Source organism: Gymnodraco acuticeps, unplaced genomic scaffold, assembly GCF_902827175.1.
Source record: "Gymnodraco acuticeps unplaced genomic scaffold, fGymAcu1.1, whole genome shotgun sequence".
Classification (NCBI taxonomy): Eukaryota; Metazoa; Chordata; class Actinopteri; order Perciformes; family Bathydraconidae; genus Gymnodraco; species Gymnodraco acuticeps.
Genome location: NW_022992351.1, coordinates 2,325,014 through 2,465,848, shown reverse-complemented (window position 1 = coordinate 2,465,848; position 140,835 = coordinate 2,325,014). Strand labels below are relative to the sequence as shown.

The 140,835-nt window shown below is 42.1% G+C and overlaps 6 protein-coding genes across 6 annotated transcripts; 3 read left to right on the top strand and 3 right to left on the bottom strand.

Moving 5' to 3' along the window:
• The first annotated feature begins 16,529 nt into the window (after positions 1–16,529).
• Positions 16,530–18,149, top strand: LOC117541768 (transcription factor Adf-1-like). The gene is made up of 2 exons (XM_034208944.1): positions 16,530–16,948; positions 17,481–18,149. Exons 1-2 carry the CDS (start codon positions 16,819–16,821, stop codon positions 18,095–18,097), a joined length of 747 nt encoding a protein of 248 aa, XP_034064835.1. The 5' UTR covers positions 16,530–16,818; the 3' UTR covers positions 18,098–18,149.
• LOC117541767 (protein ANTAGONIST OF LIKE HETEROCHROMATIN PROTEIN 1-like) lies at positions 17,456–20,249 on the bottom strand. Its single transcript, XM_034208942.1, has 2 exons — positions 19,900–20,249; positions 17,456–19,401 (listed from the first exon to the last, which is right to left on the bottom strand). Exons 1-2 carry the CDS (start codon positions 20,223–20,225, stop codon positions 18,495–18,497), a joined length of 1,233 nt encoding a protein of 410 aa, XP_034064833.1. The 5' UTR covers positions 20,226–20,249; the 3' UTR covers positions 17,456–18,494.
• A 13,989-nt stretch (positions 20,250–34,238) lies between these two features.
• rnd1b (Rho family GTPase 1b) lies at positions 34,239–45,257 on the bottom strand. The gene is made up of 5 exons (XM_034209452.1): positions 44,992–45,257; positions 44,407–44,494; positions 37,946–38,055; positions 37,636–37,770; positions 34,239–37,160 (listed from the first exon to the last, which is right to left on the bottom strand). The coding sequence occupies exons 1-5, from the start codon at positions 45,109–45,111 to the stop codon at positions 36,915–36,917; spliced, it is 699 nt and encodes a 232-aa protein (XP_034065343.1). The 5' UTR covers positions 45,112–45,257; the 3' UTR covers positions 34,239–36,914.
• Positions 45,258–51,855: 6,598 nt separating this feature from the next.
• cacnb3b (calcium channel, voltage-dependent, beta 3b) lies at positions 51,856–91,462 on the bottom strand. The gene is made up of 14 exons (XM_034209548.1): positions 91,331–91,462; positions 58,496–58,615; positions 57,716–57,838; positions 57,507–57,628; positions 57,233–57,285; positions 56,825–56,844; positions 56,536–56,616; positions 53,846–53,904; positions 53,529–53,629; positions 53,210–53,361; positions 52,712–52,807; positions 52,404–52,574; positions 52,270–52,317; positions 51,856–52,162 (listed from the first exon to the last, which is right to left on the bottom strand). Exons 1-13 carry the CDS (start codon positions 91,370–91,372, stop codon positions 52,288–52,290), a joined length of 1,170 nt encoding a protein of 389 aa, XP_034065439.1. The 5' UTR covers positions 91,373–91,462; the 3' UTR covers positions 51,856–52,162; positions 52,270–52,287.
• Positions 91,463–95,604: 4,142 nt separating this feature from the next.
• LOC117541907 (adenylate cyclase type 6-like) lies at positions 95,605–130,068 on the top strand. The gene is made up of 24 exons (XM_034209210.1): positions 95,605–95,860; positions 97,960–98,157; positions 98,570–99,461; positions 115,630–115,779; positions 116,173–116,294; positions 117,860–117,971; positions 118,249–118,376; positions 118,546–118,704; positions 118,781–118,922; positions 119,135–119,263; positions 120,477–120,505; positions 120,771–120,918; positions 121,031–121,128; positions 121,272–121,359; positions 121,506–121,622; positions 124,130–124,282; positions 124,394–124,569; positions 124,823–124,855; positions 124,941–124,970; positions 125,072–125,204; positions 125,347–125,610; positions 126,456–126,660; positions 126,834–126,958; positions 128,185–130,068. The coding sequence occupies exons 3-24, from the start codon at positions 98,571–98,573 to the stop codon at positions 128,311–128,313; spliced, it is 3,561 nt and encodes a 1,186-aa protein (XP_034065101.1). The 5' UTR covers positions 95,605–95,860; positions 97,960–98,157; position 98,570; the 3' UTR covers positions 128,314–130,068.
• A 1,758-nt stretch (positions 130,069–131,826) lies between these two features.
• Positions 131,827–140,536, top strand: galnt6 (UDP-N-acetyl-alpha-D-galactosamine:polypeptide N-acetylgalactosaminyltransferase 6 (GalNAc-T6)). The gene is given in 12 exon segments (XM_034208833.1): positions 131,827–132,074; positions 133,857–134,141; positions 134,143–134,366; positions 134,833–135,005; positions 136,151–136,300; positions 136,824–137,058; positions 137,144–137,261; positions 137,347–137,547; positions 138,608–138,739; positions 138,852–138,953; positions 139,336–139,494; positions 139,941–140,536. Coding segments are annotated over 11 exon segments (1,866 nt in total). The 5' UTR covers positions 131,827–132,074; positions 133,857–133,883; the 3' UTR covers positions 140,055–140,536.
• Positions 140,537–140,835: the final 299 nt, after the last annotated feature.

Sequence of the window (140,835 nt, the reverse complement as noted above, 5' to 3'; positions counted from 1 at the left end):
TATTTTTGGTACAGTTTAAAACATGTCAGGCCAGGAAAGTCATAAAGTATTGATGGGTAAACTTACGCCTTGTTGCTTTTGGCAGGGTATTTTGGCATTATTTTAAGACACTTTTAGAATATCCCCAGTCTTATCCTATAGCACCTCTAATACCATAATAACACATTTTGTGCCTTTTATACATCAGTCAATGTACTAGTGTCAAACAAGAGTATATGGAGTCCAGAACTGTCTTTAAATCTCAAAACATTTGTGAAATTAACCTCTGAATTCCTGCCTTTTGCCTGTGGATACACTAGAGGGTGATGCTCTACTTTTAGAAAGAAATGTTATGTGGCGTCTGCTTCGTATGCAGCTGTATCATCATCACAAACCCTCAGCCCTGCAGCACCTCCCAAACCTCATAGCCCAAAGTCAGTCAGATAGCCGAGCATCTGCTATAGACGATGAGTCATGTGTTTCTATGGGGCTCGGGGCAGTTTTAGCAGCAACGTATTCACAGTGTTTCTATGACGGAGAGAACCGCTATCACCTTTTGTTTGACCACATTGAACTAATCCGCTCCTCATTTCAGTCAGGTGGTTAATGGTTAAAGCTGAGTTGTGGTAGTTACATGCACAGACACACACATTCAATTTAAGAAATCATGGTGATGATAAAATAATTAAATGCTCATCTATTGTTGATTTAAGTGGTACATTTGTAACAAGTGCCCTACCCATCACTAGCACAAAAACACCTGAAAACGTTGTAATCAGAGGAGCTTTATATAAATCTCTTCATGCAGGAAAACTGGACACACAATCTATGATTTTTTTTTTTGGGCATGCATTAAACTGAGTTACAACTGCATCTGAAACATTTCCAGCTGATCATCTTAGTGGCAGGAGCATGGAGTTATGTGATGAGGAAACGGCTTTAACCCATATTTCAGTATCAGGAAGAGTGCACATGTAACAGGCTTACAGTAACTGGACTCTGGTGTTGAGCGGCTGGGGGCGTTCCTGTGGCCTCGGATCTCAGGGCATCTGCTGCCCTCACAGAGCAGACCAGAACCCATCTGGTCAAATGTACCACCCCCCCCTCGCCTTTTCTCCCACAATTCATCAGTCATCAGCATCACTTTTCATCTCTTGTCCTCTTATCAGGTTTCCATTAACTGTATGGGTTTTTTTTATCTGCTAATCATTTTCCTTTTTTCTTTCCTTCGTTTTATGTGAAAAAACACATTCCTGTTACTGCATTCTGTAGTTTTGTTGTTGTCTATTATAATGTATATATTCTATGACTATGTGTGGTATCCCTTTAACATGAGACTGGCTTACAGTGACAGTTTGAGCTTTCTAAATAGTGGAGCAGATTGTGACATCAAAAGAAAAATGGAGCACTGAACCAAATATACAGAGAAACACTGTAGGAAATGTAACCTACATTTGAATATAAGATAGAAAGCTTAAGATGGGTTCCAGAAGAACACATCATACCATCTGACTGTATTTCTTTAGGCATTATTGTTCAAATGCAAATTATATGACTTAAAATCAAATGGCATGGTATCAGTATTGTGTCCGCACTTTTAAATTGGGCTATCTTTCGCAAAAATGTATACTTTAATTGAATGACTCTTTGCCCTTCTCTGCAGGTATTTCCCGTTCCTGTCATTGTCCATCTGGACATCTGGTATTAGGGACAAGGAATTACAGAAATGTTACCAGAGATATAAATATGTATCAATGATTATGCAGAGCAATGATGTGGGCGGATTATACTTGCATCAATGCAAATGGTCAGTGACAAGCCTCCACTACGAAATGGATTGATAAAGTGAAAACAAGCTCTCAGGGTATGGATTAAGACTGATACATCTGTAACTGCTTACATTCATTTCCATCAAACGTGGCTCTGCTCTGTTGTGGCAGTAGGACTTGAATATCCTCCCTCTCAGGCGCTGAAATTAGCACCATGGCTTTGGTGATTTTTGGTTTCTAGGTGTGAGTAGACGGCTCATAAAAAGGCTCCTAAGAAACACACAGACGTGCACACACATCAGAGCAGAGATGTGCGATGTTTCCTGTACTAGAGATGATAAGAAAACCATTATGTGACAATGCAGAGCTGTTGTTCTTGCCCCCTCTCCCCACTGTGCTCCTTAATTAGAGTGTCTCATGGCTGTGGGGAGAACCCTGGCACTGCGCCTGTCTCCTCTTCCTCTGGTACCCATAACACTCAATCACAGACATACCTGTCTATCTGGGTGCAGATTGCATGTATCTCCCTTCACAAGTCACTCCTGTACACACCCTACATATTCATGCCTTTGAAGTTCCTTTTTTACTTTAACCTAGTTTCCTCTTTCACTTCCAACGTTGACAGAGAAAAAGATTCTCCGTCTTTCCTCAATTTTGAAGTATCTTTATCCAAATCACGAAGGACAAACGAGGATATATCAGGCAGTGTTTGTATGTTAGGTAAATGGACAGGAGGAGGCTGAGGAGGCATCTGTCTCCATACACAGTCTTTGTGTGACAGTATGTCAGCCCACACTGCTGACATGCTCATTCACTGAGCCTAAGGCTGTTTGCTTAAGAACAGCAAAGTGAAGGTGGGTGTGTGTGTCCTTGACTGCATCTGTGCATACAGTATGTATGAATATGCACTAGTGATTACTTATGTGTGTGTTTATCGAGGCAGTTTCTCACATTCTGTTCTCTGATTAATAGCTGCGGCTACACAGCTTTTTGTCTGCCTGATTTAGCAGAACAGACCCCTCTGCTTTTCTTAGCAATGCTGACAGATTTACTGACTTACCTCACAGACAGGACACAACAGCCGAGCTGGCAACTATAAGGATCTTTGGCTTGGTTGTCAGCCTCACAGATTGAAGGCTCTGCTCAAGCTGTTCTTCATTAGCAACAGCCGGGGTTCTCCCCAATAAGAGAATAGCAGGTCTATCATCTATCTGAGAGAGATTTAAATGTCCAGTAATTAGCTCTTTAAAATTAAACATAGGAATGGTATACAGTTATGTATAAAAGTATCTCGAGTCATATCACAAATGTACACAATACCCAACCTGATATCTCAATCGTGTAAAACTGTAAAAACAGGCTGTGCATCGACATGAAAACATTCAATACAAGCTGAACAAAACCAACTACAAATACGGTCTAAAAAACATTTTCTGGGTGCATCTAGTGCCGCCAAACTTCTTTTGTTGTCTTTCCTGTCTGCATCCTCAGCCTTGGCCATCCACTCTCAGACTGACTTGTGTAAGAGCAATTAGCTGTGGCTGTCATGGCAACTAGCATGACCTTTGTCACTTTAAAAACGAAAAATCTCAACCAAGGGCCATCTTTCTTCTGAACAGCTGCAACACATGTATGGAGCTTTTTACACATTCATGGACTTTTTTTCTTTATATTACAAAAAACTATACTCAGGCAGGCAGAAATCGTTGCAGATGGACACAGGACACTGCACCCATGTCTTCACAGATGATCTGTTAAGTGATAGTCGTTTTAATCACGTTTATTGCAGCCTGGTACATTCAGTATAAGGAGATGGTTCCGGAAATGTTCTGTGATTTCAACAAAGGTTTATTTTATATTCCCATATAGTTAAAGAGCAAGACATCAATATGAAACAAAGACATGATAAGATCTCAAGACAAATTAAAAAAAGGCTCACCATCTTTAGGAAATAAGCACCTATTAACATGAGCTAAGAAGTGAATGAACGCAGTGGTTCTCAACTGGTCAGGCCTCGGGACCCACTTTTTCCTTTGTCAATAAATCGCAACCCGAATTTTGAACCACTCAAATCTATTCAACAAAAAATCGTGCTGTAATATACGCTTTTCAGCATACAATATTAATTAAAGTGAAGTACAGTGCATATATCCCTTCACAGAACTAAAGTATGCTTTTAAAAAAGGTTTAATGAGATGATGGAATCAAAGCTGAACTGTATTATGAAAAGGCCACACATTCTGAAAACCCAACCCCAGCAGGGGGTCTGGGGGGATTCTCCCCCATGAGATTTTTTGAAATACTAACATATAAACTACGCATTCTGGTACACTCTGAGAAGGAATAAATACATCTATTACTACCCGACATATTAATAATATTTTATGCCATTCTTTCACACACAGTGACGTCACGAGCTACCCACAATGCAACGCGCGCCATATATATATATATAAATATGCCATTTTTCTGGAGGTGCAAAAATCCTGGAGGTGCTAATATAAACAGCTAGCTAACGTATCCAGGCAGAGCGCACTAGGTTTTTTTTCTGAATTAACGACCGAAGAAATCGCTGCATGTCTTCGGATTACATCTCTGGACTTGAGGGGTGTGCTCTAGGTCGTTACCAGCGTAAACTAGAGCTGTGTGGGTTGTCGGATTGCCCTTACAATGTATGGAATTACGACCCTCGAAAGTGGCCTTCGGTCGATTTTGGCAGCATCTACGTCTATCTTCTGGAAACACCAGGTGAATACCCCACTTGTCACAATAATATTATCATGCCAATGCATATATGTGGTATTTTAGAGTTGACTATATTGATTAGGGCAATAGACTATGATATTCTGCTTGCACCTCGTGTGAAATAGCGGATACCGGAAGTACGGTGTCGCCCTCGGCCCAAAACCCGTATGTGTGTGTGAAAGAATTGTTTGTTTTTCACTTTGTTCTGACAGCTGAACTTGCTGCTCCACACAGAGAGAAGAGCAAAGAGGAGATAGTCTGTGTGACTTACTCTAAATTGTGGGTAGGGTAGATAGCCCCCATTGTTCTGTGACCTGTCAATCATCAAACCGGGGGTCATATCTGAAGTTGTACCCATGGATTTCTTTATACATCCATGCGTAGTTCTACCGTAGTCATTCTCCGTGGGGACTTCCGGCAACAATCTTGATTCTGATAGGCCAGAAGACTAGAAGAAACATCAGCTAACATGTTTTATTGAGAAGATGATCACTACGTGACAGAAGTTTTCAACACCGTTTATGGTCTGGTACTTCCAGTCCAACGCCTACTGCATGCACAGCGTTAGAAAATCGGGCCTTCAAAATAAAAGTTTGACTTTTTTCCCAACAAAAAAAAAAAGATATTGTAACGTTCTACAAAGGGAGTCGGAAACAGGCTTCAAGTTATTGGGGTTTATTCACTCCTTTGTTCGCACACGGACACAGGTTACATGTTAGGTTGCAGGTTTATCCTCACACACACTCTACACCTCAACTCACACCCATATATAGGGTCAATGTCACAACGTCCCCGCCCTCCCCCGTCTGCTCCCCCAACCACAGGCCCGCACCCAGACCAGCATCACTGTGCAGCTCTGTGATTGGCAGAGAGACGGGGGATGCTTGAGTGACACACTCAGCACCCTATACAGGGTCGCTACACTACCCCACTACTACAAAGTTCCTCGCCCACGAGGAACAAATAAAACCTAGCACAAAAAAAACTATAACTAAACACTGTTAGTAGAACTAGGAAGGTCTGGGTGGACTACCATCCCTTCCAGTGAGACCAGGGTGCATTCTTACCCTCTAGGAAACGAGGGGTCTCACTATACACTCTAACTACCACACACAGTGTCTGAACCGACTCGGGGGTCGTGTCTGCCTTCTCGGCAGGGGGGCTAGGGTCAAGGGGACAGGGGGTGCCGGTTCTGGTCCAGGCGGGGAAAAGGGGAAGAAAGTGGGGGGAAACTCAGACACTGACGGGGGGCTGCTGCTCTGCTCGCCGGGGGACCTGAGTGGAGGTGTCGAGGGGGAGGCTGTGGGCCCGGTGTCCCTTGGGCATGTGGAGAAGCGACTCCTCTGTAAGGAGCCAACCTGTCTCTGTGGAGCACAACTTTAGACCACTTCCCCCACCCTCTCCAGTACTCTGCAGGGACCAACCCACTGGCTGTCCAGTTTTGGGCACCGGCCTTTCTTCCGTTGTGGGCTGTAGACCCAGACCAGCTCCCCGGCCCGGAAATGCTGCCCTCTTGTCCTGGTGTCATAGTTCCGTTTCTGTCTCGCCCCAGCACTTTTCTCCTGATCGCGGGCAAAGGAGCGGAATCAAGGCGGTCATGAAGTCTCCTGGCGTACTCAGGCCCTGGAGGCGTGTCCAGGGAATCTGGCGGCTGACCAAACGCCAAAACAGCAGGGGTTCGAAGCTCTCTCCCCAACATGAGGAGGGCAGGAGAACAGGCTGAGGACTCCTGGACTGCAGAGCGACATGCCATGAGCACAAGGGGCAGATGCTCGTCCCAGTCGCGCTGGTGCTGAGATGTGAGGATGGCCAGCTGCTGCCCCATGGTGCGATGGAATCTCTCGAATAGTCCGTCGTTCTGAGGTCGCAAGGGGGAGGTGCTTGTTTTGTGCATGCCCAGTTGTGTGCACATGGAGGCGAACACCCGGGACTCGAAGTTCCTCCCCTGGTCACTGTGCAGGGTTTCCGGCACTCCAAACCGGCTGAACATGCCGGCCACCAAGGCATCTGCGACTGTCACTGCTTCCTGATCAGGGAGAGCATACGCCTCTGGCCATTTTGTGAAATAGTCTATGGCCGTGAGGATGTAGCGGTTACTCCTGTTTGACAAAGGTAGAGGCCCCACCACATCCACCGCTACTCTCTCCATTGGGGCCCCCACGGGAAACTGTTGCAGCGGAGCATGGGAATGACCAGGGGGGCCCTTCCGAGCCATACAAGGGTCATAGCGGCGACAGAAGTCTTCGACATCCCTCCAGCACTGCCCCCAGTAGCAGCCCTGTTGTAGGCGGCGGAGAGTCTTAGTGATGCCAAAGTGCCCAGAGCCTGCCATTCCATGCATGGCCTTGAGTACAGCCTCTTGCAGACCCCTCGGGACCACCACTTGCCACCTCTTCTCCCCCGTTGCTGGCTCCTTCCACGCACGCTGTAGTACGCCCTGACACAGACGCAGAGCCTCAAACTGAGACCACAGCCCCTTGGTTGCTTTGGAGAACACTGCCACTTCCTCCAACGGTGGCCGCTGCTGCTCCTTGACCCACTGCAGTACAGGCTGTAGGACGGCGTCCAGCTGTTGCTGTTGCTTCCACTCTGCCACGTCCACTGTCTGGAGCTCCCGGCAAATAACCTCTTCCACTTGTCGAGCTGCCGCACAGACGGTGTCCTCCTCCAGCAGCTCCTTTTCACAAGTCTCTCTCTTCTCACAGTAGTGGCATCCGCCGGCGGCACACGGGCGGCGGGAGAGAGCGTCTGCATTTGTGTGACGCACCCCAGCCCGGTGCTCCACCCTGAAGCCGAAAGCTTGGAGCTCTTCTAACCACCTGGCGACCTGCCCTTCTGGCTCCTTGAATGTCATGAGCCACTGTAATGCAGAGTGATCAGTCCTCACCGTGAACGCCTGGCCACACAGGTCGTATTTAAAGTGCCTGATGGACAGCACTACTGCCAAGAGTTCCCTGTGAGTGACGCAGTATCGTCGCTCTGCTTTGTTGAACGCCCGGCTGAAGTATGCCACCACCCGCTACCCCTCTGGTGTAGTCTGGGAGAGCACTCCGCCTACACCCACGCCGCTAGCGTCTGTGTCAAGGGTGAACGACAGACTGGGGTTGGCTGGGGCGTGAACCGGGGACTCACTCAAGGCACGCCGAAGGCTGTCAAACGCTGCTTGACATTGCTCAGACCACAGGAAATCACTGTCCTTCTGCAGCAGCTGGAACAGGGGTGCAGCAGTGCAAGCAAAACCCCGTACAAACTTCCTGTAGTACGAGGCCAGGCCCAGGAAACTCTTCAGCTGCTTCTGGTTGCGAGGATTTGGCCAGCCCGCGACCGCCTGCACTTTCTCTTGCAGGGTGCCGATGCCTTCACCCCCCACTTTGTGGCCCAGGAAAGTGACCTCTCTCTGTATGAAATGGCACTTATCTGGGTGTAGCTTCAAACCAGCGGCTCTAATCCTTTCCAGCACCACTCTTAGAGATCCCAGGGCCGCCTCAAACGAGCTGCCATGCACCAGGATGTCGTCCAGGTAAACCAAGCACTGCTGGCGGGGGATAACAGACAGCACTCTGTCCATCAACCGCACAAAGGTGGTAGGGGCATTACAAAGCCCAAAACTGAGGACCTTGAACTGCCATAGCCCCCGGCCGGTGCAGAAAGCCGTTGTTGGTCTGGCCTCTGGGGCAAGAGGAACTTGGTAATACCCACTGCGGAGGTCCAAGGAAGGGAACCACGACGACCCTGAGACCAGGTCCAGGGACTCATCGATGCGGGGAAGGGGGTATGAATCCTTCTTGGTGATCCCCCGGTGCTGGGAGGCGAGAGAGCGCCTGAGAGAGTTCGATGATGTCTGCCTGCAGCATGCTCTGCACTGCCTCGTCGCAAGCCTGCTGACGAGCCAGGGGAAGTCAGCGCGGGCGACACTTGATTGGACGCGAGTCCCCTGTATCAATCTTATGTTCTACCATGACACTGGTAGTTCTACCAGTTTTATTATTATTATTATTATTATTATTATTATTATTATTATTATTCAATTGTAAACAAACACTGCTCGAAAATATGTCATTGGTCAGAGAGCTGTGGGCATAAAGTGCTATTTTTTACGAGTGGGGAGCGGACCTCACTTCCTCTAGGGTCCGGGGGGATGCTCCCCCCGGAAGATTTGTTTTAAATATTGAAGTTATAAGCATCAATCTGGTGCACTTTGAGAGCAACATTAAGAGATCTATGGATACATCTCTCAACATCCATATGAAACACAACTGTAATCAGATGTTCTTTTTCTTTATGGATATTTAAAAAATCACTCCCCTTTCAAACTGTATTCTTGTTTTACTGCCATATAGTATTTCACAACTGTTTTTCCTTTATTCTCTTGATTTTTTTATAACGATAATGATCATATGAAGGTGTGCCGCGGAAATAATCTTTTGAATAATTTGTGACCAAACCGTTTGAGACCCACTGAGATAACTTAGACTAAAGTTAACTATCTTAATTCTAAACACTCAGAGAGTCCTTTAGCTCACCTGAGTCTCTCAGTCTGAGAGGAGAGGACTCTCAAGCACAAGCACACTTTTATTTCCATGCATTTCTATTTCTGATTGGTCTGGTTTCTTGCCTCTGTTGCATTCACTGAACACAGGAAATTACATTCCATCCTTAGTGTCATGATGAGGTTCACCTAAAGCACGGTTAATGTATTATATTATTGAGGTAGAATTGTCCGGGGCTACAGAAAAAACATTCGGGGCAGTCCAGGCGAGCACACACACTACAAAGATGTAAAATATTATTTTACGAACAATGTGGAAAGTATTGGCTACATATTACACAGATTATGCAAAGCGGGAGCAGCATTAACCGTCAAATAATAATTCAGACAGGGGAGCTCCGCACCGCCTGCCTGCCGCTAGGGGGTGCTGCAGCGCCCTCAGCACCCCCTTTCCCGCGCCCATGGTGATATCTGCACTCTGGCTGACTGAGTGAAGTGAAAAAGAGTGATGTAACGTTAATGTTATAGCTAGTAAACAAGGAGTAACCACACTAAGTATACCCTTATATGTTAGTATACAGAACATGACTACAAATTATCCTAAGATGTAACGTTAACCCTTCATACCTCTTAAGACACTAAAATAACGTATTCCAATTTTTATTATGTTTTCGCGCGTGGAATTATACCGGCTCTCGTTTCAGTACACATAACAACGGAACCATAGCAACGGAAATGACAGGCAACAGAACTGACAGGCAACCCTCTGAATCAGACTCCGATTGGCTGTGACTGCATCCACTCAGTGTCCCATTCAGAAACGTGACTCTTACACTCTTTACGTCACAAACAATGTGGATGAGAATAGATCCATAAAACGATAAGCAATGCACCAGAATCAAGGTGAGACGGTCCGCATCCTTTAAAACTCTATGCACATTTGTTTCACCAAAATAAGTAAACGACTGTATTTGAGTGAGTTAAGGCATTAGTTTGCTTCATTAAAGGGTGTTAATGAATAAGTGTTCTCCAGTACCTTTTGTCCGCTTTAAGGTATTATTAAGGTAGGGTTAAGAGGCGACAAACCCCCTAAAGGATGTTCGGTCCACCCCCCCAACAACTCCTGGGCTAAACCCCGGATCTCCTAAAATCCTAAATCCGCCACTGAGACGGACCCGACTGTTGTGTCGCCTCGCGTCTCCTGCGTCTCCTGCGTCTTGGCCATGTGTCGCACTGGAACACACGCAAAGACTACCGCCGAAGGCCAAGCAGCACGTACGAACTGCGCATGCGTGAGTGGCAGTGGCGTCGCCTGGCCTGGGCCCTGACTGTTTTTTCTGTACACTGAATACATTGTATACATTGACCGTGCTTTACGTGAACTTCATCATGACACAAGAGAGGACGGTAGGACTGTAATTTCCCGTGTTCAGTGAATGCAACAGAGGCATGACACCAGACCAATCAGAGAGTAGCATGGAAATAAACGTGTGCTTGTGTCATTCAAGCTCGGCTCTGTGTGTGTGTGGCAATAGCGCATTTAGTGCAGTGTTGCCAACTTGGCGATTTTCTCGTTAAATTTGGCGGATTTCCAAACCCTCCGGCGACTTATTTGTGTCAAAAGCGACTAACGACTAATCTAGCGATTTATAATGGTGTTATTAGCGACTTTTCTGGTGTTTGGAGACTCACATTGTTCTGCAGTTAACGAGCCGCGGGTGCTGCCGTGAGCCCCGCCTCCCTCCCATAGTACTCACAGGCGCTCAGACTTTGCCTGGCAGAGCTGCTGCTGCAGTCAGAGCAGAGAGGAGACAACCACACTCCCCCGCGTCGAGACTGCAAATGAATTGCGCATGCGCCAACTGCCAAGCTGTCCTGGTTTTGAGCGGGATTTAAATTAGGGTTGGGCGATACCACAAAATCTGGATTCGATCCGATACCAAGTATTTCAGGGCCAGTATCGCCGATACCGATATCGATACCGATACTTTTTTTAATGAAAAGCGTCTTATGTACTTTCATATAGGGGAGAGCTGCATGACATGATTTTTGATCAGAAATCATCATAAATAGACTAAATCTGAATTCATTTTCATGAATAAAGACAGGACAGTTTTTATAGACAAATACACGTTTTACTTTTGCAAATTTAAAGTGCAAACATGAAAAATAACAATACAAAGTGGCCAAAGTAGCGAACTGTCTTGTTGCACACATCACAGTTCGCTAAATTTTAATGGCCAGTTGTGAAATTGCTCCACACAACGCTGCTCTTTCTCTCAGCCATCATGCGCGTGTGTGTGTTGCACTCGCAAGTCGCTGGCTGCTGCTGTCCTGCCCTGCTGGCTGCTGTCAGTCAGCTTGATAATCGGCGTTCAGGCAGGGAGCCTCGAGGAGAAGAGGACAGCAGTGGAGAGAGAAGAAAAGAGCATATACTTGTGTTCGTCTGCACATAGTTTTTTGAAGAAATTGACGAGTAGAGGAGACGAGAAAAAAAGTATAACAGTATCGATCCTATTGGCTCTAGTATCGATATTTTGAAACGTAACGTAATATCGGAGGTATCGATATTTTGGGATCGATCCGCCCACCCCTAATTTAAATGTTGAATGTAAATGTTTCTTCACTCACTTTCACACTATAATAAATAACTGCCTTTGCTTTGCTTTGCCTCACACAGCCTCAGTCACTCAATCACCTCGTCCACTGTGTGTGTGCCTCTCTGTGACAAGCTAAACATCATGGCACAGTCTAAATTGTATTCTCAAAAATACAGAAAGGAGTGGGAATCAAACCCTGAGTATAAAGGATGGTTGAAGCCATTTATTGGAGATGACACAGTGCTGGAATTGGGCCGGTACTCACCGGTACGCAGTACCGGCACTTCTGGTTCTGACCCATGGAGTACCGGCACTTCTTGCTCAGTACCGGCATGCTGGCGGTACTCCGGTACTCATGCACCGTGCCAGTACTCAACACTCTCCCGCCGTTCTTATTATACATCCATATATATATATACAGCCGCCCGGTACTCAGTAGATGCGTCATGAGGTGCCGAACGGACATTCTCATCGCTCTAACCGCTGGAGTTTCACAGCGGCTGTCAGCTGTTTACTCCTGTCATTCAAACAGAACGTGCTGGAGAGGGGGCGGGGCTTATCTTCTCCATGTAAATACTGTGGTGGAAACGACTATGTCAAAATTAACCTATTTGACCGTGATTTAATAGTAATACACGTTTCAAAATAATAATAATAATAATGCCGAAGTAACAACATACTGAAAACTGTTAGTAAAACCATGTTTTAATGCTTTACAATTTACATACCTAGATGCACGTGTGTTGTGTTTATGCAGTGCAACTCCCACCCAGTGGGTGGCTATGTAGAGTGATAGAACAGAGCAGGCACGCCCCCGAGAGAAGGAAAGCAAGTCACGTCACAAATTAGCATTTCTTAAAATGTTAGCATGGATTAATAAAAGTGCAAAAAGACAGCGGTTGTCGCCGGAAGAAACTTCAAATACAGAGAATGCTGTGCCTGTGTTGGAAATGGTGTCTGATGGGGAGCTTTCTTTGGTTGATCCTCCTGCTCCAAGTTCTAGTGCATTAGCATTAGCACTAGCTCCGCCGCCTCCTCCAGAGCCTCTAACGTTAGCTGCTGCTGGCTCAACTGCCACCACCAACACCGGGCAAAGCGATGCACCTGACTGCTGGACAACGGACCAGGTGCAATATTTTTGCAAGACCAATGCATGGCTCCTTCTTAAAGATAAGAAGCTAGGATGTCGGATATGCAGAGATGTCAAATCTTTGGGAATACACACTGGACAAGGACTGAAACTGTCAACTGAATGGGGTGAGTGTGCAGTGTCTCATTTCGGTGTTGACAAGGGCAAACAACAAGCTAGCCTGAGAAAAAAAATCAAAGAACATAAAGAATCACAAGCCCATGTAAAAGCTGCTGACATCCTTACATCTGCTTCACGTGAAACTATTCAACATCAAGTGCAGTCTATGCATACATCTGAATTAGACACCACTATCAGAGTTTTTCGAACGGCATATAAAATTGGCAAACATAGCCGGCCATTCACAGACATGCCAATTGATTTGAATGTACAGAAACTGAATGGGCTGAACGTGGGCAGGGTTTTGCACTCCAATAAAACCTGTGGCGAAATCATCGACCACATAGCTCATGAGCTGAAGAAAAAAATGGCAAAAGACATTACAGAAAACCAAAGAAAACTCTGTGTTTTGGTCGATGAATCTACCAATATTAGTGGTAAAACAGTGCTTGTTGTGTGTCTACGCTCAGCATTAGCTGATGCTGAGCCCGAAACGTTTTTTTGGGAGCTGATCGAGTTGGATGGAACAACGGCTGATGACATCACAAAGGCGTTAATGGAGTGTCTTGGAAGAGATTTTAACGAGGACTTTTTAGGTCAGTGTTTCGTTTCTTTTGCATGTGATGGGGCTTCAGTCATGCTAGGGAAGAGAACAGGCGTTGCTACCCAGTTGTGTAGTAAATTCCCAAGCCTGTTTGTGTGGCACTGCTCCAATCATCGTCTAGAGCTGGCAGTTGGGGATGTGGTCAAGGAGGTCTCAGGGCTCAATCATTTCCAGATCTTTTTTGACAAACTCTATTCCTTGTTCCATGCCTCCCCCAAAAATCAGAGGCAGTTAGCGCAGTGTGCGCAAGCAGTCGGACAGCGTCTCCTGGTGATAGGGCGTGTTTTGTCCATCCGCTGGGTGGCTTCAAGTGAAAGGAGCGTCAGAGCAGTCTGGGAAAACTACCGAGTGCTTCATGATCACTTCACAAATGCTGCAAACGACACGAGCAGGGATTCCAGAGACAGAGCAAAGTACAAGGGCCTGGATGATGTGCTCACATCTGCAACGTTTGTCAGCAATCTGGGACTGATGTACGATGCGCTCACAGAGCTCAGCGACCTCTCTCGGCAACTCCAAAAAAGAGAGATGACACTGCCTACAGCAGATAGGCTCTTAACTCGAGAAATACGAGTTTTTGAATCCATGGTCACCATGCCTGGCCCACACATGACTACAGTTCATACAGCTCTAGCTGAGAAGTCCTTCAAGGGTGTTGCCCTGCGTGAGAATGGCAGGCTTGTACAGATTCATGCAGGTCAGTTTTTCCGCAGTATGGTAGAGAATCTGAGACACAGAATGACTTCCACAACCTCCTCTCATGTCAGCACAAGAGAAATCCCATTACATGGCCGGGAGGCCCGGGACAATCAGCTAATCCAGGACATGAAAGTTATCCATCCTGGAAGTTGGCCTGAAGAGGAGTTAGACGTACAGTATGGGGACGTAGAGGTGCTACGTTTGTGCGAAGTGCTGAAAGTGGACAGGAGAGAGACTGTTCAGGGCTTTCGCGAATACAAGGAAACCAGGGCATCCCGTACACCTGCTGCCATGGAGCCTCTACTGAAAGCAGTCCGAACCATCGCTGTCTCCACTAGTGAGTGTGAGCGGGCATTCAGCTGCATGAACGATATCCTTACTGCAAAAAGGAATGCTCTCTCTGTCAGCCGACTGTCCAGCCTGGTTTTCATTAAATGTAATGGACCATCACTAGGACAGTTCAATCCGGAACAGTATGTGAGGTCCTGGCTGGCAAAGGGAAGAAGAAGTGCTGATGAAAGAGCCTGTCCAGCTCCAGCCCCTGATACTGATGTCCCCAAGGCCTTCTGGAGCCTTTTCTAACAATGTGAAGTATATTGCAAAGCAGCTCACCCAGTGAGAAGACTTTTGGCATAATGTGCCGATTTGTACAGATCCTGGAGATAGAAGGACTTCAGACCAACCAGGGAGTTATCTGATCAGCTTGGTGTTCAATGTAACTCTTTACCATGGCTCAGACTTTGTTACTTGCAGTTACAGTTTCTCATTTTAGATTGTGCAAATTTTGCATTTGTTTTTACATGTTCTTTGTTCATGCTCTTTATCATTTTTCTGAGTTGGAAAGTTAGATTGCATTATAGTGATTGCATCACTTTATACATATTTGTATTCTTCAGTGGTGAAGTATATTGCAAAGCAGCTCAGCCATGTGAGAAGACTTTTGGCACTTTTTCGTTTTTCGTTTTCTGAGTTGGAAAGTTAGATTGCATTCAAAATGTACAGAAATACTTAATTTTGTTAAAGCTTTTTATAAAAAATGCTTCTGACCAGAGCTTTGTTTCCTTGTCATTAATGTTGAACACCACCAGAGGGGCTCTCACCTGAAAGGTCTCTGCTTCATGTGTCTTCAGCAGAAGATCTAGACTTTGATTGCTATATTTTCAGTTAATATTGACCTTACTGAGCTTTAGCCATATCCGCTGCCTATCATAAAAAATTTTAAGTACAGTGAACCTTTCTAAAATATACAGTAGTAAAGAGACAAACCCACCAGCATTATAGTAGCCAAATTCTTGTTTGTGGGCTGTATATATAAAATTGACTTGAAAAAGTTGCTGATTTTAGAGTACTGGCACCTTTTTCATTCCAATTCAAGCACTGAGATGACACACGGGCATACTGCCTTTATTGTAAGGGGGATTTCTATGCCAAACTGTCATGTTAAAACCCCAAAACATACTCAAAAGGCAAATACATTTCTGATCTACTGTCGTCTGGATTTAACTCCGGTGGTTTCAAGTTTTGATCCTTGAAGGGTTGGGAACGTTTTTAGCCTACAGCCGCCATTACATGATATGCAAAAAAAATGTAAAAAATGCAATTCACGGCCAAAGTGGCCTTGGTGCCCCTGTCAAAAGTTCCAGTGTAAACAACGCTAGTAAAGTCATATTAGTGCGCGCAGTAGGATAGTCCCGTGCCTGTGGATCAGAGCGATTGCTCTGCTGTGATTGTTCCGTCAGAAATGCCTGTAGGGGCCCGACAGCCTGCTCCTCAGCCGCGGGAGCAAGACAAGCACAGGTAAGCAAGCGGACCAAGCTGTTTTGATATGATTTAACTGAAGTATGTGGTAGTATTTGAAAGGACTTAACATTTACGTGTTTATAGAAAGTACTATTGATAGGTAATTACCATTGTATTAGCCTATTTAAAGTCGACTCGTTACATTTTGTCATGAAAACTAGCGATAGCTAGCTAGTTTGGATAGCGCTAACGTCTTCCCTTCAAGGGGTCTACATCTAGTGTTGCTTCTACAAGCTAGCAGATAGCTGTCACCTTTGAATCTAGTATTTTTCTTGCTAAGCGGTTTTGATATAATACATGACTGACTTATGTGGTTTATGGCTGAACTTAACGTATACGTTAAAGAAACACTATTGCTATTCAGCCATTTGTAAAACGACTGGTGTTGACGTTAGTGCTACACTTTTCAGTCATGTTGATTGACCAGCGTAATTTAACCAAACGGCCTTTGTGCCCTGTCATGTGGCCTTTGTGCCCTTGAAAAAAATGTGAACGGGAAGGCCAAATGGCCTTGCCCCTAAAATGACGAAATTCCAAGCCTGCTCCACACTACAAGCGTTTCAGGCGTAAAATTACGCCTCTAGAGTCTAGCGCGTCTGCCCATTCACTTTGAATGGGGTGACGTCACGTCCGCTCACGTTTTCGCCGAACTGCATCACGGGAAGGCAAGCGTAACTTTGAGAGCGTCTCGCGCGTAAAAAGTTGAACAATGTTGAACTTTTTACGCACGAAACGCTCTCTCGGTTCCTGACAAGTGAGCGTAAGCCAATCAAATCCCGTTTCAGAAAATCTGACAGCTCAAGACGTAGCCAATCAAAAACCGCGCATACGCTGGGAGAGATATCCTGAGATATCCCGCCGTTCATGTCTATATTTGAAATAAAATGGACGAGGTTATAATCGTAGCGGTAGCGAATCACCCTGTATTATTTGATGTGACCCTGTTCACCTACCGGGATAGAAACCAGAGGAACCAGGCATGGAAGGAGGTGGCAGAGACAGTGGGGGAAACTGGTAGGTTTTCGCCTGTTTGGGGATTTTATATCCAGTTTACTTCATGTTAACATAGCTAATGAAACATAGCCGGTATATTTAGCATAAAATAGCGCCATAGACATTAATCACATACATGTTAATCATCCGCTGCCACATCATAGACTATATTGCATTACATTAATGCACACAATGTCATACTCCTTTCACATTTCTTAGTTATATATATATATATATATGCAAAAATTCATTCCTAGCATTCTATTTCCATGTAAATTACTGCTTTATTTAATTTTTATCTTTTTGCAATTTAACTGTACAATACATGTTGTGTTTTATATTAGATTTCTTGTTTTGTATATATGCACCATGACATCAAGTCAAATTCCTAGTATGTGCAAAGCTACCTGGCAATAAACCTGTTTTTGATTCTGATAAAGTGTGACATGTAAAACCTTGTATGCAATTGAAAGGGATTTGGTTTTCATTAATGGAGCAATCATTTTCTGAAATTCAAGAAATTAACTGTATTCTTTCATTTTCATTTTATTAGACGAAGTGTGCAAAAAGCATTGGAAGTCCCTCAGGGACCGATACCGCAGGGAGAGGATCCTGGAGAAGGAAGGGAAAAGTAGCGGGGCAGGGGCTTCCGGGGGATCTAAGCCCTGGCGTCTCGCGGCAGTAATGAGCTTTTTAAAGCCCTTCATGCTGGACCGTGAGATGTCCAGCAATTTCCCCCGGCAACCCCTGCCTCCACCCACCGGAGCAGAAGAAGAGGAAGACTCTATGGGTGACAGCCTGGATGACAGTCTGGAAAGCCAGCCAGAGCCAGGTAGCAGTCAGCCGGCCAGTCAGCCGGCCAGTGTGCCAGACGGTGTGCCAGACGGTGTGCCGGCCAGTGTGCCAGCATTCCGGGGGAAGAAGAGCAGGGGAAGGGAGATGTCCCCTTTTGAGGAGAACCTGCTGTCGGCCGTAGGCCCGATGCTGGCCATGCCACCACCACCACCACCAGTGGTGGAGGTGGAAGACGAGGACCTCCTTTTTTTAAGGAGTCTCTGGCCTGCAATGCAAAAGCTGAGCAGGACGAGCAGCATGAGACTGAAAATGAAGCTACAAGAGGCGGTCCTGGAGGCCACAGAAATGGACATTAATAATTCATTAATTAATTAGATACTGATACTGATACTGATCCACATTACATCTTTTTACACTCATCACACACAACATCACATAAATAAAAGTTATTTAAAAGTATGTTATGGCTATACTGTGTCTTGACTTGTTCATGTGGTTTGTCAGTTACAACATACCAGGAGCTTCTTGTATGTCGATATATAATGTGCTGTCTTCTGTAATTATTCAGGTGAAACCCTGATGAAAATTATGAGTGGTTTATCACTAAAAACAGGGCTGAAGGAAAAAGGTTGTTAGTTATATCATGATATCAATTCAAGAAACATGTTTATTAGGAATGGTTGATTTTAAAATGGCTCATTTGGAATATTTGCTTTTTAAAGAAAATGGGTAGCTCTTAAAAGAGCTTTTTGGTTTGGAGACAAATATGGGCCTACACCACATTTGCCTGCCATCGCACTGCCCCCTCCTCGTTGAAGTAGGAGCAGAAGGTCTCCCGCTGTTGGCTGGATCGCCGTGTGGCATTGTTGGAGCCCATCCTCGGTGCATCACACAGGGTTGGAGTAACTTCATCCGTGGACCTTGCGATAGGTGTGCGTGATGGCATATCAATGGTCTTCCTGCGGAGGAAGTTATGCAACACACAGGCAGCCTTCACACACAACTCCGTCACCTCGGGGCTGGTGGTGATGACACGCCTGAGCATTCTCCACTGGGTTGAGAGGATGCCAAACGCACATTCAACCACCAACCTGGCACGGCTGAGGCGGTAGTTAAATAACCTCCTTTCACGGGTGAGGTGACGTCCAGGGAATGGACGCAGAAGGTTGTCCAGCAGCGGAAATGCCTCATCTCCAACGAAGACATGGGGGAGAGGGCCCCGCCGCTCTGATCCTGCGATGACGGTGTCAGGGGGTAGCTGCAGACTGCCGTCTCGGAGGCTCTCTCCAAATGCAGAATTCCGCAGGCTCCCACTGTCGCTGCTCCTCCCAAAGCCTCCAACATCCACTACCCTGAACAGGTACTCAGCATCCACCACAGCCAGCAGTACCAAGGAGTGGGTGGACTTATAATTAAAGTAGAGGGAACCTGCATTTGCTGGAGCCTGGATAACGACGTGCTTCCCATCTATGGCACCAACACAGTTGGGAAACTCCCAGCGCTCCTGGAACCCAGCAGCGATGGCTCTCCAATCCTCCACCTGTGGTACCGGCATGCACTCCTCGACCAGGGCGGTCCAGATGGCCCCCGCAACCTCCTTGACAATGACTGCCACTGTAGAACGCCCGACCCGATAGCTGAAGGCTATCGTCGCGTACGAGTCACCAGTTGCCAGGTACCTGAGAAAAAAAGATATATACATGATTACAAAATATATTTATTCAGACCCCACACACACACAGACCACAGATCCCCCCCTCCACACATTGAACACAGACACACACATTGAACACAGACACAGATTGAACACACATTGAACACAGACACACACACATTGAACAGACACACACACATTGAACAGACACACACATTGAACACAGACACACACACATTGAACACAGACACACAGACACACACATTGAACACAGACACACACACATTGAACAGACACACATTGAACACAGACACACACATTGAACACAGACACACAGACACACACATTGAACACAGACACAGACACACACGCCATGTACACAGGGGAGCAATACTGTGTTTACCTAGATATCTTAATTAATGTTACCCATCTGAACTAAATCACAGACTTCAGTCATCATTCGTGCATTCTCTCTCCTTCTATACAGAGTCAGATTAAAGAAGTAGAAATACACAAAACGTACCGTAGGCAGATGGCGAGTCGCTCGGCGGGGCCGATTGACATACGCAGATGGGTGTCCACCTTTGTAATCAGTGGGCCCACCTTTCCGAGCAACTCGTCGAACACCTCCTTGCTCATCCTGAAGTACCTCTGAAAAAGGCGGTCATCGAGACGGAGCTCCTGGACGAGAAGGTGGTATTCCCCCCTTTGTAGACGCTTTCGGAGTATCGGGTGTACCCAGAAGCGACGCACACTACACGGCCTCATGCGAGACAATGTATACACTAAATGCAACCTTGCACACACACGAGTTACCCTGCTTACCCTTGCTACAACACCGGCATCCATTTTAGCAATAGTGGAGAAGAACCGGGGTTTTTCACTTTGTATGTCCGGGGCGGGTGATTCACATGGAGATTCTGATTGGTTGTTAGTCGCGGGGCTCGAAGAAACGCCCGAAGCGTAAATCTTGGGGCGTTGGAAGCGAATTTTACGCTTGTAGTGTGGCCGGCCCGTTAGACTGAGAGACTCAGGTGAGCTAAAGGACTCTCTGAGTGTTAAGATAGTTCACTTTAGTCTTGCATTCACACCTAATAGTCCGCTTGTTTCATTTTTCAGAAGGTTCGGTTTGCGTTCACACGGTCAAAACTCAAACGGACTATAAACTTTAAACACAAGTCATGTGCACAGAAATGCTGTTCAACAATTGGTGAGACATTAAGGGGGTAAAAACGCAAATCCCGGCAATTTCTACCGGAGCCTCCGCCATGGAGCATCGGCCCTTTCGGCAGGTTATTCTCATGCTGCTGTTAATCTGGAGATCAACAGACACTAGCGGCCCGCGCATATGATTATACAATCAGACAACGTCCGTTAAAAAACATTATAACATAATGAGAGACGTTCTGCAGTAAGGAGGGGCGTTTCACCGACGACAGGTGTTCTTACTTTTATGTAGTTGACGGAGCATTTTTACTTTACACGACACTGTTCAACACATAATTCTGCTTCACTCTTTAAATTAACAACCGCGGATGTATTGAAAGACTCTCTCGCTAAAGATTTTTGAAGACATCCGCATTCTTGTGACGCATAAATACTACGCTTCCTATGTTTTGGTGCGGACTGCGTTCACACCAGCAATGAACCGCTCCAGAGTTCGCAATCAAGCGAGACCACCTATTTTAGCGGGCCAGAGTCCGGTTGTTTAGTTCACTTCAGAGGTCTCGGACTGCGTTCACACCGACCCAAATGAACCGCACCAAGCGGCTAAGCGCACCAGGGTTAGATTCAACCGGACTATAAAAGGCTGGTGTGAATGCGCCGTTATCTCAGTGGGTCTCAAACGGTTTGGTCACAAATTATTCAAAAGATTATTTCCGCGGCACACCTTCATATGATCATTATAGTCTATATGGCAGTAAAACAAAAGGGGAGTGATTTGTAAAATATCCATAAAGAAAAAGAAAATCTGTTTACAGTTCTGTTTCATATGGGTGTTGAGAGATGTATCCATAGATCTCTTAATGTTGCTCTCAAAGTGCACCAGATTGATGCTTTTAACTTCAATATTTAAAAAAAATCTTCCCGGGGGAGCATGCCCCCGGACCCCCCTAGAGTAGGTGAGGTCCGCCCCCACTCAGTACTTTACCCCTGCCTATATGCCGTGAGCTGATTATCGAGCCTTCATTGTAACAGTCGCGGGTGTACTGTGTGTGCGTATGGGGAGTGTTGCAGTAGAAAATTCCACTGTAGTGCCGCGGCCGCCACCACTGTGGGCTAAGCCCCGAATGTTTTCAGGTCCAGGCGACGCCCCTGGTGAGTGGCAATAACTCTCCTTACCAGCAGGCGGTGGTAGTGTGTATTCGTCATTCAAAAGAGGCAACAACCGGAAGACAGACTCTGATAACCGAGAGAAGAAGAACAGACTGCGTGATATAAACAAACAACAAATAGCGTGTGCGTTCCATTTTCACTCTCCTCCATCGAAAACTATTTAAAGTGGACCTATCATGCTATATTTGAAAAATATATTGTAGGGGCATACCTATATAAACCATGCCTGTGAAGTTTTTTTTTCAAAATACCAAACAGATCACCCATTGTAGCCATGCCTCATATTGCTCAAACCCCTCTTTTGCAGCCCTGTTAGAGAAACGCGGATCTTGGGTCCTTAGATTGAAAACAAATAAAGAAGAGGAGGCGGAGCTAATGCCTGATGAGGGTGCGCAAATATGATCACATCACCCCCATCCTTAAAGCACTACACTGGCTACCCGTGGAACTGAGGATCGAATTCAAGGTCTCCGTCCTCACCCACCAGTGTGTCCATGGAACTGCCCCTCCCTACCTCAAGGAACTCCTCACCCCCCATACCTCCTTGCGGACCACCCACTCCAGCAACTCCAACTTCCTCAAACCCCCCAGGACTATGGGAGACCGGGCCTTCTGCTCGGCTGCTCCCAGTCTGTGGAATGCTCTCCCCGACCAAATGAGAGCACCACAGACCGTGGAGGCTTTTAAAAAAGGCCTCAAAACCCATCTCTTCAAGACCTTCTTATCACCCTTTTATTTTTTATTTATTTTGTATTGCTTTTTATTAATTCTAACGTGTTGTGTAATGTTTATTTATACTGTTCATGCTCACTACTTGTAGCACTTCGGGATTTGAAATCAAATATGAAGTGCTTTATAAATGGAACCCATTATTATTATTATTAATTCTACTGGAGATAAAGTTAAGGCGAGACACGGCAGGCAAAAACATTGTTTTTCAAGTACTGGTCAATTTTGAGATGTTGTGCTATTTTGATTCTATAACATGTTTTCTTTCAGGCTTTTGGAAGGAAAACGTACAAAATACACATTTAAGTGTTTATTTTTACTATAGTTTGTCTATTTGCATCTGTAGATTTCTCCTAAATTCACCAAAAGTTAGCATTCTAACGTAACATAAAGTACCGCGACCGCTGTGTGCACCATGTCATCAGAGATATCGTTGGAAAGCTGTGTCTCTCCTGTATCAGCAACCAATCGTGAAAGTACAAAGGGGTCTTAAACCAAGAAACGAAATCTCATTGCCTGGTGTCAATTTCTGACAACGTGATTCGTTCAGATGCGTCACGTCGTGTGCTAAAACACTTCCTGGTTAGCTTTTCGCTAGAAATTGAAATCTCAAAATGGCAAAAGAACGGCGAAAAAAACGTTCACAGAGAAGACGACAACAATTGTCACTTGCAAGGTTATACAAAAAACAAATGACCCCGAACATGAAATACCTTCACAGAGTGCGTCGATGTGCAAGCTGTCATCCAAAGAACAGGAGGGTTTAGCTAGCGCCTCACTGCAATCTTTAAAGGTTGTTTTCTCAAAATGAGTTTTTTCTCCTACTCTGAGTTCGAAATGTCAACTTCAGTAGCACGTAGATACACCAAACCTTCCAGTTATATTCCTATCAATATTATGAAGGCTTTTACAGAAGGGTTTGTTCATATATCATTCATAGCCTGAATTATACAACATTGTATACCTAAAAACATGGCGAAAATTGATATTTTAGGGCTGTTGACAGTATTTTCTGATTTATGGAGTGATAAAAAGAGATATCCAATATCCCTTCTGTAAAAGCCTTAGATACTAATATGACTACAAAATGAAACAAGAATTTTGAACCTGGCTTTATCCAAAGTTCAGATTTCGATTCCTGAAAGGTGTTAAAATGCGCATACAGTATTTAATGAGATAATGGATAATTTGCATATTTAAACATGCTATTTCAGAAAACTAATACAAAAAACAATTGCCTTATTGAAAGTAATTAACTGGAGAAATTTCTAGCTGATACCTTTAAGTTAAAAAAATTACCCTATTCACCTGGGGTGTCTCGCCTTAAATTCGGTTGTGATAAAACGCTATCCTGTTTAAACCACGTCAAGGAATATTTCTGAAATAGTATGGAGCTCAAATGCTTTTTTTCTTGCAGGTTTATCACAAGGTGAGTTCTTTTTTTATTTCCCTGCTTTTAAAACACATGCTCAACACATTACAGGTTAGCTCTGAGTGTTAGCGAGGCTTGCTAATGTAAACAAAGACGAGATTACGTCCAAAACACATCAGGCATTGTTTCTGATAGCAACTTTCTGTGGGTCTGCCGACGTCACAGCGGATGGAAATCTGTATCCGCTCGTTGTACACCCGTTTTTAAAAGATTTGGGTACGGAGGAAAAGAGAGAGGGTTTTATTTTCTGACGCTGTGTGAGTTCTCCGACGCACCGGGGACACATATTTATGTATAAAAGACATCACAAAGTGCATTTTGCACCTTTAAGCATTGTGGCTGGCAACCATAAAGTACTGCTGCTACCACATTCCATGCATCAGTAATTATAATTAACTGCTAGAATCCACTTCAAGACACTGGTACTTGCTTACCATGCTGCGAATGGATCTGGCCCTTCCTACATCCAGGACATGGTTAAACCGTACACCCCAGCGCGTGCACTACGCTCTGCATCAGCCAAACGACTCGTTGCGCCCTCGCTGCGAGGGGGACCCAAGTTCCCATCGGCGAAAACACGTGGGTTTGCTGTCCTGGCTCCAAGATGGTGGAATGAGCTCCCCATTGACATCAGGACTGGCAGATAGCTTGCACATCTTCCGGCGCAAACTGAAAACTCATCTCTTTCGACTCCACTTCGAGCGTTAGAACTATTAACAAAGCACTTTTATACTAATAAAGGACTGGCTTACCTAAAGCCAGTTGAGTAGCACTTGAAATGTTTGGCTCTATGAAACCTGATGTACTTATAAGTCGCTTTGGATAAAAGCGTCAGCTAAATGCAATGTAATGTAATGTAATATAATCAAAGATTATATTAATATACAACATCATAACACTGACAGGCAAATTATGTATCATTACATTACATTGCATTTAGCTGACGCTTTTATCCAAAGCGACTTAAAATAAGTGCATTCGACCAAGAAGATACAAACTAGAAGAAAACTGAATCATATAAGTACATTAGGATTCATAGTGCCAAAACATTTCAAGTGCTACTCAACTAGCTTTAGATAAGCCAGTCCTTTGTTAGTATGCAAGTGCTTTGTTAGTAATTGTATTGCTCGAAGTGGAGTCGAAAGAGATGAGTTTTTAGTCTGCACCGGAAGATGTCTAAGGTTTCTGCTGTCCTGATGTCAATGGGGAGCTCATTCCACTATTTTGGAGCCAGGATAGCAAACCGACGTGTTTTTGCCGATGGGAACTTGGGTCCCCCTCGCAGTGCGGGTGCAGCGAGCCGTTTGGCCAATGCAGAGTGGAGTGCACGTGCTGGGGTGTACAGTTTAACCATGTCCTGGATGTAGGAAGGGCCAGATCCATTCACAGCATGGTACGCTAGTACCATTGTCTTGAAGTGGATTCTAGCAGTTACTGGAAGCCAGTGAAGCGAGCGGAGGAGCGGTGTGGCTTCTCATGCACTGATTCGCTAGCTGAACAGCCAATCAGAGTGATTTATTTGACCGACAGCCTTTGGCCCAAAGGTGTCGACACGGCCGAAAAGACACAACGGTACACACCAATCTGAGTAGGGTGACAGGACGCTCATCGTCGGCCTGACATCCATCGATGACCAAAATCGGCCCGGTGTGTCCGGGCCTTTGAGTGATCAGGTGAACTTGATCAGGTAAACGAGGAGTGACAAGGGTGAAAACAAGATCAAATCCGTGAAGTAGGAAAGGGAATAAAATGGAAAACAAATAAACACATCATACACTCAAGTGAATGGAAAGTATGATATGTTAAATGGTATGGAGTGACAATTGCACATCAAATATATAAGATATTTAATGCACCTCCCGTATTTGAATTTCATACCAATTCATTTACACTCGAAGACAACAGAAGTAGGCTATAATTGAATTTGTTGTTTTCCAGATGTCAAAGAAATCACAAAGAAACCGTTGTTTTATTTTAAGAATTAGGCTAAGGCACGATCCTGAGAACATGCTTTTTTGCTTTACTTCGGAAAATAAAATGTAAATATAGACTGAGAATAAAATGTGCTTGCACTGCTGTAGATTGTTTATTGCTGTGCCAAGATGTGGGCTGAAAAAGCTCCTCTGCTGCATCTGAGTGCACCTGCTAACAGATATTTTGGGTCACAGAAAGATTATATTCTACCCTTGTGTGATGTAACTATTTCTTGCGATTCGGGTCGAGCATCTACGCAGAGACCTGATACTGATCCAAAGAAAATTGGGCTAAACCTACAGGTATTAGACAAGCAATACCCGTCTCTAACCAGTGGTTTTTAAATGTCTTAAGGTTAAATGTTTGAAGGCGGGTCAATCCTTGCGGTTATAAAGTAGGCACCTTGCTTCACCTGTGGTTTGTTGATGTGCAGTGACGTCACACTTCCAGAGGGCCGAGCAGGAGATCTTACAATTAGCAAATGGAGCAGCTGCACCTTATGGCAACAAACACCTCACTCAGCAGTTTAGCAGATGAATCATAAGAGTAAACAGAAAGCTTCATCATGTCAGTTAATTATAGCATGAGCTGAGAATGTTGCATGAGTAACCCTTTCTTTTGTCCTACATAAATCAATGTGATCCATACAAGAAGTTTTGATATGCTAATAACCTGCTGTAGTACAGTGACACACTTTAGTCTTAACAGTAATTATGGCAATACACCCCAAACAATTAAAAAATATCCTGAGAGCTTGTCGTTTATATTTGGGGTAAAATCCTTTTCCAAATTCATTAGGGTTCTGGCATATATACTGTACATCTTAAATTGATAAAAAACTGATTTAAAGTCCCAGATTGCCCATTTAGATTCTTGATCTGTAAGATAAAAAATATTGCTTTCATATTTGACCAAACAATTGCAAAATAACTGTAGTATAATAACTCAAACACAATGTATACATATTTTGTCTCCACTGAAGAGTTTGAACATCGAAAGCATTCTCAGTAATTAGAGAGAGATGGAGAAGAGGCAGAGTGAGCATTTAAATATAGCCAGTGTGGCATCCTGCTTCCTGTCACAAAGGTGCCTCTAAGCCTTACCCTACTACAGTCAGTATCAAAGCAGGAAGGATAGCGACTGGGGGGTGAAAATGCATATTTACTTATCAAAGGCGCCTCCCAAGCAGCTGTGAATCAGAAACCGTGGAATATGTGAGTCAAAGAGAAGAGGAAGAAGAAACAGAGGAAAGAGAAGAAACAGCTTTGGGAGGGAGGACACAGACAGAGGGCGGATGAAAATCTTCCACGGGAATATCTCCGGAGCTGATGTGTTGCATAGTAACAGACTTCATTCCAGAATTCTAGACCATGCATTGAATTAAAAACTTCTGTTTTATCTCATAGTAGTTTATTTCCCACCTTTTTAAAGGTGCATTATAATGATGCATTATCGAAAAGAGATATGAGGTAAATAAGCAAATAGGATTCAGAACTAAAACATTTGTAGTTAAATTCCCAATATGAAACTATGCACCATTGCTCTCTTAATCCATGTTCATTGGTAACGACGATGCTCCACTTTGTTTTGGACAAATTTGAACTCTGACCAGTGGATCACCCCAGGAGGTCAATGCAACGTTTTATTGTGTTGTGACGCTTTGTCTGATTTGTAATTTGCATAATTTTAGGGTCAATATATGAGAGGCAAAGTAAATATTTTGTGAAGTTAGAGCAACTGTGACAGATCCGCAGGTAGTAAGAAATGCCATGACCTTTTTAACTTTGGCCTGAAAATTACCAAAAATGTCTCCTTATTAGGATTCGCTCCGTTGTACACGGTAGGATTGGCTGCTCAGGTTGGCAATCATTTCCACCCAGACTCTAGCATGCAGGACATGTGTACCTAGTTCATCAATTAGCTTTAAGTTGCTTTAATGTGCTGCTGTAAAATACTGCTGCATGTCAGTGACTGAGGCTTATACTGTAAATCTACACCAAGCCCTCTTATATTGTAAGACACACAGTGAAACAGGACTGATACATTTTCTGTGAAAGGCATCAACCCAACTCTACTGTTTCTTTGAAAATAAAATCCATACATAATACAGCTGCCTCCTCCTTTAGTCTATCATATAAAAAAGCCAACATGCTTTCATCGCAGATAAAACTGCTACCTGTTGTTGTCATGACAACATACCCCTGCCAGTTAAATAATTACACTGATAACAAGGCCGGGTTAGAAGAGTGACCATGTGAGCCTCTCGTATGTTCCCTCTGTTTGATCTTCACATCTTCTCTGCATCTTGGCTCATTTCAGTTTCCTGTGGATGCTACCTGACAGCTAAGACCTCTTCCCAATGCAGTGCTTATGTAATCCGCATTGGCTCTATGCTTCAATTCCCCCTTTTGAGTATGTACATGCAAGAACATCCCTGTAGTGTGTGTATTCTCAGTGCTTTAATAGCTCCCTTGTCACTGAGGATCAATGTCATTGCTGTACTGTAGCGTTTCTCTGTATCCGACCCTCTCTAACACTCCAGTGTCCATATTAGCTGCAGCAGGGCATACATGAAGCATTCCTATCTACAAAGTCATTTTAGTAGTAAAATAGAGATGAAGTTTAGACATCGAGCTATAGGACATGTCCTCCCATCTCCTTGTTCACCCTCCCCCTCGGCCTTTCCTCATTCCTCATTTATTTCTGCCCAACCCCCCTAGGAAGGAGCAGGAGAGTTATTGCTCACTGGGAGGGCCCTCTGGTCCTGCGTCCACCCCAGACTTAGCCGAACACACACCTCACACTCCCTCGAACCATTAAAGGCACATGCTCCCGCCTGTAGCCATGGTTCCCTAAAGAGGAGTGGCGTAGACAAAAATGAGCAGAGTGCTGTCTGCAGCAGCCTCTGCCTCCCTTTTGTCTCTCTGCCATCCTCCTCCCCCCCCCCCCCCACTGCTAATACTTCTCTCATAGCTGCAGGGACCTTAGGGATAACAGTTGCACACATGCACGCACATGCATGCACACTGATCACTCACTGATGGAGATGTGCCCTGTTTGGAGGAATGCACTGGTCCTTTTAATGGATGCTGAGTTATAGAGCAGGTCCATCCATCTACTTATGCTGCCCGATTTAGATTCAGGACTTTGATGTAGTGCTTTTGCACATGACCACTGAGTAAAAAGGCTAAATGATGGCGGTGAAACACAGCAGAGACACAATATGGTGTAATTATGGAGTAATTATCATTGCTGTGCTCTCAGTTTGCTGCATCTGACCTAATCTAGCATTTTAATCATTATGAAGGACAAAGCATCGGACCCTGCACTGCTGCAGCTGAGGGGATCCCGCTCATGAGCGTACTGGATGTCTCTATGTTGGTTGTGCAGACACACGCAGGATGTGGCCAATTGCCAAATCCTCTGTGTGTGTGTGTGTTTTTTCTTTTCGGTCAGCGGTACAGCCCAGTGCTCCTCCTCATCCTCTCGTGCTCAGAGACTTTCACATTGTGCACAGCAGAGCACGGCTTTGTGTGCGGTTGCCCAGTGATCACAAAGATGGGCATAGAGCATGTGCATATTGTGTGTGCATGATTGTTCACTTTGTTTATGTTTTGGATTGGTGCACTCACTGTATAAAATGCTGAGAATAGAGTCCTATATCGTGTGTGTGAGCGTTTCCTCTTTTTTATGTGCACTCGCTATTTGCCAGTGGACCAAATTTCCCCAATCTTGTCGACATGAAATAGCAGGTATTTGTTAGTAGAAAAAGAAAATGTGTACAATAAATCTTGTTCATCATGCAAGAGAAGGGTATGTTGCGCATGACCTGGGGTATTTTAAGTGCTTTATGTACTTATATTACATTAGGTTTTTGAACTAAAAGTCCTACAGATATATAATGGCAATTTGTACGTTAAAAGTGCTTATTCATTAAAAAGAACATCCACGTATTGTATAAGGATTAGAATAAACCGGTGATTACTCATCCAGCACATCTGCTCAAATTACACAAGTTATGGCACAAACACGTTTCGGGCCCAAAAAAACAACAACGCGATTTCTCGATTCCTTTCAAAAACAGCATTCAGTTTGAGAGGCGCAACTTTTGCTTTCCCACTGTGGCCACGGGGAACATTAAACAATTGCTCACATTTGACTGAGCTCATTGGTGGTGCTGCCAGGGAAACACAAGGTCAAGAGAAAGCTCTAAGGGGGCCGTAGGTTTAACCACAGGAGGGAGTTTAGGGTCAGGGGTCACAGAGAGAGGTGGGGGTGGTGGAGTCAGTGAGTGAGCCTGAATGACCAGAGGAGGAGGATCTGTTCTGATGGACAGCTTCGAATGCTGTGTGTGTAAAGTGACGATGCAGAGGGTATGCGTAGGATGAGGATTGATTAATTTATTAAAATGTTCATCAGAAGTAATAGTGTAAAGAAACTTTTAGAATGTATAATAAATCCATAGTACACTGACCTTTAAAACATCAGTCCATGTCCTACAAGAGCTGTAAAGAATATCATTTTAAATATAACTGTTACTCGCAGCCTTTGCAGCCTTCAATCCTGTGAACCTTTGCATATTCCTAGTACAATAAAACTAATTACGCAAAAACAAAATTCATTGTTATGAAAAAAGTATTATATCAAAAATATTTTTGCCTTTGTACTTTGTTATTTCTGAAATGTTATTTTAACACAACAAAGCACATTCTAAAAACCTTATTGGCAATAAGTGGATTCTGTTGTTTAATCTGATCCTTTAATAGTCGATCTAAAAGGCATATTAGCAACGTTATGATCACGTCCGCTTAAATTCTGTTAAACCCCACCCCCCCCCTTTTCCAAGGCAAACTGGCTGAAATGGAAATGGATGGTTTGGATATTCTGGCCCTGCCCTGCACTGCGGCAGAGGCAGAGGCAGAGAATCTGGTGTCTGTGTGTCTCAGAAAGGGGGAGAGAGAGCTAACTGCAGGACTCGACACCTCATCACACCTCATCAGTAATCAAAGATTAGCATGTCTGCACAGATGAGTGCGGATGGGTTCATGCTATATTCAACAGGGCATACATGAGCACAGTTTTAAAATGTCAATGATATATATTAGGGCCGGGACTTTAACGCGTTAATTAAGATTAATTAATTACACAAAAATTAACGCGTTAAAAAAATTAACGCATTTTAATCGCACTTATTTTTGCACCGCGGAACGTTTCTCACTGGATGAGTTTCAGGCGTACCGATTATACTGGAGCACCAACTAACGTTCATGACTTCAGACAACAACAAACCACAGTGAACAACAGTGGGAAATGTTGTTTTAAAAAACAGACGGATGGAAGCGTCGATAAGAGCACGGTTGTGTGCAAATTATGCAAAAAGGAATTCGCATATCACCGCAGCACATCAAGCCTCAAGTATCACCTCAATGCAAAACATATAGCAGCTTGCGTGGAAGCTAGCGTGGACGTTAGCCTCTTTTATCGCGTTCACACCAAAAAGAGCAGGTACTAAAATTAGTTCATGAGAACCTTTTTACCCCCATGAAAGTCCCTGCTTGAGAGCAGAGAGCTGCTAGAGAGCAGGGACTTTCGTACGGCTCTCTTGTGAGAAAATAGCTATATTTCTGATTGGCTGGGCGGATTGCAAACCACGCCCCGTAAAACTCCCAAAAAGTTTTGTGAAGCCGCCATTTTATTATCCTCGCATTAGCATTATTAGCATTAGCCCAGCGCAGAAACGCAGAGAGACTAACTTATGGCAACACAAAATAAAACATGGGAGCGGTGGAGATGAGGAGGTGTCGGCGTTCTCGCGATTTACTCGGAAGGCTTCAGTAGAAGCTGCTGGGACTCCCAGCAGCTTCTACTGAAGCCAGTCCCCAACTCCGGGGACTTCCGGCCGGGGACTTTGGGCGGCAGTATACGCCGTGAAGTGGTTTGCGGCCTGCCAGTAAACCCAAAGCAGAAGAAGAAGAAGTGACGTCAGCGGCTTCATTTGCCTAATCCTCCCCCAGGTTCAAAGAGTTCTCATGAACTAAATTCTCATGAACCTTTGTGGGAAAAGTACTGCGGTGGGAATGCGCCTAATGGTATACTAAAATCCATGTGAAAAAAATTGCTTCTCACTGTTCTCAGGTCAAATATTTATATGTGATTAAAAATGCGATTAATTTCGATTAATTAATTACAAAGCCTCTAATTAATTAGATTAATTTTTTTAATCGAGTCCCGGCCCTAATATATATACATTTTAGGATGACGAAGTGTAAGATTAGACTCTGCCTGCACACAAACAGGAAGTAGACTGCTTTGTGTTCAGAGAGTTATGTGAGGACCCTGAACGTGATGTAAACAGTACACAACAGCACAGAGAGCTTTCCAATCAGTGCTGCTTGACTCCCTTCAGATGACTCTTTTCACACCACTGTCCAGCCCAGCTTGGTTGTAAATATATTTGAACTACAATAACCATAACTAAAATGAACAGTAAAAGCATATTAGTGTATTGTTCATTATCAATATAGATTTTAATATATTGCTTTAAATATCAGTAGGGAGATAACGACGTTAGCACTTTTATAAATTCAATTTTTCTAATGAGGATTGATATTCTTATAAATCAAACATGTGTGAATCAAAATTAATCCGCTGTGTTTTACAGCCCATTAAATTGTCTTTGTGTGGGTAAAGTGCCCTCCCTTGCCAGCTTTTGTCCATGGCAACGCATTAATCCTCGGTCAAAGTGACCCACTGTTTGTGTAGGAGACAAAGAACTTTTCTAAGGTGGCTGTGTATGGCAAAGTCTTAACAAAATGGCAGGGTTGAGCCTTAAAGCTCACTGGACTGTGCCATGAAGCCACTTCTCCTTAACCGAGCCCTCGAGGTACAAGCCACAGCTGAGTGGGCAATTGAACTCTCTGTGCCTGTCCAGATGTTGGCCTAATTTACTACGACTAGCAGCGTATGTGCCCCATTTACATGTCCTCACACCCAGTGTATGTGGAGGCATGTGTACAATGTCAGCCTCTACCTCAGGTGCTCCAGCATCCGCCCCACTGACATCGCATGATTCATTTTGTATTTTCTTGTGTTTCTATAGCAAAAAACGGGGGGAGAATTCAGGTCAGGTCAGGCTTAATGCAAGTTTCTTCATATTTCAGTGCAATTTTATGAGAATAGATGAATATATTGAAATCTAGGGTGATATTTTGAGTGTCAAACACCAACACAACTACGCCCTATCACACATCAACACCATCATCACACAGACAGTGTCACCAGAGCCTATTAGCACTAGTCTGAGCACCGGAAAAAGAGGCAATGCGAGGGCTCATGTGCTGGTTGGCCTGTTGGCACCTCCGCCACACTTGGTGGCACCAGGCCAGTTTTAGACACTTCTGCAGCTGGCAGCCACCAGATGTGGCGTGTTTGAAGACAGATGAGAGCAGCGGACATGTGCATCTTCAGAAGATACGGAGAACCTGTGAAGATTTCCAACAACCTGTAAGGGTGAATCTGTGCCAAGTGCAATCACTCTATCTATAGATTCCTATCTAATGCCCTTCTTTTTCTTAATAATGTGTAGGGTTTAAACTAATCATTTGTCAGTAACAAACCTGACTGCCTCTTCTTAATCTATGATAATAACTCCCTGATAATCAGCGATTGTGATTTTAGTTAAGGGTTGAAGTAATCAACAATGACAGTTATCCCCCATCCTTTGTGATTTAAATTTGCTCTACCCTTAATGAGACAGGCTCTGCATGCATGCTGTGACACAGAGCCTGTTAGAAGAAATTATTAGCACTGAGAGTGGAAAAGATAAGCGCCTTATTTCCTTAAGAGATGATTGAGTTGGGTTACACCTCTGGAGACATCTGTTCACTTTCCTAAGTATGTGTTGAGACAATTGAGAATGGTTTAATCTACTCGAGTATCATTTTGAAATTTTTTAAACGAGTGTGGCGCTTTATCAGTTCCATGAACATGTTCAATTCATGTAGGAATACAATTCACAAAAGATTAAGAGAACCAGAAGAAAAGATAATGCTTTGTTATTGTGGGAAAACAAATGTAAAATGCAGTATTTTCTTGACTTTCCATGGAATAATACTTGGACAATCTGTCTTAACAAAAAGGGTGTACTTACATTTATTTTTGTTAAATGTTTTCATAACATTTACTTGTAAAGATAAGATGGACTTTTATTAAACAACCAATAATTAATGTCACCACCAGCTGTTTTATTAAGACTCTTGTTTAAATATTCAAATGACTATTTTCGTTTATTTATGACAACACTGTGAAACTGGGTATATATTGAAATGATCAGAGAATGGATGTTTATTGATAGTGAATCGTGAACAACAGAAATGACTGGAAAACCACAATTTAAGGGTGCCGGACAGGGCAAGCTTTATTTAACACAGCATAAACAAAATAAAAAAGGAAAAGTCAAATTTCCAAAATAAATGTCAACAAATGTACATGTCAATAAAAAAAAATTAGCTACCAAATAAATATTCACATCAACAACATCATTTTCATATGACATCCTTGGAGAGGTCTTACAATGATTATAAAACAAGAGACGTATGTACAATCATACAACTTTAATAGGACATGCTTAGGAGTTTGACTGCACCATTGTACCACACACACCGACTACAACACAAAGGCTGCATATTGACTGAAATGGTACGCTCATCTATCCCATCATCACAAGGCCTGGCATCAGCTCCCTTACCCAAAGAAAAATACCAAGACACTTTTTTTTTTTTCTTTTTTTTTTTTAACAAGCCAGGCAAAATGCATAACTGATGCTGTTAAAATGGATGTGGGGATATCTGCGTGTGAACCAACCCTCTCCCGTCGACATAACTAACCCAGCAGCCAGTCTCTGTTTCCTGCGCTGGATTGTTGCTAGGCAATACTCTGGAATTTGGTGTGTGAACATGAACTGGAAGCCTTTTTGCAAATCACCATGTTAAGTTCCTCCGACCAGGGGCAGTCCACAGCTCCATAAAGACGCTACAACCATCTCAGAGTTTTTTTTTTTTTTCAAAAACAACATTGGAACTAACATCATGCTTTGAAATATCAAAAAAGAAAATACACATCAACTAAATAAACAAATAATGGAAAAATAGCTTTCTTTGGACAGGGCCAGCCTGTGCATTTTGTTTACTTGTTCTTCTCACATTATTTCCTTATTTCCACACACTAGCCCTTTTTACAAGATGATTGCTGGACTTTTGAAGTAGATTTTCAATTTTAAAAAGCAAATACTGCACTTTTGATTACTCAGGCAGTTTATCTAAGTCCTAAGCTGCTTCAATCCTTTTATATGATTATGTAAAATTGGCAGCAGAGGCTAGCCTTCCCAACCCAAAGAGTTTTGTTCTCTGGGATTCAGATAATCTGATCATAGCAGGACATCGCCATTGGTTATTCTTTATCCAAGTGGCTTAAACGGAGGAGTAGGGGCAAACGCAGATCAGCAGCCGCTGTGTACAGCAGGGATGGTTTCAGTCTATAACATGGATGTCCATGGAGCGCTTTAGCATGACAGTAATCACAAAGCTGCATCTTTATTGCCGCACAGGTTACCTTGCACTGAAATCTTTATTGCTTTATGGTAAGAAGCACAAAGATTAAAGCTGCACACACAAATAACCATAAAGCCAAAGATTTAAGATCAGAAAAAGGTCAAATTTGTTGCTTTGTAGTCATTGTAACCTACAATAAGTGCTGCTTATTGGAGGTCAATGGATTAACAAAACTACAGTCGTTTTGGAAGAGTAGAGTCACGCTGGGAGTGCTACATTGGATTGTTGCTAACGAAGGAATCCACAAGGCATATTAACAGTAGTCAAAAACATTTCAATGACTTCTGGGAACATGAAATGAAAGGCATTTTTCAAAACTGCATACCATTTGAGAATTGTTGAAAAACTGTCAACACAATGCTACAAATCTTTTATGAAGAATATTTGAAACTGCAAACCAGATTTTCCCATTAGCAGTCGGCCTGACTAAGGTAGGCTTTATTCTCTGCCTCCATATTATTGACTGGCATGAATAACCAGCCACAGCTTCATAAATAACACTCGAGAGCACGGCATTGAACTGCTTTTTGTATAAAAGCCTTTTTTTTTTTCTTTTTTTTTTTTAAATCATCCATTAAAATGTGATTGCCCCATCACAAAAATAGACAGCAGAGACACTGGAAGTCCGACTAAACTTCTTTTGTTTGCGTTTTTTCACATTTCGGAAGTTGTGCCGTATACACAGCCTCTTTCACCTCCACTGAAACCTGTGGAGTACCGCTGTCCAGAGCTACACAACCATGCATCAACAATCCATGCTGGTTGAGATAGTTAGACTGCTGTCTGTACAGCAGCCTGAGTTCACAGCTCTTATCCCTGCTCTCCTCACCACTGAGACAATGAGAACTACTCTGTGTCGTAGCTCTTACTGTGGTTTGTCCCACTACTCGCTCTATACTCTGCACGTTTACAGGCCTAAATGAGGACACCAGCAACAAGCTATTTCAATCCTGACAGACCTAAAGAGAGATGTGCAGAAATGCTAATTCCTGACAGTTTCATGCTAGATTTATTTTGTATTTAGAAAAATATCCATTGAGTTGTCTGAGAGGCGTTTACATCACAAGATTTTACATCACACGTTGCACATTTCCAATTTTGGACAAAATCAACATGTGCCTAGATATATTAAAATCGGACCGATGTAACACCATTTTAGTTGCATACTGTTTACAGGTGAAAAATTATAGCTCGATGAGCAAACCTTGACTGATATTGTTTGTTTGAAAGCAAGACAAACAGTAGTGGAAAAAGATGGATGTGCGCTGAAAGGTTCAGGAGCAAGTGGACAGCGAAGTGTCCACCTCTTCTGAGGGGTGTTTGGTTTGCGGGGGGGGTGAGGGAAGGATTCAGCAGGAAGCCCTGATAAAACCATCGTGCCCACCCCCCCGTCCCCGAGACCAAAGAGGCGGGGGGCTGGGGGTTGCATGTGAAGACTGTAACCCGAAAGGTCTCCACTCACATGACCGAGCAGCTCTTGGCCTTCTCCTTCTTGAAGGTGGAGGAGATCAAATCCGACTTGCTGGGCAGGTGGAGGAGTCTTTTGGAGAGGCGACGGGTGGGGCTGGACTTTGGGAGGGGCTGCAGCTTGTTGATGCAGGCCATGGCCGCGGTGCGAAACACGCTGTGGATGCTTTTCTCCGAGGTGAACGCTGAGCATTCCAGGTACGCCTCTGCACCGAGCTGCTTGGCCATAGCAGAACCCTGCAATACGAGTGATACACGTCCTTTAATACTTTCTTTATTCTTACCAGGGTCACCATGTAGCTGTGACAATAGATCATTCATTCATTATATGCGTGACCCTTAAATTATTGTTGAAAAAACCAACATAGGAATCATTTTATCTATGGTTTACCAATTTAAAAAAATAAATAATGCAGGTTCTTTAAGTAATACATCATAATACTTGAGAATGCCAGCTATAACAAAGTGCTCCAGATAAAGTGTAATGATATGCAAGGTGTGATGTATATATCAATATAAATCCTGTCTGCAGAAAATAATGTGAAATATATTTGTTTTCCTTACCAGCCAGACATGACAAAAAAGCCACAAAATGAAAATGTAGCAACTGTACTATTTGAGTCTGGTTGTCACATATGCTTTGTTAATAGTTTGAATTCAGCATTGACTATATTCCAGTGACAATCTCTATGCGTAATGTTTTTGTTCTCACCTGCTCATAGGTGATGGGAGTCTGTTTCTGATTGGACAGTTCCATCAGCGTGCAGACATCTGTGCGCAGGTCGGTCTTACAACCGATGAGCAGGATCCGTGTGCTCGGACAGAAGTCCAGGATCTCAGTTTTCCACTGTGGACAGGAAAGGATAGTGAGTTCAGTGTGTTCATTTTGGGTACAGTAATTATATTTTACACAGTCCTACTATAGTATAATTTCATGAAAACAGGCTTTATTTATAGGAATAGCTGATTAAGTATGTGACTAAAGATAATTATAATGTAAGGTGCAGAACTGAAGCCTTTACCTTCTTCAGACTGCCGTCCACAGTATCAGGACGGCTGATGTCGAAGCACAGCAGAACTGCATCTGAGTCACTGTAGCACAGGGGCCTCACATTATCGTAGTATGGAGAACCTTAGGGGCAAAACAGAGAATCATTAATGTGGATAAAAGATAGGACCAACTTTAAAAGTGACACACGCAGGCAGTCTGAAGTAGTTCCATTCACCTTCAATGCGTATTGTTAAATTGTTAGACACGATTGAGAGGGATCTTGCACAGCTGCCATTTTGAACTCAACGATCCTTAATAGTTTCCTCGTCTTCGTGGTGAAATTGCAAGTACAAGTAAAGTTATACCGTTTTGTTTCTAGTCTTTTGGAATAAAAACAAGTCTAATTCACCTTTGGATCTTTTTTATTTTATTTGTACAAATATGAGGTCAGACATGCAGGGGACGCAGATATGTTTCATGTGCCACATTAGGAAGTTTTTTTATATTAAAAAGGAAGATGTGCAAAGCTACATTTGCTTTGTAAAATGTTTTGTGATAAATAACTTAAGCCAATGATTTATTTGTATTAAGTGGAGATTGTTTCAGGAATCAATTGCTGTAACAACGGGTCAGGGCAAAAAGGGTGATAGAGCAGCAGAGTGTCCGAGGCAGAACGAGAAACTACAGCAGCAGAGATTATGTGAAATCGGCATCACTTCTGCTGAGCCTCACTTTGCTGTCCCTGAAACTGCTCCTATATCCTCTGCTGGCATTTCAAAAGGAGAGAAGATGACAATCGAGCACTAAATCCTCATTGATCTTCTCTTGCAGTAGATTACGCAAGTGGAACGGTGGGGCTCGGGGCAGGCAGACGCTCCCACTCATGCTCAGAATCCTTAAGTAAACCACCCACCCCCCAAAAAATCCTCTGCTCGCCGCGCAATACCTCAGTCCCTCTGTTACCACAGCAACAGCCTTGGAATCCACCATCTACATCAGGCATTCCTCCCACCTCTCTATAAAGCTCGCTTTAACTGCCAATCAATCATTTTACACCACTAACTGCCCACCCACCCACTGCTGGGGACATTCCTCTGCTCTGCGACAGGGTTGGGGACCACAGACAAACATCTCTCACGCACAAAGAGACACACACAGCAACACCACACCTTATGACACGGACTCACTATTTAAATCTGGCAGCAGCCAGAGGTGTGATCAGATGAAACAGAAGGAGCAGCTCAATGGGATTAACATGTTTACTTTAGGCTCCATGTGAATCCCAAAAGGGATTCAGTGTTCCTTTTATAGCTACAGATAACAAAAGCAGTCCGTGTAATCACTCATTTGATATTACACAACCATCCTAATTGATTTACAGCGTAAAAAACAATGGAAGAAAACATATGAAAAAGTGCACGCAACATGCATGTGTGCATACAGATCGGTTTCATGAATACTTAATGGTTTTCCACATTATCAAAGGGTAAAACTGAATTTGCCAGCTGCCGGGCGCTGTGAGTGGAATAATGACAAGCTGCGATGAAATTCCTTAGGGCTCATTGTCCTGGAGAAGGTAAACATTGCAGCATAGGAACAAAGGGACACGCTGGTTGTATTTAAAAACAGTTTCTATGCCTTTGGATAGAGAAAATGAATTTGTTTTACTCTTAAGAAGCAAATGAACTAAACATTCAGATTGATGTTTTACTATGACTGAATTTTGACAAAGAGGACAGACTTTCCCAACTTAATGCAAATTACATTATCACACTAACAACGTTTACACCTTGGGCTAGAGTAGAAAGAGCCACAATCATCTGTGAGACAACTTTGTGTCTGCTGACTGTGAAAATTGACACACATTCGAATCAGAACAATTAGCACCATTGGGGTAATGAGAGTGTGTATGGTGTGTGTGCGTGTGCGTGTGTGTGTCTCAACTCTGAGGCATCTCATCATAGGAGAATCAAAGGCAGGGAGCTCTATACATCTTCTCAATCTCCCTCAAGGGGTTATCACACATCTGGGAACCGGGGTGTGATTCTGCATTAAATGACCACTGATCTAAATGCAGTAATCAATGGAAAGGTGCACAGGGGGTCCAAGAGCCTTTGCAATTAAAGCTGACAAATGAGTTACCCTGTCAAGAGGGTGGGGAGACGGGAGGGGACGTCTAGGACATTTATTTTCCTTCACAAAAATCGATTTTATCTTTTATTTTGGACAAAGGAATGCATGATTCAGTAGGCGTATTTATTCTATCTACAAAGGAACTGAATCCAAAAATAATACATTTATGTGTAAATATTAGTATTTGAAGCACCACGGCATGCTGTTTGGGTGCAGCAGCAGCAGCCTTGGAAGCACACTCCCGACACTCCAGGATCCAGTTTCTAATCCTAGCAGAAATGGCTGTTTCTATTGTGGCAAGAAAAGCCAGTAGGAAAATGAGGGAGGGAAAGCAGGAGTGTAGGCTACTGAGAGAGATCACAAAAAACCCTCCTCCCCATTAATCCTTCACCCCCTGCAGTCTGATACCAGTCCCTGTCTCTTTCCTTCTGTTCCCTCCTTCTCTCCATTGCAACAACCCAACAAATAGCTTGCATAGATCAGTACACACGCAGAGCCTAAGCATGCTCCGAATATTCCCTTTCTTCCTTTTTCTCAACAGCATGCCTCAAAAACAGATGGAGAGTTTGTGAGGCATGAAATACGGAGTGTGGCAGACTAACTAGAGAATGGAGGGGTAAGAAACAAAATTCCTGCGGCTGAACTCTACTCCATCCGCCTTGATGGTGCGGTGCCCAGAGCTAAGTGTCGAGGAGGAAATTGGGCCAGAGCAGAAGTAGGCTTCCCAGGCCGAGACGACGGGCCTTGTGATGGAGCATACAGGTGGGGGAGGGGAGGATCTGCTTCTTCTGTGTGTTCATAAGTGAAACTATGTGTGTATTTTGTGTGTGTAAATCAGCTGAGCAACATGGCCCATATTCATCATTAGCACACTCCTCTCCTACAGTGAGAATGCAGGGGTCAGACAGATTAATGATCCAGAAATGGGATGACTCACAGATTTGGGGGTGAGAGTAGCCCCCCACCCACGCTCGGCCGACTGGGAGCTGTGGTGCTGCAGCAGCAGTCTGATAACTACGGTCTTTACAGCCAGGCCAAAAGACACTCTACATTGCGTCAGGCAGTTGTTCCTCAGTTTCACATGCCAGAGGCGGTCAGAATCACTGCTGAAGACCCCTGTCGAGAGGAAAGGGCCGCTCTTTGTTCCTGAGCATCACCACATCTGAGCTGTTAACAAGCTTTACTTTGTAACTTGACACTGTCAAAGCTCATCTCACTCATTTTAAAGTACACTGAAACAGATGGTTTAAAAAAAAAATTGTTTTTTTTAAAAGAGTGCATTGATTAAAAAGTGCATTCTGCTCGCAATCAACTCATAGCCGAGAGTTAGATAAAAAGTGGTTTCTCTAGTTAAAAGGTTGAAAGTTATCCCAATCAATTGACCCAGACTGTTAAAACAAGTCTGAATAGTTCTCTGAAATGAAGCATATTTATGCCATATCCTTCATTCTAATTTAAAATTAAACTAGTGCTAAAACTATGTGATGCATTGTTTAATCACTCAACAAAATTAAATAGATGCAGCCTTATAACAGTCTGAACCCTAAGACCCGTTCAGAGGCCATTATAAATGACTGATATAGGTACATTTACATATCAGTCATTTCTAATTTATAGTCTAACATGGCTTAAGCCATTAACATGAGTTTGTCTGTTAACAACGCCTCTCTTTATAATTATATAGATTGTTTCATTAACTTTAATGGATATTGGGTCCATAACAAATGCCAATCTGTAATCCTTAATAACCAATCAATTATTTTATATACAGTATCTTTCTAAAACACAAAGGCTTTATCAGCCAGAACATTCAACCTGAAATAAATTACCTACTAACACCATAACGAGATTCATTACTCACTATTCATGACTTACAACCACTGGACGTTGTTTGCTTTCCCTTTCCCCCCCCCCCCCCCCCCACCGGACACATGCCCGATTGGACCAGGCTGATTAGGGCGGATTGATTTTAGTCTGTAAATCCATGGTGGGGCTGGGAGAAGGAGCTGCCTGCCATGTGGAGCTGGGGATGAGGTCAGTCCGATCAATGAAGGAGAGTCGGGATAATGAGGAGACCCTCTCAATGTGGTGCGGCCACAGCAACACAACGCATGCAATTATAGGAAATTACAGCAAGACGAAGAAACTGTACGGTGTGACCAACAAAAAGCCATTCTGCCTATCGTCCATCACCCAGAGCCTGACACAATATACATGGAAGTCATCTGTAACAAATAATGGGTAGGAGGGTCTCTCAGTGACAGGAGAGTGAAGTTTCAGCTTCCACCCCCCCCTCCCCAAAAAACAAGTTGCTTTGAATAACACTTTGTGAACTGTCTGTCAGGCATGTGAACTGTATTACTGATCACTGGCTATGTTCATTGTTCCTTGTGATGCAAATTAGCAAATTAACTGGTGCAATTTGGGATTGTGTATGAATAACTAGGAACAACAAAGACAGGGGGGCAACAAAGAAGAAAATAGTTGAAACAATAAAAGACGTGTAAATAGGAGCCGACAAGCTGCATAAACAAGGGGAAAGTAAATCTGAAAAAAATGAAAAGACAGAAAGAGAAAGCGTGCCAACCTCATTGGGTCATTTAGACGAGGTGGCAGTGGACCTATTCAGATCTTTAATCCCCTGCATCATGCTGCTCTAGAGAGTGACCCGGAGCAGCATATGGAGGCGAATGCAGGTCACAAGAGTTTCTGAGCTGCCTCCTGTCTGTCTGCTCCAGAAAACCTTCCTGCCCAACAGGATGTCTCCCTGTGTGCCCATCATCCCCCGGCACCAGGCCCACTCATGCTGGCCAGACCAAAGGTCCACAGTCTGGGATTAAAAAGCAGGATTTGGTCTGGGGAGGGAATTACACTCACTTTTCTCCTGATGCAGCTTTTGGATAATGGGGGGGTGGCCGGGGGGGACACAGTAAATGCTGCATCATCTCAAACAAGTGGGTCTGTTACATAAAGGATTTGTTGTACATAAACAACAACACAAACTATCTTGCTCCACCACAGTGACCTTGTGAGGCTGGGGATACATCTGGCAAAAGTGTGGATGGAGAGCGATGTGGGGTAGGGCTGAACGATTAATCGATTTTAAATCGAAATCGCGATTTGAAATGATGCGATTATCCTTTTTACATTTTTGTTTTTCTTCTTCTTGTGTGTCAGTCATCCACACCAATCAGAAGTGCTGTGCTCCACATGTACCAGCCATTGTTAACCAATCAGAAGTGGCCCATGATAGAAGGTGAGAGACAGATTGATCCAATCACCTGCCAAGTATATTTGAAAGTTCCTGCCCTTTCCAAATGGCTTCCAATGGAGCTTTCCTAGATGGTTTGGTGAAACAAACCATCCGAGTCAGGTTAGTACTGCTCCATCACATGTTTTACATCTATTACAGAGTGAATCTTAAACTGAAGCTTGACTTTAAAGCAACCCAAGGGAAGTTTCATGTACGTTTAGTTATTTCACTCGTAGCTCGGGCTGCGGGGGTGCTAGAGACGGGAGCATGTTGATGCGACCTTCCTAGCCGGAGATATGGCCGCATTTTACAATAAACTTCCGTTGGGTCGCTTAAAAACAAATATCGCAAATCGAATCACTAACGCAATATTTGTCAGAAAAATCGCAATTAGATTTTTTCCCAAAATCGTGCAGCCCTAATGTGGGGTGGTGAGAGAAACCATTGGGCAGTGAGCATGAAAGGGAATCTAACAGGTGCTGCAGTCAGACACGTGTTCACAGTATCCAGGTCAACACACTAAGCAGCAGATCCTCGGGGAGATGCACACTGACATATTGACCCTCTTTTTCACGCTTAGTGTAAATTAACATATGATGCACAAAGTCAGCAAGAACAAGTGAAGCGCAATAATCCCTGTCTCTCTGCCTAGTTTTCAGTGAATATTATTAGGCACATAAATGCACATGTAGAGCCGTCAATATTTGATCCTGCCTTCAGAATCAGAATTCCTTTTTCAGAATACCTTTATTCGTCCCACAGAGGGGAAATAAGATAATCATTTTGAAGTCAGCTGCGATCTGAAATAGTAACAGGACTGCAGTTCAACAAGTGTACATGTCTTGTGCTTTGAATAATAACAAAAGTAACAAATAGTATGAGGTATGCCCATTATCCTTGATGTTATTAACAACTTTCGTGATATCTCTCTTTTTTTTTTTAGATGCTTCCAAAAGAAGAATATTTAGGAATACATTCTAAGACGCAGCTCTTGCAGCACAGACTGACTCTCATTACATTCACTGCACATTTCCTAATATTAACTCTCAGTGCTGCAGGAAGAATAGCTGATAGGCCGGATAGACAGAGAAAATGGAATCAATTACCTGAAGTGTCCCACAGACTGAGTTCCACTCGCTGCTCCTCCAGTTCCAGACAGGCTGTATAGTTTTCAAATACCGTGGGCACGTAGGTCTGGGGAGCAATTAGCAAGATGATGCCATTAGTGGGGAGGTGTCAGTCAGTCAGCTACAGGTAATGAAATTGATCTGGATAATTAGTGTAACATGGAAACACGCACCGAGGACTAATAATAAGCCTAATAATAAGATAGCTTTCTCTCAATTTTAAAGAATTATCGATCAAGCAATCACACGAATCACTGCAGCTGCACGGGTTATTCAACACAGGCCAATAAAACATCATAAATGCGCAGGGAATAAATGTTCATTGATCATCCTATAAAACAAATCGAATCAATGTATAGGTATTACGGCCAATATACCAAATAAACCAACAGGACAACAGTTTATGAAAATGCGCATGAAAACTGACTGTCTGCAACATGCGTACCTCTTTTTTCTCGCTACAATTAATCTTTTTGAAATAACTATCACTCATGTTGCACATGAATACAGAAGAGTTTAAAATAACATGCAGGTTTAGTTCATTTTTTCCACATTTGAGCATACCTCTGGGTAACAATCCTTCGCCAGGACTTGCAACATCGCCGTTTTTCCGCATTGAACGTCTCCCACAAGAACCAGTTTACATCTCACCACCAGCGGCTGTGTATTTCTCCTTTCCTTCATGGTGTTGATGTGGATCCAGTCTTTGTTGCAGAAAATGTGAAAAACAACAAGCAGAACAAAGCAGAAATCGTCCCAGTTTGATCGAGCTTCCTGATGTCTGGCTCTCGGAGTATGCTCGCAGTTGATCTGATTGAATTTGCCACTGCGGCGCTTTATACAGGCCAGCAGCAGCCAATAGGAGCTCTCCATTCCACAGGCTGCCCTGTGCTGCGCGCATGATCTCAGAGCAAAGACAAATTATTTTCTCAAGGATGATAGAACAACAAAGGTATTTTTGCAATATTTGAATAGTTAGGCATTCATTTTATTTCCCTGAAAACTAAATTCATTTTTTAAAGTAATCCTCCCTTGTAATGTAAACATATTTGTTGCATTACATTTGTAAATCTTACACAGCAGCAGTCAGTCACTGCATGCAGACTTGTGTTTTGTCACCTGTGGGGACCTGTCCCTTGGCCTGCTGTAAATTGATTGATTAGATTGCCTTGACTGTCCGGATCAATAGCCCCGTCTGAGGACAATGGGACCAATCCACAGTGGACTAATTAGTTTGAACTGCACCACAGAGTCAAGTCAATTATATCTAAACAACTTACATTTTCCTTTATGAAAATGATTCTTGATCTGCCAAAACTGGTCTGAAATTCCAGCAGCCATTTGTAAAAGCTAATGTGATTAGTATGGGTATGAGGTATTATGGTATTAGTATGAGGCAAATGAGCAATTCATCTGTTGACATTGATGTTTGATTTCCCCCAAGTGGTCCACTTCCTACTAAATTCATCATATTGTTGTGGTTTCATTCTATCAAACAGCCTTCTAAAAGAAATAGATTAGATTTGAAGAATGCTAATGTTAATGTTTGCTGATCAAAAGTGAGACATGTATCAGTGTGGTGCTCAGTATAATAATACCACCATGTCTACATGGTGTGAGGCCCTGACCAGCTATCGGGTCAAGTCAAAGATCTTCCTATACTCACTCGGGCTGGTCAAACCCCTGGAGACACTGACTTTCAGACCCTGAAGGTTATCACTGTATGCAAACAGCATCTCATTGTTGGGAAAGGGAGTATTAAAGATAAAAGTCAATTAGCCTCTTTCTCCTATGTCTGGCAGCCTACTAGTTAATTTATTTACCGTTGCAAATCAGAGCCCAAGCTGCCCCAGTGGGTCAAAGCAATTTGCCTTTGTTCACAAACAGCCTGCATCATTCACCCCCCATGCTGGGATCGGTGTGTGATTTACAGCCTAATATGTCTTGTTGTCATCATACACGGCTCTGATTTGTGGAGGGTGTGTTTGCATCCCGAGGATTGCATTTTATTTACATCACCAACAGCATTTGACCAATTTCTCTTTATTCACAGTACTGCTCCATAAGAGAATTGTATGATTTTACACATATATTTCAAGTGAATGTTGTATAATAATACTGCCTATAATCCTTAGAAAATAAATTAACTTTGAAATACAATTTTATGTTTGACCATTTTTATTGCGGCAAGATAGACAGAATTACTTTCTCTCCAAACCTGATTGGAGTGTTGTTCTTGGTTAGAAACGTATTCTCCTACATTCAGCAAATAAAACATGATTCAACAGAAACTTATTTAATATAGTGATGCAATTATCCTCTTTCAGTGTAAAGGCCAGAGTTAGATGGTGTTACACCTTTGTCTTGTTACCAGATAATGGATACAGAAAATGATTATACACATCTCTAAAACCTCCCAGTGCAAGCTTCTGTGAAGAAAAGAGGGCTCAATTATGCTGAGAGTTCCAAATGCGCAGCCATTCCTAATGCATTAATGTTGTATACACACTAAGACTTCTGGGCTCAGATAGTTGTGCTTTTCCGCTGATTGGTAGTGAATAAAACTTCAAAACGAGAAGACAAAAACAGTTAAAAGAAAAGTTGCAAATGATGAACTCTCTCTAACCCTTCTTAATTAACTGCAATGCTTACATGGACGCTTGTGTAACCACCACACAGATCCTCGGATGGGACAGGGAGAGACAGGTGGCTCTGAATAATCATCAGGCATAAAGTGACACCTTCCAATATGGCTGGTATCGGATGTGAAGGAGGAGAGGTGGGGGGGGGACTACTGGCAGGAGAAAGCAATGACTTAAACCATCACACCTCCTTACGTATAGTGACAGTGTCGGTAATTATCATCAACACAATGATAAAGTGACAGCAGCAGTCTTCACATAGCACTCAGGAAAACTGACAAAAAGCTGAATCATTATCTTTCTCTACTGTCAATGGGACCACATTCTTAATTTCCTGCAACAAACTCATCAGCAGATGGTGTTGTAACCCAGGATTTATTGCATGTCTTCCACAAGGGCTATTTTTAGAGTTAGACATGTAGCAGCAGACACAACCCATGCATGTTATATCAACCAAAGTGAGATAATGCTTCCATTCAATTAAATGTGCTTTTACAAGTGCTACACAGATGGAAAAATATGACCACATGAAGATAGAGGTGGTAATACCACAGCCTTTCTGTCTGAATCTGAATGTGACACATGGGTTCAATGTACGATGCATGTGATGTAGCACGTGTGGTCTGATTACAGAGACTTGAAACATGTCAAAGGAGCACATCTCAATTGTATCTGTGATGTTTTTAACCGGGCTGCTGGGATTTGGTTCCATCAGCCACAAGAGCATGAGGTCGAGCACTGTTACTAAACAAAAAGACCGGTCTGTGATCCAGATCATCCCAAAGGGTTTGGATGGGGTTAGGGACACTGTGCAGACATGTCAAGTTCTTCAACATCAAACTAGTCTTGCCATAAAGCTGGAAGCACACTTATTTCTAAAATAACATTGTAATAAGCTGTTGCGATTTATCATTATTGAAACTAAAGACCTAACCAAATTGTGAAATAGAGCAACAGATCCTAAGTACTTTTGGCAAGAAAGTAAGTGTAAAACCATTTCCCGGGACACACTTAAAGAGTAAATTAATCCAAATCCCAATTTAAATGTAATTTATTCTTCTTACTTTTGATTTTCTTTAACTGTGTTTCTGTATGCACCATGTACACCAAGACAAATTCCTCAAATGTGTTAACCTACTTGGCAATTAAACAGTTTCTGATTCTGATTTGGCTTTCTCTCAAATGTTTGACACACATCACTGTAAATGAGCACTGCTCCTTTGCTAAGATAATCCATCCAACTTGTAGGTGTGGCATATAAGAGGCTGATTAGCATGATTACACAGGTAAGCATTGAACTGGTCACAATGACAGTCTACTCTAAAATGTGTTTGTTTGTGTTCAGTGTAACAGCAAAACCTTGCTACATAAATCAAAAACGTGGTGCATTACACTCGAGATAACTGAGAAATGTGTTTTTGTTTGGATGAACTGACCCTTTGAATAGCAGATTTAAAAGACAATTTATCAGTTTAGTATTTCTAGTTTATCTGATTATTCCACAGCATCCCACTACCTGCAGGTACAGATGTGCCACTCTGCCCCCTGTTGGTCAGTTTCTCAAAAGAAAAAGCCTTACTTTAATTTAGTACTTTAAACGTATCCCATTCTTCTCCTTCCAAGGAGAAATAAAAACACCACACCCAGAAAATGTTATTTAAATGTTGTGTTTTATTCACCCCCTCTTTCAAATGTGCTAGACAAAAGACGCACCCTGTACACATCATCATACATTGTTGGATATCATTTATCTTGTCAGAAACCACGAGAAATGTTGACATCATCATCAGACAACTTGTTCACTATTGGTGGAGGGTACAGCATAACGTTCAGTGCATTTATTGCATTGTAAAGCAGACATGTAAATAATAATAGTGCAATTATACCCCATCATAACTGAGGAGATACCTTGATAGTCTCAGCTAGTGTCTCGTCAATGCTAGACTTTGTATTGCATACAGAATTTAGGCAGGTGAAACACAATAGGAAATGATAGTTGTAAAAAATTGTGCTTTGGACATCCAAAGAATAAATCACCTTTGATAGAAATATCCTGCAATAGAAATTAAACAAATATAAGGAGCTGATTTATTTTTCTTATACATCAGTGTGCTCTCTGTGTTTTAACAAGTAGATGTTATGTATCTCAAACCTGGTCCTTCAGAAATGAATATGGGTGCGAGTGGAAGCAGACTTCACTGTGGTCCAAAATAACTGCAGTGCATCATTCTTAAAAGAGAGGAAAATACATAAAAACACATGCTTTCTGAGGCGTTGAGTGTACCGTGTGACTAAAACCTTTACTTCCTGTCAGCATCTGTTGTTTCTGTGCAATTTGATAATATCAATAAGAATATATGCATATTGAATGTACAGTATGTACAATTAAGCCTGGATACATGTGACTGGTTATGTAGATCATGTTGGTTTACTCTGAAGACTGAATGGCTTGTGATGGTCCTAAAAAGCCCTTCAGATGAAACAAGAATACAATTTGCCATGCACATACATTAGATTATTTACATATGTGGTATGTTAGCTGAAACTATAGTTGTATATGGAAAAGCAGATGTACTTGTGTAGAGAATAGTTGTGATTAATGTGGAGATGCAGTACTTTTTGGGAGTATAAGATATGAAATGAAGTGCAATAGCGTGAAGAAAAACAAATTATATTTTGCATTACGCTGTTGGTGTTTACAGCAAAGACAATTAACTCGTTTTTGTAAATATTCTTAATTAATGTGGAAGCATAATTTATATCTCAGTTTTCAAAAGGCTAGAGAAATAAGAAGTGGTTGGTGTTAGAAATAACATATCTACCACTAGAGGTCACCCTCCATAAACTTATCGGCCAGCTGCACACATGTTGAGCTGTAATAAAATATAATGAGTTAATAATTCTGATGCTTCATTGATATAATCCATCCACTCCTTCACTACACCACTGAGTAGCAGTGGAGTGTGAAATGTTAATGACACCACTGATGTGGTCAAATGTGGAGATATGGAGAGGATATGTTTCTGACTGTAGTGATGTTTAATTTAGTGCTAGAATCACCAAGAATTTAATTCAGCACACATGCTGAAGTAACATTTGCTATTAATATATACATCTATTGTCTTTGGAAATCATACAGTTACGTGACTCAATGTTTTTTTAAGTCTGCAAGAGAAATATGAATTTTAAAAACAGCCAATGGCAATTTCTGTTCCCAAAACACAATTGAAGTCATCTGGAGTTAGGAGTATGGTTTCCCCAAAACAAGGACAGAATCATTGTTTTGCTTTGGTAATAAATATCAGGTGTGCTAGAACTGAAAGTCTGTGACTGTTGCAATGCCTCTGTCCTTCTTTTCTGGAGGAAACCTACACATGTTTAACATCAGTAAATATCCAGTATTTAAATTTAGCTAAGAATTACATGACTGGGTTGGTTAAATTCTTCATAAAGAAGAATTAAAATTTCTAAGGGTTAAAATATATTCATATATGACAATAACCACAGTTTATCATGGTTAATTTCCTTTCTATTTAGAAACAAACATCTGCAAACAAACCACAGTTATTGTAAATAATCCTTTTTTAGACAATGGACCAGCATTTATACATTCACAGCTGTGACAAAAGATGCATATATATTCTGTTGATGTGCAAGTATGTGCTTATCATGCATGAGTTTTGCATCACTGTTGCATACTGTACAGATATGTGATCAGCTACACCGAGTTACAGATAGAAGTAAAGATTGTTACTGTAAAAACTAAAATCATTTTAAAAGGCTACATAATAAAAAGGAAGAGGAATACTTTCATTTCCTTGGTGTCCCAACACAGGTGAGTCCATCATGACTCAAGTTTGCCTTTGAGGAATTATTTGGTTAAACTGGAATGACAGCTCACAGCGAGCTGTAGAAATAGAGGACATACAAACTTGATTTTCTGTCACTCTCTGCACTCTGGCCAGAGAGGAAACCTTGGGAACGGGAAGCTACTCTTGTTTGTATTTTGTGTTATACTGATAGCGTTGCTATGCTACGGTTCTGTATGCTAACATACTCTGCCTTCACTGAGGTGTTATTTGTCTACATTGAGAGCTGAATTAGCCTATGTGTGTCCGGTGCAGCCCTGATCACACATGGGCTGGCTCAGCTCTGCCAGGTGGGGGTTTGTGACCTCCAGAGTGAAAGCATGGAGTTAAGAACAAGGTCAGGGTAGGAGGAAGGGTGAGGGGAGGATGTGTGCAGTGGCTGCACTTCTGTACTGGTTTTTGTTGCCAGCACTTGTGCAGCTGTAGGAAGCAGCCCTGAGTTGTTGTGTGGCGGTTGGAGCAGGGAGTTCTTCGCGAGGGGGCAGTGAGCAGTGAGGTGGAGGCTCCTCTCTTGAAGCTTCCTCCTCCTCCTCCTTCCAGGGGCGGTTCTAGGGGGGGGGGCACTGACCTCTGACCCCCCTGTGGCCCCCCTCACAATGAAAAGTTTTATTTTTATTTTTTATTAAATGGATATTTTCTGGTACTCGGTTTGCCAAAAACCGCAGGATTTTGTTGCTGTAATGTGAGATTGTGCAGACACCCTTATGTAAAGTAGAGATGTAACTGTTCATTGCCTTTATTTTTATATAAATATGGTGTTAGTGCAAACATTGCACTATAACTTAAGCTGAAGCTAACAGTAATAACTATAAGATCTATCTGAAATAAATAAGTGTACTGAAACAAATACCAATAACTGTATTGCATTGTTTTCTTATGCGCAATTACTTCATACTGTCTAGTTCTCTTTTTCGTCCTGCATTTATTGTGCCCCCCTCAGAAAATAACTGGCCCCCCAGTGGCCCCCCCCCAGTCAAATTGGTCTAGAACCGCCACTGCCTCCTTCTCCTCTTCATTTTGTTGTGTCTCCTCTTCCTGCAGCTCACCAGCCTCCTGCTCTTTCTCTCCGGAGGGACTCTCCTCTTGGTCTCTTCTTCTCTCCAGGTGGCCAGAGAAGGTGGTGGCTTGTTTTGGAGAGATGAGGGCTGCTGCTGCCCCCTGGTGGCGCCCGGTCCCTGTGCTCTATGACCTTCTAGTCTGACCCCAGCCGACAGCACAGGCTTCCTGCAGTGAAGCAGAGGAAGCATTTCACCAGAGAGAAAACGGTACCACAAACCAGTAGCAAAAGATACAAGCTCACCAAAGTAAGAAAGAAAATCGGGTTTTCTCACCTATATCTGTGGTAGTGATCATTCTATCAACTCTTGAGTCTCAGAAAACTAGTGAAAGGACACAGGAGGCAGAAATGTTGGGTTAATAATGCAGTTAAAATGATAATAAAGCATCAGTTGTGTGTTTGTGTTACCTGTTGGCTGGAGTTAGCTGAGGGGGGGGTGACCACACTTTGGTCCAGTAAAGGGTTAACAGGGGCAGCACTGGGGAGATGTGTAGCACGCCAGTAAATGTCCAGGTACTCTGCCAGATGTTCACATGCATCATCCAGCTGATTCTCATCCAGGATGACATCAAACATCTCCTAATGAGTGAAAGAAAGAGATATGAGAGATGAGTCACACCCCTCTGTGTCTATTAAAGATCGCTGTATGAAGCATGTATGAAAAAGCCTGTCTGAGCATTGGAAGTACATAATGACTTTAAGGCAGAGTGACATACAGGTGGACACTGTGCGAGCTTGTCTCCTGCCATCATCTGGACGTTGAGGTGTTTGCTTTGTGACTTCCCTCGAGATTTGATCAGCCTCTGAAGGACCTGTGAGATGAGCAAGAGACAAAGACAGTCAAGCAGTATGAAAAAAGAGAAACCCAAGTAATAAAGCTTTTCAAATGCACGTTGTGATTCAATTTCCCTCATTTTCGTCTTCAATTTTGTCATCCCAGGGAGAGCATCATGGCATTCCTTATGAAATCTGAACGTAATCTTCTTTCTACACTACCCCATCATAAGCCAATACAAAATGTCATTGTTAATTGTATTGTCATTTGTGTAAACCCAAATACATTCAGTTTAGAGTCAAATCAATCATCAAAACGTTTGTAGTGTTAATGAGGTTATCTATAATCACACTGTTTCAGCTCTAACTTTAATAATAAAGAAAAAAACAACTGCAAAGGAAAAACACGATTTTTGAAGTTCAAGTGGGTTGTGCTTTACTTTAGGGGAGGAGACTTTGACATAGACGATGATGGGAGCGAGAGAGGTTTTGAGGAGTTGTGCGGGGTGATTGATAGTGTCAGCATCCAGGACGACCAGCTGAAGAGACTTGGCCAGCTCGAAGATCCTCTCTATCTCACTCTGCACCTCAGCTGTCAACAAACCAAAGGAAGACGAGGAGTTATGTGAGACATGCTTAACAGAGCAACATCAGTTCAGTGTTGACTTGGCATTAAAGACAGAGGATGCATCTATTCTTAGCAGGTATTAATCTTTATTTAGCAGAAAGAAGATCTAAGACAACTGCCTTGTCACTCACCTAGACTGGAGCGTGTGTTGGATCTCTCCATTATGGCCTTCTTGTTCAGCACTGAGCGCTTCGCCAGCGACAGATCAGCAGTCACCCGTGTAATAGAGATCCTGCAGAAGAACCGTCTTATCACATCACATCCACAACTGTTCAGTTTCAAAGGATGAGATGAACTTGTTCTCTCTTACAGCTAAAAATAAATCATCATCACCATGTGTCCTATTGACCATGAAACGTGATCCCACGGACAACGCTGTAGCTCGGTCACAGTGTTACTGTATACTGAGCTGGAGCTGAAGAAGAGCAACACAGACAGCCGTACCCACCTGCCATCAAATCTGTGCTTTAGGAAGTCAAACAAGGCTTTCTGCATCATGTCTGTTACCTAGGGGACAGATGGGAGAGAAAAAGGGAAGAGGAGGTAAAAGACTTGAGATATAAGACAAAATACAAACACACATTCATATCACTCACTCCCTTTTAATCTTGGTAAAACATTTGTTTAAGTCCCCTTATTGATCTCAATTATAAGTTTCTCATAATGAGCGCCCAAAACAGGAGTAAAGGTTCTGTCTCTCCTCCAATGTTTCCAGATGTTACCTATTTTTTCCTGTAATGTTTTTATATTCAACTTTGACTCTTGTTTTAAATACTTGTGCTTCCCGCAGATGTGATTGTCTGCCCTGCCATGATTGTTTTCACCTTTCCCAAATGAGTCCTGTCGTCACCTGACTCATTGTCTCCCTCCTCTCATTGGTCTGTGTGCCCCCTTTATCTGTATTAGTCAGCTGTCCAGCCACAGCTCATTCCTTTTTTTTTTAGACCACTCTTCAGTACTTTGATACAGATACTTGAGTCCATTGTCTGTTTTTACCAACAGTGGTCGTAGTCTTTTTTTCTCATTACTCAAATCTGCTTTTAACCAACATTTTAGTGTCAAAAGTAATATTTTTATTTGGCGAAATATGGTGACTTATAGAAACATGTAGCTTTGATTAAATGTCAGACTTTATCTGTGTGAGATTAAAGCTAGGTTAGGCAAGGTGCTAGTGTTCTGTCAATGGATCAGGCCCTTCATGGATCCAGGAAAAGATAGACAGACAGACAGACAGACAGACAGACAGACAGACAGACAGACAGACAGACAGACAGACAGACAGACAGACAGACAGACAGACAGATACTTTATTTATCCCAATTGGGAAATTATTTTTGTCAAAGCAGCAGTGTTGTCAAGCATTACACGAGTTACACATATTAAAACATATATTGATTTCAGGATTCCGGCTGTTTGTGAATTTGTGAATTAATGAATTTGTATCCTGTTGGATGATTGTATTATTGTAAGTCACTTTGGATAAGATTTTACGTTATAAAAAATGTCATGTTCTGGCCCGCGACCCTCATAGATACCAGATATTTTCCTTTTTTTTGTCAGAGCATTTCATTTATTGATGTAGTTCATATGTCTTCAAACGTGTGAGGAGAGGATCGTTACAGATGACATGGAGAGAAATAGTTAGGTGTGTGTGTGTGTGTGTGTGTGTGTGTGTGTGTGTGTGTGTGTGTGTGTGTGTGTGTGTGTGTGTGTGTGTGTGTGTGTATGTGTGTGTGTGTGCTCTCTGCAGATGATGTTAAGCAGTCTATTTTCAAAGAGTTCTGAAAAATGTATGGCCTTCAGAATAGGGGATGAAGCTCACAGTGGTGTCTCCCTTCACAATGTAACAGAGAGATGGAGGAAAGGCAATGAGAGGGGGAAATTAGTGCAAGAGAGAGAAAGCAATGGTGAGCAACTAAAAATAATACCATGCACAAGAGACAAAGCAGAGAAAAAAGAGAACGAGAGGGGAAGAGAGAGGGAGGAAGGCTGGCGTTCACCACTGGAGCATCCCCAAAGCACATCACCAGAGCAATGCATAAATATTTCACACACACAAAACAAACGGCTTGGCACACAGCCTGCGCATTCACAGAGGAGAGAGCGAGGCAGAAGGAAAATGTTATAGCGCAGAGACATTCTGTTCAATTACACGCCTCACATTTCAGCATTCATCCACAGAGTCATTGGAAATTGACATATTCTCAAATTAATCGAGTTGAAACGCAATGTGTTTTCATCTTATCTTGCATGTGTGCAGCATAGGAGAATACAACACACAGTAGCTAGAATAAAAGGACATGCATGCTGCTCCGTATGAATCAAAATGAGTCTTAGATTCCTGGTGTGTGTGCTATAATTTCATCAGGATGTGACTGCGGGGGTTTAGTATCAGTGTTAATGGGATAATGGAGGCGAGAGTGATTCCCTTAAGATCAAACCAGGCAAGACCATACTGGACCAGACAATGCAGTTCAGATTAAACTGGAGCAAACATTGGCAGGCCAAACAAGACCGAGTCTAAACACTGACATATCACATATATGGCTTAAACAATAATCAAAGTGTACACAACAAAAAAAGGGAACCTTAAATTACCACAGCAGAAAGTGATAGATTAGCATCTGTGAGGATGTACTAAGGTGAATGCTATTAGTGAAATGCTAACATGCCTGTTAAACATAATATTTAACATGTTTACCATGTTAGTGTAGTGTGCTAGCATGAAAATAGACTGGGTATAGTTTAGTAGGTTTTTGGTCGTAACCCAAATTTCAGAAAAATGTAAATGATGACTTGACGATGGTTCTAGCGGAAACATCAGGGGATCACCAAAATGATAGGAATTCATCCTCAGGGGAACATAATGTGCGAGCCAAATTTAATAGAAATCCACCTTACAGCTGTCATAGAGAATGACAGGCAATTTAATGGTGAAGAAAAGTGAGAGTAGGATTCATTGTTCATTGAAAGCATTACGTGTACGATTTTTTTAATTCTACTTTAATACCCTCAGACACAGTGACTGACAGAAATATGGTCCAGTGTTAGCTGATCCATCAAGGTTTTTACTCCAATCACCAAGACAAGACTTGAATAAGCCAACCAAACTACAAAGCATTTTGATGTTTGTCTCACCTCATAGCCTTTCAGCGAAGGACCCACCAGCACCACAGGCCGCATAGAAGGGACCACATCATATGGAGGAACATGTTCAGTCTGCACAGGCCACAAGCACAGACAGGGTTTGGAGGCACATTGTTGAAGTGAATTTACTATTATAACACACACATTTAGTTAGCACATAGTAGCCACTCTGCATGTAGATAGCCATAGAAATGCACTGATATGCATGAAGTGTAGCAATATAATTAAGGTTGTTCTTAAATAATAAAGAGAAAAGGAAGAGGCCCAATGAAGAACATACCTGCTTCTGCTTCTGTTTGGCTTTCAGAATAAACAAAATGAACATTAAACAAGATTGACAAAAGCTAATAAGTGGAAATAAATAATTATTTGAGTAGGACATATATGAGTATTTAGGTTATTTAAGAGAAAACATGCATGCCATGCTGCACTGAAGCAATGTGTGCGCTTTTTAAGTGTAATTTTGCAGGGTTGATCACAATTCCGGGGTCATCTCACATAATTATTGTAAGCTTATTTTTTATGTAAAAAGGCAAACAATGTTTCCAAACACACACATTTCTACTAAAAGGGAACATCTTAGCATTGGAAAAGCCCTGTATGTACTGTAGGTCTAACCCCGTAAGAGCATGCAGTCCCAGAAGAGAAGGAGCAGACACAGCAACAGGACTCCTCCGGCCTCACGTACCTGCAGACGGCGGGGTTGACCTCCAGCCTCCAGATGAAGCGTTCCCTCCTTTCCTGCGGAGCAACATAATGCAAAGCTTCATTATGCGAGAATCCCCTCAGGAGACAATTTAGATTTCCAAAACAGAGTAACACATGAGCAAGAACAAGTTACGTCAACAAACAAAAAGAGTTTTCAAAGAGTGTGTGAGACAGGAAGCTGGTGGAAATAGGAAAACACAGAGAGAGAGGCAGAGACACATAGAGCGATAACAGAGAGCGGAGAGACTCCTGACCTCGCTGCTGCTTTCTGCTCCTGCTTTATCCTCATGGCTTCTAGTTTCACTGGGCTGGGGATGAAGGTGATGTCTGCCCCTTCCTTCACCAGCCGACCAATCCACCAATCATTGTTGTATTTCTGCATGATAGTCAACAACATATTTTATAAATCAAGTGTCATGCTGCAAAATGATTCATAATAAAAGGTCTTTATTTGGCCTCTCACCTCTTTTATGTGCAGGAAGTCTTTGGTTTCAAAGTTAATAGCAGCCCCTTGGACCGGACAGTCTTCATCAAGGGCTCCGCAGTAACTCACATTGGTTTTCACTGCAAATGCTACTGGTTTGGCCTGTTTACAGAAGAAAAGAAGGTTAAAAAACGAGCATCTACAGTATCATTGCGCTTTCATCATTCTTGCACATGCTGCACTAAACTGTCATACTGTATACATTTGTTATAGCATTTTGTACAGTATCTTCTTGATATATTTGTTGCACCTTTTCTAATCTATATTATTTATGTTATCAAACTTGTACCTTCTCTGTATTTGTATTTCCTCTTGAGATTTATTGCAGACACACAACATAAAGGGCACTAACATCTTTCGTTTGAAGATACATTTGACCTCTATAGATAACTGAAGTGAAGTCATCTTTTTATGTTGCCCAGTATCACAAATTAGGGCCTATAGATATTTATAAATATACAACCAGATTAAATCAGTGTGTTGAAAGTCCACAAAGTCCTAAGTATGTACAGTACGTACTTTATTTGAAATGAAAATGTTTGGTACTCATGTTTCTTTTGAATGTTATATTAGGCTGTGATATGTTATAGATGGTTGTTGATGTTTTTGGTACTATTTTGTGCTGTCTGTGCAAAGCAAATTCCCCTTGGGGCAATAAAGGTTTTCATTTTAACATGACGCAGCTGTTTACAGACTGCTTCTCAGGAATTGAAGGTGAATTTAAAGTAGAGCATTGACCTTTGTCCCTCAAGCTCTCACCTTGGCTCTCTCCAGCTGCAGCTGAGCCTGGCGCTCGGCTTCACGCCGAGACGCCTCCTGGTCCTCCTCCAGGGACAGGTCGGAATCCGAGGGTCGACTAGTGTAGGAATCGGCTGAACCCTGAGAGAAAGGAGAGGAGAATAACTGTTACAGCCCGGGCAGAGAGGAGATACATCCAACAGGATACCATACCCAACACCTCGTAGCAGCTGTTGCTACTTTCTCTTGGTTTAACCTGTCCCTGAACCTGCCTGTCGTCCTGAAGCCATGTGACCCGGCCTGCCAGGACCAGTGAGTTCCTGCAGCTTTCCAAAGCAGACGTCTCAGGGGAACCTGTGCCTGAGTTCTGCAACAACACCAACAACCCGTACAGTGCATGGAGTCTATTTATCCACTCAGCCAGGTGCACCAGATGTTGGCAAACGCCCAGTGTCCTCAACAAGAGAAAAAAACACTATGACACAACTCTGACAAGTAAAACTGGGTAAAAAAACTATTTAAATCTATTGTTTATCAATTGACTCCAGAGCGTGCCATTTTAACAAACTGTCTGGTGGGGTGGAGTCACTACACAAGTTTGTGTTCTGAATATGTTTGTGTGTTAATGAATTAGCAGGCTATAATGATGATGTCAGAATGAATGAAAAAGTGTATGTTATTTGAAAGTCAACACATTTTAAATTCAATAAAAAACACATTCCGATGTGTATGTTATATGTAAGTAGACATTCGTAAAGTAAAGGATATATTAGTTATCCAAGTAATTAAAAGTTTTAACTTGTGGCAACAAACTTGCATATGAGAGCGATAATCGATAGCAGATGTAATTCAACTGCCTTTCGATCAGTGGACGTACTATAGTACAACACTATCAGAACATTTTGCATGGACATTTTACAGAGAGAATTTGGAGAGAATACATAAAAAGAAACACAAATCTAAATTTTCAATAACATTCCCAAAAAAGCATTAGAGCATGTGGCTCGTAGCTCTACTCTCACTTCTAATATTTCAAGTCAAATCACCAAATAACAGAAAAAACATCTGTCTCTTATGTTGTACTTTAAAAGAGAGTAAAGTAAATAGTCAGCACAGTCACAGTACTGACAGATACAGAACCTTCTACCCTCTAAACTTCCAGACTGATGAAACTCTCACAAAGCTCACCTCACCTCACTACATTTGTCCTCTCACCCCATCAGCACCCTTCACTTCCCCCCCGCAGGGTGCTGTCCCAGCAGGGTGCAGGGCTGGATCGCTCCTTACATACCAGACAGGAGCACCAACATGAGATAAATATAGCTCAAAAACGACATCATTCTTCTTCGACCTTGTTTCCCCCTACCTGTCTCATCCTCCCTCTTCTACAAAACTCCCCTCCCTTGTTGGCTTTTTTTCCTATAAAGGCTGCTACACACCAACATGAGACCAAAGAACGCGTACCGAAGGCGTCCCGACTTTTACGTCTGCTACGTCGCCTGCGTCGGCTACGCCGCCCGCCTACGCCGCCCGCCTACGAACACACCGCAAAGACTTCAGTTGACGAGTGGCAATAACTGTCCTTACCAGCAGGCAGCGGTAGTGTGTATTCGTCATTCAAAAGAGGCAATAAGTGGAAGACAGACTATACACCGAGAGAAGAAGAACAGGCTGCGTGATATAAACCAGCGCCATATATTCTTTCACACACACATACGGGTTTTGGGCCGAGGGCGACACCTTACTTCCGGTATCCACCATTTCACACGAGGTGCAAGCAGAATATCATAGTCTATTGCCTTAATCAATATCTAGTCAACTCTAAAATACCACATATATGCATTGGCATGATAATATTATTGTGACAAGTGGGGTATTCACCTGGTGTTTCCAGAAGATAGACGTAGATGCTGACAAAATCGACCGAAGGCCACTTTCGAGAGTCGTTTTTCCATACATCTGCAGGCAGTCTGTAACAACCCACACAGCTCTAGTTTACGCTGGTAACGACCTAGAGCACACCCCTCAAGTCCAGAGATGTAATCCGAAGACATGCAGCGATTTCTTTGGTCGTTAATTCAGAAAAAAAACCTTGTGCGCTCTGCCTGGCTAGATTACCTATCTGTTTATATTAGCACCTCCAGGATATTAGCACCTCCAGGAAAATGGCGTATTTCTATATAGATATATGGCGCGCGTTGCATTGTGGGTAGCTCGTGACGTCACTGTGTGTGAAAGACAGCATAAAATATTATTAATATGTTAATATAGCATTAATATATGCTGATATAAACAACAAATAGCGTCTGGGTTCCATTTTCACTCTCTCTCGTCGATCGAAAACATGTAAACATAAAAAAGAAACTCTTGCGTCCAGGTGAGATGAAAATGAAAAAGATTAACCGTCTGTGTGTGCCTTCTTAATAGTTTGTTTTGGTCCCTCACTTCCGCTTCGCTTCTCGCTAAGCTGAACAGAATCAGAATCAGAAGAGGCTTCTCAATACTCAAATTTCCCCTCCTCGACTCCCCTCCTCGGTTCCCCTCCTCGAGACTTAGACCCGCCCACAGGAGATGCGAGCGGAGGACCGAGGAGGGGAACCGAGGAGAGAGATGGGGAAGCAGCAGACGTTTAAAGAAATGAGAACTCCTCTCCTCTGAGCGGTCATTTTAAAGAGACGTCCGTTCATTATTACGTGGCAACAGCTGCATCAGCTGTCGAGTGTTTTGTCATAGCGCTGTATCTCTGTTGCCCCTTACCAGCGCTTTTTCAGCTCCGGCTCGGAGCTGGAGCCTGAAAAGCGCCGGTTTTTCCTGTTCACACCGCAGCGGCGCCGGCTCTTAGCTCCGGAATCGGGTTCACTTCCAGCTCCAAAAAATTGTCGGTCTAGAGGCAAGAGCTTCGGAGCTAAGAGGTGGCGTCGCTTACGTCTCTCTTACGTCGAGGCGTGCAGGAAACTAAACCCTCCTCCCCTGAACATGGGTCGACTGTCATGCCTGCCTACAAGCAGTAGTGCTTATAAACATACTTTATAAAGTCAGGCAACACTAACCAGGCTTCGTGTGATTCTGTTTATTTGTACCTTACTTTGACCATCCGTTCATTGTTATTGATCATTGTGGAGAGAGGCAGACGTTTTGTTTTGTATTATAGCAGCTATCGGATGGAATCAATACATGGGCTGCACAGGTTGTCGTGTCCGACTATCACAAGTAGAATCATAATAAAAATACGCCGGTAAAATGTGCCTGTAGAAAACGGTTTATGCCACAATAGGATTCTTTCACACACAGTGACGTCACAGCTACCCACAATGCAAGGCGCGCCATATATTTTTTTATAAAGACGCCATTTTTCTGGAGGTGCAAAAATCCTGGCGATGCTAATATAAACAGCTAGCTAACGTAGCCAGGCAGAGCGCACTAGGTTTTTTTTCTGAATTAACGACCGAAGAAATCGCTGTATATCTTCGGATTACATCTCTGGACTTGAGGGGTGTGCTCTAGGTCGTTACCAGCGTAAACTAGAGCTGTGTGGGTTGTTGGATGTACAATGTATGGAATTACGACCCTCAAAAGTGGCCTTCGGTCGATTTTGGCATCTACGTCTATCTTCTGGAAACACCAGGTGAATACCCCACTTGTCACAATAATATTATCATGCCAATGCATATATGTGGTATTTTAGAGTTGACTATATTGATTAAGGCAATCGACTATGATATTCTGTATGCACCTCGCGTGAAATGGTTGATACCGGAAGTACGGTGTCGCCCTCGGCCCAAAACCCGTATGTGTGTGTGAAAGAATAGCAATAGCAAGTAGTCAGTTTAGCTTCGGTTGCTATGCTAACATCACCCATTTTATACCAGAGAAACTTTCATAACAGCGTTGTGATACCAAACAGCGTCAATTCAGACTGACACACATTCACTTAGGCTAAGGGGAACTGGGGATATGTATCAGCTGCTTGTGTGAGTCGGACAGTGAATACTTTAGAGCGGCCGCAGCAGTGTGAGCTAACCGGGAGCTAACGGAGGAGAATAAACTCCCGTGGAAGAGCAGCCAACACTGCAGCGGTCGGTAAATGCTGCAGAAACACATTAATAAACAATGAACCACGGCACTCTGGAGCAAAGTATAAGGTTGGAGAAGTCGTTATTCAATTTAATCTGGCTTCGTGTGATTAAAAGCAACACGATCATCGACCCGACGCAGTTCCCCGTTGTTGTGAGCGCCGTAATGCCGTTGGGGAGCAAATCAGCGATGTAAACGATGACGTCATGACGCAGCAGCGGCAGCACCAGTCGGGTGCTGGGCGGTGTGAACAGAGCGGGAGCAGAAAAGGGAAACCGGAGCTGAACCAGAAAAGCTCTAACTCGGAGCTTGAAAGGGAAAAGCGCTGGTGTGAAAGCCGCATGTTAGATCAGCTGAACATTGTTCCCCCACATATTTACTTGAATTCATTGAGAGTGCGGTATAATGAGACAATAACAGGCTACAGATGCGGACACACACACACAAATATATTTATATAAATATATACAATTTAAAGTATGAGAGCACTCTCATAATAACGTAACACAATCAGAGACTGGATATATCCTCCTCTGGTCGCTGAAATGGGGAATTGAAATTACGGGCCAAAAGTTGTATTTACAATTCGACCTATTAAAAGTAAGCAGAGGACACCAAACCAACTGAGACCCGTCTGTCCGCCGCATTTACGCACTGTACAACACACATCTACACACTGTTCCACACACACCTACAGCTCCTAAAGCATAAGCCGTTGTGTATTTTATTATGTGAAGCAATGGTCTTAGAAAAATATTGACTCTTTGTTTGTAGATATCTACTAAACTAAAGCAAATAAAGAGAGTAGGCCTGTTATACTGAGTGATATATATTATACACACTGCTCTGCTTTCTGCATGGACCTTACAGCTGTTCTCTCTGGAAACATCGCGACGCGATGAAAGCAGTTTCTAAAATAATATCCAGGGGATGCATGCATAGCTGTCATTGGCTGAGATAAGTCCGGCCGTGCGTCACGCCTCCACCGTTCCCGGAAATGCATCCGTGGAGGAGCCGTGGAGGAACCATCAGTGTATCCTCTAGTGCTGGGGGGAAACGATTATTTTGAAAACGATTAATCGGGCGATTATTTGATCGATTAGTCGACTAATCTAACGATTATTTTTCTGTTGTTCAATTCATAAAAAACGTAATGTAAAAAAAAATGTTTTCACGATACTGTGTCTCAGGGGATCTTAATATTTAAGAACCTATTAATGTGTTATACCAGATTAATGGAAATAATCTCAGCTAACTGACGATACAAACCATGTTTACCAAAACAAAACACAAGTCTCATAAGAAGCATCTAAATGACCCCTGAGCGAAAAATGCTAACGGACATTGGCACAGAACTCAAGATAAAAGTACCCTTATTACTTATCGTAGCTGCACATACAATATATCCGATTAAAGCTGAGACTCCACAGATTATGTAGGTATATAGTATCATCACTGAGTGATCCGGACTCGCGACAGGGGAAGCAAATACAGTCATCACAACACGTACCTTCACAGAGCTTCTCGGGAGATCGTCTCACCACCGTAATCTGATCAAAAGACGTGTTCCATGGCAATAAAATGAGAAAAAATGCGGCTGAATCGGTTAATCCATAGGTTTTTAACGTCTATGTATAAAAAAATGATTGAATTTATAATCCATAATTCCATTTTATGTAAAAATCGGAGAGCAAATGCTAGCTGCTAATGGTAGCCACCACAGCTAGCTGCTGCTTCTGCTAGGCTATGCAGCAGTCTCAGTGAGATATAAATATATAAATATCTTTGCGTTTTGGACTAACTTTAAAATATTCCCATGCTTTTGAAGACCTAGGGCGAGATGTTTTCGTTTGGGGGCTTCGTGCGCAATCCTGTGAGGAGGAGGTGGTAGCCGTTTCAGTCTCCATTGTGTTTGAAGTGCGATTGCGAACTGCTTGTTGCTTTGGGTGACCCACGTGTGTGTAGCGACGCGTCGACGCGGAAATATGTCGTCGACGATATTTTGAAGTCGACGCGTCGACAGCACTAGTATCCTCGGTTAGAGCTCCTCCAGAGAGCCTCCTCGACGCTCGATCCTCGGTGTGCATTTAGAGAAATGAGATGTCCTTCAAAATGGCGCGCTGAAATTCATTTCCGGGTCACTACCGGAGGACCGAGGACCGAGGAGTCGAGGAGGGGAAATTTGAGTATTGAGAAGCCTCTAGAGTGATTTATTTGTCCCGACTTTCTCTGACCTCCCGCGGCCGATTCAACCATGGGGATTCAACATGTTGAATCGGCCGCCGGAGGTGTGAACATGTGCCGTAAAGCAACGACGGTGCGGGTGCGGGACACACCAACCTGAGTAGGGCGCCGCGAATGCCTGACGGCCTCTAGAGGCTTCTCAATACTCAAATTTCCCCTCCTCGACTCCTCGGTCCTCCGGTAGTGACCTAGAAATGAATTTCAGCGCGCCATTTTGAAGGACATCTCATTTCTCTAAATGCACACCGAGGACCGAGGATCGAGCATCGAGGAGGCTCTCTGGAGGAGATATAACCGAGGATACACTGATGGTTCCTCCGTGGATGCATTTCCGGGAACGGTAGAGGCGTGACGCACGGCCGGACTTATCTCAGCCAATGACAGCTCTGCATGCATCCCCTGGATATTATTTTAGAAACTGCTCTCATCGCATCGCGATGTTTCCAGAGAGAACAGCTGTGAGATCCGTGCAGAAAGTAGAGCAGTGTGTATAATATATATCACTGAGTATAACAGGCCTACTCTCTTTATTTGCTTTAGTTTAGTAGATAACTACAAACAAAGAGTCGATATTTTTCTAAGACCATTTAGTGCTTCACATAATAAAATACACAACGGCTGTAGCCTGATATGCTTTAGGAGCTGTAGGTGTGTGTGGTACAGTGTGTGTTGTACTGTGCGTAGATGCGGCGGACAGACGGTCTCATATGGAGTCAGATTTGGGTCAATATTCTCGCGCGTAAAACAAGCTACTCACGAGCGGAAAATGTGCTTTTACACGCGCATAAAATGACCCTCGCGCAGGATTAAACCCCCGCGAGCGGCTCTGCGCCCGCGAGCTGCTCTGCGCTCGCTCGCGAGAGAGACAGCCCTCTTGCTCGCTCGCGGGAGTATCAGCCTCGCGGAGTCTGTCTACGCGCGCATGAAAAGTTTCTGGCACTTTGGGGCGGAGCCACTGGACTTTGATTGACAGCTGCCAGGAAACCCGGAGTTGCCAGGTTTGATAAATGCCTTAACTACCAAGAGCCGAGGAGTGACGGCAGCAAAATCAGTTGGACGAGATTGAATGGTAAAGTTGTACATAAAAAACTATTATATTCGTAAAGTGTACAGCTAATATATATATATATATATAAAAATGTATTTTATATAAAACAATATATTTTTGAGTGGGCTGTATCTGTCGAAAATTGCATATATATATATATATAAATTAATTTTATATAAAACAATATATTTTTGAGTGGGCTGTATCCGTCGAAAATTGCATATATATATATATATATAAATTAATTTTATATAAAACAATATATTTTTGAGTGGGCTGTATCCGTCGAAAATTGCTAGCTACTGTCTGCTGTACACTCTTAGAAGGGATGTGTCAAAAATGACACAACATGTGTTGAATTTCAACACACCTACAGTGTGCTCAGGGACAACACGTGTTGTGTTTATTTACGTGTAAATCATTTTTACACACAAAATGTGTTACATGCCCCTAACACACAATGTGCACATTTTACACATTGTGTGTCATAAATGTGTAACCAAGATGAACACACTCATTTGTTATTTCTGCACATTTTGTGTTATATTTCTTTAACCAGAATTAACATTTGATTGTGTTATATCTGCACATTGTGTGTCAATGACGATTACTGGAAGTACCAGGTGGTGGATATGGTTTTTATTCAAAAAATCGAATGCAAGAATACATTCATTGGACATTTATTTACAAGGATTTCATTAGCACAATATGTCATTAAGAAAATAATTGTTAACATTTAAAAATATTAATATTTTTCTAATTCATCAAATGTTGACAAAATAGATAATTCATAAAATCACACCTAAAAAAACCTTATACCTTGGTTAAAACAAACTTAATCTTCAGCAAACTATTGTTGTAAATGACTTTCAGCCAGTGGCGAGCCGTGACTTTTATACCTAGGCCCTCTGACCCCCCCCTTCCCTCGGAAAAAAAGAAGAGATATTACGTCACAGTGTATAGGCTACTTCAGCGGAATATAAAAACAGCGCCCCGGGTGCAAAACGCATCAATGACAGCGACCCTCTACCACACAAAACAACATCATTTATATAAACACCTATCATGACAGGGCACCCACAGCCAAGTAACAATTACAAATGAATTAAGTCGGCACGGCGGCCCACATTGAAAATGACTTAGGCCTACCTTTGATGATCAAATCACTTAAACACAAAGTCCATCCTCCTGTCCTTTTGGATGAAGCACTTGATGGCGGGGTCATGCAGCTGATCCTTTGCCACTCCAGTTTATCATTGTAACTCAATCTTGAAAATGACTCGGTTAATAATTTCGCAACGATGTCATCATTATCACTGAAGTGAGCCATCATGAACGAACTTATGCTAATTATAAATCTATCGATCATAAATCTATCGTTTAGATTTATGATTCGAAAATAATAAAAGTAGGATAGACATGTGGATATTATCCGGCTGAACAAAACGTGCATATATCTAACAGGTACGTTCCACAGACCTTATTTCGAGCTACTTTCCAAAATCCTATGGAGAAATCACATTGGTTTCTGTCGAGGGAATCCGAGCGTAGCTTACTTCCGGGTTTTAGGACGCGTCACTGCACCACTTGCAGAGACCTCACAGCGGGCGGAACTTGTCATAAAGTCCGCAAAAATAGTGCCCGCCCATTTAGAGGGAAGATATGATTGGTCAATTGTACTGTCATTTGACATTACTCGGGCCCTCTGTGAATGTAGAGAGGGACCAAGCTCTCCCGTCTTCACATAACTCGCAGAGACGGCATTTAACCCTTCACATTCCAACAGAAACTGAACAGGCAGATTCGAAGGATTTATTTCTTTGGAAATGCTATTTTAAATACAATTAAATCAAGTTATGTTGGTAAAACTAATGAAAAATGTAACAACAAAAAAGATATGAAAAATAATATTTTAAAAAAAAACGTGTTTTTTTAATGTTTTCAAATATTATTTTTTAGAATATCTTAGGCCCTCACAGAGGGCCTAGAGGGCCCTGACGGCTCGCCACTGCTTTCAGCTGAGGGAATATAGTGATGAGATTCTTCACAAGGACCACCTTTTCAGTGTTGGATGGATAATTAAGGATAAAAATGAATGACAAGTGAGCTATTTATTTTTCAAAAAGAATACAACAGTTCTAGCATACAAATATTACAAATGCGTGATAATAAAGCAATTGGTTATAAAGAATGTCCTTTTGTATCAAGCAAATAAAAAAAACAATTTTTACAACCAATTATATTTATATATATATATATGCAATTTTCGACAGATACAGCCCACTCAAAAATATATTGTTTTATATAAAATTAATTTATATATATATATATATATATATATATATTAGCTGTACACTTTACGAATATAATAGTTTTTTATGGACAACTTTACCATTCAATCTCGTCCAACTGATTTTGCTGCCGTCATTTTATGCGCGTGTAAAAGCACATTTTCCGCTCGTGAGTAGCTTGTTTTACGCGCTAGAATATTGACCCAAATCTGACTCCATAGTCTCAGTTGGTTTGGTGTCCTCTGCTTACTTTTAATAGGCTACTTGTAAATACAACTTTTGGCCCGTAATTTCAATTCCCCATTTCAGCGACCAGAGAGAGGGGGGGGGGGGATATATCCAGTCTCTGATTGTATTACGTTATTATGAGAGTGCTGAGCTCTCATACTTTAAATTGTATATATTTATATAAATATAGTTGTGTGTGTGTGTGTCCGCATCTGTAGCCTGTTATTCTCTCATTATACCGCACTCTCAATGAATTCAAAGTAAATATGTGGTGGAACAATGTTCAGCTGATCTAACAGAGATTATAAAATACAGCGCTATGACAAAACACTCGACAGCTGATGCAGCTGTTGCCACGTAATAATGAACGGACGTCGCTTTAATATGACCGCTCAGAGGAGAGGAGTTCTCATTTCTTTAAACGTCTGCTGCTTCCCCTCCTCTCTCATCGGTTCCCCTCCTCGGTCCTCTGCCCATCTCCTGTGGGCGGGACTAAGTATGGAGTCAGATTTGGGTCAATATTCTAGCGCGTAAAACAAGCTACTCACGAGCGGAAAATGTGCTTTTACACACGCATAAAATGGCCCTCGCGCGCAGATGAAACCCCCACGAGCAGCTCTGCGCCCGCGAGCGGCTCTGCGCCCGCGAGCGGCTCTGCGCCCGCGAGCGGCTCTGCGCCCGCGAGCGGCTCTGCGCCCGCGAGCGGCTCTGCGCCCTCTTGCTTGCTCGCGGGAGTGTCAGCCTCGCGGAGTCTGTCTACGCGCGAGGCTGACACTCCCGCGAGCAAGCAAGAGGGCTGTCTCTCTCGCGAGCGAGCGCAGAGCCGCTCGCGGGGGTTTAATCTGCGCGCGAGGGTCATTTTATGCGCATGTAAAAGCACATTTCCGCTCGTGAGTAGCTTGTTTTACGTGCGAGAATATTGACCCAAATCTGACTCCATACTAAGTCTCGAGGAGGGGAGTCGAGGAGGGGAAATTTAAGAATTGAGAAGCCTCTTCTGACTCCCAAAATCGGGTAGGGGCGGACTGGCCATTGGGAATACCGGGAGTTTCCCCGGTGGGCCGGTGCTGTACAACAACAAAAAAGTTTATTAAAAAAAAAAAAAAATCTTTTTTTTTTGCCTAACTCCTACCGGCCCACATTTGTAAGTGTTCTGGACCAGCCCAGCCCAGTCCAGGGCTGGACTGGCCATCTGGCATACCGGGCATTTTCCCGGTGTGCCGACGTGCCTTTTGGGCCGACACGTCATTTTATTTTTTCTGTACTCCCGGCCCATAAGACGGGTAGATTGGCCCTCTGTTTAAATGTTTTTAATAATTGACACTCGGCCGGCCCAATCAAATCTTTAATCACCTTCCCCTTTGGCCGCTCGGTGTGCATCATTAAATCACGCCCCCAGGAGGTGAGCCGGCCGTTGAAGCCAAACTGCCTTTTTTTTCGAGAAAAAAAAAGCAGGCCCTTCGTGCTGATGCTGCCGCTTGTGTCAAAATAACCGACATGTTTAGTACAGGTGCAGGTCCATCTTCTTCTAACCCGTGGCCGATATTGGTGGTGAGGAAGATGAGGGAGAGAGATCAGCGCGAGTGGGGAGAGCGAGGAGAACTCGAGGTAAGCAGAAGCTAAGAAAATTAGGAAAAGATTATTATTAAGGTTATGATACTCTGTAGTTCTGGAACCCATTAATATCCCTTTGATGAAGCACTAATAAGACAAATATTATAAGAGAAACATTCGTTAGCCTACAAGCTAGTAAGCTGGCATTTTTAGGTTTTCCCTGGCAAGTTAAAATATAGCTTAATGGGACTCTGATACGTTGTCTCATTGAAAGTTAACCAACATTCATGAACAATTACTGTCAGCTGGCAGCTTGTTTTGTTTAGTTTATTTACTTATTTGGTTATAAGGGCAACAGTGGTCTTTTGGGACCTGAAAAATGTTTGTATAGTCAGCTTTTTGTGGTAGTTTTGATTGACAATATATAGAATGAATAATATAGAAATAGATAAAAAATGGAGGCACACATGTAGTTTTGACCATTAACTGTGTGGTATTGTTATGTCAATGCCTATTTGTATGGACCTCTATCAGGGAATCCATTAATTCTGTATCATTGTGTTGAGCCAGGTAGCATCCCCAGAGGAGGAGAGTGTCAGCGAGAGTGAGGAGAGCAAAGAGCAGGAGGACATAGATTACTTTGCCCGCCCCGAGCCATCTATGTTACAGATGTTTTTAGAACAGCACCCACAACAACATACCAGAAATCCAGTTGTGCAGAAGGTATTCACCTGTAAAGATGGCACCAGCAGAAAGTGGCTTACATATTGCAAGGGACGTCATATGTTGTTTTGTTTTGTATGTCTGGCATTTGGGAAGAGGACTGACACTGGCACATTTATAACTGGAATGTCAGATTGGAGGCACGCACACCAGCGTACAGAGGAGCATGAAAAGAGCATTACACATTCAACCTGTGCCGACGCTTTTTTCTTACGGTGCTCTAAAGCAGACATTGAAAGCATGTTTGCTGGCAGTCAGATGTCTGCTCATAGGGAACAAGTCCGTAAGAGACGTCAGGTTTTGGAGCGTGTGGTGGATGTGGTGAAAGTGCAGGCAGGTGGAGAATGAGGGAACATATGCTAGCTGACAACACCGTGGACCACGGGAACTTTTTGGAGCTCATCCTTTTATTAGGAAAGTATGATGTCTGCTTAAAAGAGCATCTGGATGATTGCATAGAGAAGAGCAAGAAATTGCACCAATCCAGTGGAACAAAAGGTAGAGGGTCTCTCATCACCCTACTCTCCAAAACTACTGTTAACTCCATAATAGAAACTGTTGGTAGTCTAATCAAAGAAAGTATCTCCAGTGATGTCCAGAAGGCCGGAATGTTTTCTGTTCAGCTGGACACAACACAAGACATAACTTCTCAGGATCAGTGTTCAGTAATCTTAAAATATGTCAATGAGACTGTGCAAGAGAGGCTTGTGGCTTTAGTGAAGTGCCATGCATCCACCGGACAATACTTTGTGAACTTGCTCTCAGAGGTCTTAGAGCATCTGAAACTGGACAAGGGCATGTGTATAGGTAATGCAACAGATGGAGCATCCAATATGCAAGGCCGGTACAAAGGATTTTCTGCACTGATGACCTCCCAGTCACCCACTCATGTCCATGTGTGGTGCTATGCTCATGTTCTTAATCTTGTCCTGGCTGAAACCTCCCAAACTGTCATCGAATGTGGAACACTTTTCAACCTAATCAATGACATAGCAGTGTTTATCAGGGAGTCATATCAGAGGGTCAATCTGTGGGAGAAACAAGCCCAAGAAAAGATGCCGTCGACTCATCCTGTAGACTCATCTGGTCCTATCTCTATTGTGTTGTCATAGAAAGGGGAGGCAGGGCACTATAGGGGTCCCCCCCCCTAAATTAACTAGAAGTCATCATTTAAGGGGTTATTTTTAAAACTTTTCTTCTGGGGAGGGCATACCCCCCAGACATTACATTACATTACATTGCATTTAGCTGAGGCTTTTATCCAAAGCGACTTACAATAAGTCCATTCCACCAGGAAGACACAACCTTGAAGAAAACAGAATCATATAAGTACATCAGGTTTCATAGAGCCAAACATTTCAAGTGCTACTCAACTGGCTTTAGATAAGCCAGTCCTTTATTAGTATATAAGTGCTTTGTTAGTAATTCTATCGCTCGAAGTGGAGTCGAAAGAGATGAGTTTTCAGTCTGGAAGATGTGTAGGCTTTCTGCTGTCCTGATTTCAATGGGGAGCTCATTCCACCATTTTGGAGCCAGGATAGCAAACCCACGTGTTTTTGCTGATGGGAACTTGGGTTGGCCTACCTGCCTGTCAGCCTTCCATCTGTGCACAAACTTATCTCGTGCCCTCATTGGTCATGTGCGCGTTCGTGTGTGTTGGAGGAGTGGCTCTGTAAGGAAGTCTGAAGTTGGTGCATCATGGCATGTGGCTCATTAAAAAATAAGTACAGCTATTATCTCCCTCTTGTATAACTGGTCGGCCCCACCTGCAGCAGGTAAATCAGGGTTGCCAACTCTCACGCATCTAGCGTGTGACACACGCTTTCACTCTCAATCTCACGCTCTCACGCTGCCCAAACTATTCTCACGCCAAAAACAAGATGAACCGGTGATTGTTTTTGGTTGGTTATTTACAATGTTGAGTTGACAGCTGCTCAAGCTGTTGATCCGCTCCCTCCCCGCCTCCACCACCATCAGACCCCCCTGCTCGGTCACTGTTCGCTTTGTGAGAGGGTTTGAAGGTCTAATTTCTAATGATTGATAGTTACACATACTTGTTGTATGTATTAGTTTAGTTTGCCCCTGGTACGTAAAAAGGATAATAATAGCGTTTTTTTTAATTATACTGAGTTATTCTTCTTGTCAGGAACCGCTACTATTCGTTTGTTTTATGGATTTGGGCCGGTCTGGGTCTAAATGCCAGGGCCGATTTGCTGTCCCAGTCCAGCCCTGGGTGTGGCCAGGGTTGGGTTGTAACTAGTGGTGCACAATAATTATCGGCCCGATATTAGGAATTATGACGTCATCCCGATAAACCCGATAACAGTATTAATAGCTCCGATAATATACAATATATTTTTTGGGTAAAAAAAAAGAAAAAAATACTGCGGTGTGGGTGGATTGGGATGAGGGGCGCTTGTTTTTCACTCGGCTCCTCCCGTTTTGCCAGTACTGTGGTATTAGTGGTTTAGGAAGAGGGGAGTTTTTCACAAATCCAGCGCTCCCTAACTCATGCCTGGCTGTGACGTAAATGGTGTGTGGCCGTGAAGCCAGGACAGTAAACAAACATGTCGTCGGTAGTATGGGACTATTTCAAAGTTTCAGAGTTATATAGTTCGCTTGCTATTTGTATTAACAAATGCAATGCAGAAGTTCCACGAGGAGGGAAAAAGGCAACAAGCTATAATACTTCCAACCTGATTAGTCACCTGAAACATCGCCATCGCTACGATGGTGTTTTAAAAGCGTACGAAGACGCCTGCGCTGCTAAACTAGCGGCGAATCCAAAGCCAGCTGCAAAGGCACCGGGGCTTTTACCTATCGACGAGGCTTTTGAAAAAGGCAAGAACTTTATTTGGGAAAATAAATATGGTCACCTTGAAGAGTCAAAACTGTTCTTGGCTTTGTTTTGTTCATAGTAGTAATGCTCATGTCATTTGCTCACTACTAGTCTTTTTTTTACCACCAGGTGTGCAAAAACTACAGGTACATTTAATATATATTATATTATTATCGGTTATAATATCGGTCTTGAGAAGCAGGAACTTATCGGTATCGGTATCAAAAAACCAATATCGCGCATAACGGAATACATGTAACGGTGTTACGTAATCAGAATACAAAAATCAAATAACTGTATTCAGTTCGCGTTAAATTTGAAAAACGAGTAATCTGAATACATTTTGGATTACTTATTGGAATTATTGGTGGAAAGATGTCCTCACAACATTTAATAGTCATTACTAAAGGTACAGCCGAATCATCACAGCGCACAAAACCGCGCAGATGGACCAAAAAGGGGAGCGTTTGAAAAAAATGTGCGGGTCCGCTCAGTGAAACAATAACAACGTAACATGGAGGAACAAAAGTCTGCGTTTAAATCGTGTGTGTGTGTGTGTGTGTGTGTAGAGGTGTGTGTGGTTAAAACACATCAGCCACACCGCTCTTTACCCTTTCTAATGATTCTGAAGGTAAACACAGTGAAGGCGGTGCGTGAAAGGCACGGCGCGCTCCTCTTCTTAGAGGCTGAGTTCACCCTCCCGCTGCCTCCTGCCGCTGCAGAGATTTCATGAAGTGAAGGAGGTTTTCCTTCTATAAAACAGCTGCGGGCAGCAGATACTGTGAGAGTCACAGACATGAATACATAGATCAAGGCAGACTGGTGCACACACTCTCCTGTTTTGCCAATCCGGTGCTTAAACAAATATAGCTCTACACCCCTGGCCGAAATGTCCTTAAAATGAAGTCCGAGTTCGACATTTTAAGCCCTGCTCAAGGGCACCACGTCAGGGCAGGAGGTGAACTGGGACCTCTCCAAGTAGAAGTCCACACTCCAAATAGGTCTGGTCGGGGACTTGAACCGGCGACCCTACGGCTCACAGTCCAAGTCCCTACTGACTGCCATAGATTTAGTCCCTAATTTTGCTCTCAAAATGGACCAGATTGATGCATTTAACTTCAACATTTTAAAAAAAATATTCCCGGGGGAGCTTGCCCCCGGACCCCCCTAGAGGAGGTGAGGTCCACCACCTGCCCACACCCCCTGTTAAATTGTCTCACCCACATTGAGGATGCTTCCTACGCCCATGTTTTATTCCATGTGTCAAGTCAGGCAAATTGGGTCAAAATGTTATTGCAGCAATGATCTGTTAACATTAAAATCACTAAATATATGCCGTAACTATTTTGCTCTAGGCAACTCAAGGGCTCAGGTAATGTGATTACTATATATATATATATACTATAAAAACTCACTTCTTCACCCTGGCCTTCTAATCAGAGCAGAGCACGACTCATGACACTTCCCTGTGTTTGATTTGTATATTTGATGTTGTAATTTATTGTCTTCTGTTTACATCGGTAGGAATGTGTTATTTATTATCTGCATGTGCAGCACTTTGGCTCGACCGAAAATCGTTTTTAAATGTGCTAAAGAAATAACATTTGATTTGATTTGATTTGATATATGAATAATTGTCCAAAATAACATAAAATGCATAGGGTTTTTTGTTAAGTAACATACTTTCGTCGCCGGCCGGCCGATACCTGCCGCGCATTAAGTGGGCCTGTCTGTCAATTAATCCCCGGGCCACTTTTTCCCCCCAGTCCGCCCCTGGGTAGGTGTGTCAGGGCCTTAAAGCTATCGAGGTGGAGCAGAACCTAAAGAGTGTCCAGGAGAAACAAGGGATGCAGACAGATAAGGAGTGTGTCTCTTTAGCACAACACATATCTATAAATTGTTCTCGCCACTAAATGTTTATGATGTTGCAAATATATATTATTTTGATGTGATGAAGAGAGACAACAGCAGTATGAACTATTCCTGCTTGGATAAAATATGACAGATTAGAGAAAACTAAAAACACAATTCCCTAAGGTTGAATCACAGGACTGCTAGTGTTTTTCTCTATGCTAACGTCCCGATCCCAAAATCCTTTGTTAAAGCATCACACTGAGTCCCAAAGACTTTCAATTGTACAAAAATGCTTAGCTCATTATCTTTGCTCTCTGTTTTTTGGCTTGTGCAAATCCTGCAGAAAATCCAATGGCAGATGCAGAGAACCAGATATTAAGCACACCACATTTTCATATTGAACCATAATGTTCACAAAGCCATTAGTCCTAGAATATTTTGTCCCCACTAAAGTGTGCTGCTCCCTGATGGCCCACTACTGACATGAAGTTAACTGTTGGAGCTTTCAATGCAAAACGGGAAAGAATAGTCACAGATTTCATTTATTGACAAGTACTTGTGACATGTGTAACATATTTTCTCAGTTGTGTGGTAAGTTTTTTTCTCTCTTTTCCTTAGTGCCTTTCAACTGTGTGCCTTATATTCCCATATTACAGCTCATCACTAAGTAGAAAGTCACCTCACGTCCCTTAGTGCTTTCAAAGCCATTTCCAGTCAGAGATTTCAGACTCTTTGTTATTTTGTATTTCTCTAGATGTGCACCTTGGTGTTTCAACTCACCAGCCAACAGAACAGAGACTAAAACTAATGTGGAAAAGAAGACCCTCTCAACAGTATAATAAACCAAAAAGTCATGGTTAATTCATGCTTTTACCTTTTCAGAGATAAGCTCACGTTTCATCAATTGTATTTTAAAAGATTCCACCCATTCCTGTATGGTCATTGTTGAAATTGTTACCATACTCTCTAAGGTGCTTCCAATGTTAATATTTTCGCCAAACTCCACAGTTTTGTCCTGTGTTGTATAACCTTAGTTAATATGAGTCGTCAGTAACAGCTCAATAAGTGGGTTCCTTCTCAGGTCACAGTCATTTTAGTACACGTGTTTCCCCACGTGTTCTTGCTGAGCTGCTAGATGGCACACAAATAGGGAATTTCATAAGAAAAATAGACTTCATTATTTGCACTTGACTGTGGATATTGTGCCTTATCCATTTGCTTAATGATCTCTTTAAATGTTGTTTAAACTTGTGGTCTCCAAGAGACTGTTGCACACCCAATGTGTCATCCTGAAACTGACAAAGCAAACTTACTCACAGAAGTCTGGGCTCAACCTTAATATTGAGAGGTAGGAAAGACTTCATACAAAGATATGAGATAAGACTAATAAAAAACCGAGACAAACTCAATGACATTCAACAGATAGTCCTCTTAGTCAGGAACAAGTTCAATGCAAAGCTGTAAAGTAGTCTATACAGAGTTGAGATGGGTAGACTAACTGTTTGTTTTCAGTAAAGTGAGCCAAGAGAAGATAATCAGACAGAGGGAAAAGTGGGAAGATGCTGGCAAAGTGAGTGAACAGGAATAGACTTCTGCTGAGACAAGTGTGAGAGGGGAGGGGAGATGAGAAGAACAGAGAGAAGAGAGGAGACGTCTCAGAGCAGACAGACAGGGGAATGGAGAGACTGAGTTTGCATGCAGAGTGATCAAACAAAGAGGGGAGCATCAACAGCGTACCTTGTTACAGATGAGTCCTGTGGCGCTGGAGTCAGAGGCAGACATGATAATGCTGCCAGCGCTCGCTTCTCCCCCATTGCACGGAAAAGGCGGAACCCTCCTCCCCTCAGCCCACGGTTACAGGGGGGAGAGAGAGGGAGGCGCGCTTAGCCTAAGTGCTGCACAGCTGACGTTGCTGCGCTGCCTCAAACAGCCATTTCCTATACAAAATTGATGCCCTGACTGCAGCACTGGTGTGCATACGCCCGTGCACTGGTACAGTACAGTGGGTTTCTTCAGCTGCAAGCCAGCCCTCGTGTAAGAAAAGGAGTTTTTTTCTGGTGTCATGCACCTCAACATCTCATCTCCCCCTCTCCTCTCCCCATCACATTCATACATTCCTGTTATGTCTCTTCTGCCCATTTCAAGAGATCCTGAAAGAGTGACATGAAATCAACCTAAATCTGGGTCTACTCTCACACTAGTATCTTTATTTGTACACAGATATAACTTCAATGTTAACATAGAATAAAGATTGAGCCATGCTCAAAAGTCATGTCAAGTTAAATATCTCAAATAAAAAATCTGCCTGTTCACAATCTGTAGAGCTCCTCTGTGCTTTTTGATTCACGCTTCAGGTAAAAGGAAAACTTCCCAAACGTATTCCTTTAACGCTGAGAGACACCTCAGTCTATTAACATCAATCTTCTGCCAATTAGCTCTCTTTGCTAAACAGGTGACTGCTTCAACAACACAGAGGGCTGTGAGACAGAATGACATGGAGGACATGAATGGAGAAATGAAAGAGGGAGAAGAGAGGACAAGAGGAGGGCAGGGTTGTGCCCGTCTGCCTGCCCTGCACCATCCTCCTGACAGGAAGGTGATGCATGAGCCCACAGAACAGAAATGCAGCGGTGAGTCAGCAAATAGCCATCTAGAGTCCATCAGATGTCTTAATAAGCCATCAGAGAGGTTTCTATTGTAGGAGACAAGCCTTGGTGTTCCTACGCCAGGCCTGGATGCCTTCTCTCCAGGTTGCCCCAGGCACTGAGGACCCTACTTTAGCACCCATTATGCTGGCAGCATGCGCTCTCTCACCCTCATTCAACTTTGGCTGCTTAAGAAATAAGTGCACTCCACCAGGGCTCTTAGCGGAACATGTCTCAGGGCTATATTTCGACATGGCTTTTTCAAATGAAAGGGAAGCGAGCACACAAACACACGTAGAAATGCAGAGATGTGTTATTGTTGTAAGAGCATGCTAGCTCCCTGTGGATGCCTCTGGTGTCGAGAAGATAGGGTGACTATTTTCATCATTAATGTTGTGCACCATCGAGTAACAGCTTTTCGAACAGCAGGAGAGGAAGGCAAAGATGGAAAGAGAGCTTAAAGGAAAAAGAGCCAGAAACAGGAAGAAGGGAGGGAACATGCCTGAATAGCAAATTAGATTGATGGAGCAAGACAGAGAACTTCCAATTCAAGTTATTTTTATAAATGTGCATCATTGCATGCTTTTTAACCGTTGAAGCTACTTAAATTGAATCCAAAAGATGGGGAAAGAATGGTAAAGATACGGTGATAAGGTGAGTTAGTATAACGGAAACAGAGGCAAAGAAGGGGAGAGAGGAAAGGAACAGATATTAGAGCCTCATTTTTACAGGTTTTCTTTGCTGCTCTGTTGGTCTAAAAATAGCTCCTTCCACTCCTCCCATCACAGACTGGGTTTGGCAGTGGGGAGAGGATTGAGGAGGATTGTCAAAGTTCACTGAGTTTTGATGAATTCCCTCAAGAAAGAGCAAAGCAGATTTGAGACTGGCTCAGCTTCACTGACGCCCATCTGAATGTGAACTATATGGAGAAGACAGAGCGCACTGAGGCTTGTCTCTGCTCAGTCTCTGCAGCAATAATGTGCTATGTGTTTCTCTCCTACAGAACATTATTACATCTAGTGTTCTTCAATCCTCCTGGTGATGTAGTGCAGCTGTACTTCATATTGTTTCTTTTTTGAGCGCTTCCCTTCAAAGTTCACACAGGCGTTCACAATCAAGGGAAAAGAGAATCAAGGTTAGGCATCATCACGACATGGCGATTTCTTTAAAACGAGTGAAGACAGCCTAGGTTTGATACAATACTATTTGATCAATTATCATCTTTGAGGGATAAACACAATTTGTTTTCAATATGTATCAATATTATGTTTTCAAAATATGGTTAAAGATTGATCAAAGCTCAGTTAGTATAAAGGCTGCTGAGTCTTTTTTCATTCGAGCTGAGCACTGCAGAGCCACCCAGTTTAACCACACTCTTGTACTGTAAGCAACTGAGAAGCTCTGCACCAACTGGGATCTCGAGGCTTGCGAAAGGGCACATCAGAGCAGACAAAGTACCCATTTTAACATATCTTCTGCAGATTTAAGCACAGAAGCTTTGTAATGACCTGCCCAACCTCTATCTTTGTGTGCATTAAAGAGCTGAGGCAGCATTACGGGCAGAGGTGGAGAGGAGGTCTCCTGACAGTGCAACCAGAGTAGGGCAGAGCGGATCAATAGGAGAGCCACCCAGATTGATACTCCATCCTGTCCCGAGCAGCTGCACCCTCCTCCTGCTCTGATGTTGCCTTAGGATACTTTTCTCCCTGCCTGTAATGAGCCCTTGGCAGTCTATAAATAATAACTTCCAAGACATTTCAACACACGCAACACAACTGCGTTCTCACCACCCAGTCCTCACAGTAACAGTACTCTGCATGCATGGAAACATTTTGTATTAGCCATCTGAAAGGAGAAATGCTACTGAAGCAATGAGGACAATGCAATGACGTGAATCATCAGGGATGGGTCGACACTGAAGCTGGCATACAGTTGAGGAGGAAGAGCAGAACGCAGTGAGCCCAGCCAGGAATCTCCATCTTTCATCCTTGCGTTGACTTGGCCTTGCCGGCTTTGCTGTGCATACTTAGGCTTTCATCTCCCCCAGGGATCCCTCAACCTCACTACACCAAACTGCATCAAAGTGCAGAGAGGCTGGAGCTAACCCACATAAAGCTGTGTACCCACAGTGCTGCTGCATCCTTCATTAAATCAGATGTGTTTGTTACACGCTGACCTGATTTAAGTTTCAGTTGGGCCTAATTGGTATGTCTTCTTGGCTGGTGGGCTGAGCCAACACAGGGAATGTCAGACTTATCAATATGTAATGATGCCCTACATATTCATGCATTCCGGCTTTACATATAAAAACCGTGTGTATTCTTTCAAGTTTGGGTCTTCAACATTTTTACGCAGAGTTGATTTCTCTAAATGAAAGTTGTGTGTATACATAAAGCAGATGATACAGCCGAGAAAGACAGTATCAACTGAAGGTGTTTCAAATAGAAGAATAGAGAAATGTCGTAGAAAATACCAGCCAAACCTATAGATAGAACATGGTAGAGCAAATGGTCTATACATTCTGACTTTATTCTTGTCTTTAACAAGTCAAATATAATAAAAAGGCATTGTTTCTAAACAGGAACTCAAACAGAAGCTGAACTGGAATCTTTGGCCCTCTCAACATTGCTGGTTCATCAAATTTAATCAAGGCATTGCACACTGATGCGCCAACACACACACATATGCATGCACGCACACACACAAAGCACTTCGCTCCTCACGGGACAGGCTTTTAGTGCTCTGTCTCATGCAGTATTTAATTGACCCCACACAGGAAGCCTAGCGGTCCCAAATGCACTCCTTCCCCCAACCAACAGAGAAAGCATGAATGCCTGCAAGAAAGCCCACAGCTTCCCACCACCGCTCCTCTGTCACACAACTGCAATAAATGCCATTTTCAGCTTCAGTGCAACTCCACAGAAATGTCAGCGCTGAGGGTGAGGAGTTTGGACGATTACATTTGTTACAAACAAAAATTCCTTCCACTTTGATAGCCGCATACATCAACTCACATTTCTGAAACTTTCAATCAAAATGACGAGCTGAGTTGAAAGGCTGTCTACAAAGTAAACCTGCATCTAATCTAATCAGGCATTATTAAAAAAAGCAGGAATAGATATTTTCTATAGTGGCCTTCAATGCAATTTCCGGCAGAGATTAGACGCAGAAGAGATAGCAGCGTACTTACTCAGTTGGAGGTAGGAGAGCTCTCTCCCGGACTCCCTCGCTCGCTCTCTGCTATTCAGTCATGGTGTGCACTCTCTCCTGGGTAACACTGAAGTGTACTGTAGCGTGCTTGTTAGCAGTCTATCCCTTTCTCCTTCTCCACAGCCCCCTCCTCTCGTATTCTCCACCACTCTCAGTACACAACCCTTTGCTACGTCAGTGAGGCTCTCTCCGCTCTGCATATCCTCCTTCCCACCCTCTCTGCTACTCCCCTCTCTTACCTTCATCTCTATACCTCGCCTGTCCAATGGGACTCTGTATCGCAACCACACGTGAAGTCCATTCAGGACTCTATCACGACATCACTGTGACGAACAAGATTACCTGGTGTTGTTATGTTTGATGGGACTGAATCTTACAGCAGTAGCCGGGCTAATAGAATCCCTTCTCACTGCTATCACGATGCAAAAATCAATTCACACTGTGAGATCCAGAGAAAATTAAAAAGCATCAAATGATCATTTGTCTTGGGAATGTATGAGGACAGCTGAATTTAACGCCCATATGTGGTTGGTTGATCTATTAAAAAAATTAACGGCATTTATTTGCAGCCTCCGCTCTTCCGGAAAGGCTTTTCACAGGTTTTTTGGCACCTGGTATCTGCAGGGATTTGCTCATATTCAGCCACCTGAGCATACGTGAGGTCATTCACTGTTGGTGGGTGAAGGTCATGACGCACAGTTTCAGTCCAAAAGTGTTTAATGATGTTGAAGTCAGGTTTAGTCAAGGACAAATTCATGAGACTGTTTCATTATGCAAACTGCTTTATGCACAGGGTCAATGACAGGTTAAAGTTATTTCCACTTTGTTGGAAGCACTTTATTGTCTCAAATGTAATTGTATGTTGTATCATTAAAGGCACAATGAGTAGGATTGGTTGATTACGGTTTGAAAAAAAAACATTCAAAGTTGGACCCTCCTCACTGGCTCAAATTAGAGTAAGGTGCTTGCCAATGGGTGAAAGCCAACTCTAGATTCACTGTCATTATGTGACCAGCTGTCTGCCTCCTGTTTCGCCCTCGATGTATTCAAGTTTTTTCTCGTTGTGTCCGCTATTTTCATTGCTTCCTCTTGGATGCGTGCTTACAGCACCTGGTTGCTATGTTTTGATTGTGTCGCCCAGAAACGTCAATAACGCAGAAAAACAAGAAGATACAGGCAGATAGCAGGGTATCTGATATACCACATCACATTTGGGTCATACGTAAAGAATGAGAGGGATTCATTTCTATGATATAAATTGTTATTTTCTATGAGATATCTCTTGTTTAAGAACTGCTGTATCAAGGCCATATCATGAGCACCAGAAGAGAAGTATATATAACCATGCTTTGTAACTTACAAAGACAAAATCTCAAAGGCGACATGAGCCATTTCTACAGTCTGATCACAGTGTTATTTCAACCACTGTGGATTTCAACATGTCAAAAGCCAAAAGTTTAGAGACAGGAGAAAGTAGTGCTGTGATGAAGGCTTATGGGAGCCATGTAAGTGTCTCTGTTCAACACGTGGAGACGTCTCTAGTGAGACCCTCTGTTCGCTGTCATGGCTCGCTGTACTCTGACACCTGCCCAGCTGCTGAGTGTATGTACAGCAGAGACAGGTATAGATGTGGATGAGAGAGATTTTTTACCTAAAAAACAGCCCAAGAAAAAATGTAATTGCTTCATGCTTCAAATAGCACGTAGAACGTTGTGCGCAAGATACAGTGAGATCCACAACATGTATGTAAAGACAAACCAGTCTGACTAGCATAAAACCATGACTACGGGCGATGTGGAAATCTCCAGCAAAGATTTATAATTCATAGGATAGGTTGCAGGAAACAGTGAGGCGGAGGAGGGGGGAAAAAGGAGTGAGAGAGAAGGAGCAGGCATTCATTCAAATTCTGCATGAGCATTAGATGTGAATAAAACATGAATGAATGAAGGTTTGAAAGTTAAACTCCACAGTTCTGAGCGCAAGACAGGCAGGAGAAGGAGAGGGAGCAGCTTTACGAGCTGCACCCAAGCAGTGAGTGCAGATGTCTGTCAGTCCGTCCCATCAGAAGCGCCTGTGTGGGCAGAGCTGTGCTGGTGCATTATGGATGAGGGGCTATTTTAAAGCACCGGGGATGCTGCGTTTTGATTTTTGAGTGGAGGGAGATGACACCTGGCTCCTGCAAAATCCTTTCATGAGGTTTGTACGGCACTTGATAGGTTCAGACATGCAGGTACAGCATGTGTTCCCAACACAGACTTGATCCCTGTTTGAAGTATGCACACTGAGAGGAGGGAGGGGGTAAACAGACTGCTGGGATGCCAGTGAAGGGAGTGATGGTGTCACCAAGCAGCTCTTCACACAGACAGTGTACTTTATGTTCTGATAAAGCACACACTGCACAAGCACAGCACAAGTACAGTCAGTCAGCCTGGTTAGATTACTGAGCCGGACACGGCACAAGGTTTTTTTAAGATGCCAAAGTAAATATTTCCAGAAATTAGTGTGCAGTCAAGAATAAAACGCTATTTTTAAAATGATGAAACATTTAGTACAGATTTTTTTATATGCATCTCCATGCTGCGAGCTTAAGGTGAGGACTTCAATGTTGTTAACATTTTACTTCATTTAAAAAGTGCAGTTTACTATCAATAAGTAGCACAAATGTACTGTATAGCAGTAGACATGCACTTAACTCCCCTCCTGTTCTCTGCCTCATGCTAGAATGTATAACTCTGTTAAATTAAACATAACATTTGTGTTTTGCTTTTTTGCACTTTTCTTTTCTTAATATTGTGAAGCCAGTCTCATCACCCCCAAAATGTTATGTTATCTAATTAAAATGGCACAAATTACCCAAGCCATTTGCAACTTGTTCTCAAAGAAGATATTCAAAAACCTTCAACGAGACGCAGGAGAGACTTCAGCACTCGAGCACAGCGGATTAATCTGACAGACGGACTTGACCCCTGCAGTTTGCCTATACCAGACACAGACTGTAGCAAATGTTGCAATCATCTATCTCATCATCTAGGACCTTTTCCCAGTGGGATAAGTCTGGCAGCACGATCAAAATCATATGCTCTGACTTTTAAAGCACCTTCAACACAGTCCAGACCCTGTGGGTGGGAAACAAGCTCATAGAGATGCAGATGGACGCCCCAAAGGTGTCCTGGATCATAAATCATCTCACAGGTGGTACAGTTGGTCAACCTACAGCCATTTGTGTTCATTATTAACAATACAGTATGACTCTCTATCTTTGTCACCTAATCAGACCTTTAGAAAAGAGTGACCTAAAGAGTGTTATGGTAACTTTTGATTAAGCTTTTAAGCACCTATAGCAACCCATATTTTTCTTCATTTGGATAGTCCTCTATTCGCCAGTCAAGCATAGATCACAATATCAAGAGAGATTTATTTTATTTACAGCAATTTCACCATTGATTGCTTTTTTACAGACAGAACGTCCACTCTATATTTTCCGTTTGCTATTTTGTATTTCCCAAGCTCATACCCTTTATTTGTCTTCATTAAAGTGGTATTGCCTTACCTTTTGTAACTGTTTTTGTAAATATAGATGTATTGTTAATGTGATCTTTTGCAAAAACTGTGAATATAAGTTATAAAGAGAATACAGTTGTCATTTGATATACCTTTAAAAAAGCATGCCGTGTGAGTCAGTCATGTACTGACAATACAGTAAATATTAAAGAGGAAGTTTTTATGTTGAGTGGATTGATTTGTCTACAGTTGTATAAGACATAATGGAATATAAATTGTATTTTGTTATGTTATCTCACATGATATGTGCACACAATTATTGTTATATATAATTGATTATTTCATAGCCTGATAAATGATAAGGTGGAGGCTGAATGATTGTTCACTATCTGTTATGCTACGAACAAAATTCTTTATTATTCCGCCGGGTTATTTTGCGCCTCTTCTTCTCCCACATTCCACATTGCAGAAACTCCGTTCAAACATCAAAAAACGTTCAGCTCGGTCGGGAATCGATGGCTATTACTTTTCTTATTCATAACTTTCATAATTCCAGAGATACATCCCATAATTCATCAGATTTTTAACATGGAAGTCAATAGAGAAACTCTTCAGACTTGAACAATCTTCATGCAACTTCAACTGCTAACTGCTCCTTCATACTTTCACTCAGAAACCTAATTCCAACTTTAAAATGTTACACATCTTTCTGACATTATTCGTCTAACACAACTTTTAAATCTGATTCGCACTTTTAGAAATATTAAACATTGTTCAGACCTTGGTAAAGAGGCCTTCTTCAGATTGGAGTGCGTGATGTCACAGCTAGTGCTGCGTACCGGTACGCCGAACCGGTACTGGACTTGTAAAAAGTTTCGGTTCAAGTCCGGTTAAAACCGGAACGTCGGGAACCGGTACTTGGACTCGCAAAAAAAACTAGCACTTACGTATATTCTGGTGTCTGTGGTTATTTAAACATTCCCTGATAAACGTTATTCAGCCTCAATAAATGAGTGCTAATCCCAGTGTGCTCAGTGTACAACATCACATGTCATTTCACCTTCGATTCACGGTTTGAAAACGTAGCATTTCGCCACATGCTAATGCTAACCGGAAGTGAAGAATTTTCAGAATAAAATTATTAAATTAATAGTTTCAACTTCCGTTTTTTTCAGAATAAAACTGATTTAAATTAAATAGTGTATTTAATTCAAAATTACGCCATATCAACATTGATTTTAATTTCTAACAGTATGTATGTACATCACTATGTATGTAGTACTGTATAATGTACACATGTAGAGTTGTAGAAAATACATGGTGTACAGACAGTACAGTACAGTCACTACAGTGTATACTGTATAGTAGGTGTGTAACAGTGTAATGCGTATAGTCTACTCTACAATCTACCTTTCAGCAACGTTTTAGGGATTTAGGCTCAGTCAGCTCAGGGACTGTTTGGTTACTTTAGTTTGGTAAATGAAATAAATGTTTGAACTTTGTAGTAGTTCACTGTAGTTGCTGTCATAAGTCATTTGTAGACTAAGTGGCAAAAAGTGTTTTGTACTTTGTAGAGAAATGTAGACACAAGTTGGAAGGGAGCACAATAAACCTGATGAGTTTGAATTTGAGTTGATTATGAGTTTATTTTCAATTGATAATTAGCTCACAATAAGTTCACTTTAGTTACTCACACAACTTGACACAAGTCATGGGTTCAGGTCCGGACTTATAAGTCCGGACCTGAACCTGAACCTCTGGACTTGAGTCCGGACCTGAACCTGCAGGTCCGCTGCAACTCTTACTACTTTTAAATCCAGCCTGAAGACTTTTCTTTTTGTCGCTGCTTTTAATTGAACTATTAATATCTTAGACTGCACTGTAACTTTTATCCATGTACTTTTTTCTTTTAATGTTTAATTGACAGCACTGTAACTTTTATCCATGTATTTTTTCTTTTAATGTTTATTTTATTAGCTTTTCTTTTTAATGACTGATTTTAAATGCCATTTTCTTAATCTCTTTCATTTTTTGTAAAGCACTTTGAATTGCCTTGTGTTGAAAAGTGCTATATAAATAAACTTGCCTTGCCTTGCCTTGAATGTGAGTCCAGGTACGCAGCACTAGTCACAGCTAGAGTGGAGGACAGATTTAATTTTGCCTTCATATTTTCTTTTAAACCTGCCATAATTCCCAAACCCTACATTCGTGAGACATAATTTTTCATGAGAAACGTAGGAAAACATCTCATAGCTTGAAAGATTAAAAATAATTAAGCAAAATAATTAAACAAAATGCCTCTTGAGGGCATGAAGTGACAACAACTTTCAACATGTCTCCATTAAACCCTATTGTAAGTTCAGCCTCATCTTTCCCCACCACAGCAGCCGCACACCTTTAGTTAATCTGCCAAAAAGGCCACATTGTTAACCCGAAAGTACACAAAAAGTACACTTCAGATGCTCAAGTTCCTTGCCATGCTTCACGCTTTGAAATTTCACCGATATCTGTTACGGTTCTTCAACAAAACGTTTACATGTAAGAGGTTTATCTCTCATTCAGAACAATGAAAATGCTATCCTCTCACTGATTACCATGGAAACCTTTGGTCTCTGGACACGTTGTTAGCTCAAATATAAACACCTGTGTCATGGAACACGATGATGTCATAACTCCAACTGACATGCTCAGAGCAGCAGACTTCAGATAATGGTTAATGGTCCTGCCCTCAACAGCTCTACGTCAATTATGGGGTATCATCATATCAGAGTCCTGCACGGGTCTGATTTTCAAGACCCGCTCCCGCCCCCACGACGTGCAATACCAAACCCGCCCCGCCACCCGCACATATTGCCAATTAGTTCCACAAACCGACCCGACCCGTCGGCACAAGATCCGCAAACCGACCCGAACCCGCATATCCTATGAGCAGTGAAAACATGCAATTATTAACAAACGCAGTTAGGTATTTGGCTCAAAAAGCGTGGGATGTTATTTTCTCCATCTAGGATGACACCAAAAGTCTACCAGACATTGGATTTCGCTCTTGAGGAAGAGTTATTGAAAATGCTGTATTCTCCGCTAGAGAGCCTCAGCTCAGCCATTTCGCTCAGCAGCAGTTTGATGCGCTGCAGAGGTTATGATTATGTGCGGTCCCGAGGGGGAGAGGTCTGAGGATTTAAACATTCAATTAAATTATTATTATTTTAATATATTTATTATGCAACACCGGCGACCCGACCCGCATCTTCTTTGTTTTACCCAGAACCGAACCCAGAAAAAAATACCACCCGTGAATCACTCTTTTTGCGGGTCACCCGTCGGGTGCAGGACTCTGCATCATATGCCGTTTCCATGGAAACGCATCCCTCGCCATAAAACACGATGTCGCTGTAGCTCCAATGGACACGGTTCGGTCGTCCCACAATCTTCACCTGTATATCACCTCTCCATGCCTCAACAGCTCTACGTCTAATCTGACATCTCACCATATGCCGGCCCGTTTCCATGGAAACGCATCCCTCGCCATAAAACACGATAATAATAATAATAATTCCTTACATTTATTATAGCGCTTTTCCAGATGCTCAAAGCGCTTTACAAATACACATTACACGTATCATACATGCAATGGTCATGTGCTGTGGACAATACCCACAGGAGCAAGTTCAGGTGAAGTGTCTTGCCCAAGGACACAACGGCTTTACAAAAACCAAATTCTCAACAGTACTAAACGACATGGCCCCCCTAAGAACCACCAGGGTAAAAAAATCGCGCTGAGCCGTGGATGCACTCCAAAATATTGACCGCTATGAAAACCAGAGACAAAAAATGCTCTGAGTTTCGTAAAAGTCAGTCAAAGCTTACCAAAAGCTCGAGCAGTGAACTCCAAGCCCACGTGACCGAACTCAAACTGCAAAGAAACAGACTAAGAAATGACGTAAACTCCATGATCAAAACTGCAAAAAAGAATTTCATCAATAACAAAACTGAGGAAAACAAAAATAAACCCTGTGAACTTTGGAAATTACTCAATAATCAACTAGGCTACAGTAAAAAACTTAAAACCAGATTTTCAAACATAAACATAAAGACAGATAACAGGCTCATCACAGACAAGCTGGATGTGGCCAATTACTTAAACATTTTCTTCACAAACATAGCCACAACACTGGTAAATAAACTATCCTCCCACTCAGGGCATTTTGGGGTAGAACACATCCTAGCCTACTACAATAACCTAGGGGTCCGCAAAGATGATTTCAAACTAGTAATGGTAACAACAGCAGAGGTACACAAAAAACTGAGCGCCCTCCAACCTAACAAGACCACTGGCCATGACAATATCCCCTCCAAATTCCTCAGAGACTCAGCAGCCGCCATCACCCCAGTCATCACACACATAATAAACCTCTCCATAAAACAGGGACACGTACCTTACCTCCATCTCGAAAGTCATGGAAAAAATAGTAAACGAACAGGTCGAAAAGTACCTCGCGGAAAAAAATCTAATTTACGAATTCCAATCTGGCTTCAGATACATCCCACTCCACTGACACATGCCTTCTCTATTTGAACGACCACATCAAACAAGAGGTGGACGAGGGCAAATACTGCGGCATGGTCATGCTGGACCTACAAAAGGCCTTCAACACTGTCAATCACTCCATTCTGATTGACAAGCTAAAAGCAATTGATTTTGATAGTCTATCGGTGAGCTGGATGCAATCCTACCTGGAGGGGAGAGAACAGATGGTGGAGGTAAACGGTACTCTATCCCCCCCTCTCCCAGTGAGCTGTGGTGTTCCACAAGGAAGCATACTAGGACCGTTACTGTTCCTAATTTATGCAAATGACATGTCGTCAGCTTGTGACTGCAACTTGTTCCTGTTCGCGGACGACTCAGCCCTGCTGGTCTCTGACAGGAACAAGTTGCAGGTTGAAAAAACCCTCAGCTCGGAACTCGGCAGAATCTGCACCTGTCTATCATTACTATCATTACACCTGGGTAAAACAGAGTCCATTCTCTTCGGTTCAAAAAACAAACTCAGCAAGACCGACGGCTTCTCAGTAACAGTGGGTGACAATATTGTTACAAGGAAAGATGAAATTACATACCTAGGTTCCATACTAGAGGCAAATCTCTCCTGTGACAAAATGGCATCCAATGTAATCAAAAAAGTCAACCAACGAACTAGATTCTTGTACCGGATCTCCTCTCTGGTAAACAAGAATACCCTGAAGACTCTGGCAGGAGCACTCATTCAAGGGTACTACGACTATGCTTGCACCTCATGGTACCAAAGCACCTCAAAGGCGCTAAAAACAAAATTACAAACATCACAAAACAAACTGGTCAGACTACTGCTTGACCTTACTACTAGAAACCACCTCACCTCTGCCCACTTTGACAACCTAGGATGGCTTAGAGTAGACGACAGAGTACAGCAACTTGCAATGGGCCTGGTCTACAAGATACACTACACCACGAAGGTACCCATGTACATGTCAAAATACTTCCCAAAGGTCAGTGAATACCACGACCACAACACCAGAGGGAGCTCCACAAATCATGTTAAACCCAGATTTGGCTCAAACAAGGGACGAAACACGTTTCGCAATTATGCCACAACAATGTGGAACGCCCTACCCACAGCTGTAAAGGAATGTGAATCACTACCCACCTTCAAAACCTCTCTAAAAGAGCACCTACGAGAGACTGCAATTCGAAACTGGCCCCTGTAAATGTTCAAACCCAACCCCCTACAATATACAGTTTCCCACCCCCCCTCAATGTATATACTCTCTTTTTAGACACTTTTTATACTCACAAACAGTACTGTATATTTGTAGATCTGGTATGTCATAAATGTCTAGATTTAACAGTACTCTCTATCTGTATGTCATGTTATGATGAATTAAATGGGGGACCCTGATGTAAACAAGACGAAAGTCTTTTTCTGGTCTGCATCCCCTTAACAAGTGTGTATTGAGCTGTACTGTATTGTACCCATTCTGCAATCTGTTAATACAATTTTCAATCAATCAATCAATCAATGAACGACAGATCATTCGCCATCAAGTTAGTTCAAAAGTTTGCAGTTCAAATATTCTGCTGCTTTTCCAAGCCTTTTTACTTTATTTTCTTCTCTCATCACACATTCAAGCCCCCAGTGTTCATGTATCATTTCAATCTAAATTCTTCACTTTCTTCTTACACATTACATTTCAGCATAGCAGTTTAGCGTCAGCTTTTCAAAGCATTCCCACTAGCAATTTCTTCAGGAATTGAATTCTCTAGTTTTCATCTGTTGCTCCAGTTTATTGTTTCATTTTACTCCAAGTGTTTATCATGCACATTTACAATCCCACTGCAGCTCTTCTGGCAGTTTGACAGTACAAACGCATGCCTCCTATTCTACCAAGTGAAAGATTCCCAGTGAGGTCAGCATGTCTCATTTAATTATCAGTACACTAACAAGGATCTACTCCTACCTTCACTGCTTGATTGTGTCTTGTACAACAATGAAGATGTACACGACGCGTGCATGTTGGTTTCAATCCCCTTCTTCTCATTCATTCGTCAATTATCTCGACCACCACCGAGGAGAACCCCAAAACAAGAGAAAACTGAAAACAACCCACCTCGTTAAGCAGGAAGACGCTGGAAGAATTGGTAAGGGACATCCGCAGTAAACGGGGATCTCGGTCACATCAGCACAACTTGGGTGAAAAAGCCACGTTTCTACAGAAAAAAAGGCAGCAACAAGAGCAGAGCACAGCGGCTCGTTCAAACATGTTCACAACACAGCAGAGAAAACGGTTCGGCTGCTGCTTCGTTTGGACGGGAAGCTCCGGCGGCTTCTGCGCTGTAAAATCTCGTGTTTCTGGATTCAGGACATAATCAATGACAGTAGCCTACACAAATCCATAGGCACGGACACACGGATGGATAGATTACAGCTTTCTTAATAAATTATGCAAGACCTGCACTTTTCACAGACCCAAATCCCCGATAATTTCTGCGGAATTTTGTCAGATTTCTAATAATCAATTTCATCAGCCCTCGAACTCGCTCACTAACATTTTCCCATTTTGAAAAAAGTAACGGGAGGGATTCAAATGATAGACTACATTTCATTAATTTTGATGCACATGTGGCCATGGATGTGTTGCTTAACAAACATTTTCAAATGGGATCCATAATTGATATCTCCTGCTAGAATTATATTGCACACAGAGAAGATAATAAGATGTTTTGTAGATTTTTACATTTTCAGAGCCTGAGAGGTTCCAACATGAGCCAAGGTGTGTTTGATGGGGGCAGAGATGGAAGAAGTACTCATTTTACCTAGGTAACTAGTAAGTATAAGATTCAAGATTCAATTCAAGGCTTTTATTGTAATTTGTACATAGCTACGGTGTAGTTATGTCAATGAAAATATTAGGTGACAGGCTCCTCCAACAGTGCAACACAATAAAACAGATAAAATAGTGCAAGTAAATACAAATAAAATAGAATAGAAATAGTGCAAGAATAGGCTATACAAGTAATTGGAATATGATATATTAGATGAATAGTTTTTTAACAGTTGCAAACAGATGAATGTATGTACCCGAGTGTAGGAATACTATGTTATAAGTAAAAGTAATGTATTCAACATGTTATTTTAGTAAAAGTACAAAAGTATTAGCATCAAAATATACTTAAAGTAAAAGTACTTATTTTACAAATTGGGTAATATATAATTCATGTTCGGATTAGTTATTGATGCATTAATGTGTTTGAAGCTTTAAAACTGATAAAGGTGACGCTTTTAATTCCTTTGTATACTGCAGGGTAGCTATTTAAGTGATGTTTAGATTCCACATAACCTGGGGGGACAGAGCCTTCTCCATCGCTGCCCCCACCCTCTGGAACTCCCTTCCACAACACATCAGAGACTGCACCGACCCCCCCACTTTCAAAACACTGACCAAAACACACCTCTTCAGACTGGCTTTTAATTTGTGAATCATGCTGTGTTGCTGTTTTAATATTTATTTATTTTTTATTTCTATTCTTTATTCTATTTTATCAAACCCCTGTAAAGCGTCTTTGAGCACCTGGAAAAGCGCTTTGGAATAAAATGTATTATTATTATTATTATTATTCAAAATCTGGAAAGTAACTAAAGGTACTAAACAAATGTAGTAAAATTACATTATTTACCTCTGAATTGTAGTGGGGAAGAAACATAGCAAAACATTTTAATACTCAAGTGAAGTATAAGTTCCTCAACATTTACAGTAAGTAAATGTGCTTACTAGTAACTTCCCACCACTGGATGGGGGTGCTGTTTTCAGTCGAAGGAGACGTTTTATGTTTGCTGGGTGAAGATGTCCAGGAGGCAGGGGTGAGATGCGGGTCTTCTCGGTTTTCACTGATCCAGCACTTTGGCCACCTCACATCCCGTAAATGCCTTCCATTTACACAGCGCCCGCCCATCAGCGCTCCAGTCAGGTATACTGCCAATGTCAAAAACACAGGAGAAAGTCACTTTGTACTAACTCACACACACACACACACACACACACACACACACACACACACACACACACACACACACACCACACACACACACACACACACACACACACACACACACACACACACACACACACACACACACACACACACACACACACACACACACACACACACACACACACACACACACACACACACACACACACACACACACACACACACCAAAGACCAAGAGAGCCCATACATTGAAGCACATTTTGTGGTTGATGTAGTTTCACACTGACTTGGACTTTATGCAGCTTCCAATAAATCCAATCTGGCCAAATTCAGTGCAAGTAAAATGAAGGAAAAAAACCTAGAAATGTTAAAAGACACAGACTATCTTTCCCTTTGACATATCCAAATCCAGACATTTCTACCTGCTTAACATTTCTGAAAAATGACATCTACATATTTTCCATTATTTAAATGACATAAAAAGGGTGAATATGCAAATATTTTCCGAGTCAAGTTTACCTACTGAAAAGGGATGTAGACTTTTTCATTTGAAAGTTCATTTTTCGTGTAAGCAATGTTGGTTTCAAGTTTCAATATCACATCAGTAAGTTCTCATCTGATGTCACACATCCTGCTGCTGGCCTGGTAAAACCCAGATTGAATGTGAGAACAAATAGTTCAGCAGATGCACCTGCAAACAGCCTTATCGAGTCCAACTCTGAACATGAGGTTTCATTTTTCATACTTGACCAAGATTGACTTCCAGACGTGTTGGGATCAAAATCCTGCTGGTACAAAGTGTTACCTGAGATTTCAGGCACATTTCTTGATCCAGCTGATACGTGCAAAAATAGCCTTTTACTGTTCAACAGCACATACATTTTTCTGCACAGTGAAGGTGAAACATCAATGTGAAGCAACACTGCAAAAAACATTCTGAGTGATGGGACACCACTGTGAAACCACTGTTAAAGGCTTTAATGCAGAGAGTAACAGTTGCTGACCAATGGCGCCCACTGCTGGTCAAAATAACGAAAGAGATAATACAGGCTAGTACACTATTATTATTTGTTAATGGACAAAGGCAAAGCTGTGCAATTTGGAGTTTGTTTTTACATCTCTCACATGAGCAACAATAGCTTGTTTTCATTAATTGTTTTATAAAGCTTATATCTAACTTCTACATAACTGAATATACTAAATAATAAATACAAGTATAAAATACTAAAACTGCCACAAGCACAATAACTATATTTGAGGCAATTTTTATATTTTATTGTGTTTTTTTTACTCTTTTTTTTACTCTTTACTCTTTTTTTTTACTCTTTTGACTATTTATTGTCTCATTGCACTTTATAATTATTGTAATATGTACAGTAGTATGTAGCATTTATTGTATTTCTGTTTATGCTTCAGGAGATGATTCTTCTAGTTTACATTTTTTTCAAAGTCACATAGCTATGCATCTGTTCTTTGAACTGGGTTTCATGGGAATATCATTAGTAGAATTATAACTATAAAGTCTATAGTGTAGTAGGTCTATACTAAAGCCAACAATAATTACTACATAGCATTGTAATCTACTCTATTAGCTGTAGGCCTATTTTATATAAACCTATGTATACGATGAGAAACTTTAATGTTGGGATTAAGGAAGGGGGCTCAGAGGGACAGATTATATGTTTCAAGTTTAAAAGAGATCACAAATAGTACCCGTTGGTCAAATAAATTCCACGTATATAAAGAAACATCTTCATCACATATATGTAGAGATTACCAGGTAACTACTTACTGTAACCTAATATGTAATGTTCCCAGTGGGAACTTCCAGGGTGTGTAGTTGTTTTAAAGGGTGAAAAGTCAACATGTTCTTCTGTGTCAACACCAGTGTTGCCTTACTGGTTTTACAGATTACATGTAATCATGTGACGGGCTGCTTACTGGCTGGTTGTACAGACAATAAAACCTAATAATCCTTGTTTACTATCTTTATTGCTATGCTGTTAAAATGGCCTCCTTTAATGAATGTAAACACTGGAGTAGTTTCAGTGTGACTGCTGGCTCTGGGGGATAAAGGCATTGATTATACATTTTCTCCACTGGGTGGTGCTATAACCCTGTCTGGGTTGGCTCAGCACAGTTTCATTGTTTTCTGCCTTTTTTAAATAGATATGCAAACATTTCTAATCAGTGTGTTGTCGTATAATACTTGTGCTGATGTGAATGTTTTGAAAAAATTGAAGAAGAAGTTGACAACATACAGTTGTAAATCACACACCACGCACAGGAAGTGCCCTCGTGCCACCTCTAGGGGGACTCATGTGCTCACGAATGCAGCTCGTGTGAGTGTAGGCAGTGTGTGCGTGCGTGTGCGTGTGTGTGTGTGTGAGAAGGGGGAGAGAGGGAGAGAGAGCCGGAGAGGTCGAAGCGGTGGGAATGTACTGTAGCTCTGGCTGGGAAGAGCGAAGGTTGTCCGGCCAAATTCGCGGTGTTTGCTCGCTTCTCCCTGAACCAAAACCCCTCCTCCTTCCACACGGACAGACCCGCATCTGAAGCGTGTGACGGCGGATGCGTGAACACTGAACACGGAGCTAAACTGGAGCTCCACTGCGGTGTGATAGTTACTCATGTAACGAGGATGTCCAATGGTAAGTAGGCTGCCTCTCTTAAGCTTTTCCCGCGGCGGTGCTGGGAAACTGCTCTGCACAGTGTTATTGTATTTGGTGCGGCTCGGATAGACTGAAACGCAGTAAGAGGATAGAGCAGTCGGGGGAACATGCCAACAGCTGACTTGTACTACAGTGTTTTGCTGTGACGATTGCGGGACTGCAGGACTGTACACACGAACCCTTGGTCGTAATGCAGGCAATTTAACGTGTAGCAGCGATTAGGAGGCAAATCAGCTGTTTTACACTATTTTCGGATTGGCCCACAGCTTCCTCGCCAATTTCTTCTCTCCCAGTGACCTGTTTGGAGTCAAAACATAATGACGTACACGTTAAATATTGAGGGAGACAGGCCCAGTATGTGGACCCCGTTATCTCTGTACACTGGGCTGCACATCCCTGCGATATCAGGAGATGATCCACTGCCAATATTGAAGTTGCGGGTTGTTTTACTCCTGATAAGTTGGCGAAGACGGTGATGTGTGTCTAGCTTCACTTTTTTTTCTGCAGCCAACATACTCCATGCTGACTTCAGGCTATCCAGTGGTACAGTGTCTCCATGTGTAGTGCGGTTCAAGAGGCTACATTTGAACATGGAGAGCTGTCGCCTGTAGGCTACTTGGAGCGTCCTGTTATGTAATGCGCTTCGGCCGACTGCCCGCATCCAAACAGCCTGGGCCTACACGTGTAAATGCTAAACATGTTTTTTATTTATTTTTAACATCAGGCCCGTGTTGGCAATAGTGCCAGGAGTGATGCCGAAAATGTAAGATTTTGCTAATCTATAATGAAATCTAAATGAAAGCATCACCATCATGTTCAGTTGTTATGCATGCAGGCAGGACGGCTGACTGAAATCGGCCCATATGTGGCTCAGAGATTATATTCATATTCAATGGCAGATGCATGCATGTACAGATGGTATTACATAAGAGCCGCATGCTGCTGCCTGACCTATCGTTTAAGTATCAAAGGTGAATCGAGGATTACGGTTAATGCTGTCGGTAGAAGGTGAACTGGTCATATATTTGCATTATCCCAGACTGGGTCATATGCTAATCATGCTCTCAATATATAAAAAAAAATGCTTATAGCAGTACTAGTGTAGATTATAAATTGACTGAGTTAAATAATATGGTATTCAGGAAAAGCTTTTCCAAGCAGCATCAGATCTTTAATGAAAATATGTATTCCCCTTTTTCAATTAGATTTGAAATGTAATTAAAAAGTCCCCTTTTTCAATTAGATTTGTTTTGTGTTTGGTGGTTGATCATCTCAAATTACAAGCTGCTGTTGATTGTAAACACGGCCATGTGTGCAGTTCATGTGCACTCTTCCCACTGTTTGTCTCAGCTCAGTATGCCTGGCAGAGATTTGCTTATTACGTTTAGAGGTTAGCAGTGTCCTTGACATGTGCTGCCAGAAGCCAGCAATAGTGAGTCATCAAAGCTAATGGGGAGGCATGGAAAATGTAATCTGGACTGGAGAGCTCTTGATCTCTGATGGTGCCCCCTCAGTAGGCCTTTGTTGTCAAATGGAGCACACCCATTTCTGCCCACTCAAGATGTTAGGGGCAGATTGCAGTGATAGAGCATAGCGGAGTGCTGTCCACCAAGAAGAGCATCCCCTAAATGTTCAAAAATCCAGCAATCAGTGAAAGGTTTGTTGAAATAGGACTGTGTTTAACTCTAAAGTCTGATGGTGAAATTGACCGGTTGGCAGAAGCTGCATGAGGCTGTGATTGTCTGAGATTTTGTTGTCACAATCCAGTGTTTTGCAAACAAAACCGCAAATAGTTCCCATGCAAATGCTGTTCCAGGCTGATGGGGAAAGGTGATGACGGGACAAACAATTTTCTAGATATTATTTCCTGCCTCCGCTATTATTTGTCAAACTTTTCACCAGAGAATTATACACAAATACATGCACACGCAAACATAAATAAACAAATGTACCCCATCAACAGATGCAATGTTTTTCTTTATGTTTATGTATCCATAATGATCTTGACCCTCAGGTGTTATTTCCTCCGGCAGTGTTAGCTCAATAACATCATTTGTGTTGTTTTTGTATTTTCCCAGGAAAACAGGAAGTCTTTAGAGGCATTTGGGGGTGTATTGGGCTGACACACTGACTGTTTCTATAAAGAAGAACTGCTGAAACACGGATACACTTCTGATGCCTCGGGCCAGTCTGAGCTCATGGTGTGTGCTCGCGGGGATAAACTAGTGGCCTGGCCAAAGCGTGCTGTGTTGCTACACACCATAAAGCCCACACAGGTGAGAGGATCCTCATTGTTGTCGTTATCTCTTAAACTGACATTAAGTTTGAACGTTTTGGAATTTTGCAATTGCGATTACTATAAATGACAATGCAATCGGTTTATGATTCATTATATTGGAAAGAATGAGAATTTTTGCATCATTATTCATATTTTAATAGAAAAATATAATAGAATGATCATTATGTGATTTATTTTTGTAGGCTGGAAAATCTCTGCAGCACCACAATAATTAATTTAGTATTTTGTTGGTATTTTGTCATTATTTGCCTTAAACAAATATTGTGCCTCCTGCGACATGGACGTCCATTGTTCTGCCCTATTTTGGATGCATAATGATCAGAATAAATGCCACAACTTAAGCAATGTTTGTCTGTCTATGTTTCTTAACGTCCCTGTGTTTTGTTCAGGATGTCGTGGGCCAGAGGCCTCTTTGTAGGCAGAGTGGATGAGCGGAAGACAGCATGGGGAGAGCGCAATGGCAAGAAGAGGAAGGACAGCTCGTCGCTGTGCAACCCACACTACATGAGCTGCCTGAGGGACCCAGAGGACCTGGAGCTCCCTAATGCGACCCCCCAGCATTACCATTGTGGGGCAGGCACCAGCGGGGGCAACTTTGGCGTGCGCTGCGGCTGGCAGGAGGACCACTACGGAAAGAGGATGGGCGGCGGGGATCTGGGTCTGAAGGCTGTGGACCTGGGCTTTGATGATGGCGACCTCAAGGGCAGAAAAGAGGAGGAATCCGGGGAATTAGCAGAGACCGGCTGCGGGGCGATGAGTGCAGCAGACTGCTGGATGCGGGTAATGTGGGTTTTCCAATCTAAGAAATTTCAATCTGCCAAGCTGGAGCGTCTGTACCAGCGCTACTTCTTCAGACTCAACCAGAGCTCTCTAACCATGCTGATGGGGGTGCTGGTGCTGGTGTGTGCGGTCATGATGACCTTCCACTGCATCCACAGCACTCCTGACGTGGCCTTCGTCTCCGTGCTCTCTGTGGCCATGGTTCTCTTCCTGGCCATGATGGTGGTGTGCAACCGCAACGGCTTCCACCAGGACTACATGTGGATTGTGAGCTACCTGGTGATCGGGGTGCTGATTGTAGTGCAGGTTTTTGGGGTGCTCAGGGTGTACCCCCCCAGTGCTTCAGAGGGCATCTGGTGGACGGTCTTCTTCATCTACATTATCTACACGCTGCTGCCGGTCAGAATGAGAGCTGCTGTGGTTAGTGGAGCCGTGCTGTCCACCATTCACCTGGTGACCGCCTGGCAGCTCAACCAGGAGTACAAGTTCATTTTCAAACAGGTGAGTGACACAGCATGTACACACAGAACAACAGCTCTGACAATATGATGGATGGAAATATCTGCTAGTGTTAGTTTAGTACGTTTTTGTGTGTTTTTCTTACTTTTCAGTCACGGTACATTTCACTGTGATATCAACAACGTTATAGCGATTAGAGCTGACACAATTAATATAAACCAATCTGGTATTTGCTTTTTCATTTAGGTCACATTTCAAGCTAATGTGATTTTCCCATGTCATGTAATTTTAAACAGATTGTCTTTATGTCATCGGACTGCTTTTCGTTATTGGAGTGAATTATCACGCATTTCTGAATTTTTTCTAAACAACTAATCTATTTGAACGGCCTCAAGGCCATTTTTTGTGAAAAAAGGTTAAGTTAATACAAGGCTACAATCTGATTTATACAAGTCATCCGGAATCTCCCACAGTAAGGGTCTTTTTGTACACATTTCCCATCATACTTTCACACGAAAAATACACTGAAAGATACTAACTCCAGCTGCCTGACTGCTGAACTTTGTTATCCGTTTTGGCTGAAACCAATGCATTTTTAGCAAAACAAGGACAGTGCATTTTGTTCCATCACATTAGAGCAGTGGTTCTCAAACTTTTTCTGTCAGGCCCCCCCTTTGGAGAAAAATAAAAGTCGGGGCCCCCAACACAAATAGTCAGGCTCAGTGGCGGCGCCAGAGATTTATTTTGGGGGTGCTGTGGGGTAGCTTGACCTTTCATAGAGCGTGCTCAAACATTTAGGGTTTCCCATTAATGTACCGGGCGCTACAGAGGAATGTTCTACTGCAACAATCCCCAACGCAAATACAGTGTACCCGCGACTGTTACAATGAAGGCTCGATAATCAGCTCACGGCATATAGGTGTAAGCAGGGGTAAAGTGCTATTTTTACAGGTGTGTGGACCTCACATAGGGGGGTCCGGGGGCAAGCTCCCCCGGGAAGATTTATTTTTAAATATTGAAGTTAAATGCATCAATCTGGTGCACTTTGAGAGCAACATGAGAGATCTATGGATACATCTCTCAACACCCATATGAAACAGAACTGTAAACAGATTTACTTTTTCTTTATGGATATTTTACAAATCACCCTTTTAAACTTTATTCTTTTTTTACTGTCATATAGTATTTCATACCTGTTTTTAATTGATTCTCTTATTTTTGTATAACTATAATGATCATATAAACGTGTGCCTCGGAAATAGTTGTTTACATAAATGGTGACCTAAACGTTTGAGACCCACTGAGATAACTTAGACTAAAGTTAACTATCTAAACACTGAGAGAGTCCTTTAGCTCACTGAGCCTCTCAGTCTGACAGGAGAGGACTCTCCTCCACTTTGTTGTTGAAAAAACTCCTTATATCCGTTAGCGTAGCTCGCTAGCACCAGAAGCTAACAACGATCTCCGGTACCGGTGCGCTCTCTCTCTCGCTCCACACACACACAGAGCCGAGCTTTAATTAAATACAGAGACCCAGACGTAATACTGTACTGCATCATATTATTTTCGAATCAATAATTTTTTTAATGATTTTTTTTTTTTTTTAAATAACCATTTTTCCTCCTGGTCTCTCGCGCCCCCCCTGTCATGCCTCTGGGGCGCGCCCCCCACTTTGAGAACCACTGCATTAAAGTCACATGAAGTCTCTTCATTTATTTCATTTAATCGTTTATTTGGCAGGCAGGGACAATGCACAGTAATGAACACTTAAAACATTCAAATGTATCAAACGTAACAGTGCCAGATTTAGCTTTGAGCTCATTTCCATCTGCAGTCCCTCACATAAAACATTTAAGAAAATTACATTTTACAAACATAGAAAAAACAAAATACATGATATGCAAAAAGTGCAAAAGAGCAAGAGCAGCATACACAAGTATTTATGACATGGTAATACATGGTATTACGGTTAGCAAGAGTACAGAGAACAATAACAGCAGCTAATGACACATTTCACATTTACATATGTATTGTTTTAATAATCAATCTTTCAATAGTTGTACAAATACAATGTGTTTGTCAAATGATTTCTAGATATATCTTTTTGACCATAGCTATTACAGTACAGCCATTCTCAGAAAATGAAATTGGACATTTATATTCATGAGAGAACAAGGCGCATGTCTCAGGCTCGTGCTAGTACGGGCCCACTATTGTCACCATACAACTGAGCACAATGTTGTTACTGTATTCACAAGTAGAAACGCCCTACTTTCTCTTCCCATCAATATAGGGCAAACAGTGTACAGACTCCTAATCCCTTTTCCATGTCAAAGGTGCCTTACTAAAAGTAGATGGTGCTGTGGATCTCAAATGAGATTTTTAATGAGCCCATGTTTTGTGCTGTAGGGCTCTGTTGGGGTTTGTGGAAGGTCATCCGGGTTGAATGAGCCCGTTTAGCTGCATTGTGGAGTAATGTCATGATGATGTAGCATAGTGCCATTCAGGCCGCAACTCTCTAAAACAAGGAGGCTATTGTAGTCAAATGAAACAGGCTGGTTTGTGCAATGAATTTGATGGAAAACAGGATGATTACTTCTTCATAGTGGAGGCTGTGGAAAAGAATCAAAACTGAATTATACAATTAGAGATGGCCTCAGCTCCAAAACATTGAAACGTTTCTTTATTCGTTTTTTTCTCTTGCATGTGCTGTCAGATTTTTGTATTCAATTGTACATTCATGAATTTGCCAAACGTCTACAGCAGAAGTAATGAATGACCTTTTGTAAGTCTAGCCATATTTGCCTGAACATTGGATGTGTTTTTGCTATATTTGAAGCTCATATTTATAATTTCATAATATATCAGACAAGAGAAAAAAAATATTTAAGGTTTCCAGTTAATTTATTTTGACCAAAAACCTAAACCCTTCAAGTTGTAATGATATGAAACATGGAAAATATTCAAACTCTGATATTTGACTTCTTTTCTTGACAGAAACATATTTTGAAACTGTTGATAATTTGTCCATTGATCAGGCATTGAAAAATCTACTTTCGTTACAGCTTTAAACCTTTACGTAAAACGCAGATGTTCAACCAGTGATACTTATCGATACATTATGCCATTTACTAAAATACATTTTGATGCAGTAGGAAAAGCACAGATGTAAACAATAAAATGAATGATGGCTGTATTTCAGAGTCCTGGTAGTGTTCATGCTGGCCCCCCTTCTGGACCACTTAAATAGAAATGAGCCATTGTTTTTTATTTCATGTTACATCTGTGGTTTCCCAATATGACAACTAAAACTACGATATGGGTTATATCCTTTAATCGTTTTACTGACTCTATGTATCCCTCTATTTACCCTCTATATCATTGGTGCCATAGGTCAACACTCCAATAGGAGCTGTGTAGTACTACTATATTTCCACTACCTGTTTCATTGAACAATATTAGTGTCTCCATCATGATGTTTCAGAGGCCTTTTGAACCTTAAAAAGAACACTATCACAAACTTAAACACATGATTTCCACCCCTGTGGACAATGCCACAAAATAACCTGAAAAAGACACACGGGCTGAACAATGTGACTCTGGAGAGACATGTGACATGAGATTAGGGCTGAACGATGAATCGATTTTGAATCGAAATCGCGATTTCAAATGATGCGATTATCAAATTGCAAAACCTGCGATTTTTTTTAACATTTCTGTTTTTACTTTGTTTTTTGTTCTTGTGTGTCAGTCATCCACACCAATCAGAAGTGCTGTGCTCCACATGTACCAGCCATTGTTAACCAATCAGAAGTGGCCCATTATAGAAGGTGATAGACAGATTGATCCAATCACCTGCCAAGTATTTTTGAAAGTGCCTGCCCTTTCCAAATGGCTTCCAATGGAGCTTTCCTAGATGCTTTGGTGAAACAAACCATCCGAGTCAGGTTAGTACTGCTCCATCACATGTTTTACATCTATTACAGGATTAATCTTAAACTGAAGCTTGACTTTAAAGCAACCCAAGGGAAGTTTCATGTACGTTTAGTTCTTTCACTCGTAGCTCGGGCTGCGGGGGTGCTAGAGACGGGAGCACGTTGATGCGACCTTCCTAGCCGGAGATATGGCCGCATTTTACAATAAACTTCCGTTGGGTCGCTTAAAAATGGGCCTAGTTATGTTTAACTAGAGGGCCTCTCTCTCTCTCTCTCTCTCTCTCTCTCTCTCTCTCTCTCTCTCTCTCTCTCTCTCTCTCTCTCTCTCTCTCTCTCTCTCTCTCTCGTGTGCTTGCGTAGGGTTGTTGACTGCTGTTATCAGTAGAGATGGGATGAAATATGAGTTTATTGCCGATCAGGATACAAACATTCACAGTATGTTAATCGAGAGGAATTTCCATTATTGGGATAGTCATGAATAACCTCACATTAGTGAATTGAAAAGCTTACTAGCTCTCTTTCACAGTGGAGGAGTAAAAAATACAGGAATTCAGGTGTAAGAAAAAACTGGCTTACAAGAAGTTGCTATTTTATTCTTTATTCATGCATAACATATTCAAGACTGTAGTGGTAAAGTGATTCTCATGTTAAGAGCCATTTTAAGAGTGTTCTTTTTTTTTAAATAACGTTTTTTGGTTAGGGTTAGTGAAAATTAAAACTGGGCCGCTGCAGTTAGGACTCAGCCTTTGCACACGAGTCACCAGCTCTATTAGTTGACCTCCAACATTTTTTAATAATGTTTAAATTATTATCTGAATAATATTGTGAACTATTTTGACCAGAATAATTGGGACAGGAGTATTTGTTTATCTATATCTATATTTACCAGCCTTATCTCACTCATCTGGATATCTTTTTAGATGAAGAGGAAATTCATTGTCTGCTCTCAGTCTCAACAGGTGTCTCTTGTCTTGCTTCGAGCTACTGAGAGTTATGAATACAGAAGGACTCCATTCAGTATGTCACTCTATCAGTATTACATCACGTCAGCTCACACAAACTCTGTGACTCCTGGCGTCACATGGCCGGACTCTGGGATCTGGGAACGCTGGTTTCTTCTTCTGGGACCTCATCATCCCGCAGCCGTTTCTGTGTCCCAGACTTGTTTTTCCCTTATCTGAACGTTCCCTGTGGAGATGTATATGCAGTATCAGAGCTGAGAAGATTTGTAACCGATGATGGCGAAGACAAAAGAGGTCTTTGTGAGGGACCTCCACGATGAAGCCGGGGGGGTGTGCGGGGGTTACAGTGGTGACAAGGGGACGGCCACGGATGGAGAGTGTGAAATAATGCTGGGCTGACGCACACGGCTGTAAAAGAGCAGCCACTCTCTTCTCTCTTTCCACTTTTCTTCCTCTTTTTTTCTGTGAGTCATAATTCCTCTCTCACAAAATCGCCCTCAGATGGAGTGGCCTTTCATTTCTCAACAGGCTGAGATTGATCTCACGCTACTCATGGGAATTGTTTCCATGGATCTCCATGTTTCCCACTTTGCTCTAAAGGGCCTTGTCTGACAACATTAAAGAGATGAAGGTATCACTTTATCAGAAAGAAGCAAGTTAGACTTCAGGGGGACCTCGTTCATTCTTTCGGGTGGCAACTTGTTTGAATGAAGTCTGGAGTAAGTTTGGAGGCACTTAGCCTGAGGCCTGACCCTCACCTCCTCAGTGGTGTGCCACCCTGGCCTGAAAACAAACCTTCTGTTTAGAGATGAACTTGAAATGTCATGACTGGCTTGTTCAATTCTTGAATAATATTTAATTTCTCTGATCCAAACTTGACTTTTACACAACTTCATCTGTTTATATTTCACTCACTCGGAATCCTTTTCATCAAATTAAATTAAATTCATATCCTGACTCCAAGGTGTGTTTAAAAGCTCTGCATATACATGTAGTCGCTTTAATGATGCTAGGGATGTACCCCTTATCTTCTGCTTTCTTCAGCTTACTTGTGTTTTGCACACTTTATCCCTCAAACTGCATTTGGTTGAAAAAGTCTGCTGCAAGCTTCTCTGACAGCTGACGTTGTGGAAGCTGATTTACTTTAAGCTTTGACAGTTGGCTGATGACTAGCAATCATAGTTTTTCCAATCAAAGGGCATCTGGAATTTTGTGTCTTCAAAATTCCTATTATTGTTTGATCAAATCAATGTTTGTTCTTGTGAGGTTTTCCTGACATTTCTGCTTCTAAGCAACACTGAACAACTTGACATTGAATCTTCACTCCAACACATGAATGCAACTCTCAGAGTTTGTGTTTCAGTAGCTTCACGTAGCTTTTACAGTAAGCTTGCAATATTCCGAATGGACGATGTTCGGATTATCGGAAAACATCTTGACTTTTATCACCCACTGCATGTTGGTACGGGAGTGAAGAACATAATGCTGTGGGATTTGAGAGATTGACCAAATGTATAAGAGTACTCAGCAGAACATGTTCCCTTTGCATTTATCTACCTGAGTTATGGTTTCATCTCGTGATGCCTAACACTCAGACTGTGGCTGGAATTCAGACACGTACGAACCAGTGCACACACATCACATGGTCCAAAACAGATGAATTTGGCCGTGTTGTTCTTATCTCACTCTCTCTTGTGGGTAAAGAACTTTGGCTTTGATACGTGTATTACCATGACTTAAGTAGGAACAGCTGTACATCCATACGCCTATATGTTTTAAGAGGGATTATGTGACTAACTGTGTCATTGTTTAGAGAATTGATATCCAGCGTGCGTGCAAGATGTCATACTTGGAATATCAAGGAGCTAAACTGAAGTTGGTTCCTTTGTGCGCAGCAGGATATATTTGGATAACCAAATCCCAAATGCAGTCCTCTGAAGGGTGAGCTATTGACAGGCAGGTCAAGAAGAGAGTAAAGTCCCAAAGGTGCATGTAGTCTGTGCTTTTGTTATTGTGTGCAGATCCTGCACTAGAGGAGAAACCTGTTCATTTGGCGGATTGTTATGGGGTCAACGAGTGTGGGACTAGTGGAAACATACTGATCCCTCTGCTTAGTGCTGGGGGGAAAAAAGATACCAATCAATGAAATGTCACAGGCATGAGCAAGGCGTGCATAATGCATTTAGGCCAGTACATTGGTGTTACCTAAGAGAAAACTTAAAGCAACACCCAGGCTATTATCTATGATGTTTGCTTGGGAAGTGTGACAGGGGCCTTGTAGGCTTTTTATCGTTATAATATTATCACTGTGGATTTACAAGATGCATTTGTAATATCTGGTTTATTAGCTTATTTTGAGAGCTGGGAAAATATTTGTACTAATACAATAACACCTGATTTTCTACGCTTTAGTTCTAGCATTAAAAACAAAATCCATTGTTTGTTCTCCTAAGCATCAGTAATAATAAAGAACTAAATACAGCCTTTAAATGGCTCCATTAAATTAAATGCGATTTTATAATAAGACAATCAACAACATGTAATAGATTAAATAAGATTTCCTAAATATAGATCAGGAAATGTTTAATCAAACACTAAGCAATCGAGATTAGAGTATTAGATGCCAACTTTTAATAGTTGACACACATCAACACGTGGTTACACAGAGAGACTTTGGCCAGCACTCAGAAATATTGAGATTTGAAACCCAGCTCTACAATATATCAGCAAATCTGGTTTACACGGTCAGGAGAAGTGGAGTGTGTGATGTGTGTCTGTCTGTGTGAGCTTCATGGATCAGAGCTGCTCACTTGGCTGCTATCAAATGGTGAGAACCGATCATCAGGTACTGTTGGTGCCAAACAATGCAGTGGCTCAAATAATAGTTCCCCCTTTTTACTCCCAACCCCACCCCCTGTCAGAGAGGGAGAGTGTTTCTGACTCATCCAGTTATTGTATTACAACCAGAGGCAATGATACTAAACCGGATAACTTCCACCACTATGGGTGGGAGCAATTAGGATTTAGCGATAAGCGGAGTATTGCTCTTAAAATAAGGACGATGATAAGTCGATAACAGCCGGACTAATAATAGCTGTGCGAGTCAGGGTTGAGGAAGTGCAGGCTTCTAATAACAGCTCATGGTTTACTAGCAACTTGGCTCTTTGAAAAAGTAAATACAGGGATTTAAGGATGACTGCCATGGCGCAGCTCCAAGAGATATATATTAGGAATCCATTAGCAGTGTTAAATGTTCATTTGTGTGCCATGCAAGCCCCAAGGCTTTTAAAGTGCTACTTTGGATCCCTTGGAGATTAGTACAGCCCATCTGAGTTCTGGGGACATGAAGGTGAATGGCGCTCTGTCAAAGGTCACTGTCACACTATCCAACCGTCTTGTTATCCCTCTATCCCGGTTACAATGATACTGTCAAAGCAGCCACGTCATATGTTGGGCTGATTATGCATTGGACTAAAGCTGTAATTAACAAACATGTTCACTGTCATTGTACAAACCTGCTGTTGAAATGCACACCGTCCTTATCTCTTTTGTCAATACATTACAGCCCCTCTTTACCCTGCAGAGCCTCATTAAGTTTCACCTGACAAACTTATTAAATGAAAAGAGCAGATCCTCCTAATGGTTTTTCCTGCTTTAAGCACCAACCATTTGTGTCTGTCTTATTCACATGTTCTGTGAATGATGTCAGATACAATGCAAGACCCCGGCTGGTCCCATGATGTAATTTTACACACTCAGGGTTAATCCAAAGGAAGCTATGCGCCTCACACCTTCACACGTCTGCAAAACGGTGTGTTGTCTTAATTTATCACGCTCCCTTGTCACATGTAAAAAAGAAAAACTCTTCTCTTAGAAAGGGATCAGAAAAACGGTAAAGTTTTAATTTGGGATGAGGTGTGTCACAAGCATCTTCATGTTTTAAAGACCAGCAATAGCTGCTACACACATTTCCTGAAACATTCAATATGCCTGAATCACAGATCTTATTTGTTTTGTTATGTATATCCTTAAAGGACCAAGCAGAGGTGGTTCTGATTAATAAAAACCCGAAGAGATTAGGGCTGAACGATTAATCGATTTTAAATCGTAATCGCGATTTGAAATGATGCAATTTTCTTTCTTTTTTCTTCTTCTTGTGTGTCATTCATCCACACCAATCAGAAGTGCTGTAACCTGAAAAACACACATGGGCTGAACAATGTGACTCTGGAGAGACATGTGACATGTGATTAGGGCTGAACGATGAATCGATTTTGAATCGAAATCGCGATTTCAAATGATGCGATTATCAAATTGCAAAGCCTGCGATTTTTTTTAACGCTTCTGTTTTTTTTTTAAACTTTTTTTTTTGTTCTTGTGTGTCAGTCATCCACACCAATCAGAAGTACTGTGCTCCACATGTACCAGCCATTGTTAACCAATCAGAAGTGGTCCATGATAGAAGATAGACAGATTGATCCAATCACCTGCCAAGTGCTTTTGAAAGTGCCTGCCCTTTCCAAATGGCTTCCAATGGAGTTTTCCTAGATGCTTTGGTGAACCATCCGAGTCAGGTTAGTACTGCTCCATCACGTGTTTCTATTACAGGATGAATCTTAAACTGAAGCTTGACTTTAAAGCAACCCAACGGAAGTTTCATGTAAGTTTAGTTCTTTCACTCGTAGCTCGGGCTGCGGGGGTGCTAGAGACGGGAGCATGTTGATGCAATAAACTTCCGTTGGGTCGCTTAAAAACAAATATCGCGAATCGCAATCGCAATATCTGTCAGAAAAATCGCAATTTGATTATTTCCCCAAATCGTGCAGCCCTATAAGACATACAATTACAGTTTCAGGTTGAAATATTCAAACCATGTGTGGAAATCAACACCCATGCTTTTATTCCTGTGAAAGCCCCCGATGTATCAGGCGTCACAAACATGTCACATGTGACTTTTCCTGAAGATGGCCTGGGAGGCGAAAGTGTTACATGCATGAGTTCAGAATCAGCTCATCCTCGACCGAGCAGCTCATGGAAGCAAAAACTTAAGTTGATGCGGTTACCAAACTGCTCTGCCGTTTCTGCTGTTTAAACTGTAACCTGTTGTTCTTGTCCCCGTATTGATCTGTATGCTTTGTAGTAAAAGTCAATATTGTGTATGGTTGGGAAGGACAGTGGTTTAAACTGTGGAGTGAATGTTTGCAGATGCTTATATAACTGGACAGCGAAAATAAACTCTTGCATGTTTTTATTGGAGCCGCAGCATCTGGCCCACACACACCATCTCATTTAATTCTCTTACTCACTATTTAAAGACTTGCTAGAGGGGAAGAAAGGTCTAATTCTAAACAAATGTGGTACCATGTTGTCACCAGCAGATATTTTCCCATTTTGAAGTTAACTTTTAACATTTCTTTTACACTTGTCCCTGTCAATGTGAAATGGTGGCTGTTGGTTAATGTTGTGCTTAAAATAAGATGGAAGCATTAGGAGCTGAAATGTGAATTCCTGGACGTTTAGCTCACACAGTTCAAGGTCCAGACTCCCTCACACAGTTCAAATCTGTGAGAGCAGCCAGCAGAGGAGTGAACGCAGCGGCTGCTTGGCTGCTCGGTGTATCAGGCGAATTAACCACATTTGTGGTCCTGCAGCCGCCGTGCTGTAATTGCAGCTGGGCCTGTGAGGGTGTGAGGGGGCAGGAAGTGAGGGGTCAGTGAGGACACAGCTGGGAGGAGAGGGTTGTGTCCATCCCTGCCCACTCCCCCCCCCCCCCCCCCCCCCCTCCATCCATCCAGCTGAACCTGGACCACTGACAAACATCAGCACGACTTTATCTAATACAATGAGGCATTTCATAATAATGTGTCTTAATTAAAACATTGTATCTGGTAGATCATCATTTAAATGAGGAAATAGAAAGGCAGTGGACACCTCGTGTTGCCATTACTGAGGCTACTACCCATACTACCATCGCTCCCAATGCTACACAAATATTCTACTTGAACTGTTTATATATGAAAAGATCTATCTTTTTTTTCTATATATTTGACTTAATGGTTGCGTTTTGCTGCATCCCTGACAATACTATTTTTCTGATAACAATTAAAACTGATGATATTAATAACAGAAAGCGATAGAAAGCAGATCCAACACACAAACTGAACATAAATAATAAATAAGAAGTTCGACATTTTAAAGACAAGATGTACAATTTGAAATTGAAGTGCATCTGTCTCTTAAAACCTGACTCTCATTTAATGTAAGATCATTTTTAGGCTGTCCCTCTAGTTCACAGACACTGGGAATGTTTGGGAAAAGAGGGGAAAGGGACAAATTATACATGTCCTAAATCAGACCTTAAACCCAGGAAGCTGCATGGTGAACTACAGCCAAGTGGACTGAGCCACAAGAAAGTAAAAAGGCGGCTACAATGTGAGTTCATGTGACCCTGCTGTTTTGATTTAGGGAGCGGCCTTGTTCAAAGCTATCAAATGACAGTGTGTCTCTTATACACTCCCCTCTTTTACTATTATGTTTTCCTCTGAAGTCTGTTACTGAAAGATCTTTTTTAAAGTCAGTTTTCAGGCTCCACAGATACAGTGTCAGAAAAGATTGGTAAAATCAGAGCCTGCCAGATGCATGTTGTCCTTATTGGAACTGTTGAACTCAAGATAGTCAAGAGTGCATTTAAAGCAGAGTTATTGAACCAGAAGGATAAATGAGCATTATAATATTTTGTTATGTGAGGAAAGTCATGCTCATCAAATTAGAAAAGAGTAGGTGGTAGTTGTAACTGGTGGTTGCAGTTTGTTTTCCATGATTGCTGGGAGATTTTGTCCTCATGTTTGGACAAAGTTTATTTGCAAGTATTAATTTGGGATCTGTTTTTCTGACAGATGTGCGGCTTGGGTCCAGCTCTATTTAGCTTTACGGAATTTGCTTCAGCGTTTCACAAAGATTAAATCGGGGCCTCTCTGGTCGCCTGAGACCAATTTTGGTTTGGACCGAGCCATGACGAAAAAAAACAAAGCTCTAAATCCAGATGGCAGAAACCCAAGATGGCAAAGACAGGCACCCCCACCCATCTGCAACATTTCACTTTATAACGAATGACTTCTTTCCTATGTCATTAGTTACACATCATAGTAACCCCTGATTAAATCCGGACTAATGCAACACAGTCTCAAAGTGTTGTCTATTTATACCTCTCTGGTACCAAATGTTATCTTTTCAGGCTATGAAGAGCACTATGTGACTGGGCTTTGACTTCTATCTCTATAAGACATTGTAAAAGCTCCAGATGCCTATCAAAGGTCATGTGCTGGAGAGAAGCCCCCATGTCAACAGCAGTCAGGGTCCCCAGAGCCAGTGTGTCGACTTATAGGATGTAGCACTTTGGCCTTTTAAAGTTTGGACCTTGGCTTCAGTGGAGCTCAGAGTTGATGGGATATCTCGCAGACATTCAAATACTCCAGGATAAATCAAAAAATGGATCACGTGTAAATTGCATTTATTTATTAACTGACACTGTCATAGGCTTACCTCTTCTCACTGTCATAGGACTTTATATAAGTTACAAATGGATCAACATGTGACCACCTTAGCTGTGCATACAGAAAAGGCTGCTACAGTTGCCTTTGCTAAAGTTTCTTTCGACTAACATAAATACTTACTGAATGGGCCTTGGTGTGAAAAGCTAATTTATGCACATGTACATTCCAGCGTGCCTGTGCGTGAGGGAAGTGTCCAGTGGGATATTAATAAAGACAGAATGAATTTGCTGTGTGTTTGCCAAGCCAAAATCTTTTCCATCCCCTTCTATCATTTGTTCTTTAACGTGTTATCCGCCTGCCTTACTTTATAAAGCACCTTGCCGGGAGCCGCGCCTTATAAGCCAATGTTTGGACTTCTTTTAACTTCACCGCCAAGAGGGTCCTGCTTAAGTAAATGTCGAGCAAGGCCCGTCTTAAAGAGCCAAACGTTTGTAGGAACAATGTGGAAGATACTCAAAGTCCAGCTTAGTGGTTAGAAAGAGAGTGGGGTTGTGCTAATGAAGAGAAGCTTTCTCTGCTCCCCTCACATTACTGTTAGCAGAGGGAAGTGTCAGAGCGGCCGTGGGTCGGGGCTGGATTTGCAGGCTTGGGTGAAATAAGTGCAGCAAGAGACACAACAAGGATCAAAGAGCTGCCAGTCTAAAAGGAGACACACACCGACTGACACACACTTGCATAGCCAACACACACAAGAATTATTCAAAAGCCTCTGTGAATGTTTCTGCCTCTAATCTCCAGACCGTGTGGTGACTAAGCAAAACTTGGCATTAACACAATCCCCACGCTGAAGTTTCACCTATTCAGAACTACCAGGCTGTCATCTATTGAGCTATCATCCAAGATGTCTGTCAATTGTTGATCAGCTCTAATACTGCTTGTCCTGAACGCACAATATTGCTAATATTTTACTTAAGATGCTGCTCCTGCATTGGTTTTGCATTTCTGAATAAATGTGAATTCCAGCAATACTGTGCTTCTTCCTGTGCAACGAAAACATAAATCCTGCATGTGGGATCCAATTAGGCTTCTTTCAGACCAACTACATGTTTGTTGACAAAATATCCAAACAATTTGATCAGAATGTCTTGACCTTGATTGAAATGTGAGCGCTCTCACAAAGAAAGCGGAACTGGCTGAATAAAGATGAGTGTGTTTCTGAGAAGCAATGTTCTGGGAACTACAGGTTCTACTACTGTGTCTCAGTCAAGTTACAGTATATGGTTCACTTTGTTCAGAGCCATCTGTTTGGGATTCATATGGTCAAGTTATATCATGGCCCTTAAAGACTAGAGTGTCAGGTCTCCATTGGTGGTCTAAAAAATGTAAATGCAGGGCTTATCAGGATGCCCTGGTCTCACAATGATTTCTGAACACAACAGGATAATAGCTAATTGAGCTACAGTGCGGCACAAATTCAGTGTTGCACTTGATGAACATTTGCTCACCCAGTCATGTCAAGAACAAGAGTGCAGCCTGCTGTATAGGTCCTTACACCTGATCTCCAACAGCCAAATGATGAGGTGTCTCACACCCCTCGACAGCTTTGATATAAATCTTTAAAAGGTTAACTGACAGCCGGCATCAACCATTCTCTGTCATCTTGCATCAAGGAGTTCAGGAAAAAGTGCTTCTTGTTCTTTTCCCAAAACCTGTTTGAAGGGACCTAGATGCCTTCGTACCTCTCAGAAATAAGGATACATTTCGGATGTTCTGTTGTTAGTTCTTGACTAATGTTGTTGCTCTCTGCCTGCTTCAGGTCCATCAGGGTTTGGTAGTTACCCAATACATCAAAGCATGTTTGCTTCTGCACCTGCTAGCATAGTCTGTGTTTCTTTCGCTTACTGCTGTGTTTCTAATGTAGTTTGGCCATTTGTTTTCAGAATAGGAGCTACCAACGACTCTCTTCAAATAAACAGTGGAATTTGCCTGCCTCTGTCCTGTGGTGATGGTGTTGTATTGCAAGCACACGTTGTTAGATTGTCTTTGTCTTGTTGTGACAACAAGGGGTGAGTTATTGTGTTTACAGAGTAAACTTCAACTCAGCCACTACACAGGGCCTGGCAGCACTCAACAAGTTTGTTTGAGTCTACTTTCATTATAATCAATGTGTGGATGCTAAGCTAGTTCTTTTATACTCCCTTTTAAGAGCCATTCATGAAAATATGCTGTGTATGCATGTATACTGATAATCATCCTCTATCTGCTGTTCTCCATCTCTCTTCAGGCGTCTTTCTCATGAACACAACTTACAAACACCCACACAAATACACACTGGTTTGGCAACATACCAGCCATGGCTCAGATGTGCTGGTACTGGTGATGATATTTTTCATTTTCTCCAGTTTAGTCATAATGTTGTTACAACAACTTGATTTAAATTCAGCCTGTATGTGCGTGCCGGGCCTGCATGCCTTTTTCTCATTATTGATGATATCATCTTCAGAGGAAGCACTCTGTGTTCTGGTCGTGGGTCAAGTGACTTTCCCAGGCGTGTGTGTGTGTGTGTGTGTGTGTGTGTGTGTGTGTGTGTGTGTGTGTGTGTGTGTGTGTGTGTGGTGTGTGTGATGGGTGTGTGTGTGTGTGTGTGTGTGTGTGTGTGTTGTGTGTGTGGTGTGGTGTGGTGGGTGTGTGTGTGTGTGTGTGTGTGTGTGTGTGTGTGTGGGTGTGTGTGTGTGTGTGTGTGTGTGTGTGTGTGTGTGTGTGTGTGGTGTGTGTGGTGTGTGTGTGATGTGTGTGTGTGTGTGTGTGTGTGGTGTGGTGTGTGTTGTGTTGTGTGTGTGGTGTGTGTTGTGTGTGTGTGTGTGTGTGTGTGTGTAGTGTGTGTTGTGTGTGTGCTGTGGTGTGTGTGTGTGTGTGTGTGTGTGTGTGTGTGTGTGTGTGTGTGTGTGTGTGTGTGTGTCCAGAGCTCAAGGCTGCGTTTCTGATGTTCAGTTTGGACTATTGAGAAGAGCAATCACTAACAGACATCAAAAACACACAGGGACAAACAGAAAGTGGCTGCAGCAGCGCAGAGGAATGTTTTTAAGGACGATGACCCTGCAAAGCTAACTGTACACTGTGTCTTGACTTCATTTGCTCAAGCCACAGATAATGTCATTCTGAAGTTTGTTTCTCTGCATTCTTTGCGCCTCATTGTTCAACCGACATACCTCACTGCACTAGGTACACACAACAAAGTTACATTAGTGGCTGCTTCTGATTCTCTCCATCTAAAATTGAACATTGATAAAATGTAGCTCTGCTTTATGCTACTTTCAATTGCTAGATTGAAACAATAAGAAGCTGTTTTGCACGATCATATCTGTTTTAGCGCCTAGAAGAAATATTTTTGTATTACATAATTCATTAATCTGCCATTTTTTTCAATTTTGAATGGATTCCATAAACTCAATGTAAAGACAACATTAACTTTAAGCTCAAGAAGAAGCATAAGTAACAAAAAAAACTGGATTGACACGTCTCCCCGGTCTGCATCACATTGAACCCTCTGGGCTTCCATTCTGCTGTTTCGAGTGCGACGTGAGGAAAATGTCGTCTTGCAGAGTAACCACGAGGCCACGCTTATCGTCTCTAACCAAATCACATCTAATGGCCCCTCAGACGTTTGAGGAATTCATTCTCCTTTCAGTAAATCCTATGACAGAGTGTTATCAATTTCGTTCATTGACCTCACCCAGGTCGGGCGGAGTTCACTGTATTCCTGTGATATGACATGTGCATGCATTTCAATCTCTCTCTGTCATGTTTGTGTGTTTTTCAGATCAGTGCTAATGTGCTGATTTTCCTGTGCACCAACATGATCGGGATCTGTACGCACTACCCTGCTGAGGTCTCCCAGAGACAAGCCTTCCAGGAGACGAGAGGATATATCCAGGCCAGACTGCACCTGCAGAGGGAAAACCAGCAGCAGGTACACACACACACACACACACACACACACACACACACACACACACACACACACACACACACACACACACACACACACACTCGCATGCATGTTCAAGCAAATAAGTGAGGGAGGCTGTCTTGTGCGCATCCTGTACAAAAACTTAACACAAATGCAAAAGAGCAACAAATGGGTGTCTCCATTTTCCAGTCTAATTTATTTGTCTAAATGTTTGAGGTCAACAATATGCTCTAAAGTATAACACGTATCTCTACTCCTCGCTATTTGACTAACACGTACCCACGCAGCTGCCAACGAGGCAGGGTGACTCATTGAGCATTCTTAACAGTAGAAACTGATGAAAATTAATGGGCTCTGTTTTTTTCTTCTTTAATTTCTCTCTCTCTCTATCAGGAGCGCCTACTGCTGTCTGTGCTGCCAAGGCACGTTGCCATGGAGATGAAGGCTGATATCAATGCCAAGAAGGAAGATATGATGTTCCACAAGATCTACATCCAAAAACACGACAATGTCAGGTAAACACAAACAGATTCACATACATGCTACACCACCACTGTAACACACGCTCAGAAACATGTCGGAGAGCTTTGCTAGCACCACTGGCTCTGACCTCACTCCGCTGACTGATGTGTCAGTTACAGAGTCACTCCAACAGCTATTTCCCTGACAGCATGTATTATGCATGTTGTTGTTTATTGACACTGACAGCACCGGCTGCAGTAAAGATATTGACTTAGGTGCACTGCTGTGCTTTCTGTAGCAAATGATAGGAGGCAGACTTGAAGTTGGCTGCCCGTGTCTCAGCCCTCTCCACTGGGCTTCAGCCTCCCGAGTGAGAATCTCTCAGTGCTAAACAGCTGATTGAAACTCTCCATCCAATAGCCCAGCCGGTGCTCTTCAGGATGTTGTAGGGATGGTGATGGAGGACAATGAAACGAGGTTGCAGCAGCAATCCTCTGTTAGAGGTGACCCAAATAGGTGCAGGTGATGTACTTAGTGAAATAATCTGTTGCGCTGCTGATGCTGCTCTACTAAGGTGTACACTTTCAGGAACAATCCGTTATTCAAGTCTAAATCCTGCTGTCTTTTGTCCCAAAATGATGCCTTTTCTTTGGTATATATTTAATGTTGTCAGTCCTTATATGCTCCAAATTCTTATCTATAAGTTAGACCTGTTTAATATGGATGTTACTTTACCTGTAATTTACTTTGGCCCTTACAATATCTGTTAATTGGAATTACAAAATTAAGACTTTTACACTTTAACAACTTATGTCTGGCAATATAGGAAGTTTTGTTTTTGTATTCCCTTTCTTTTTTGTCAACCAGCACAATAAGGGTGAATTGATTTACTTTTTCTGCTCTCTTAAAGTAATGTGAAAAATCCATACAAAATCTCCATCTTTCTCCAAAAACAATTTACTGGTCAGTAAAATCCACAGAACTGGCAATTCATTTTATTTGGCGCTATTCCTACAGTAAAATGTAGTTCCGGTGAAAGCTGTAACAGTAACAGCAGAAACTTGGATGAATAAAACAAAACTGCTTGCCAAAAGCAACATCCACTGCATAGCTAGATAACACGAGAACATGAAAATATGTTTGTGTGCAGATTTATGTGTGAGAACCCTTTAAAGATAATACATTGCATCATGGCTCTCAGCCTTGGTCAGGGTGGGAGTCGCACTGGGGTCTGGTGGCTGTAATTAAGGGCCACTTCTCCCCGAGTGGATGACCTCACAGGACCAACAGCGCCATCTGTCGCCTTCAACTGGAACTCTTAATGTATGCGGTGTCATTTATCCTGGCCTTTCATTGCTATCAAAAGTTAGCAATGAAAGGCATGCAGACAGGGGGAGGAGGAGGTGACCTACATTGGCCTAGAATGATGAGAGCCAGAGCTGAACAAATGTCTGCCTCTCTCCCTCCCTTGCACACATGGCAGCTGGACAGTGAGCAGACAGGCGCTAAACCATGCTAACTAACTAACTAACTTTATTGATTGATCTCATTCCCTGTCTCATTTGTCTTTCTTTTCCTCTCTGTTTGGATATCCCTCTCCCACACTTCCTTCCTGCAGCATACTGTTTGCAGACATCGAGGGCTTCACCAGCCTGGCGTCCCAGTGCACAGCGCAGGAGCTGGTCATGACGCTGAACGAGCTGTTCGCCCGCTTCGACAAGCTGGCGTCGGTAAGCAATGAGCGAGAACCTGCCGCTGCCATTTTCACAGCAGAACTTTGAGCTACTGTTGCTTATGTAACCATAAGTATGGCAAAGGCACCATGATGTACTTGTTCAAAAGGGGGAGTTACTTAGGCATTGTGTAAAACATCAATTACACAATGTTCAAGCTGATGAGTCATCTCAATTTTGCATTAAAAGTTATTTATTTGGCATGAGCATGCTGTGAATTGGCTGTAATGCAAGGCTTTTTATTGTATGTGTGTGTTTGTGTGTTGCTGTACAGGAGAACCACTGCCTGCGTATTAAAATCTTAGGCGACTGTTACTACTGTGTGTCCGGGCTGCCTGAGCCCCGGGCTGACCACGCCCACTGCTGTGTCGAGATGGGAGTAGACATGATTGAGGCCATCTCGTGAGTCAAACCCACACTAATGCACACAAAGATCAACACACTGAAATAACAACAAACACCCTTACAATTTCTTGCTTTATTTATGGAACACAGGGTACAGAAGAGAAGCTGTGAACCTGAGGGTGACACTAGTTTTTTGTTTACAATGTGTGTGTATGTGTGTCTACAGGCTGGTGAGAGAGGTGACGGGCGTTAATGTGAACATGCGGGTGGGCATCCACAGCGGGCGCGTGCACTGTGGGGTGCTCGGCCTGCGCAAGTGGCAGTTTGACGTGTGGTCCAACGACGTCACGCTCGCCAACCAAATGGAGGCCGGAGGGAAAGCTGGGTAAGCCCCTCCTAATCTACTACTGTTTTCTCCCATAGCTTGTTTTGTTTCTTACACACTGTTTGTTTGTGTGTAGGCGTATCCACATCACCAAAGCCACACTACAGTATCTGACCGACGACTACGAGGTTGAGCCAGGGTTTGGAGGAGAGAGGAATGCTTATGTGAAGGACAACAATATTGAAACCTTCTTGGTACTGGGCTGCAGCCAGAAGAGGGTGAGTTCACACACACACACACACACACACACACACACACACACACACACACACACACATACACACGCACACGTCCTTGATTACCTGCTTGACCTCCTCAGAACTTCACACTAGTGCCATATTTCACACAGACAATATAATGGCTTGTCACCTGGCATAGAAGACCTTGTTCGTCAGAGCATTAACTCTGAAGGGGGTTTCTTCACTTTCAGAAAGAGGAGAAAGCCCTGATGGCCAAGATGCAGCGAGCACGTGCAAATTCTGTCGACGGACTGATGCCACGCTGGGTGCCTGACAGATCCTTCTCCAGAACCAAGGAGTCCAAAGTCTTCAGGCAGATGGTGAGAGAGACACACGCAGGGAGCACTTAGCGGAGCACATGGCCCCATTTCTTCTTGTCTGTAACAGATCTATTGTTTCGTCCTCTCCACTCTCTGAAATCCAATCTAGAATAATGATGTACTAGTAGAAGTAGTAGTCGTATTAGATTTTTCTATTATATATCTTTCAAGGGAAAGAGGCCTAACTGCCTTTGTCTTCATAGTATCTCTGAAACTATATTTTCCGTCCTGCTTGGCTCTAGGGATTGCTGTGGCTGTCTAAAAATTGTTAGACATTTGTGCCCCCCACAGGATGAACTGTCATAGCTTAAATTATCCCGTTGGGTTTTCCTAAGCACCATCTTTAGGGAAAATGTTAAGTTTGATTTACACAAAATATTAAAACCAAAATAATGGCATTCAGACTCAGCTGCACTTTGTGATTAGTGCTAATGTAACAAAACTATTTTGCAGTATTGCTTGCAAGTGATAACAAGTTAAACAACACTCCTATCATTTTAAACTTTGTATTTCATTTCTCAATAACACCCACAATAATATATCCTTATTTTACGGCAATTAGTAAATGTAATCATGCTAACCCACTTAACCAAGATGCCAAAGATTGTTAAAAGTATACAATTGAACCATAAGCGTGTTAGCACTATTATCATGAGTAACTGTTCCTAAATGCAGCCTCATAATGCTAACAGTATGTACACTTGTTCTGAATTGAAATGCTTGAAAGTAAAACATGTGTACTGAACTGTATGTAAGGTAAAGCCTTAAGGAGACAATAAGAGGGTGAAGAGAAATATTGACCTGTTCCCGTCAAACAGAGTACCAACAGGTCTCCCAGGGGTTTCCAGTGCAACATTCACTACTGAAGCTCATCCGATGTGGACGCAGCTGCATATATTACTCTCATTTCCTCCTTCTCTTAATGCTACGAGTCTCATTTCCTTGTCTTTCCTAAATGTTCCCCCTTCTCCTTCTCATTTTGTCCTCCTCATCTCAGAGGGTTTGAGCCCCAGGGGCAAAGAGGGTGTAATTTGAAACCTCCGAGCATTAATTAAAACATCAGTCTGGCTCTCAGGGATTAGCTGTGCAGATGTCTGAGTCTTTGTATATTTTTCCCTTTTACTGTAGCTACACAATAAGCCCTCCTTTCACTTTCGTGCACTTTCTCTGCATTTTTGTCCTTATTCCCACTCTCTGTTTTTGTTTTTCTCAGGGCATTGATGAAGCATCAAGCAAAGACAAGTGAGTATTTTAGTTGTTGTTATTAGCGTGGCTTTCGTTTCTAGCGCTTGACTGGCAGATTGTCACTGTAGTGGTCTTGCTTTAGAGCCCACTGTTGGTTTTATACAGTCAGATTCAACCCGGCGCTAAAACCATATTAGCTCTGAGTCATCCTGCCTGTCACAGCATAGGCCAATTCCCTCACACACACACACACACACACTCACACTCACACTCACACACAGATACAAACACACAGTGACCTATTGTTCCATCTGCCTCATAGCCGCTGTGCTCAGGAGGCTCTGAACCCCGAGGATGAGGTGGATGAGTTTCTTGGACGAGCCATCGACGCGCGCAGCATCGACCAGCTGAGGAAGGACCACGTCAAGAAGTTCCTACTCACCTTTACGGACATCAACCTTGAGAAAAAGGTCGGTATTTGATTGGAGTTGAAATTCACCATAATATCTAATCAAACAAGCACACATCTTTCTCTTTAATTGAGCTACAAGGAAACTTTTCTGATTGAGTTTTCATTTCCAGTACTCCAAAAAGGTAGATGATCGGTTCGGGGGCTATGTGGCCTGCACACTCCTCGTTTTCTGTTGCATCTGTTGCATTCAGATCATCGTTTTCCCAAAGTAAGTAGCCCTCTCCAAGAAGTTGCCTTTCCCAGTTTCCCAAGTTATTCTGTATTGTGAGCAGGAAATGTGCTCATGATTAGTTTACGAGGATTTAATGAGAGTTATACATCCTAATGAGCCTGTGTTCTCCTCTTCCGCAGCACAACACTTATGCTCGGTCTTTACATCAGCATCTTCATCATCCTCGCCAACATCCTCTTCATCTGTGCCATCTACTCCTGCATCAAAGTGAGACACAAATGTCCTCTCCACTCACATGATTGCTCTTGCAGATATATCTTCAGATAAGAGTCATTGTCAAATGTCTTCAGCCAGCATCACTAATGTTATTAACTCTCTCTTATCTGATCTTGTCCTTGCTGTATGTATTCAAGCTCTTCCCAGCTGCCTTGCAGACTGTGACCAAGAAAATAGTCCAGTCTCGTGCAAACAGCACTCTGGTGGGCGTCTTCACCATCCTCCTCCTCTTCATCTCCTCCTTTGCTAACATGGTACGGACTACAGCTCTTCATTTTGTGACTTTTTGTATCCTGTAACAGCTGTGATTATTTGTTTCCCGTTGACCCCTACATGGACTATAGAGAATGGAATGACATATCTGCCTCAGATCCATTTGTCTTTCCTTCCATTAATCACTACATCTCAGATGTTTTGTGTAAATACTTGTCTTTATTATACTTTTTTTTAATGCTAAATTGTTTCTTAAAAATATTATTTTTTTATTATTTTACTGACTATTGCATTTAGATTGTTTATGTCCGCACCACCAGATACCAAATCAAATACCTTATGTTTAAACGTACGTGGCAATAAACTTGATTCAGATGTTGATGGTTAGATTTTGAAAGAAGTTTACAGAAAATCTTGCACTGGTCTGGTATTTTTTAAACGTTTGCCTAAAGCTGTGATTAATCATAAATCGTCACTGTGACAGATTGGGTGACAGATCTGGAACTATTTTTAACCATCAACTTTTCATGTTTATCACATTAGGATTGCATTTGTGCATGAGTATACTAAAACAAAACTTTCATATCTTGAATCACAAATGCCATGGCCAAGAAACGTGTTTAAAGTCATGTAAAGATTACATTGTTTTATCAACACTGAAACCTCATGCATCATCAACATCAAAGGTACAAAGTAATCCATAGAAGCTCTGCTGTAAAAACAGTTCAGCAGAGAATAAAGACTGTATGTACTTTACCTGCTTTGCATTGTAAAGGAGAGATAATATGACTGATTGTGGCTCTGCAATCTTCCCTTCTGCTCCACTCTTATGATTGGCTGCCTGCAGAGTTGTTTCAGCTTCTGATTGGGTGCTCTGTGTCACAAGCTAGCCAAGTTAGACTTCAAGAAGCCCTAATCAGAAGCTTTCTTTCTCAACTGCCAGTAGTGGAAAGTGAAAAAGTATTTCTACCCAAGTACTCATTTTGCGGTTCTTATACTTTACCTATGTTTGCCTTACTTTAGTAAAACATCTGAGTACTGCTAGAGCAGCTGCTTTATCTTTACATGGATGAGCATTAATAATTGTTCTCTATTTATTTGACAATAATTGTATTTTGATTCATTCATAATTTATAAAATAATGCTATTGAGTACCTACAGAATGGTGCAGAAATTATTTTCAAATAAAACTTAATATTTTTATTTTATTAACATTTTAGGATTAAACCCCTGATTACAGTGTTTAATGCCCAAGGGCTCTTGATAGAAATGCATTGCCAATATTTGAATTATTTTGGTAATTCATTCACCATAGCACAATTTTTCAAATGCGAAATGCCCCACTCAGTACATTTCCACTGTCTATTTTTAAAAATAACCTATTAACAGGTGATCATCAAAAAAGGTTTATGTTACATGCAAATAAAGAATTTTCAGATGTGTGTTAAAACTGTTAAAAATTGATATTACTCCAGTGTATTAAACTGTAATTTAATGGGGACAAAATCAAGTATTGAGGTGTTTAATAATTGTGACTTTCTATGTTTTACATTACATTTCATTACATGTCACTTGTTAGACGCTTTTATCCAAAGCTACTTACATACTCAATACTGTGGGCAATCCCCACAGGAGCAATATGGGGTGAAGTGTCTTGGCCAGGGACATGCTGACTTAGGGATGCATACCGGTATCCGGTATTACCGAAATACCGGTTACTGGTGGCTACGGTATACCGTACCGAAATCAGATCCGGTTTCGATACTTTAAAAAAAAATATATATATATATTTTTTTTAATTAATTTTAAAAGTGAGTCCGTGGCCCGTGATGGCGGGTGTTATAAATTAGATTGCATAATCGTTTTTCTTCATATATTATGTATTTTTCATTGTTTGTTCAATACTAGAAAGGTAAAAGTCCCACAAATGAACTGTGATGGGATTTGTTTTCTCTCACCAGTGAAGGCAAATGTTGATTTTAAAGATGAGATTTGTTTGTTTGTGCAATGCCGAGATCTCATGACCATTATTCTATTATGTATTTGTTCTCTAGTCGAATCTCAGGTTTAACATGAATTATATCGGTGCTATAACGGTCTGTTTGCATTGACAAGATGTGCTATTCACGCGGCACACCTGATGGCGGGTGTTATAAAAGATATTCCATAATCGGTTTTCTTCATATTTTGTATGTATTTTTCATTGTTTGTTCAGTACTAAAAGGTCCAAGAAGTCCCACAATTGAATTTAATATTCATTTGACATGTTAACTATATCGTAAAGCGCTTCATGGGAATAATTGTGGGATGATACATTTTCAAAGTATCACGATATGTATCGGTTGAGTATCGGTATCGGTATCGTAAAAAAGTCAACGATATGCATCCCTATGCTGACTGCAGTGGGGTTTGAACCTGTGACCCCCTGATCCGAACACCAACGCTCAACCCACTGCACCACACGCCTTTAGCTTTACATTTGTGTGTGTGTCTCTTGCTGTTTCTTCTATTAAAACAGTTAAATAACTGTATTGTTCTCCCCTGTCAGTTCACCTGCAGCAGAGAGAGCCTGGAGGACTGTGTGCGCGAGGAGCTGAACATATCTAAAGTGACTCGCTGCCTGCTGCACAACCTCACCAAGACAGCAGAGGACGGCCTGACTCTGTGTTTCAACCAGGCCATGCCCTGCCATTTCCCTGAGGTCAGTCCCAGAACATTTCAGCATGTGTCCATATTGTCCACGTGTGCATTTGTCCTAAGTGCACATTTGAATACTCCTAACCTTCCTCGTCCTCCTCTTCCCTCGCTGCAGTATTTCAGCTACAGTGTTCTGCTGACCCTGCTGACCTGCTCCGTGTTCCTCCACATCAGCAGCACAGGGAAGCTGGCTCTGATGCTGCTCATCCAGCTCACCTTCCTCCTGCTGGTGGAGTGGCCTCAGGTGGCCCTGTTCGACAACGCAGACCTACTGGTCATGGCCAGCACCCTGTGAGTCTCATGCATGAACACACACACACACACACACACACACACACACACACACACACACACACACACACACACACACACACACACACACACACACACACACTACTACCTAAAATTAAGCTATTTGGCTCAATACTGTGGTTTAGGTCATGGACATGGCCTATTAAGTTGTAGATAGTAGAAGACCTACTTCCTCATGGACCAGATGGGCTCTATTTCTATTTTCTCATTATGCTCTCATCTTTTTCCTCAGGCACCTATCACCTGTTAATGATTCCTTACAACAGTAAGTTGTATTATCTTGTTTTCTACTGCGTAATTTCAGTGATTTATCTGCTCTGTAGTCATGCCTTTCTCTTATCTTTTTGTAGGCCTGGTTTCAATGAAACTGCAGAACAGTGGTGAGTGGCTTTCACTAATGTACCATGTAGTGTCTGTGAGGTTTCCTACATTTAACTCCTTGCAAGATACTCATTATTCAATTTTCCCTTTTCCTCCGCAGCCTGGAGAGCGTGACCAAGGTATCCTTAAAGGTCATGACCCCTGTAATCCTGACGGTGTTTGTTCTGGCTCTTTACCTGCACGGCCAGCAGGTGGAGTCCACTGCACGCCTTGACTTCCTCTGGAAGCTGCAGGTAAACAGATTCACGTGCAGAACAGTGACATGTCAAAATATCTTCCATGAAAAAGGCCTATAGCAACACCTGTGAAAACTTCAAGAAACCATTTGCATGACATCGAGACTGAGTACCTACATTTGTCCCCGTCCTTCCTCAGGCAACCGAAGAGAAGGAGGAGATGGAGGAGCTGCAGGCGTACAACCGGCGCCTGCTGCACAACATCCTGCCCAAAGACGTAGCCGCCCACTTTCTTGCACGGGAGCGTAGGAATGACGAGTTGTACTACCAGTCATGTGAGTGCGTCGCTGTCATGTTTGCCTCCATCAGCAACTTTTCTGAGTTTTACGTGGAGCTGGAGGCTAACAACGAGGGAGTGGAGTGTCTCAGGCTGCTCAACGAGATCATCGCCGATTTTGATGAGGTGAGATGGGAAATAAATATAAGAGATGAATGCAAATTAAATTGTGTTTGCAGTCAAAAGACTTTAGTCATATTTTAATAAAACAAAATACAACAAAGAAAGCCATTTATGTTTATCAACATTTGAATGAACACAAGACAACATTTGCATGAAGCTTGAACTTCACTTTGGCTGCAGGAAATGTGAAATGCCAAGTTCATTGCTTGTGATCTGTCTGCTGACAACTGCAGTTTTCCATTGTATAAGCAAACAATAGTAAGTAATTTGGCGTTTTAAAAGTCATGCTATTATGCTGATAGTGATTTCATATTCTGTTAGCACTCAAAGTCTGCTCGTGCAAGCCTTCTGAAACAGCAAAGTAAAGTTAGATACTCTAACAAAGTCAGTGTTAACCCAAAACTTACAAAACGTTTCTGTATTTTTGCTTCAGCATTTTAAACATTGTGCGATTGCGCATCTAAGCCAATACAGTCTGTTAAAGAAAGAACAATACCAGAACCCTACATGGCACACTTAATGTGCAAAATAACAATCGACCTGCTCATTTAAAGAACCAGGCAGGCCTAATATAATCAGTGCTAGTAAAACAATTGCTTGGCCAAAAGGAAGATATTTATTATTCCATCCACGTGGGAGGACATAAAGAATTTAATTATTTCATCTTTGATCCGTTTATTCTTTACGTGTCAGCCTATTTGGTTTATGTGTAGGACGCAAGTAGTTTTTCCAGTTGAATTTCTCGTAAAGAGTTTGTGTGTGTACTCCTGGAAACCCTGTTTTCCTTGGATACAACCCTAGTGTTTATAATGTGTATATAATATCTTATTTGTGCTCTTTGTCTGTAGATCATCAGTGAGGACAAGTTTCGTCAGCTGGAGAAAATCAAGACCATCGGTTCCACCTACATGGCAGCCTCTGGCCTCAACGACTCCACCTACGACAGGGAGGGCCGCTCACACATCCTGGCTCTGGCCGACTACGCCATGAGGCTTAGGGAGCAAATGAAATACATCAACGAGCACTCCTTCAACAACTTCCAGATGAAAATAGGTAAGCCAGGAAGGTAGAGTTGGGGCCTGAAACATGATCTCCTCAACCTTCATTTAAAACAAATCCTTCTCCCGGTCAAATGAGAACTTTTGTTATCTACTTCCTTAGAAACAGCATTGTAATTGAGTGGATATGGTGTAGTAATGTAACACAGACAGATGATTTGTTCTCAGGGTTGAACATGGGGCCAGTGGTGGCGGGGGTGATTGGAGCCAAGAAACCCCAGTATGATATCTGGGGGAACACAGTCAATGTGGCCAGCCGCATGGACAGCACAGGAGTACCAGACTGCATCCAGGTACTGACCCACAATTCTACCGTGTGTTGTTTCGTTCAGATTCAGATCACTTTATCGTCCATTACATTTGTATAAAATAAAAAAGTGTCTTTAGCATTGGCCTACTACATACACAGCACAACATACAGTTCACACACAAAAAATGTCAAAAAGTGACAAAGTGGCAATCCTAATAAAGTGTTCGATTGTCCTTCCACTGGCATGAACACAACAAGCATTTTCCAAGTTTTTGTTCAGTGAAACAGCCAATGCGGAATATCATGCCAGCTACTGATTAAATCAGTCACTAAGCTGATGTCATTATTCAATCCAACATGAAAGTGTGTATCAGTTGTGTTTTTTTATACCCACATTTTTTTTTAAATTACACTGCAAACATTGCCCTAGCTGAGAATTGTTGATCTCTCAAAGAAATGTACAGTTAAATAATTAGTTGTGGTTTTTCAAAGTCACACAAAAAATCTGCTAGAGCAGTTTCAATCAGTGCATAGTCTTCTGGTTCAAAGTGTCCTTTGAGCGAGAATCCCTGTCAGCACGGGACATGCTGTTCTCGAGCAGCAATTGTGTTTTCTACTCATTCGTGGTGATGTGGTTGATGTTAACACTCATTTTGAAATGTGTAAAAAACAACAGCTAAGAGCTTTAGTGAAATTCTTGTGGCCCCAAATCAAATCCATAAATCGTCTGGTTCAAAGATTACAGTCAGAAGAATGCTGCCATCTGCTGAACAGTGTGTGATACTGCAAATACAAATCACTTCGACACACTAATGGTTATTTCCATCATCAATTAAACTGTTGATAATTTTTTTGTTCAGTTTATTTATTACCTATTCTATGACGTTTTAGACAAAAAGATACAAATATAGTTTTAATCAACCAACTGTCTAAAACCCCAATATCTCATTTATTAGACACAGAGAAGCAACACATCTTCAAATCGGACTGGAGACCAAAATAAATTCAGTTTCAAATGATAAAATAGAGAAAAGTAGAAAATTCTCACTTTGAAAAGCTGGAATGAGTGAATATTCGGCATTTATTGTATGATTTATTTCCCAAAAATTCATTGATTCTTAAAATAAAATGTTATTATCGAATTGAAGTCAATAATCTAAGTCACGTAAGGGTTATTATTTTAAGTGAAAATGGGAACAGACAGTGTTTCTCTTGGAAAGGGTTGAGTGTCTCATGTTCTGGGTGTCAAATGTCCGTGTCCTCTCTTAGGTGACCACGGACTTATACCACGTGCTGGTCAACAACGGTTACAAGCTGGACTGTCGGGGTGTTGTCAAGGTGAAGGGGAAGGGGGAGATGACCACTTACTTCCTCACCAGCGGTCCCCCGGGCAGTTAACACCAGGCCAGCCGACCGCAGCGTGACTCCCACTGCACGGACACAGACTGCAGAGAGACTGAGTGGTCAGCTCGGCCATGAGCACCGAGGCGCGATGCGAAACACTCGGGGGACGGAGGACGGCCAACAGAGGCGTGGTCAGCCTGTCTGTATGTTGTCAAGATGCACACATGTAGGACGTTGTTCATGACTGAAGGATTTTTCCCAAGCTGCTCGAGAAATCAGAAAGCCCAGTTGCCTTAGGACGGAAGTGGCTATGCTTGTGTTTATGAGCAATAGTACAAGTATTTCATCTGGAGTCATTATTTATTTTCGTGTGGACGGATTTTTGTGATGACCTTGTACAAATAAGAAGATAAATATATATATATATACAAATGTTACTTAAAAAGAATATATGCAAGGAGAACATGAAGGATGAACATGACCAAAGAACAAATGTTTGATATGAAACCCACACTAATGATTCTGTTCAAAAGTAAACTGAAGTAATTTATTCATCTTTTGAAAGCAAATGCCACGGTAACGTCACTGTCGTTGATAGGGACGAACACTTTTATTGTTGTGTACTTATTCATGAAGGAGAACACACACATGCACACATACGCAGATAAAAACGCTCACAATAACCTTGGCTTGGACTTGTGTTTCTTATCAGGGCCTTATTTGTTCTTCTAGCCTGTGATTAGCCACGGTCTAGACACAAGGCTGTTTGTGGTTCACTGAAATGTACGATTGATTACTCACACCCTGCAATTTATTTTTGGTTGAAGCCAAAAAGTATGAAATGAAGGAAGAACCATTGCATTTAGTATCCTGGTACTGAAGAGAGATTCTGAAACATTTTTATATAAGTGTGTTTGAGTCATGTATGTATGGGTGTGTGTGTGCAAGTATGGGTGTGAGCACACACAGCTGAATGCTGATCTTTATCTATGAAGGGGCATACTGTAACTTTTCACTGTGAGGTTTTTATGATACTGTATGACAATGCTTTCTTGCCAAACTGGTTGCTGCAAGGCATGTTTTATATTATTCCTCTGATTTATTTGTCCATTCCTGATTTCTTGTGTCAAAATGATAGTTTGAAGAGAATTGTGTCTACTGCAGACTGTGATTCATTTTATTCCAACACGAGCTAAAGCCTCCGAAAACATTTAGTTTGTATTGTGTTGTAATGTTTGAACATAAACTGGTTTCTTGACAGCATCAGGATTAACTGTATGCAGGAGTTCTCTGTCTGCTCACAAGTATTGCCTTCAGATTATGCAATTCAAAGGTCCGCGTACTTCATGGACCAATATTCACAACTTTACACAACAGTATTTGACCCGATCTGGCACATGGAGATTTGTATCCCTGCAAAATGAGTCGTTCAAAATAACCATATGAATGTATGTAATAATGACTATTTTTGCCCACTGAGAAAATACTACTGAAGAAAACCACTCTTGACATTGCCTTTGGTACTGAAAAAGGAGCTTAATCATTGTATTAGAAGCCAATCTGATTGGACGTCATAATTTGCTGAAAAATGAGGATGTATTTTACATTTGGACAAGCGTTACACCTGGTGTTGATACACTCACTTTTCTGTCTGAGCCAAAAATTGCCACATCATGTGAAGGCTACAAAATAGGTACTTTTTTTTGCTTATCCCTATTATTTATGGGGTTCCTTTTAAAGAAATAGTGCAATGATTTATTTGATTAATTTCCCATTGGATAAGAAATAATAAATGGCTGTTTTTCATTGGTTGTGTTTCTTTTATTGGTTTATTATTTTTGTTGAGGTCTCTTCAGTAGAACATTGATTTGACAAAATAGCACAATGGCACCACCTATCTTCAGTAGAGCAGAGCTCTGTTGAGGGGAATAAATTGTGAAAAACATGTTAATGATGATAGCTGTTTTAGAAAAGGTCTGAATATTACAGACAGACGAAAATCCCAACAATGGTCTTAAAACGAATTAAAAAACGTTCACACAAACAGGGACCTCTCTAATAGATCATTGTATAACACAGCTTTAGCCTGCTTATTTGTTTGGGTTTTTAACAGCTCTCATGTCAATCAGCAGCCTGCAATCAAGATTTCTGCCTGTGACAGTAACCTGAGAGATGCCTCCTTCTCCTTTTCTGAATAAATCAGTCTACAGTTTCAAGAGGGTGATACAGGAGAGAGTATTTAATTGCTTACACATGAATAATGTATTTCTGTTGAGGTAATGGCAATGTTCACTCACAGCACTCTATGCTGAACATTAATTAAGCAACATAAATTCCTCCTAATCCCTGATGAAAAAACACTAATGTCACCATAACAGGCCCATGATACAGGGACTTGTAATGTGTATGTAATACACTCTGGTTAACAAGTTAGTGTGGCTATTGTAGCTCACATACATGTGTACTAGGTGCATGATATATGAAGGCTACATAATTTGTTGCTATATGTTTTTACCAAACATTTTTTATTTGCTTGTTACCTTTTTGTTTTATTTATTTATTTTGTAGTCTTTTTAGTGTTTAGCACTTTACTTTAGTATTTTTATTGTATGCTACTTTATACATACTCCACTACCTTCGAGGTGTAGTTTATAAAGTAATTAAGCGTATCTCAACTTTGACCAGCTGTGATGAACAGATATATGATTATAAAATGGGACATATCGCACAATTAGCCCTCTTACTTTTGGTACTTACTACGTTTGGTTTATTTTGATGCTAAAACGTTTGTAGGCTACTTTTACTTCAGTAAGATTTCAAATGCATGGATTCTACTTGTAACAAGAGTATTTTGAGGTTGAAGAAGTACTCATATCTTGTACTTAAGTACAACTACCACAGTGTAGGAATACTAAGTACAAAAGTATTAGCATCAAAATAAACTGTGTTTATGTATGCACCATGTATACCAAGGCCATTTTCTGTATGTGTTAACCTACTTGGCAATAAACCTGTTTCTGATTCTGATTTCTGATTCTACTTAAAGTCCCAAAAGTAAAATACTCATTATGCATTCCAGAATTATGTATTATATTGGATTATCTTATTTTATCTTATAATTATTGATGCAGTGTTTATCAAGGTAAAGGTGCGGCTAGTTTAATGACTTTGTATACTGCAGGGTAGCTTATGTTACTCCAGGTATAACTAAAGTCCCTTTTAAGTGTTGTTTATATTTCACATTATTAAACAAAATCTGCAATGGAACAAAATATATGAAATACATGTAGTGGAGTAAGTACATTTTGTACCTCTGAATTGTAGTGTGGTAGAAGTACAAAGTAGCAAAACATTGAAATACTCAAGTAAAGTACAAGTCTCTCAATGGTGTACTTGAGTACAACACTTGAGTAAATGTACTGAATTTCTTTACACTACAGTTCAGTTTACACTGTTGTATTTCTACTTATAGAAGCATATCAGTGTACTTCCTCCACCGCTGTTGTTTAGTGTCTTCTTCCGTGTTTGGCTCAGATTGACGGACACTTCAATAGGAGCACGGCAGTGAACGCGCTGCACGGAAATAAAGAGTTCCCGCGGCCAGCAGGGGACTCACTCCATCTAATTATTTCAACAAATGGCACCTGTTCGCTTCAAAGGAGAACACGGGAGGCCACGAAACTACTGTATCCTGGTTCGCTCAGAACTCCGGTCTGACCAGAAAGTAGAAAGTCCTGCCGCGAGTTCATTTGGAAACACATTGTTGAAGAAATCAACCGGAACAGGTGTTGGCGACCACTGCTCGTGAATTGTAGGTAAGTGGCGGTATTTTGGAGATTTAAACCTTTCACTCTTCACATTTCTGTAGCGACTCGGTGTCATTTGTAATATTGACTGGCATGTTTCATTCATTCCTTTTAAATAAGTGATTTCTAGAGCCGCTAAAGAGATACAACATGGGCTGAAATATTCTGAATGAAAACAGGAAAGTCACAACTCTTCCTCTATCATTTTGCTGTATGACTTGTGTCTGTTATTGGCACCTTTTTTATTGTCTACTTGTGCTTCAAGTTGCCTTATGCTGTAGACATCTGATATCACTCGTGATCTTATATTCAAATACTGTGTAAATTGGCTTGAGGGAATAATGTGTAATGTTGGCACACACATTCTAGATTTACAAACTCTACTCAAGCTGATTTAAAGTTAGTCAATAATATTTCCTTCTTCCTTATCCTTTGTTCTAATTGTCAAAAAACTGGACCAACTGATCAGTTGTGCAAAGTAACATTTACTCAAGTACTGTACTTTAGTACCATTTTAAGGGACTTGTACTTTACTTGAGTATTTACCGTTTGTACTACTTTGTACTTCTATCCAACTACAATCGGGAGGTAAATCGTGTACTTTTACTCCACTACATTTATTAAATACCTTTATTTACTTTTAAAATGTTGATTAATGATTTGTATTATTTTCAACCTTTAAATAAAACTGCACCTGGAGTTACATCCTAAAGCTACCCTTCAGCAAACAAAGTAATTCAAACTAGCTGCATCTCTACCAGCTTTGATAAGACTTTATTGCATCAATAATTATAATCAAAACATATAATATATTATTCAGAAATGTGCCAATTTGCTTGATGAATACTTTTACTTTTGGTACTTTTAAGTATATTTTGATGGTAATTATGTTATACTTTTTGTTGAGTAACATTTGCAACAATGCAGGAGTTTTACTTGTAACAGAGTATTACTACACTCTTGCAGTACTTCTACTTTCCCCACCTCGGTGAACCACTGGTGAACCATTAGTGAAACTGCAGCTTGGACTGTGGTTGTTTCCTTTTCTGGAACACCCAAAGACTGTCCTCTTGAATCAATTATGAGGGAGGCTGGCTTGAGAATAGATTAAATGAATTATGAACCAGTGAGAGTGAGTCTCAAACTGAACAGTGATCACCTGCAGACACAGATATCAACATTGCAGTGATATCTTGTGTCACATAGCAGGAAAAAGCCTCTTATTTTGCCCAGGCAAGGGTGATGTTATTGTCCTGTCATGTTCCACGTAGCTACTTCCTGTAGCAGATGACAGCTGGTCATTACTGGTGATGTGACTTTGAGCAGGGGTGGATTCAAGGTGTTATGTGTCACTTATTAACAGATGAGGGACTTGTGGTTTGTTGGCCTTCCTGCTGCCACGTGGGTCCTGGAGGATTGTGGCCGAAGCAGGTGAATTCAGGTGTTTACAGAGAGGTGTGGTGTGTTTGTTCACTCTCTCCTCCTCCCTGGTCTCTCCACCCACCCTGTGGGACTGTTTCCTAAAGAGACGAGGAGGAGCGACAATGGCAAGGTTTCCTGCTGCTATGACACTTGCACAGACGCACAAACCGGTTTAAGAAATTATCTTCTTCCCTGTCGTCTTTTCTTTTGCCTCGGCAATAAATCACAGAATGTTTAGAGGGTAAAAGCAGGTAAGGTTTTCAGTAGAGTTGGTTTTGAATAAAACGTTAAAACCCTCAGGGTACATGCAGGAATCATTTTGCAGCCAGTACCTGAGGAATCATTTTGTTTGTTTTCTGTTTTTAACAGCCTCGGGAGCAACATATATTCTGAAAAATGCGTCTGTTACTTCGACGGCGTTTGTCCCCCCTTAAACTGGTGCTCCTTGGGGGGACTCTCTTCTTGGTGGTCATAGTGGTGCTCCAGAGGGATGTTGGCCCCTCCCCAGGTGGTGACCCCTGGTTTCAGGAGCTGGTCGTAAAGAAGGATAAAGTGATGGTGATGGTGCGAGACGCTGTCAACAACATTGGATTCCAGATCAGAGCTCCGCTGCCAGAGTCAGTCCAGGTGCAGCCCACCGAGGACGCCAAATGCCCCCGCTGGAATCTACACTCAGACTGACCTCAAACCTCACCTGGAGAGACTGCCTCAGGACCCCAATAGCCTCGGGGCTGATGGGAAGGCATTTTTGAAAGACAAACTGTCCCCTGAGGAGGAGAAGGAGAAGGAGGAGGGTATGACTCGCCACTGTTTCAACCAGTTTGCCAGCGACCGCATCTCACTCAGCCGTAGTCTTGGGGACGACACGCGGCCTTCAGAGTAAGAACATGTTCTCAAAATAATATGACACGCGGTAGATTAATCGCCCTTTCACCAAGAAGAGTGCCGACAGGCCAGATAATATCTTGGGTCTCACCTGGGTCACGCTCAGAGCATTAATTTAATTATTAATTTACTTTAATTTAATTATTTACATGGATTTTCATATTGTGCTCACAACACAGACTACATATTAAGCACATGTAAATGGGCATTACCTGGTGTTGTAAAAACATATTCTGTATGTATTCAGCTTATAACAACTAAACATGTCACAGGCTTAATAGGCCTTGAGCTATTTCTTTTATAACTGTTTGCTCATAACTCTATTTGCTGTTGAGCACACATTGAATATCTGCAAACAGGTATGTGCTCTTCAAGATATGTTACTTTTAGTCAGATAGGCCTCTCACTCTGACACTCTCTTTGTCTTCTTTTTTGTTCTGGCACGGTGCACGTCATTCAGGTGTGTGGAGAGGAAGTTTCGTCGCTGTCCTCCTCTGCCTACCACCAGTGTTATTATTGTCTTCCACAATGAGGCCTGGTCCACCCTCCTCAGGACGGTCTACAGCGTCCTGCACACTTCTCCTGCTTCCCTGCTCGTGGAGATCATCTTGGTTGACGACGCCAGTGTTGCAGGTAGGAAAAATATAAACACATACAAATGACCACACATAAGTTGAACACTCGGGACATATAAAATACCTTTTGTAAGAGTTTCGCAGCAATCACTTTTTTGTGATATTTCTGCTCTTAATCGGGCAGTAAATGAGAGAGGATGTGTATGTTATGTTGGGGGAGTTGGTGGTTCAGTTATTTGAATGTAAGTAACTAAAAAAACATACATTATGAAATATTATTAAACGACACACTATAAAATCACCAGGAAGCTGGCATTTCTTTCTAAGGGTATACGTGGGGAAACACTGCAGAGCACATTTGGAAAATCAAGAACTTATATGTGATGTATTAATTAAACTGACCTTCACATTTGTATGGCATCAATCCACTGTAAGCTGTGAGCGTTGATAAGAAAGGTGTTTTACAGCAGCTTGCACACACAGTAACAGGCAGTCGGGTATCATAAATAAACATGACACTGTGTATTTTACTATAGTTATGTGCAATAGGCTGACCTCTAGTGAAATACGAATTACTGTGGTGCGCACCAACATGACAAAAGACTCTCCGTGAGCTCCTCCACCTTGGTGAGAGTTGGCAAAAGTGACAGGCTTCTTTTATCATAGCTGTTCCAGCTTTGACATACAAGTGTAGCTTTGTTGTATGTTTTGCATAGGAAAATGTTTCGCAGTCCAAACTGAAATGCTTCTATGACTTCACTGTGCAAACTGTTAAGGAACTTCACTTTTTGCTACGAGCACAGCAGCTCAGTCACAACGTTTAAACATGCGGTTGGCCAGCAGATTGATTTAGATGGAAACCGGAGAGAGATTGTGGTCATAAAAGGATAAGTATAGCCCACTCTTACTACTGTAGAAACCTTTCCACTTTGTTGTTATTCTGGCAGTGGTCTCAAAGCCTTACATAGGATTGTTTCACTTTCTTTCTGGGGCAGCAATTATCCATATTTATTCATATTTAATGCTGAAAATAGTAGTTTCAATGACAACTTCTGTTTCAAGTCTGTTGCATCTCTGACTAAACTCTGCAACAGTATAGAGTGTAGTTTAAAATGTGCACCAGTAACCATCACATTTTAGAATACATTTACATTGTTTTTAAATGAAGACGAGGCGTACACAATAATGTTTTTTTCCCTACAGAGCACCTGAAGAGCCAACTGGAGGACTATGTGCGTCAGCTAAAGATTGTCCGTGTCCTGAGGCAGCCGGAGAGGAAGGGCCTCATCACTGCCAGGCTGCTGGGGGCCAGTGTTGCTCAGGGAGAAGTGCTAACCTTTCTCGACGCACACTGTGAGAAAACACACACACAACAACAAGAACAACAATACACAAGCCACCATGGCTGTTTTCAAGCATTAGTATGTAGCTACTTGGGGAAATTACACTACCAGGGTTAGGGATTTATGTGTTTTTTTCAATATTTGCTAAATACTCACCATACTACCATCAAGTGTCTCATATTTCCTTTAATTCTCTAAAAAAGTTGGTTTGTGCTATATACGTAATGGCAGTATTTTGGATAAAATTGTGGTCATGATTGTTTTGCTTAATATCAATGGTTATTCATGTCTCGGTCCAATTAAAAACTTGAATGTGTTGTATTTCATGCACTCATCAGTAAAACGTTCAGGAGACGTTTAAATTATACTTTCTTGACGATAATTTGTTAGAAACAGATAGTGCTTGATTACAGCATGCTTGAAACGAACACAATGTTATGTAATTACTTGCATGTTGAAGCCATGCATTGCCCTCTCAACCCATCATAACTCTGTTTACCTAAAAGATAGTTAAACATATGTTTCTTGTCTAGGTGAGTGCTTCCACGGCTGGCTGGAGCCCCTGTTGGCCCGCATTGTCGAGGAACCCACCGCTGTGGTTAGTCCAGAGATCACCACCATTGATCTTAACACCTTTCAGTTCAACAAGCCCGTGGCCTCGAACCGCGCTTACAACCGAGGTAACTTTGACTGGAGCCTGTCCTTCGGCTGGGAACAGATCCCTGAGGAGGCGAGGAAGCTGCGCAAGGATGAAACCTACCCTGTAAAGTACGAAGGATCCTGTTGGTTTCACTAAGAACGAGCTGAATCATTTAGGTGTATAAACATTTGTATCTTTCTCTGCAAATTACAGAACCCCTACTTTTGCTGGAGGTCTCTTCTCAATCTTGAAGACGTACTTTGAACACATTGGAACATACGATGACAAGATGGAGATCTGGGGCGGTGAAAATATTGAGATGTCCTTCAGGGTAAGTCTCTATGTCTGTACTCTTTCAGTGCCACACATTTAACGAGTCTATCTGCATTTGTATCTATGTTAATTGTGATCCACAGGTGTGGCAGTGTGGGGGTCAGCTAGAGATCCTCCCCTGTTCTGTGGTGGGACATGTGTTCCGGTCCAAGAGCCCCCACACTTTCCCCAAGGGCACAGAGGTCATCACTCGGAACCAGGTGCGCCTGGCCGAGGTCTGGATGGACGACTTCAAGAACGTTTTCTATCGCCGCAACAAGAACGCTGCCGTTATGGCCAGTGAGGTTAGTGAGATGGAAGTAACACCATGTTATGTGCACTGTGGATACAATGGCATTTATCACCCTGATTTCACTCAAGCGGCAAACTCCAAGTCTGAAAAGTGAAGCCAATAAGGCCCAAACCGGCTTTCTTTCTATAGCAATCAGGGCTTCACTCATGGTTGTGAAATAAGTCCATAAAAGAATGAACCTCGTCCTCACTATATATACGAACAAGAGCCAAGTGCTCTTTAATACAAAATGAATAATGTTCCTTTTTGTAAATTATGCTCTAGTTTACAGTAAAATGAACCATTAGGCAGCAAAAGCTTTAGGACATGGCCATCTTGTGATTGACCGTTTGCCACCAAGGGGAAGTCTGTGTTTTCATATTAGAACTTTTACCCTTTCACAGTGTGTTTTTGCGTTATAATATATTACTTATGCCTAAAAAGGTCTCGTTGTTTCACACTCTCCTGTAACTTCTGGTAAAAAAAACACAAGATAGCAACAGCCAAAATGCTGAACTTAAGTCCTCAAATCTGTAGTGCACTACTAACCAATGGTTGAAATCATGGTCACTACGTCCACTTCTTATATACTATGCTGATGCCACCTGTTATGTGGCTCACAGGCCACAACGAAAAGAGATGGAGACGTACGAGGGTTTCCGAAAAAGCAACGGCAAATTTATTGTGGCAACTCAAAAAGTAACACTGCAGTGGGTTCTGCGAACAATCTCTACACGTACAATGAGAGGCTGGGCGAGGGGAAGGGATCCCGGCGAGAGTTTTCCACATTAGTCCCGGAGAGAGTCGCGATCGCCCCCCGTGACTCTGAGCAGCAGGGCTTAAGTAGAACCTGTTACGCAGGCCAGGTGTCCCCAGTTATGCTGATTGGCCTCCTCAGCTCCACCCCCATCACAGGACCTGCACCACACACGCACACTAACCGGCCTCAGGCTCTGGGGCCGTCACACACCACCTTTTTTTTACCTTTTTAACCTATCATTTGCTTCAACAAGTTGATGTGTTAATATACGTACTTGTACTTTTTTTTAAATATGCCTCTTCAATGTTTGTAGAATAAGTTTGGGGACATCTCTGAACGTCTGAATCTGAGAGAGAAGCTTCACTGCAAAAACTTCACCTGGTTCTTAAACACAATCTACCCAGAGGCCTTCGTTCCAGACCTAAACCCAACATTGTTTGGAACAGTAAGTCACATTTCCATTTTTCTTTATGTGCAAATCAACAATATGATAAATGACACAAGTTACATACCCTCGAATGTGTCTTACTGTTATTTCATGTTTGTGTTTGTAACAGATTAAAAACTCAGGATCACACAGCTGTCTGGATGTTGGAGAGAATAACCAGGGAGATAAACCAATGATCATGTACACCTGCCACAACATGGGAGGCAACCAGGTACAATGACTCACACGTATACAATTTAAGATTTGAAGATAATATATAGTAATCTTTATCGGTACAGCACATTTGTACAGCTTGAAGTTCTTTCCAAAAAGATGCAACACATTTACACAAGGTCATATAGACTATAGATTTAGACAATATATGATCAAATATATTTACAAAATGTACAAAAAAAGGGACCAACAAGAATAATGATATTAATTAGAAGCCAAATTAAATAAATATGTTGTCAGCTTTCACTTAACATTTCCAGAGAGCCGCCACCTTTAATAGCTCTTGTGTCAGGTATTTTATACTTTCGGAGCATGGTTATAGATCTTTAGAAAATAGATAATGGTTTGATGTTCTCTGATTGAATGATCGTCTCTTCTAGTATTTTGAGTACTCCTCTCACAAGGAGCTGCGTCATAATATTGGAAAGCAGCTGTGTCTTCATGCCACGCCACAGCCAGAGCCCGTGAAGCTGGAGCATTGCCAGCGGAAAGGGAAGGGCACCAGTGTGGCAACGCAGGAAGAATGGATCCTAACAGAGGTGAGCAAGGGCCAGACTGAAGGAAAACGCTTTGTGGTCAACGCTTGTTCACATTCAGTTAGATGAGGACTTCCTGGTTGTCATGAGGTTGCCTGGCAACTGGCAGAAGTTGGAAGTGTTATGGCAAAAAAACATATACAACTTGTTTTTGTTTGTCTTTACGCTTTTGTTTTCGTACAGATAGACAAAAGACGTATGTGTTAATTGTAGTGCGCTTTAGAGATGCTAGTAGGTGAGCTAGCTATTTCACCCTGCTTCCAGTCTTTATGCTAAGCTAACATGCTGCTGGCTGTAGCTTTACATTTAGCAGACAGTCAAATGGTGGTATTAATCTACTCATTAATTCTGCTAGAAAGCAAAGAGGCACAATATTCCAGCATACAAGTCTTATTTATTTAATTAATTTTCTATATTAATTAATCTTTTTCTCTGATGCTATTTTCCAGGAACATCTTCTGAAGAATCCCAGCAGTGGGACATGTTTACTTCTGAAAGGAGGCCAGGTTCAGATGGGCGACTGTAATGCTGCTGACCTATTCCAGCAATGGACCTTCAGCTGACCTCCCCATCATTAGGTGACCCCCTCACCATGTGTCCCCTTCCTCAGACTCGAGGCCCCATGGAGCCAGCTCAACATTGATCCAGAAGGATTTCATGCTGTGGAGCTTGGGGCATTCGGCCCTACTTAGTGGACATTCAAACATGGAGGACAAAGAAAAGACAGTCCTGGTCATTTCACAGAGGAAGACGTTTGGGTTGGCCTAAATTTGTTTTAAATTTATTTATGATGGACTCTGAAGAAAAATCATTATCAGAAACTTGGACTTGGCCTTCAGCAGTGACAGCTTGACTGATAGATTGTCTGTGAACTGCAATTATCTCATTTCAGTGCATTTACGCTCCAGCTTGAAAAATTAAATAACCCTTTAGTGCCTTTTTTTTGTTCTGACAATGAATGTTGAAACATGACAAAAAGCAAGTCTTACTCTTAACCCAAAAGCAAGAGATGTCTGTTTTTAATAAAAAGAAAGAAGAAAAATTATCTTTAGTGATTTTCTTTTTATTGCCATAAGTATTACAAAAATCAACCGGGAGCTTAAACTGTGAAATACGTTTAAGTTATAGCCAGCTTCATCTGTCCTTAATAATGTGTTCAAGGTACTAATCTTACATTGGTATTCAAATGTTCTTTTTTTGAAATGGTCAGTATTGATTCACCGGGTGATCTCATGAAATAATGATTAACTCACTGTGGTTCTCACATATAGTCATTTGGATTTAGATGGCCTGCCATAATTCATGACTTAATTTACAGTCTTGTAAAAGTTGTGTTGGCAGAGG

Excerpts from the sequence above, each read along its gene's own strand:
- LOC117541768 (XM_034208944.1), top strand. The coding sequence starts at position 16,819 with ATGGACGAGGTTATAATCGTAGCGGTAGCGAATCACCCTGTATTATTT. Across the intron at positions 16,949-17,480 it reads AGAGACAGTGGGGGAAACTG|ACGAAGTGTGCAAAAAGCAT; the intron begins GTAGGTTTTCGC and ends TCATTTTATTAG.
- LOC117541767 (XM_034208942.1), bottom strand. The coding sequence starts at position 20,225 with ATGGATGCCGGTGTTGTAGCAAGGGTAAGCAGGGTAACTCGTGTGTGT. Across the intron at positions 19,402-19,899 it reads CGACTCGCCATCTGCCTACG|GTACCTGGCAACTGGTGACT; the intron begins GTACGTTTTGTG and ends TTTTTTTCTCAG.
- rnd1b (XM_034209452.1), bottom strand. The coding sequence starts at position 45,111 with ATGAAGGAAAGGAGAAATACACAGCCGCTGGTGGTGAGATGTAAACTG. Across the intron at positions 44,495-44,991 it reads CGAAGGATTGTTACCCAGAG|ACCTACGTGCCCACGGTATT; the intron begins GTATGCTCAAAT and ends ATTGCTCCCCAG. Across the intron at positions 38,056-44,406 it reads CAGTCTGTGGGACACTTCAG|GTTCTCCATACTACGATAAT; the intron begins GTAATTGATTCC and ends TTTGCCCCTAAG.
- cacnb3b (XM_034209548.1), bottom strand. The coding sequence starts at position 91,372 with ATGTCCCTTACCAATTCTTCCAGCGTCTTCCTGCTTAACGAG. Across the intron at positions 57,839-58,495 it reads TGCAGCTGGAGAGAGCCAAG|GCCAAACCAGTAGCATTTGC; the intron begins GTGAGAGCTTGA and ends TTCTGTAAACAG. Across the intron at positions 57,629-57,715 it reads ACTTCCTGCACATAAAAGAG|AAATACAACAATGATTGGTG; the intron begins GTGAGAGGCCAA and ends ACTATCATGCAG.
- LOC117541907 (XM_034209210.1), top strand. The coding sequence starts at position 98,571 with ATGTCGTGGGCCAGAGGCCTCTTTGTAGGCAGAGTGGATGAGCGGAAG. Across the intron at positions 124,283-124,393 it reads TGCCCTGCCATTTCCCTGAG|TATTTCAGCTACAGTGTTCT; the intron begins GTCAGTCCCAGA and ends CCCTCGCTGCAG. Across the intron at positions 125,205-125,346 it reads ACTTCCTCTGGAAGCTGCAG|GCAACCGAAGAGAAGGAGGA; the intron begins GTAAACAGATTC and ends GTCCTTCCTCAG.